The sequence below is a fragment of the Amphiura filiformis genome, chromosome 13, assembly GCF_039555335.1.
Source record: "Amphiura filiformis chromosome 13, Afil_fr2py, whole genome shotgun sequence".
NCBI lineage: Eukaryota > Metazoa > Echinodermata > Ophiuroidea > Amphilepidida > Amphiuridae > Amphiura > Amphiura filiformis.
The window spans coordinates 36,876,655-37,020,833 of record NC_092640.1 but is presented as its reverse complement, the minus strand read 5'-3'; the positions used below and the strand labels follow the sequence as shown (position 1 = coordinate 37,020,833).

Below are 144,179 nucleotides of genomic sequence, written 5' to 3'. Positions count from 1 at the left end.
ACTGTCGAAACGTGGTGTTTTGGGAAAACAAATCCATATCTTCAATACGAAAGGTCAAAATTTTCAATTGATCGTCGGCTTTTGATCCCACCTACATACACTTTAAGTATAAATCATCAGATTTATAAAGTTTACTTCAAGTACTGTTAAATATCAAAAATATCAATTTTAATGATTTGCCATAAAATGTGTATTACATTGCGAATTTCAAAAATCAAAATTATTTGATATCAGAAGGACATTCTTCGTATTCAGAATGCAATTCGATATGTCTGATGTGCTCTAATGTCCCACAATAAATACTGTCCAAACGTTCATACCCCAGCCCTTAAGTAAAAGTTATATAACTCATACAAAGATTCTTATCATTTGATTAGTCAATTACTAATGAATATTTTTGCTATTTATAGCAAAGACTATTGCACTCCGCGCCAGTGCAATAGTCCATTTTCCATTGCACTGGCGCGCAGCTACCGCGACAACGCTGACAGATGCGAGCGTATAATCGCGAACGGTATTTTGTTTTGATTTGATATGATTTGTTCGGATTTTGACAACCCTGGATAACCCAAGAGAGCCTCTATTGAAGCTTATTTCCATTGGGGTCCATTTGAACACCGGGACGGGTTGGGAACAGTCAGGGGTTAACACCCTACTCTTTTCGAAACTGGCTGCGAAATACATGTACAGGTATGGCTCTCTGCACACGGGACCGACGGCTTAACGTCCCCTCCGAAGGACAGAGTACTTTCGTGATTCATTTACCCAATTCTAAATGAACCATGGGGAGAGCGGAAGACTAGTCTGAATTTAATCTACAGATGTTGCCAATTAATTTCAGACTTTTTTTTCCAAGTCAATATCCCAGAAAATCACCACCGCCGGGAATTGAACCCGGGACCTCATGCACTAAAGGCAGGTACACTAACCATTGCGCCACGCTCTCCGCATGCGCCACGCTCTCCACCTCGACTCGCCAATTATAGGTGTGGGTGTCGCTTCTAAAATAAATACAGTTTGTAATATTTTTGTTATTTATTTTGTTTTCCTTGTGATTTATAAAAGAAAGTGGAAGATTAAGAATTTTATATAAAATAAATATTGAATGTTTATGAGTACAATGGTAAGAATATTTTCATGAGGTGAAATATGGACTGTTCCATTCAACGAAGCTTTGTTACTGTAACTCAAACATATATAACTCAAACATATTACTATAAAAGGATACCATTGTGTCTAAAAGAATACAACCAACACTGAAAAGGAAAGAACAAACGTGACATTATTGACAAACAGTCATTCCAATTATGTCATCAAAACTGCAAATTAAGCAAATGATTTCGATTGATTTGTATGTTAAATTATCGTTATCTGTATATTGAATATAATTTAATATGACAATAATAGAATAAGCCACTTTAAATATTGCACTTGAACACCTTGCGCAAGAATCAACATCAAAATTGTTAAGGTGAACAAGCATGATGAGGTTTGACGCTGTTTAGTTTTGATCGAGCTATCTGCATTGTAATGAGCAAGATCTGTAAAATATCTATGAAATAATTGTGAAATAAAACCAATGATTCTTACTCTTACCTTCCTATTAACCAAGGTAGCTCATTTATTAAAAACACTAGTTGCTGATCATACATAATTATTGAAAGAACGTAGAAAATATTGGCCAAGATACAAAAGAAATGGACTTTAAACCGTCTGTGGAGATATTCTTTCCGGTTGTACTGTAAACAAAACACATACTTTGTAATGTAAATTTTTCTGTACGAAGGAAAAACTATACAGTGTGATCTCAAAAAATATTACAAATTATTATTTTATTGATTGTCGGAAAATCAAAAGATGCAAAATAATTTAAATGCTTTAGGTATAGGCCAATATGAGAATTCATTTGTGAACAAAAGAATCATATTGACTTGATCATGTAACAGTTATCAATGGTTGCAAAATTAAGTCTACTTACAGCGTCTAGAACACGAGGCAACAACGCTGCCCAATAACCCACAGCAGCAATGAAACCCAATGCGTATCCAAAATTGTCAGATGTAGACTGAAACAGAAGAATATGTGTGTTATCGAACTGCTAAAATACGTATCGTTGATTCGAGTTTTCAACAACGGCGTTAACAACGGTTAACAACGGTTAACCACCGCAGGCATCATTACATACCGCAGAATTCCACCTACAAACATATGCCTCGATCTAAAGGATGTTTTTGTTCGTTTTTGTTTTGTTTCTTGACGAAAGAGATGAAAGGTAGACACCATCTCCAAAATATTTGGAGTTTGAGCAACAATATTACTGATACAGGCGGCTGTAAAAACACGTATTATGGTAAGACCAATCTGTCGTATTGTTTTTCTTTCGTCAAACAACACTCGTTTAGAAGCATATATGCTTGTAGACGGAATTCTACGGTATGACTAGAGCTTCGTGCTTGGTCTAACATGAATGTACATTCTGTTCGATTGGTATAATTTGGTTCTTGGCCTTCAATAAATGACTTGATTTCACGTGTTCATAGAGTAAATTAAAAAATAAGTTACGGTCGAAATAGTATGTTCCACATGGGTCGATTCTGGGTCCCAATCTGTTATCTCTTGCATTCCTACACAATCAAGCCAAAAATATATATAAATACAATAATATTGTTAATGAATTATTATAAGATATTATGGAATGCTTTACTTGCCAAAATAAGTCAGATACATATTTAACTCACATCGCCAACAGTAAGTAAGCTCCTCCCTGATCCTTTGTGTAATTCATAATTGTGTGTGTTCTCTACTTTCAACAACCCTGGCAGATATATTAGCGATGATAACCATGGTAATGCTAAAAATGCAAAAACGGCATTGTCATCACTCTCTGCACGTTCTCTACTGGGCGATCTCCATTCATCTATAGGTGCAAAGAGTGTACAAACAATGTATTGAAAATGTATTGAAGAAATTCTTAATCTTCATGTAGAAAATGTCAGTTCTGTATAATAATCCCGAGTGTATGATAGAGGAGAGGATTTCCCGCGAGAAAGGCTTGCCGTATACTCGTTTCGCATGTATGCAGCTAGGGGTGACACCCCCGCCGTGACACCACTCCAACGGGACAAAAGCCTGGTCATTGATTGTGTTTATTGGAACGGTTGCATGGGAGACGTAAATAAGGTGATTTTGTATTATTTTATCTTGAAATGTTGAACTTCTGAATATTTTGCAGGTGGTGTAAAAGTTTCCATCCGGGAATGAAATTCCATGCTATTGTTTGGAGTGTGTCTCTTACAAATTCATGACTAGATTACAAATTGACATCAGGAATGACTGTTGACATGATTTGCGGAAGGTTTTTTTTGTAAATCTGAACAGGAGAAACAAAAGGCTTGGTCAAAACAAAATCAAACTCTTGAACTGGTGCGGCCAATCCGATCTATTTTACCAATTAACCTTGGAGCTAAATTAGATTCTGTCAGAATTTCAGCAGTATTTCTTATGAAACACATACTTACTGTATTGGAACTCCAGCATTCCTTCCGGATGAGGACGATATATATACCACATGTAACAAAAATGAGCTATAAATACGACATCAGTGACGATGAAATAAGCCGCTGCAAACACCTTATTAAAAGAAAAAAAATTAAGTTGATCAAATAGTTAAATTGCGCCATACAAAATGGTCAAACATGCTGGTTTCATAATTATGGGGAATCACTTGAATCAGATGATTATTCTCAGTCCAGCTTTCCAGAATGTGGCCGCTCCTGAGAAAAATGAGCTATGGCAGTTGGTAACATGTTTCAATGCTTTACGCATATGCTATTGTGAATATAGCACGGTTGAATAAGTATTACCCTTTTCGGCTAAAGCGGTAGTAAAACATGTCTGATCCTGCCCAACAGAGACCTACGAGATGCGTGAGCAATAATGCTGTAATTTAGTTTTAAATATTGAAATTCATTAAATTATTTGGAACTGAAAGTTGAAAATATTACCTGTGTTCCAAGTTGTTCACTTAACGACGCACCAATGAGGTTACATAAGTTAGCCGCACATATGTGCAAAATGAGAAGAAATTCTCGCCGACTGGGATTAGCCTCGCGTTGTCTTGTTCCCAACAACCTAAAGTTACAGGACAAAGAAATAACACATGAAGTCACCTACGTTTCACATATTTATCTGTCAAACAATAACATGTGTCCCTTCCATGTAATGGGCGTACTTGGCGTAGTGAACCTAACATAATTCTCTTAGAATAATAATATCATCATCCAGCATCCAAAATAGCTCAAAATGCCACAAAAGCCGAAAACTTGACTAGATTAATTAAATTTATCAAAGGTTTGGCCAAAGTTACTTCTCGATTCTAAACATCCAAAAGAAGCAGAAATGTGTTTGTCCAATTAACTGTGTACTTCGGTTATATTTATAAATGCGCTTTTATAAATACGCACGTGATCACCTCCGCGCTGCCATAACAGCTTGTACATAGATTATTACACATGGGGGAATTCAGAATTTGTAATATGTTATCAAAGTTATCAAAATTTGAAAGTATTTGCCGACTGAAAAAATATTTATCGACGGAAACGTTACAATATAACCACAAAGTTGAACAAAGTAGACAATTTTGCTGCACAGTAGTCTCGTGTTGTTTACCGCTATTGCACACAGGAAGACCACCCGCTATGTAGAAGGTCAATTTGATACTTACTGGATTTAAGCTGCAATGGAAGCGCGGAGGTGGTCACGTGCGTATTTATAAATACGTATTTATAAATATAGTCGAAGCATACTGATATTTGACGTCATTCTCGGACTGATTCTTTACTTCATCATGTTTATTGGCTCGATTATGAAACCGTTTTTCCATAATTTAATAATACTACATACTTTTGATATTTAAACATCCACATACGTACATTATGTGTGCACAAAGCCAAAGTCCAACTGCAGTGAAACCAAAAATAAAACCAAAATATTGCACAGGATTGGTAACGCATTGCTTGAAGTGTTGATGTATCCACTGGGATCCGTCGCTACAGTTATTATTTTGTGGATCGGCTGGATCAAACGACGATATCAAATCGCCCAGCATATTAACATCCATTTTTATTGGTCGAATTTCTCTAAAATTTCATCTGGTATACTTAACCATAAACCCTAAGAGTGGATGTTTCTCCGCCAAACTCTGAAAAATAAAGGATAGAAACTAAGTTTGATATTATGATTGTTCATGATTTTTTTAATTGCAGAAAATAAAAATTGGATCGTGATTTTGCCATATTAACGAGTCTGAGATTAGTATATATATCAAACCGCATTTATTAACATTTGCGAAACATCAAAAATACATGAAATACACAAGAATAAAAATATTAATTACACAACAGAGATATTAAACCTAGGACAACTTGCTTACCCTGTCCAGCAGGGGCAAGGCAAGGTAACTTTAAAATTTAAGAAAGCAAAAGGTTAATAAATTCCCAAAACCAATGGTGAAAACTCATTCTTCAGCATCTACCCAAACACACCTATACCCACACTTACATACTCAACCCACTAATGCTTCATCTACTCCCTTGCACATACACCTCAACTAAACACTTACACACTCCTGCTCCTGACTACACTCATTCACAACACAAATCTACACACTTACATGCACACACTCCCACATCGTATATACAAATGATTCGGTTTATCATTGTCGCTTTGTCGCGGTCGGCGAGTGGCATTGATTATCGAGATTTCCAAATGCCGAATAACATATTATAACAAGCCGACCCTATGCGGTGAAAGTATGAAAGTATAATAGTAAAACTGAATCGGTTGTCATCTGAAATAGCTCAGTGTATGATAATTTGCAATACCTTATACAGGGTGTATCAAAATGAAGTATACAGTTTGAAAAATGCCTCTAGATTAAAAAATATTAGGTATTTGGTCAAAATAATTTAGTTGATAGCTGAATCGACATCTTGTCCTCATAATACAGCTGTAAATAAAATCACCGGCGTTTGGCCATTAATAAGGACTCAATGGCTATTTTTGTGAGCCGTGTAAAACTGCAATTGATAAAAGTCAATTAAATTAACATGAAAATCACAGTTTCATTACTCTATTACAGTAATTGACAGAACGCCTTGTAGAATTGTTTGACAATCGTGTGATTGCTTTGAAGCACCAAGTTAAATGGCCCATTTTAAGATCTCTTGATGTTACAACTCTGGATTTGCTCTTGTGGGGCTATTTGAAACCCAACTTCTCCTGAAGACCTTGATGAAATCCAGAGGCACATAATTACACAAGTTGACATCCCCAGGCAGGACGTCTCTCATGGTGTGAATGCCATTTTGAGGAGAGCTGATATCTGCATACAGAGGAATGATGGCCATGTAAGACTAAGATTGTCAATTACTGTAAAGATAGTGCCGGGTTAAACATGTGATTTTCATGTTGCTTTGATTTTAATTGACTTAGTGCAACTGCATTTTTGTAATGGTCAAATTGAGATACAGGTACACATATGGAGCAAAAACAATGTAATACAAAAGAAAATTGTCATCGTTAAAAGCTCAAAACATTGCAATCAAGTAATGCTATACTGTAAAGTATTCAGCAATAGCACGCTACTCTGCAAATTGATGTTGATAATAACTCTATTTTTATTATTGCCCCCTTTGGTACGGTTGAATCAGGTTGTGTCACAAGTTAACCAAAATTACACGTTTTGTACACAGTATTATAGTCATAATTACCTTTACAAATCAGGCATCAGAGCTAATTTTACATTACGTATATCCATATTCCCCAATGTATACCTAGCCGCCATGTTCAACGATCACAGCTACTGATTAGTAAATCTAAATAGTACGCGAACTTTGGACTCCGCGTGGAATTTACTAACCGTGGAATTTAGAATAATTATTATATGTTTGTCTTTGTTCAGTGCACGAAATGTAAGCTGTAAGTAAACAATTATCAAAAAGCAAATAATTGAGAAACCAGGGTTTCCTTTTCAGAAGTAAATTAAAGTCGGGCTGAAAGCAGTGCTTAAGCAAAAGCGCCACCACTTCTGACATCGCAACGTATTAACTGGGGTGGCACTATTCGCTTCAGTAAGATCAGTTTTAATATTATACCTTTAAACCCCACCATACGGGGAATGATCAGCCATAAAGGAGAAAAATTTTACTTTAATTAACATTTCAAATTTAATGTGACTTCAAATTTAACAATATCTTTCATCAGAATTTATAAAAGTTTCATCATATTTTTTAACAAATTTTATTTTTGTCTGTGTGCTTTTTACAGACAACTTGCAGGTAAGCGATTCATTTCAAACACTGCTTTGTATCTAGTAACAGGTTATGTTTACATACATGATCAATATTCATAACCTCATATGAATAAACGCGATACAAGCGATCCAATCATTTTAATTTATTTGCCAAAACGCGGTTACTAGAATTCAACAGTGGATCTCCGCCCGTCTCTCCGCGCGCGCCGTGTTGTGCGCCGAACAAATTGCGCGAGCGCTGGCAGCAGTATTTGGATTGCCCGCTACCATAGTTTCACAGGTTGTAATTCGCAATTCTGTTATTGGTCGTTTTGTAAAATTGTTATTATTATTATTTTTTTTTTTTTTTGTTATTTTGAAAAGTGAAGAGATGAAAGGGGCGGATGTGAATGAGGTTAATAAGTTTGCATCGCACCATCGGTAATATGTCGGGCATTGTTATCTAAACATTTTACTTTTGAACCTCGGAATATCACTCGGGGCTACGCCCCTCGGGATATTCCTCGGTTCCAAAGGCAAAATGTTAAGATTTTTCACAACGCCCTCTAATGCTCCAAATAACCTATTCGCAGTTATTTACAGGTTAATAACCATGATAACGAGGGATATTCCGATAGGTCCAAAGCTTAAGGGGGTACTACACCCATTGGATTTTTTGCGGGTTTTCTGCATTTTGTGGAAAAATGAGAAAAAAAATTGGTCAAAGTGGTATGCAAAATGAAGGGGCAAATCTTCTCGTTCTATTGGTGGCATCGGTATCAATGTAGCTTACATGCTTTTAAAGGTAGAAGCTCGGAAGAGGTACATAGACCTCGATTCACAAAATCGAGTTTCTTTAGAATTTCAGAATTGATACCGTTAATCCAATCACTCACACTTGTTAAGCATTTGTGACAGACGCTAAAAGTATAAAAATTATTTTTGGGGGGAAATTAATTAATTATGCACAGCTTTGAAAACATTAATATGCATCAATTTCATGTTATCAATGAAATTAAACTTATTTCCCCCTTTTAGTTGACAATGATATGCAAAATTTGTGTTCGCAAGGCAGCATATTTGTTTCAGGTTTGATAAGGTTGAAATTAAAGAACAGTAAATGCCTTGGTTTTCAGTATTAGGTGAATTTTTGCTCATTTTCTGAGGAAATACGGGAAGCTTACAAAACATGATTTATAATGCATTTGTAATGTGAATCGGTATGTTCACAATGATAACAGCTAAATGGGACACCCTACTAGTTCACGTGTATTAACAGTTTCGTCACTTACCTGTACCGCATGCTGAAATCATTCCACTTTAAGAAAATCCATTATAAATCCAGTATAAATCCATGAAACTCACTGTATTCGCTTGCCGAAAGACTTCCGCATACATTTTTGTACAGACGCCATGATTTGGTTTTTCTAGCGGTGGGCGATTCGATACCATTTTGGTATCGGTCAATTTCCGATACAATACTTTTATTTTTATGGAACGTAGGCCTATTGAAAACAAAAATAATTATTCGAAAATTGAAAACAAATATTAAAAAAAAAATCTTTCATTCTCTATTAGCGACTTCAGGTAGCGAATAAATTGTGTGTGGTAGGCCTATAGGGACCGTCGACCGTTCACAAACACTTGCTGGGGGGGGGGGGGGCCGAAGCAAAAAAAATTCATCACAAAAATATTTCGGGGCCCCCTTTAGCCTACAGACCTCCTATCATTCACATTTAAAAGTGTATAGAAACTAGTTTACGCTAGGAATCCTCATTTCATACAATTTTTAACAATGTTTCACACACCCGAAGTTTTCGTGTTCTTGAGCATTGTAAAGTTGCAATGTTCGAATCCAATCAAAGTAGGCCTAATTGCAAATCTTTTACAAAATATTTTACAAACACCACGGTTATATGTTATGAAAGATTTGAAACTATAGCCAATGTATTGGTTTTGTTTAATGTTTACAATTAATTTCAACACAAAAATTGTGTTAATAATGTTTTAAACTTAAATTGTCAACAGAAAGAGTCAGCTGATCATCAGGTTTTATGTCTTCTTTTAACATGAGTGGAAACAAAGGAACCCGAAGAATGTGCAAAGTTATTGACTTCGGCTAGCATCTTAAATTTAAACTCTGAGTCAAAAATAAGCTTTGTTTCATTAATTAAAAAGAAAGTTGTAAAGTTGTTGTATCTTGTTGGTAAAGTGAAGTTTGCTACTGGTTTTATTATTACCTGTGTTGCGATTCGAAATCCCACAAAGAGTAAAACGTTCGTTATTAAATGTGGTAGGCCTCAGTACCCCCCTCCAATCCCCAACATAGGCCTACACATGGACTCAATTAAGGCGCGGATTCAGGTGGCTGACGCCCCCCCCAAAAAAATAAATAAAGAGAAGATAAGGGGAAGAAAAAAAAAAAAGAGAAGAGAAAATGGAGGAAAGGAGGAGAGAAACTAAATTGCACGTAATTGAGTAGGCCCATGTGTAAATAACCGCACAGTCGGGACGATTGGAAGTAGGTCCTATAGAGGCCTGCGACTAGGCATTGCTTGAAGGCGGGTCCTCATCCTAAAAGCACGTGAAAATTACTGCGGGTCCGCCGATATGCAGGGCCCCTCACATTTTGCCACCAAAGTCAAAAATTAAGACGGACTCCATAACGACTTCATCGATTTATGCATGCTTTAGTAATTGCCAATCTCAAGTTTTGCAAATTGATTTCGGGCCCTTTTTCTGTTTAAAGCAATTGATTCAAATAGTAGTGTAAAAACAATGCACCGAATGGCTTCAATTCGACCTTCATTTTTGCAAATTTTGCAAACTTCTCAGGGGGGAACATCCCCCTCAGACTCCCCCTTGCGTAGTGGATAAACATATGATCATTTTCGCTCTTCTTCCAACATTTGCAAATTTAAGCCCAATTTGCGGTATAGGCTTACAGGGAAAACTTGTCCAAGGAAGGTTTCATGGACCATCATTTTACAAATTTGCGGCTAAAATTGTACACACTAGTACCAAAATGGTCCACCAAATCACTTCAATTTAGTCTTCATTTTACCCTCCCCTGCGTAATCGATATACAAGTGGCCATTTTCGCTTCTGCTTTCGCCGATTTATGTTTAAAACAATTTATAGGCCTACGATAATAGGGAATTCGAAACTTGTCCACGAAAGGCTCTCACAAATTTTCGGCCGCCAAACTAAAATTTTACACTAGTATATAGGCCTTGGCATAATAGTGCCAAAATTGTCCACCAAATCGCTTCAATTAGATCTTCATTTTGCACACGTTTTTTTTTTTTATTTCTGAGGGGAACACCTCCTCAGACAACCCCTGCGTCGCGCAAGCTGCTCCGCAACCATTTTTTTTCATTTTGTTTTATTTTTCTACAAATTCGACCCAAACCCCTGACTGCTCTAGTTCGACAATGGGTACCAAAAGCTGGTATCGCCCATCCCTATGAAGATTGACTACGTACTCTCGCTAAATAAAAAATCCCTTAAAAAGGGATGAATAAGCGTCCTTATCAACCAATCAACTTTTAAGACAAATAGGTGAAAAACGATGATTTTTCATAATTTTTTTAATTTCACATGATCCGTGCATATATCGCCTAGCTATAAATGAAAAAATATTTTTTTAGACCAATCAAACCAATATATGGGTGTAGTACGCCCTTAATGTTTCGATTTTTAACAATGCCTGATATTATAACTGATGCAAAGTTATTTATACCATCGAACGAGCAATTTGATTGGGACGCACATAATAGTGACTGATAGTGTTTGAATAACCTCTAATTAATACCACTCACCTCCTAGGACAATGATCCATTTCATTGTCTCCCATTGTTTCGTTTCAAGGTCAGCCAGGTGTGCTCATGTATCATACAGTCATGTGCCCTATTCATTACTGTGGGAGATAACATTCCAATTTAATTTATGTGGATCAGCTGTGATGTGGATTCAATCCGGGATTCAAATTATATCATATTCGCCTGTCAATTCTAATAGAGAGCACGGTTGTTGTTTGATGTGATCGTTTATTAATGTTTCTAACAATACATTACATAATTTTCAATTCTAGATATTTACAATACCAACAGCTATCACACTAATATACAAATATATTATTTAGCTATTTTTAACTTGTTCTTTTTTAAATCAAATTTTTCATCTTTTTCTGCCTTTTTCATTATATTCTAAATTCAATTTAGTCCAATAATATTACTTATTTCTCTCCTTTCTCTCATTATAAATAGTAGTTTGAAAATGTCCTTCTTATTATGTTACTCATTTTATGATGTTGTAATGTCATTATACAAGTGTCTACCACTTGAAAAGATACAAAACAAAATTTAAGATAAATAGCGCCATCAGAGTTCAACTGTGCTTAAAAATGAATACAGTTCTACATGCTATCAAACAACCGTACGCAACAAATAACAACAATTTATGAAACGTTCTAAGAAAAGAAAGATATTTATTCATGAAGAAACTGTCTGCCTTTAGGCTACAGTGAAGCTTTTGAAGGCGAGTTCCCCAAACAACGTGAAATGTGATTTGTTGATGTGTAATGCCCGGAGGGGGTTCTTCCTTTTTGAAGGTATACGGGTATGTGCCATGGTTTTGGGTTTACTTACCTTTTCAGCAATTTTGGTATATCAATGGGTGGGTTTTCATTGGAGACCAATTCGCATGCAAAAGTACCCCTAAACGCACCCAATCAGGGCAAAGTTGGGTGCTTTTGGGGATTTTTTGTGGAAAATTGGTATATGGGTAGCAAAATCAGCAAAAATGCATGTATAGAGAAAGTCAGCATCCGAAAGTCTGCGTGGCACATCCCCGTAAATGTTTTTCTCGAAGCCCCCCCCCCCCCCCGGTGTAATGTTGCTGATGTACTTTATTTGATCTAAATAAGAAGAAATTGTTCGAAGCTTTGCCAACACATCCTAAATTTAAAAATCCGTCATTTTGTTCCGTCAAAAATAATGATCTTGAAATTAAATGCCGGTATATTGTTGGTCTGACTGTTAAAAACCCAACGCCATTACACTCCAGAACGTCTTCGTTGACTTCTGCAATAAGTGCAATGTTTTCTTTAGTGACTTGTGTGTACTTAGTGCATGTAATTGTGTTATTGTAGTGGGTATTTGTAATCGTCAAAACGTCAATCTGTCAGCATTAATGCAAGTTATTATTTGAAGTTGACAGTTTTTGTGAGCGTTTAAGGTGGTACATGTGCATGTGTATGTGTGTTTAGTGTAAAATAATTGGCTGAGTTAGAGGTAGAGCTAAGGCCACCATTATTATGCCCTATAATATTAACTTTGAATTGACACCCTACTTTTAAAAATACAATGCATATTTTGTGAATTATGATCAAAAACAGCACGTATTTTCTAATTATATTTTTGTTTATATTTATTTTTATATTTTAGTTATATTTGGCTATATCTTAAATAGAGAAAAAAAATGGATATATCGCTTTTTGCATCTAAACTCCTCAAACGGATAACGGAACGCAGTCACACATAATAGACCTCACACTTAGACTTCTCCGTAGTCCACTTACCCATTGCAAATGTGCATACTCTGGCTATATTACCAGCTACCTTTGGCTATATCTTAATAATATTTACAGAGTGTCCGTCCGTCCGTCCGCGCGCTATCGCGTTCGCGTCCGCGCGGTTCGCGTTCTCGCGGTGCACTATCGCGTGCTCGCGGTGCGCTATCGCGGAGTATCAACGGGAGTGTGCGCGGAGTACAGTGAGCGCATCGGAACAATAGGCCTATTTTCAACACATATTTCAATACCGAACACGTTCGTGCATAGGCCTATTTCAGCAGAACACGACTATTTCCGGGGTCCTCCAGAGTAACATAAAAATAATCAATTATGGTAAGGCCTATAACCGCGTTTGCTTGCACGTTTCTCCCGATTGATTTCATTACTTTAGTAACAGCCTATATCCACGTCCAGATACCAATGTCCTCCAAAGTGGTAGCTGGACAGGGCTTGGAAGAGGCGAATGATGGGTTTCCAGATTATGGGTAGGCCTACCGAACTACGGACTGAAGAAAGCATCACAGATACAAAACAAACAGAGTTGATTAAGTTGTGTCCAGATGGGTCATTAAGAGACGCATTTCATAGTAGTTTAAAAGGTCAGGGCAGGTATATGGGTAACGGGGGGGTAATTAGAAATCACGAGAACCGCCCGACCCAAGAACCGCGAAATCTAGTTTAACATATTTATAAATACGCACGTGACCCATGGGCACGACATACCAAGACCAGCAAGCGTGACCAATTCCTCATACCATTGAAAAGGACAATTCTTTAGATAGATATCATCAAATGTAGCTATTAATTTAATAGCAAAATTATTGCAGATAGAGAGATTCCGAATTATTAATATGCTATCAAAAACAACATTTTGAAAGTATTTGCTGACGAAAAAAATATTTATCGACGAAAACGTTTTCTACGCTACTCAAATTTCACTCACCGGGGCGCTTTCCCCGGGTCAACCGGCGTCTTCAGCGGATGTTATTGCTCTGAAGATTTGTTGTTGCTAGTGATGTTATTGGGACGTAAAGTACACCTCCGATGACGTCACCGATGTAGATGACGTCAAACTGGAAGATGTGGTGGCGCCCCTTTGGTCCAGGAGGGGGGAGGGGCGTTGTCCCAGACAGGATCGATGTCTTATTAGTCGATTTTGAGCATTCATTATTTCCAGTAACTTTTAAAGTGATATCACATCCCCTGATAAATTTTGTGATTAATTTTGCATTTATTTCAAAAAATAACTACACACTGGTAACAAAAGTTATGTATATTATAGGGGCAAGGAATCCAATTACTTCACTGGAATTTCAGTGATTCAAGGCAAGTGGTTCATTATATATGCTAAGAAATGAGGTACATTCTAGCGGTACCTCTTTTCTTGTCATAAATAACGTTCCGCTTGTCTTGAATCACTGAAATTCCAGTGTAGTAATTGGATTCCTTGCCGCTATACATATAAAAATGCAAAAATAGTCACAAATTTTTGATGACGTAATTAAAACCGATAATATTTTTCCATTGATCAGGCATTGGACATTACATATTATCGAAGTAACATATTACTGGAAATAGAATGAGAATGGATTCGAAGACATGTTACATCGAATATTATACGTCGAATACTCGGAGTCTAATACGGCCCTTATCTAACGAGGAGAGAAAACACATCACGATTTAATTAATAAAACAATTAGGATACTATGCGAAATTATAGCTGAAAAGAATGAACAAGGTTCATACCAACTTAATGTGGAAAAACAAGTAAATCACGGACAATATCATATGCAAGGGACAAGAAAGTACCAACATAAACAAAAAGCAAACCTGCAAAAACACTGAGGGACGGAGTCCAACAAGAAAAAAATGCAAAAATCCACAGGGACAAGTGCAACAAACCTTTGTGCACTTAAGGGATCTGGAATGAGCGTTTTGAGCGTTTCGACAGTATTTGTTGTGGGACATGAGAGCACATCAGACATATCGAATTGCATTCTGAATACGAAGAATGTCTTTGTGATATCAAATAATTTTCATTTTCATCTTCAATACGAAAGGTCAATATTTTCAATTGATCGTCGGCTTTTCATCCCACCTACATACACTTTAAGTATAAATCATCAGATTTATAAAGTTTACTTCGAGTACTGTCAAATATCAAAAATATCAATTTTTAATGATTTTCCATAAAATGTGTATTACATTGCGAATTTCAAAAAATCAAAATTATTTGATATCAGAAGGACATTCTTCGTATTCAGAATGCAATTCGATATGTTTGATGTGCTCTAATGTCCCACAATAAATACTGTCCAAACGTTCATACCCCTTCCCTTAAGCAGACCATCGCTAACAGACAGATAACAAACAATTGAGTCATCCACACATTTCTTCGATCGTTGACCCTCCAGTTCTAGACAATAATGTTCCTAAAGCTCTATTTTAACGTGTTTATTTATGTGTGTTTCAATTAAACCCAATAAGAGGTGATATTGTAACATTTAAATTATTTGCGTACAGTGCCTTCTTCTTTCAAAGTTGTGGTGGTATTTATCTGTTTTGTTTAACTATATCTGCAACAAACATAAAAGCAAATTAATGAAAACCAAAAATAACACAATTATTGTATTCCACCCATTGTATCTCAAAAGTTTACAATTTCAGATATTGTTTTCGACTCGACTAGAAGAAAGGAGATATCAAAAATATTTTAACGGTAGTAGGCATGATGTCAGCCTATAGTCAGGAAGTCTGTCTGTGTAATTAGAGCTTTTGTTTTAAAATGACAGTCAATTTACTGGGCCATGCCAAAATTCACCTGACTCAATTTCTATACATTGAGCCACAGGCAATTTAAGAGGTATTGATTACACTATGCGAAGTCATAGGAGGGAAAAGTTCAATTTCTCTATTTCACACAAAAATGCACCATATGTGTTTTAACAATGAAAGTAGAAAGTGGAATAAATGCATAAAAATATTTATTCCATTTTCTACTGACATTTAAGTGTGAATGGGTAAACAAGGAGAGCTCTTATAATCATTTTATTGTAATTTTTATCTTTGAACTGAACAATGTCTTGAGAAATATGCACACGCCATGTATTTTTTGGAAAAATATTTTATACATAAAACCAAACCTGTGCGAGTTGAAAGTAAACACATCCCCCCCCCCCCCCCTTATTACGACGCAATAACACAATATCTATGCTTCCCATTTTAAAACTGAAATGGCAAAAAGAATTTCAGCTTTCTTTTGCCAATTTGGCCCATTTGGATGTCTTTTGTCTGTCCAAAAGAGGTTTTCGGGGGATGGGGGTGCTGGGGTGGGGGTGCTGGGGTGGGGGGTCATTGAGGGGGAAACGTGACTTTCAGAGGGGGGGCAAAATCAAACAAATTTGCGCAAAATTGCGGCAAAAAGTGTAATTTTTCGTAATTTTGGGTTTTGACTGGGGCAACAGGGGGGGAGGGTTTTGATGGGGGGGGGGGGCGTTTGCACCCCGTTACCCCCCGTGGCGCCGCCACTGTTGCCATGTCAACCCTTTGAATGAAAAGATGCAAATAAGCAGAATATATTCTAGTTGAAACTTTTCGACCTTTTTTAACGGTCTATGATTGAATTAACTATCCGAGGTAACCTTCAGCGAAATATAGGTCAAAGCGTAGAAGCTTGAACACATTGAATGAACGAAACGTTGTGTTGTAAACAATAATAATATAGTAGAAAGTTTGTTGACTGTAAAAGTAACTGTGAAACATGGCTAAATATCTTAAGAACCGGAACATGTTATCTGTTAGCTTCTGTTGTAAGTTTCCTCTTGTACCTGATGAGTAGAGGATCTACAATACCATGCGTGGCACTGAATGACTGATATGAATGTTGACGTTATTCTGATTTTTGGAGTGTTTTTAAAAAAATCGTCAAAAAACGCCAATCGACACATGAACCAGAGCAACCTGGAAGTTAAGAGTGATTATATTTGCTGTTGGATGCAGCACACCTCTTGAATAAAATAACTGTAAGTTGTATCTTAATTTTAATACCTTAATGGTACGTTAAATATAATTTTCGGTAGTTTAAGAATCACTGCTTGCACATCATGACTTTATTCTTTAAATATCGTGGGGAGAATTAATCGCGTTGCATGAACCTCGTGACGCGGAACAAAATTATTGATTTCAACGTCCTCCGTGCGTTACTACGAGGAAGTTTGTACATGTATATATAAAAGCTGCAAATCGCCATCTCTTTTTATATACGACCGATCTCACAGTCATATGCATTTCAATGGACAATCTGCAAGTATGAATGAAGATAAATTTTCACACATCACTGTTACTTTATTATAATGATTTTTACGAACAAAATGGGTCATATTTTACTTTTCCGTCATAAAAAACAAAACAAAAACGCGTGTGTTTACGCACAAAGGACCTGAGCTAATCGTAGGTCCATCCTTTGCGCTCCTTTTAGTGATAAAAGTTTTACCGCAGCACGCTACCAGTGTTTTCATGGTTGTAGATTACACTCACCAAAATAAGCTGCTACAGTCTTGTAACTATTTTGGTCTCACTCCTAGAACAAATATATTTGAATCACTATTATGCAGACAAAGGAAAAAAATAAGGAAATAGTGAAAGGAATAAAAAAAAGCAAAAAGAAAGAAGAACGAAACAAAGAAAAAAAAGCATAAAGAGGACAGGAAGCAAGATGGGAGAAGTATTAAGTACTAGTATGTTAAGTTTTCAAAGGACAGGAAGAAAAAAGGAAACGAAAGAAGAAGGGCAGAAAGAAGATATAAAGCAAGAAGGAAGGAATGTAAGAAATGAAAGACGAGCGAAAGCAAGGAAGGAAACTGTAATACAAAGTATTAACATTCCAAATGATTCAGAATATCATCATAACGACAGATAATAATCCAAATGACTACAGATTTAGTCATCAAAAACAATAGGTCTAACGAGAAGATATTATGCTGGTCGGGAGTAATAGACAGAGTTAATGTCTGTTTCTAAGAAAATGCAATTCAGCAAACTGTTAAGTTACCTGCCAGGCAAAATTACCCATTGCAATGCAACTTAATCTAATGAGTAATTTAATTACAGGAATGCACGGACGCCACTGCCATCAACTATCGCTTGAAGCAATACATACATGTATTACACAATATGCTAGCATGCTAGCAAGGTGGAAGTTACATTTGGATTTAAAAAGGTTGTTGGTTCAAAGTTAGGTTTAGTATATTGAAAATGAAGCCATAGGTATAGTTAAGATTTTTTAGCGTTTTTTGAAATTTTCTTTACGAGTTAAAGAGTAGCAAGTTTGAATAGAAATTTGTGTGCATCTCAGCAGATCATAATTATATGGTTGATGAGATATAGGCCTAAACGACAGAACAAGAGATAGGGCAGTTAAACAAAGAAGTGGGGAGTATTTAAATAGAATATTTACTTCACACCAAAGCTCCCATTGGGCGCCCATTCCTTTTTTAAAGGATTATTTTATTTAGCATTGACATAATTATTCTTCATAAAATCATGTCTCGCAAGTGAGAACAAATGAATCCAAATTATTACCGGTTTGCTGTTCATTACTCTATTGCCAGGATTTAAGTTTTGTTTGTATGTTTTCAATTAGGGAGCGCTTATTGCATAATTAAGTCATTAGAATACATTAAAAACACACACACCAACTTTGCTTATTTCAATGTGAACAAATATATTATAACGTAAGAAAAATTGATCCACAATTGAATACATGAATACAAAAGCCACCCAAGTCCATGGGAAGTGATTTTGAGAGAAAAACCTGTGTATCATTTTAATTCCTTCAGTTAGATTTACCTGGTCAATATGGTAAGTTTTACGTGCAAATGAGTGGCTTAACCTGTTTTAGGGACGCACCATTAGACTTCAAGGGGGGAGGGGGTGGAGGAAGTTGGGGTAGGGGAAAGAAATTTTTTTTTTCGCTGCCAAAGGCGACAAGTTTTTTTTTTAATTTTCATGCATTTATACAGTTAGGTGGGGAAAGGTTTTCTTCTTTTTTTTTAGTGTTGGTGGGGAAAGTTTTGTTTGTTGCTAATGTAGTAGGGGAAGTTTTTTTTTCTCAAAAACTTCCTCCCCACCCCCTTGAAGTCTAATGGTGCGTCCCTTAGGTATGACGATTAACATTTCAGGGACTTCGTGGAGTTCATTTTAAATTTTGGACTTGGGTGGTTTTTTAATCATATACAAAGACAACAATGTTAGAATGAGATTACCACTAGTAAGATAATACAAAATAAAGCACACAGGTATGTATAATGTTGATAAGCATTCTACCATGTAATATAAACCACACACTTTCCTTTATTAAAACCATTTGTTTTTCAAAAGTCACTCTCTAGCAATAAATGTGTTACAAGTGGACATTTATACATACTGGATTTCAATCAATGTGTTACAAGACTTAAATCATGGAATTGAGAGGTTCTTTCATACATGCTATTTTTCACATCCTCAATAGACACAGAGGATGAATTTGACTTGTTCTTTCATCCATATGACAGACCTATGTATAGCAACAATTCCCCATGCTTAACTCAATTTAGCGAACGTATGGACTTGGGTGGGTTTTGTATTCATATATTCAATTGATCATGCAGGTATTCAAATTGCATTACACTATATGGGAAAATAAAATAATTTATACACCGTGTGCCTCAAAGAATGTTACAATCAAAAGAAATCATAAAATTTGTCATACGTCGGAAGAAAGCAGAAAAAGTACTCGTCACAATGATTTTCATTCAATCCCATTTAAGTATTTACATCCAAAGATGTGGTAGTCATGGTGAATTAGTTAACATAACATAGAGAACATCACAGTTGGTCGACTTTTCCCAATGACTTTGCGTGGTGTAATCAAGACCTCTTAAATTGCCCATGGATCAATGTATAGAAATTTGATCCGGTAAATTTAGGCGTGCCCCAGTAAATTTACTGTCATTTGAAAACAAAAATATAAAAAAGCCCAGAAGAAAAATGTTTTTAATTGTAACATGTTTTGAGATGCGTCCTGTATAAATCTGGGTTCGTCCTTCCTCACGGGTGTTGGATGGCATGCCAAACAGAGTCATTTTAAAGAAAAGTTGAACATAGATGGCGCTATTAATCTAAAATCTTGTTGGGATCTTTACAAGGGGTTAACAGCGCCCTCAATTTGCACATAAATGTACAATTCATAGAATTAAAATTACAACAAAAAAGCAGAAAAATATGATTTATTTGATAAACAAACGAATATCTATGTTAAGAATTGCTACAAAATATATGTGTATTAGTGTGATAGCTGTTGGTATTATTCAGGTCTAGAATTGAACAGTATAATAAGGTTTTGTTAGAAAAAAAATGATCACATCAAACAACCGAGTCCTTTGGGTGATAAGTTCAAATCATCACATCACATGGGTCACATCAGGACATCCCATGAGGATATAATTTCCATGTATCGCATCATCTGAAAACTAATCGCGATTTACTGCTATCAGATTACAAATTACGAGGAATGGATTGATTAAAGCTTAGTGTCTTTTAATACATGAAAAGGAAAGCCATAATGAATGGGATAACGTGAAGATGTAAAATGATATTATTTTGACCATGGTGATTATATGGATACGGGGAAAAGTGATCTTTGCATACAAGTCATACTAATAAAACGAAATTTCTAGGTCCAAAAGGGCACTTGCTTTCAAACATCATAAGGTCCGTAGATTTCTTTAAGAGGTTCAACAATTGATCTAGTCTTACGGTAGTTACGCTGGCATAAACTGGAGACAATGCTGATTGATGCTTAAAAGTATAGAATAAGCTAGAATACCAATAGCCATTCGCCGTAGAAGTGATGATATAACAGGATATACTACCATAGCAATCGGTTTGAACAACAATATCGCACTGCACTACTACGTTCAAGTGGTACCTCTGTTTTGAACCATATCTATCAAAATACATGGATAAAGGCCTGGATCGTAATTCTATAGAATATTCATATCATGCTGATTACTTGCACCTGTAAGATTGGTATACAGGAAAAAAAAAAAAAGTGCAATAGAGAAAAGAATCCATTTTTATTTAAGAACCGATTTGAACCTTACAGGTTTTAAAACATTTTATGAATGATATATCCGTTAGTGACCTTGTGTGAAAAAACCAAGGAATTAGCATTTACCGTTTTGTTTTTATGACACATTTTATAGCGATACCCAATTTTAATGTTTGTCCAAGAAACATCTAAAATTTGAAAGTCAGCCCACTTTGTGTAAGGTAGATTTGGAACAACTGCTATTTTCTTAACCTCATTGGCATTGAAATAAAATGGAGCACCCACATTGTTATTGTCCTTGGTCTTGTTTAAGGACAAGAAACATTATTTGTTGTTATTTTCATTTTACCTTTACTTTAAAGATGTTTATTCTCTATCAAAAACATACAAATTTGCAGGCGGATTTTTTCAAATGTCGAAATGAAATGCGCGTAAATTGAAGTGGAGCGAATTATAAAATATCCAGTAAGTTGGGCATACTGGGATTTAAAAAACTGGAGCTGTTGGAGTCGAGTGAGGTATGAAGGACTTAAAGTAATGTTAAAAAGTTTGTTTGAACAGAAAAAAGAAATGAAAATAACGCAAAAATCAACCTTATTTAAGTTAAAGTCAGTTTCAGAGCTGATGCCTTTATCGTGCATTGTGTGCTCTCATTCAAAATACATGGTACCTCGTGGACAAATAATGAAATTGAGTATCGTAGCAAAAGGACTAATACTAATTAAACGATAGATGTGATTGACTTCAGTTTTTCACAGAAGGTGCCTATTGAGTGTGGCATTTATAGAAACTTTCAATAATTGGAAAGTTCAAAGTAATTCTTACGTAATTATCGATTCTTTGCTCTATTGCACTTTTTTTGACTCACCCTGTATATAACAAGAGCGGTATTGTATTCTATCTATGATTGCAGACATACACCATGTACGCAGGTTATGAGTGCAACCTGCTTGTAGTACAGGGCGATATAACCAAAATTGTTACATCATCATTTCTACGGTGAATTCAAATGTACGACTCGAATTTAGGAAAAAATTGTATTGAAGTTTGCTCTTATTAATTTTTAAAATAACAAGATCAAACTTCAATACAATTCGTTGTAGAAGTGACGTAACAATCGGATTAACTACCATATCAATAGATGAGTTCAATTTTTGAATAGATCGCCCTGCACTACAAACAGGTTGCACTCATCATATGTGTGTGTCTGCAATCATAGATTGAATACAATACTAAAGATACTAATCTTACAGCTGCGAGTGATCAGCATTTCTTTGACATCTATGGTTCAATGCATATGTACCGCACGAAAGTTGTAGTGCAGGGCGATATAGTCAACAATTGTATTCATCTATTGCTATGGTAACCTTACGTCACTTCTATAGCGAATTGTTTAATATTTTGAAATATTCATACTTTGTAGAACATTAAACCTACAAAACTGCGTAATATAAAAATAAAGATAAGGTGACCACAAATTATATATTCGGTTAATGTACACTGTCACACCACATGTTGCAATGTCCAAATGAAATATACTTCGCCAAATGTGGAGTTGGAATCAAGATCATGCAGTGAAGGAAAATGTGATGGAATTCTGTCTTTCTTTTTTTAATAACCTTGCAATAACTATTGCAGTTTTGACGTATCAATGTTGACAAACTCGTGCCAAAAACTATGCTTAGACCATCTTTACCGTCAATACTATAAAGCCCTTAGTACTTTTGAATGTCACCATTTGAAATTGATATATACAGTAAACCTATTAATTTATTCATTATTGAAAACTAAATCTAGGATTACAATTCCCAAAAATAAATTTGATTCAAGTTATACCAATTCGCCAGATTAGTTGACATCTTGTCCCATAAATGAGATGTTGACACTGGCTCTATACTCTACGTGCTGTTTGTTTTGATAACACCTTGGAATACAAAAGCGTTTCAAATATCATTTTGTTTTATATATCCAAACATTTAGGTACAATACAGACTCCACGTATTCGACGTATACTGCGCCAAAAGTTATCCTTACACTTGGAAAAATAATCACAATTGGGGTAGATTTCTTTTTTTAATAGATGCACTATCTAATTCGGCACATTATGACACCCCCTTAAATTCAATGTGACTTCAAGAAGCAAAGTTACAAGCATTTGATTAGACGAAGGTCCAGTTTTAAAAGTGCCAAACTGGCCTATCCAAAACTCCACGGACATCTGGTTTGAGAGTGGTGAATGGCTAGTTTATGCGTGCCTTTAATGTAAAACAAAAGGTACAAGAGAAAACTGACACAACAGAACTGACAAATAAAATGAGAGTTATGAAAAGTACAGAGAAGAAAAACTGAAATATAAACTGCTTTAAACATAAAGCTTCATTGAAGAAACTGTGGTGTCACTTTGTTGTGCTTGTTGGAATCTCTTTGGGCCTTGTATAGGCCAGTTTGTCACTTTCAAAACTGGACCTTCGTCTATTTAATTACTTGTAACTTTACTTCTTGAGGTCACATTAGATTCAATGTGGTGTCATAATGTGCAGGATTATATTTAATTTGAAATTGTGATTATTGTTAGTGTAAGGATACTTTTTTGGCGCAGTAACATGTCCTTATTATTTAATCTATTCCCATTATATCTCCAGTAATGTTTAACTTCTAACGAATGTTTAAAAATCGATAATATTTTATGTCGAATATAATAGAAATATAGTATCAATTTTACTTCATCAGAAGTTAATTAAACAATACTGGAAACAGAATGAGAAAAGATTAAATAACAAAACAGTTTAGTTTAAAAAAATAAACTGTTTGTTTTCTTGTCTTGAAAACGAGTTTTCATATTTAAACCATGGACTACCAATATTCATTCATTCATTCATTAATTAATTCATTCATTCATTCATTCAATCGTTTATTATCATGATTATCATAGTGCATTTGCACATCATTCAAAATTACGCGTGAAGTTCACATTAAAGGCCCATTCAGTGGCCCAGCGAAAATTTTGAAATGAAAAATTTTGCAAAAAATTAAATAAAAACAGCAGCATTGACAAAGTTGAAACCCCATTGAAATATATTGTGCTATTAAATGTTTCTACTTAACAGAAATTACCATTTCGTGTAAAAAAATTTATTTTGTCTTTAATACATGGATTTCGACTTAATCGCTAGCAGGCTATGTTAGCACTTCTATGACCTAGGTACCAAAATCTGACTTTTGATGATGTTTACGATCTTCCGGATGAACAAATCTCTGAATGGGCCTTTAAACTTTGCGATGAATGAACTTCAAAGCAAAGTAAGTGCTTTAGGATAAGATTGACGTTTTCCCTTTTTGACCCCACATCAGCCCCTTCCTATAACAGATCTGTCAACTATGTCACCTGTGATATCATAAAGAATGTTGTTTAATGTGGGGGTATGTTAGGTATGTAAGTCAGAGCACTATTCCTATCATTTGAAGTGACGGATTGGTGATATGTCTTGTCGTCTACAGACTGGTTGAATTTATCACTAAAAAAGTACACCGAAATGAGTATTTCTATATATTCCCTTGCTTTTTTTTTCAAGTTGGGTTGTGTGCCGGTTGGGATTTGTATTTATTTGTTGTCTTGTTTAATTGTAACACTTTGGGTTGGTAAACAGTTCCTTCTTTCTTATTTAATATATTCTGTTTCCTCTCGTAGCGAGCAAGCGTTCCCCAGTTTATTTATTTGTTCTTGTGCAGGATGCGTATCCCCATTACCTACTTTACTTATATTATACTGGGGAAACGATTAAGCATCATTAATGATCTCCTTCACTTGTGTGATTTCGTAATATTTGTTTGTATACCTCGACTGCTTTACATTAGACCCAGTTTTAACCACCGTTTATCAGTGGGAGCTGGTAGCCTAATGGATAAGGCGTCCGTCTAGAGATCGGAAGGTCGTGGGTTCGATTCCCATGCCGGCATATTCCCTTGCTTTTTTTTCAAGTTGGGTTGTGTGCCGGTTGGGATTTGTATTTATTTGTTGTCTTGTTTAATTGTAACACTATGGGCGGGACTATGGGTTGGTAAACAGTTCATTCTTTCTTATTGCTCTATAGTAATTACTGTTTATAGTAAAGTCTGTGTTACTATTTGTTTCTCATAATTTAGTAATTTTAATTCAAAGAGTGAACAGATAATAAACCCAAAGTGTTACAATTAAAGTTGGTTTTAACCCTGAAATTACGGGAATTTTTGGGCTTCATAACTGCTTAATTGTTAGTCTAAAGTGTATAAAAGTATTTTTTTTTTAATTTTGACCAACTTTGAGAAATTTGCACCAAAAATTGTTTTAAAAAAACGGGTCCTAGACATTTTTATCTAGTTTTTAAAAATTAATAAATCAATTTTTTTGAACCAAGGCTAATAATTTAGCAATTATGAGGCACAAAAGTTCCAGGGTTAAGACCACCCTTAAGCCTATAAACTGGCGCGCAACCCAACTGAAAAAGCAAGGGAATGTACGACAATTAATTCACACGACGATGATGATGATAATGATGATGAAGATAATGGTGATGATAATAATGATGATGAAAAGATTCCGATTAGTGCAGTACTCTATAGTTACCTAGAAATTGCACAATTGTTCTCAAAATGTGATTAAAATTTGATTATGATTACGGAGAACAGAGGTGAACACACTTAGCGCGAATCCAATGCCTCATCCTGTGTGGTGGTATTAGCACAATATACAGGGTGTATCAAAATTAAGTATACAGTTTGAAAAATGCCGCTAGATTAAAAAGTACGAGGTCTTTGTTCAAAATTCTCTAGTTGATAACTTAATCAACATCTTGTCCTCCTACAGCTGAAAAATTACTGGCGTGTGACCATTAATAAGGATGTGATTGCTACTTTTGTGAGCCGAGTACAAAAAGCAGTTGCGCGAAGTCAATTGGGTTTAAATGCCTGGTGTTTGTTATTTTTGTGCAGCCAAGAGAAACATGCAGGTGTACAGATCACTTGTCTTCGTTGTTAGGGTTCCAATCCTGTGCATGTGTGAGTTACATAACCCGTGACTTTTGGTAAATCTGGGCAACTATCTCCTTACATATGCTAGGTTTTACTTCACAAGGAGAATAGCAACATTGAAATGGATATTCCATAGTACACGCCAGGGCAAAGGGCCTTCCTTGCTACAGTGTACCATCGCACCCAGAGTCTATCAGAAGTGCTTCGGAGATTCCGTCAGCAGTACCCAAATGCACGTCCCCCTTCACGTGGTGCTATTTACAAAAATGTTGCGAAGTATCAGATAACTGGAACGAGTCGTAATCTGAACAAAGAACATTGTGGTCGCCCCCGAACTGGAAGATCTGCTGCTAATATCCTAGCAGGCCGTAACACCCTGCAGGCGGGACACGCAGGAAGTCAAATTAGCTACCATCGAAATGGACTTGGAATACCATCTGCAACCTTTAACAGAATAACTCGTTTATGACTTGCGATTTCATCCCTATCAGACGATAAGGAGACATCAACTTCAGCAAGCAGATCACCAACGTCGCATTGTGTTCTGTCAGTGGCTTCTTGCCCGTCAACTACGTTTCCTGGAGGATTTCATCATTGGCGATAAAGCAGAGTTTGCATTAAATGTTTTCACAAGTCCTCCTGAAGACCTTGATAAACTTCAGAGAAGCATAATTGCACAAGTTGATATTCTCAGGCAGAACAGACCTCTCATTAGACGTGATGTGAACGCCATGTTGAGAAAAGCCGAAATCTGCATACAGAAGAGTTGTGGGCATGTGGAAGACTAAGACTAAAACTGTCAATAACCGTAAACTGTAAAGTAAGTGGTGAGACTTTTTTGTGATTTGTATGTTGTTTTGATTTTAATCGACTTCGCGCAACTGCTTTTTGTACTCGGTTCACAAAAGTAGCCACCAAATCCTTAATATTGGTCACACGCCAGTGACTTTTCTGCTATAGGAGGACAAGATGTTGATTAAGTTAACAACAAGAGAATTTTGACCACAGACCTCATACTTTTTAATCTAGCGTCATTTTTCAAACTGTATACTTAATTTTGATACACCCTGTATATTATATACTGCGCCAATAAAGTTTCCTTACACTTGGAAAAATAATCACAATTTCAAAACTGAGCAAGATTGAGGTAAATTTGTTTTTTTGATAGATGCACAGCACATTGAATCCAATGTGACCTCAAAAAGTAATGTTACAAGCAATTGAATAGACGAAGGTGAACAAAAGGTTAAAAGTGACAAACTGGCCTATACAAGGCGGAAAAAGATACCAACCAGCACAACAAAGAGAAAACACAGTTTCTTCAATGAAGCGTTATTTAAAGCAGTTTTTATTTCAGTTTTTATTTCTCTGTACTTTTCATAACTGTCATTTTATTTGTCAGTTCTTTTGTTTCAGTTTTCTTTTGTTCCTTTTGTTTGAAATTAATGCCAAACGCATAAATTAGCCATTCACTACTCTCAAACCAGATGTATAGTCTGTGGAGTTTTGAATAGGCCCGTTTGTCACTTTTAAAACGGGACCTTTGTCTAATCAAATGCTTGTAATTTTGTCACATTGGATTCAATGTTTGGAAATTGTGATTATTTTTCCAAGTGTAAGGATACTTTATTGGCGCAGTATATAAGGTTTGTATGCACATTTTTAATCGCAGAATGTACACAGATTTTGATAACAAAATGATTAATGCACTGCATGATTTTTTTGAGATTTGTTCAATGAAAGTTTGCACTCATCGCGCATGGAGTCAGTCATTGACCTTAAGACTGATATAATTTTCTTTGTACGTTGTACACCAGTTATGTGAGAAAATAATCGCTTAGATACCAAAGGCAAAAATAGTTGTAAGACTATCAATTTCATGGTTGTACATGACTCAGGTAACTAATTAGGTCACAAAAAACTATAGCGTGATCAAAAAGTACTACCACTGGTCATGCTGTCGCTGAGTAGTATTCATTCTATTGTTAAGGTGATACTACACCCCCTGATAAATTTGTGACTAATTTTCCATTGTTCTCAAAAAATAACTACACACAGGTAACAAAAGTTATGTATATTATAGGGGCAAGGAATCCAATTACTTCACTGTAATTTCAGTGATTCAAGACAAGTGGTTCATTATGTAATGATGAAATGAGATACATTCTAGCGGTACCTCTTTTCTTATCATAAATAACGTATCGCTTGTCTTGAGTCACTGAAATGCTAGTGTAGTAACTGGATTCCTTGCCCCTATAATATACATAACTTTTTGTTACCAGTGTGTTATTATTTTTTGAGAAAAGTGGAAAATTAGTCATAAATTTATCAAGGGGTGTAGTACCATCTTAAGGTGTGATAGGTAAGACTTGGAAGGGACTATTTGAGTTTTATCTTACTTGTTGTTGACCGTTGTTGTATGTTCATTGTTCATATTATTCATGACTCTTTTTTCGATAAATCGTCACGATCACGGTGTTACCGGTCACACAACTCTACTTTGAACATTAAGGATTAATAATACGTTTTGTTACAATTGTCATGATCTCAAAGACATAATATGACTTCTGGGGAGTTTATCAAAGATGGTGGCCCTATTATCATTATTCAATTTTAATTGCATGGGTGGTTGAAGATGTATTACGTTCACACCTAATTCATAAGGGTGAAACGCACAGTAAGCATTATTTGGCCCAAATACCAGCAGTAAATCAGAACAACTACGTGAAACCTCTTTTAGTAAAGTGTCCAGTTACCTATTCGCAAATTTGACGTTTATTCAAAGTTTGTGCCCCCTTGTGTTCTTGAAGAATGGGTATTTTTTTAACCCTTAACATGCGTGTTGGCGGGTACTCACGATAATTTTTAAACAATGCCGTTGTAAAATTCAGAACTGCGCTTTGTTTTATTAACAATGGAAGCAACATTTGAAATAAGCATAATACTTTTTGGTTCCGTAGATAAATATTTACCATCAATAGTAAGGAAATACAATTTACTATAATTATTAGTTAGATTTTGTAAAATGTAAAACTTTCAACGTGTTTGCATATAAAGCTTTGAAGAAAAAAAAGGTATTCTAGCTTTTGTATTGTCATAGGTAAACAGTGCATTCCGGTTAGATAGGTGTATGCCCGCGCCACAAGCGACAGTGAATGGTGAATGACTGAGGCTTATTAAATAGCACGGTTGCAAAGCATTCAGTACGAGCAAGAGATGGATGGTGGATTGTCTACTATTGCTTTATATAAGAACTGAACATGGCGCAGTCAACACACACGGTTTGAACAGGCTTGTTCTGACTGCTTGGCAGCTTGAGTGTGTTTATTGTGAGAAGAAAAAGCTAGCAAAGCAAGATTTTAGGAGACAGGAACAACTGCAAGCATCCTATCTTAAAATAATGTAAGTATCGATTGAAATTCTAAGTAGGTAGTCGGCAAGACCGGGAATTCTTTATTATGATCATTATGATTATTTTTTCCATGCTTTTACTACTCATCATAATGCGTTGCAGACAGTATTCAAGCAAGGTGAGCTATAGGCATTTCATGCTTGCATTCGGTAATAGTTTCCAAAAGCTATCCTATTTGTGGGTATACGCAGAAACGCAATGCGGAAGAACCACTTGGCTAATACTATGCATGATGGTATCATTTCAACTTATACATAAATTGATTTTATATTTGATCAATTATGCAATTTTGTTATTTTTGACAAATTTACAGAATCTGTTGATTTAAATTAAATGTTGGCGAAGTAAGGGTTAAGGCGCTCTCACTGCTCAGACCTTTTAGAGAGCACTAGAGCTGGGACTCGAGACTGTTCACCTGTTCAACCAACATGCCGTAAACATAATACACTCTCGTAATAGATAGAAAAGAGTAACGGCAGAATAATGGCAGGAATTATTTTCGAAAACTATGATTTTACTTCGCGCCGCATTTTACAGTTGATGATTTGGAATTTTAATAATTATACTGCAGTATTGACTTATCGTTCGTGCATGCCAATACATTAGGGCACTGAGGTAAGTCACAGTGGGACTATAGCAATCAAGATATGCAAACGATTATCTATAATGAAACGCTAGATTTCTAGGTTTTAAGACTAATTAATTAAGTAGGTCACTTAATTAACATTGCTACCTTTAATTACAATTAATAAATTAATAAGTTCGCTTTCTGCTAAGGGACGGGTTTACTGAATTATATAATTTCTTTGAAATTGTCCCCAATATGGGCCTTTATTTACTTAAGCTTTGCGTTGCCTCAGGGTTCATGCGCGTGGCTCACGGCGCGGTACACTAGGCATTCTTTCCTGAACCACAGATATTGTGCCTGAACTTGCTTTGCCAGCCGTATATTTACTTTTACTATGTCGCGAATTTTAGGCTATTCCTGTTGAAAACCATACACCCCTATGGAAAACATTACCTAAATCTTCAACACAGGGAGTGTGAATTGGAAATGAGGTTACCTAAACGAGTGGCTCCATCTGAAATCTACACCCCTTGTGTTTCAGATTAAGGGCATGTCTTCCATAGGCATGATAGGGGGAGCATGGATTTCAACTGGACTAACTCATTTTGCAACGTTGACTGCAGATATTGCTTAACATGTGTTCGTCTTCTGTTGGCATTTTCTTACATATCCTCTGATATTTAAGAATTAATGATTTCTTGCACGGTATTTATAAATGAATACGGCATGCCGGAACATTATTTTAGAAAACAAAACAGATGAGATCTTCATTGTATTTATTATTATTGCCAATTGCGCCATTTATTTAAATCAGCGATTATGGGAAAACTCACAAACTACCCAATATGTTAAAGAATACATCTACACTTTTAGACGATGTTGTAATGCACACGAGACGATGCGAACATGTGCAGTTCTTTGCCAGAGTACGGTACACTAGTGTACTTTAATGTGGAATGCATTTTACAAAAAGGTATTGAGCAATGATTGTGCCTGTGTTGTTCATCGTGTTTATTACGAGATGTACCATGAAGGAAGAGATATAAAATTGTGACAAAGAGGAACTTTTGTCAGTTGTATCGGATTTAGTGTGCATTAAGGGTTTGGCCACCCATTATCTGCACAGTATTTTTAGTGGGACCTGTGCCAAATTGCTTTCGGAATACGAGGAATGTCCTTCTGATATCAGACAATTTAGAATTTTTGAAATTCGCGATTTAGTACAAATTTTTGGAAAATTATTAGAAAATGTACATTTGACAATCCTCGAAGTAAATTAGGTAGACTTTAGATGTAATACTACTACTTAAAGTGTTTGTAGCTGGGATGAAAAGCCGACGATCATATGAAATATCAAGTTTACTTCGAGGTCTGTTAAATGTCAAAAATATCAATTTGTAATAATTTGCCACATAATCAATTTATATCTCGAATTTAAAAAAATCAAATTAATTTGATATCAGAAGGACATTCCCCGTGTTCAGAATGCAATTTGGTGTGTCTGGTGTACTCACAGGTCCCACAAAAAATACTGTGCAAATAATGGGTGACCAAATCCTTAATGCACACTAAATCCGATACAATTGACAAAATTTCATCTTCGTTACAATTTCATATCTCTTATCCTTAATGCTACATCTCGCAATGAACATGATGAGCAGCACAGGCACAATTATTGTCAATACCTAAAAATACGGTGCAATGGTGGATTACGGAGCCCTTATATCATAACATCATGTTGTTAAGACGTGATATGATCTGATCTAACATGACTAGGACAAATATTTTCAAAATTTCCTACCTGTAACTAAAGGTATTCAATGTAGCATAGATATTTAAAAGAGTGTATGAACAGCATGAACGGTCTTTAAATCTATAACATATTCGCCGTTTTAACCCCAACTAACCGTAACTTAAAACGATTTATTGATCAATGTATCTATTGAAAGTTCAAATTGTTTTTGAAGGGATTTCAACGCTTATGATTTGTTGGAAAATATAAACTACCCATTCCTCATCTATAACATAAATTTGAGTAAAAGAAAATGTCACTGTTGCTGTAGCAGACATGACAAGTCAGACACTATTATATCTACATTTAAATATTAACGATGCGTGATAACAAGTACATGTAATGCATTATTCTCTACTCATTCAGTTGGAAGATAATCAAATTATGACACCTGTATATCAATTTACCATTAGGAAGACAATTGAATAAGGAGAACGAGAAGCGATGTTCCGTCCCGGTGTTACGCTCAAATGAATTATGTACATGTGTCCATGAATTATGTACATGTGTCCAGGTATATTGAATATCCCAGGTATGCACTGTATCACTTATCGTCCTTGACGTACGTTTATACATTATTTTGAATGGGGTTAAAATGACGTTTGTGTTAAAGCATTAATGAATTTTAATTTTGCTATTCTTTATTCAAAATGTTGAAATAATATTAGTAATTGCCGGAAAGGGTTCCTGTTCATTTTAAGCTGATCAATGCTGCAAGAAACTCCACTGGTTATTTTGGCCATTTAACATGTAGTTTTATGGGAGGGCATTCAAGTTTTATTTTTAATTATGACTTTATGTCGAACTTTGCTCTGTTGACCTACAAAGACAACACATTTGCCGATTCCAAGGTGCAAGTTGGGACACGTGTAAACATTATAAATATGCCAAAAAAATCAGGTTTGAAAAAAAATACAAAAAAAACCAATTTCATATTATAAGATCGTATATTATGGCTTTAAGAGATAAAAAGTACATTATGTTTTCCATACACTTTAAAAAAATCTAGGCCCATGCCTTACACTACCCTTTCGTTATAGATGGTAAGGGACAGCAAACGTCTGGTTTTATTTCCCAGCAAATCATAAGCTTCCAAATATCTAAAGAATGATTTGAGTTTCAGCGGTTTTTTTTTAATGACATGGATATTATTTTCTTACCGCACTCGTCCTTTAAATCAAGGATTGGACATATACAAAACACAAATGGATACAAGACAGTACAAACATGTCTAGCTATGTGGCAAAGTGGTTATTTAAAGACCCATTCAGTGATCCCAGCGCAAGTGTAAAACAATTAAAATGGTTTATAAATTGATGAAAAGTGAAGGACATGTCATTCAAATTGTTATTTGGTATTTTTGAAATTAAAAACTTAGCTAAAACGAAGAAAACAGCAGTATTGACAAACCCCATTCGAATACACGTAGCTAATTCGGTATAATAAAATTACAGATTCATGTAAAATGCCTTATTTTGTCTTTGATTACACAGCTTTCGGCCGAACCACTAGCAGGCTATGTTAGCACATCTATAACAATAATAAATAAGGTACCGAAATCAGAATTTTGATGATTTTTACGTTCGTCCGGATGAGCAAATCACTGAATGGGCTTTTTATGTGTTTTCACCATTACGTGGGGTGGGGTGTATTTCATAAAGCAATATGAGCATACAGGCCGAGTCAAAAAGAAGTAAACTCATGTTTGAGGGGCTGTAACGCGAGATATGTAAAGAATCTGCTAAAGATAAAAATACCACTGGAAAGAGGAAATTCTACACGTCTAAATAAAAAAAGAATTATTGCAATTGCTTGCAGCAAATTCAAGTTATACTCATTTGAATACAACCACCCATTTTTGTAGCTGCACACGGTTTCACTTCCCAAGTAGGGGCCTACCTTAATATATTGATTGGTAAGGCGCTATATTCAAATGCTTTTTAAGTTATTGGTGTGGTTTCGATCAATAATTCCTACATGTTAAAGAGCTCTTTTCAATATGAATTTTACCTCGTTGCACTACATTATAATAAAACGGGCCAAATGACAACACTGCACCACAATTTACCGCACGGGAGCGCACGTTTCTGTCGACGAAGTATCATGAAGCTATGAGTCCCACTGAAGTTCAGCGTCTTTTTCGTCTCCAATTACCTACAGCTAACCGGGTTTCATGTAAGGGAGCAGTATATAAGAATGTGAACAGGCTCAATGTGCATGGGACACTAAGGAACAGACAGCCGGAAGCTTCAGGCAGACCACGAACTGCTAGATCACAAGTGAACATAGCTAGAGTTAGACATGCGTTACAGCAAGACCAAAGATCAGCTCAATCCTTTACCTAACATTCCCCAATCAAGCTTCTGCCAGATCGTTCGTAACGAATTGAATTGGTATCCATACAAACTATAGTACCGTCATGGACTTTGTTGAATATTAATTAAAAGCAAAAGTTGTCTTTACAACAATAAATCCTGTTAGCACTTTGCTGATTCGTCGAAATTGAAATGGATGAAAATCAATCGGCCGTGTGCAGCTACAAAAATGGGTGGTTGTATTCAAATGAGTATAACTTTAGTTTGCTGTGAGCAATTGCAATAATTCTTTTTTATTTAGACGTGTAGAATTTGCTCTTTCCAGTGATATTTTTAGCAGATTCCTTGCAGATCTCGAGTTACAGCCCCTCAAACATGAGTTTACTTCTTTTTGACTCAGCCTGTATACTGTTCAATGCGATATACCTTGAAGTGAAAAAAGAAACTAAAATGACATTGAGACGAAGAGGTAATTGTCAATTGCATCGAAATTTAGTTTGCTTTAAGGTGGTACTACACACCCTGATAAATTTTGTGACTAATTTTGCATTTTTCTCAAAAAATAACTACACACTGGTAACAAAAGTTACGTATATTATAGGGGCAAGGAATCCAATTACTTCACTGAAATTTCAGTGATTCAAGACAAGTGGTTCATTATATACTTTAAGAAATTAGGTACATTCTAGCGGTACCTCTTTTCCTATCATAAATAACGTACCGTATGTCTTGAGTCACTGAAATCCCAGTGTATTAACTGGATTTCTTGCCCCTATAATATATAGCTTTTGTTACCAGTGTGTTATTATTTTTTGATATATATAAATGCAAAAATAGTAACAAAATATTTATCAAGGGGTGTAGTACCACCTTAAATCATATTATATGGTGTTATTGTCACGACGTGGCGAGACCTGATCCAACAAGACCAGAATCGATCAATTTGAAATTTGAACGTTTACCATTTTGTTGTTCATATACTTTATGTCTGTTGTCCACGGTTTACTATTGTTTTGGTCTCTCCTTGCTTTTGTAAATCTCAAATTTAAATTGTGAGTGGATCCGATTGCATTGGCTTAAGGGAATAAGGGAAAGTTGAATCCACACGACACTTTTGCCAAACGGACGAGATCGATATTTGACCAAATACGAAAATGATCCACTAAGTTGAGCGTATTGATGGGTTAAAATGACGTTTACGTTTCATGCACTCTTTATGCTATTGACTACCCTTTCCTTAGAGATGGGAAGGGGCAGCAATCTGTTGGTTTCATTGTTTCTTAGCAAATCGCAATCTGTCAACTATTTGGGTAACAACTTAAGTATGTTCTTAAAATGGAATGAACATTGTTTTTTCTCACAGTACTCCTCACTTAAGGTATCTAGACAATGTTAGATGCATACACAAGGGTGCATATATATGTCAAATTATTTCATTAAAGTTGAGATGTTTTTTTGCGAGATGTACCTCGAATTGTAGATGTAAAATTGAGACAAAGAGGAAATTTGTTCATTGCATTGGAATTTAGTTTTGATTTAAAATCATATTTATGTTGTTACCTAATTCAATAAGACCAACATCGATAATTTTTCAAATTGTCACGTTTACCACGTTTACCATACTAATGTTGCATATATAATCTAAAATCTTAAAGCTACATTCGGCATTGTTGGTCGAAGCAGCCAAAAAAAAAAACCACCCGATTTTCATTATCAAAAACAATATTGTTGAAAAATAACAATAACGTTTTGCAAACGTCCATTATATACTTTGAAAACCTGCTTGATTTATTGTTGTTAATGAGTTATGTACTATTTACGATAGTGTTGTTGTTTCAGCCCCCTTTACAACATGACCCAAGAACAACAGGACCTACAAAGTATATCTGTTACATTTCAATTCTTTTACACACTCGGTATGAAATGATCAATGCAATTTTCGGACAAGCTTACTACCATTCTCAGGATGCTGGCTGTAAACTACAGAATCGGGACAGTATAAAATAGTTGCTAATCTTATAAATGTTATTATAATACATGTACACGTTGCGCGATCTATTTTCCGATGTTTACTGCTGTTTTGTCTCTCTTTGCTGTTGTCTACATATCTCAAATACAAGTTGATCAGACTTGAGAAAAATTTAAGGTTAGCAACTATTTTAAACTGTTGCGATTTGGTAATTCACAGCATCTTGCGAATGGTAGTGAGCTTTGGCAAAAATTGCATTGATCATTTCATAGCGAATCTGTAGAAGAATTCAAATATCACAAGTACTCTTGTAGGTCTTGTGGTTCTTGAGTTATGTTGTAAAGAGGGCTGAAACAATAACACTTTGGTTAAACGTACATAATTTATTCACAACAATAAATCAAGCACGTTTTCAAAGTATATGATTTGTAGAATGAACTTTTGCAAAACATCAAAATGTTATTTTTCAATAATATATTGATTTAGATAATTAAAATCGATTTTGGCTGCTTCGAACAACACTAGATCGTGTAGCCTTAAAACCATCCAGGGCAACACGTCTTGGATACTTTAACAAACGGACAAGATCGATATTTCGGTATGTCACGTCATTGAATTATACATGCAGTAAGATTAATATAAAAAGTTTTTTCCTAAAATGTGTTTATTGGTTTGGAATTGCAATAATTTAAATTCATAAAATTGCAATTGAAGTTGAATGTTTTATTTATTTAACATATAAAAAATTGTTTTTGGTTCGTTTGGGCTGCTTTAAATTACATTATGGGTAAGGTAGTCTAATTCATTATGTCGTGAACTACACATTCGCAAGGAAACACTAAAAGAACAAATAATGTATAACCGTAATGTCAAGGACCATCGGTGAGATACCCTGGGATATTCAATATAGTTGGACACATGTACATAATTCATTTAAGCGTAACATCGATTCGCCTTATTAAATTGTCTCCCTGATTGTAAATAGTTACACACGTGTCATGCTTTAATTATCTTCTGACTGAATAAGGGAGGGAATAATGATTGACTGATGTGTTTGTTAGTCACGTATCATTATTAATTAAATCTACATTTTTAGTGTTTGAAGTGTCAGTATAATTCGAGGGTTGGGAGCCATTATATTACATGATTATATTACATAATACATTTGTATATTACATATTTACATGATATACCTAACGTCATGTGTTGGAAAAACAAAATGAGCATAAAGTCGCCAGGCCATTATAGAATTTTCTGAATCAATATATTATTGAAAAATAACACTTTGGTGTTTTACAAAAGTTCATTCTACCAATCATATAATATACCTTGAAAACTTGCTTAATTTATTGTTGTTAATGAGTTATGTACGTTTTACAAAAGTGTTGTTGTTTCAGCCCTCTTTACAACATAACTTATGAACCACAGGACCTACAAAAGTATATCTGTGATTTTTGAAATCTTCTGCACGCTCGCTATGAATTGAGCAATGCAATTTTTGTTAAAGTTCACTATACCATTCGCAAGATGCTGTGAACTACTTTTTTTCTGCTGCTTCGACCAACAATACATCGTATACCCTTAAGCGTGACAAAATTCAATAGAAAACAAAAGACGTCGTGGAGGATATATTGATTTTTGAAGACCAAAGCAAGGAGCCAACATTATACTCATTTTGTGAGAGCTGGTCATAGTGAATTACGGCTTTCTGGTTCTGAACCCTCGAATTATTGCTGTCTGCTACAGAAAATTGACTTTTTATTGTACTCAATATTAATAATATTTTGAAGAGCTCTGTTGCAAAAGGCCTAAACATACACCTCTGGCTGAAATTGAGTTATTGGTAAGATATTATAGTGTGGGTAAAAATACACATTTTGGTGGTTGTTTGAATTTCGTACCACCTTCTCTTCCGGAGATATCGTATTATTTTCCGTTTGTGAAATCTTAGGAAAATTCCAGAAATCTGAACTTAAAATGAATATAAATAAAATGATTTGATATATAACAGTTAGCCTTGAATGTTCTTTAACTATTAAAACCAAAATGAACCGTTTTGGGGTCACTATGTTTGGAAAAAAAATCATTTTAATGAACAAAAGTTGTAGCTTCGGAAATGCTCAAAAATGGCATTTTGCCGGATTTAATTAAAAATTCATAATTAAAAAAGTAAATGAGATATTTCAATTTTTCTTTTTGATTTTGAAAGCATTAGTCGGGTCAAGACATGAACGCAAGAAGACCATTAGTCCACTTGGCCCCTCAATATGTTTACACTAAAGTTCTTAGGGTTTTATAATGTTTAATACATGTTCCAGAGTGAAAACAGCATGAAAGGTTGTGAAAGATTTGTTTTGGCCCCTGAACATGTATAAAACATTACCAAACTTATACGAAACTATACGCAACCTGAGTGTATACATGTTGAGGGGCCAAGTGGACTTAAGGTCTTCTTGTGCTCAGGTCATCAGGTTACATAAAGTAGTGCAAACAAATGGGCTCAAATGTGATTGCAAAGATGGTTTCTAGAAGACGGGTAAATGTATTTTGTTGCAAAAGCCATTACATCCATAAAAGACGCGATATAAAATAAATAATAAAATAAATAAGAAGGCTTGAATATTGTACCAAAAATATTCTTTTAGTTTCTATTCATCAACACTTTATCCAAACCCAAATTGAATCCAATCGAACAAGCAATACTTGCACAATTAAAAAAGCTGTTTTTCTTAAAAAGTCAAAAAGTGGATTTAAGAGCTTTTGCAACAAAGCTTTTCATACATGTATTATGAACATTGTATAAATTAGCCCTACCACATGGCCTTTTCTTACATAAAAAAATCTGCAGGACACCATTTATGTTTTCACAGTCTTTTAAAAATCTAAGCATTCCACTCCTCAGATGGGAAAGGGTAGCTTATACAGAAACTTCTGGTTTGTTCCCTTAACAAATACATATCGTAACCTGTCAAATATCTGCAAAACAATTTCAACTTTTACTGCGGTACAACAGTGACTTTTGTACAAGCTAATCCTAACCCTAACCCTAATCCTAACCCTAACCCTAATCCTAACCCTAATCCTAACCCTAATCCCAACCCTAAACTAACCCTAAACTTAACCCTAACCCTAGCCCTAATTTCGTGTAAAATTACATGAAGGAATAACCCAAATTAGGCTATTATACAAATTGTTCAAAGAGCTTATTTTCAGATGGGCTTCACTTATATTTTTAAATTGCATATCCAAGATTTTTGCTTGGTATCACAAGAATTTCATGATTTACCCAAATATACCAAAAGAAAGTACTATAAATTCCCAATTTGAACTCGATCGTAGAATATTTCTTGCAGTCGGAAAGCAAATTCGACACATGGAGTATCAGCCATGTTATTGATGTGCCCATGAGGTGTTAGTAATTATAGTAATCATAGGGTTTATGAAGGGTGATACGTACCTTGCCACCTGACTTAAATATTGGAATTTAACATTGCGTGCTCAATACAGGTGTAGAATGAATTGGAATCCAAATCGCATAAATCAATCCGAGAAACTCGTGAAAATGTTCTTTACATTAGTGTGAGTCAAAATGATATACACCTAAAAATACTTAGCAGACACAATTAAAGGAAGGTGATCAGATATATTTGGAAAACCGAATTCTTAAAACTTATGTATAACATAAAATGTACCTTTCAAGCATTAATGCAAAAAGAACATGTAAATGTTCCTTGTAAATGCGATTAATTCCTTATGGAATTACTGACATTTATAGAGCGTGAAACTGGTTGTCTACAGTGTTTTTAAGTTAATGATAATCATAATGATCCTGTAATAAACTGATATCAAAATAATATTTTTTAATCAAAAAACTGTTGCATTAGTCTCTAACGTGGTATACCACAATTAAGACTAATTCAACAGTTTTTTGATGATTTCTTCGGAAATATACCGATCTGGAACGCCTAATTTCAATATGAAGAGGTTGTCAATCAGGGTCGCCCATCTTTAAATGCCCATTCAGTCATCCCAGCGAAGGTGTAAAAAAATTAAAATTGTTTATAAATTGCCTAAGAGTGAAGGATAAGTCATTACATTACAAAACAGCAGCATTGACAAAGTCGAAGCCCCATTCAAATACATGTAGCTAATTTCAATACTGAAGTAGAAAATTTTTTAATTCATGTAGAATGTCTCATTTTGTCTTTGATGCGTGGCTTTCGGCTTAACCACTAGCAGGCTATGTTAGCACATCTATGACAAATTACCAATAAAGGTGCCAACATTTTTACGATCCTCCGGATACCATGAGCAAATCAATTAATGGGTCTTTAAGCAGGCTAAGTATACTTGATGCACTACAATTATTGGTCCTTGTGTTGACATTTGTAGTAAAATTGCCATATCTTATGATTAAAATAAACTAATATCTAAAATTCGAAACGTATGTTACGGTGAAAACGACATCCTATCATAAGCGCAACGTTAGTTTGATCAAAATTGACCACGATTCCAGAAACTAAAAATAGCTGGGTACAGGTCTTTTTGACTCACCTGTATTTGCTCTGATCACTACCTATTACGCATAGTACAGCTGCCAGTGTCACATTTCAAAAAGCACGGGGCTTTACATGAATTCGTGTTTACTAGAAAGTTGTAGTCAATTTTGTGGTTCAACACCATTGTCATGCCTAGTTTAGAACAAGAAGGATATAACATTTTTTTTTAAACCGAAGTTGATTTATAGCTGAATCTTGTGAAGTTAAGATTTGAGTGTATGTTTTATAGTATATTATCGAGAGATTTATTGCACCTGTCTGCCAAGTAATTTTAACAACTTCTGCAATGATCCATCAACTTCTGACTGACATTGTCACATAATATTATATGTCTCTTTTAGTCCCTAACTTCGAAACACGTTTATGATGAATATCATTCATTTTGAATCACTAACAAATATTTACTATATGCTATGCCACTTTAAGGGGACACGACGATTTTCATTATTTAAATCAATATATTATTGAAAATAATACTTTGGTGTTTTGCAAAAGTTCATTCTACAAATCGTATACTTTGAAAACGGCCTGATTTACAAAGGCATTGTTGTTTCAGCCCTCTTTACAACACAACTCAAGAACCACAGGTCCTACAAATGTATATCTGTGATATTTGAATTTGTATCTTTTTTCAAAATGTGTTTGAACATCAGCACCAGCTACAATTCTTTAGTCATCAGTTATCATTTTTTACAATGGGCCTTACCGTTTTCCTTTTCTTTAAAACAACGCGTTCTGTTACTTTATTGTTAAAATTCTAAATTTGATTTGCATGCTCAATTGATGGGTTCGCAGGAGAAGGTAGTAAACAACCCTTTCGTGCTATTGATAATGTGAGCGGCAAATTCCTCCGCTGATCACCTGTGTGATGTATTCTAACCAGAAACTAAAACAATATACGAATTCGAGCAGAACAAAATATTAAATGTATCTTGTATCTCCTAGTGTTACGCTCCCTCCATGCATGCTGCTAAACAAGGCTCATTAAAGTGGTTATGTAACAGGATTAATTACCATAGCGATAAGTGAAAACAACTTTTGAATTATTGCCCTGCACTAGGCGTACCCTGTAACATCGTACCATAGATTATCAAAGATGGGCATAGAGACCTGGAACGTAATTCTTTGGACATTTCACATAATGCAGAGTCCATGTATACGTTTCATTCGCACCTGTATGATTAGTGTCTTTGAAACGAGCGGTGTTGTATTCAATCTATGATTGCACACATACACAGACATTCGAGGTGCAGGGCAATACATACTAAATGTTGCTTCCCAAAGCTTAAGTTTATACAGATCACTGTCAAGCTTTTCAAGTCATTTTTGGTGTCTAAGTTTTGCTTCTTAAATCTATGCATATCACTACCTTGCCTTAAAAGTTACCTTGGCTCGAAAAATAAGGCGGGCTTCGTAGTGTTTACGCACTCATATTTATTGTGATCCCTGGTGATACCAAAATACCGTCAAACCGACAGTCAGTAAAGGATTGTTCGACCCATAGTAATTTCGTGTCTGCCGAGCATGACGTGCTACTCATTCTATCTGATATCAATATTTTAAAAATATTACATTTACTGGTTGGTACTATTCAGCACAAGCAGCAACAAACATCGTATTGATCAATAATATAACGAGACAATTGCAGTTCTGAAGTTGGATGCTATTTTTATGAACACATTTTGAGATGTATTAGCCAGTGGTCACTGAACTAATTCTAAATTGCGTTTATGTTAAATATGACCCTAAAATCCTATCTCACACTACCAGATTCATATTGAACTGCCCCCAGAGTACACGGCTGCCCATCTACTTCACTGGAATACTGATTGAGTACCCGTGTGGTTATTCTAGAGTACACACATCGGAATCACACATACAATACACCATTACTGGATTGGGTACTCTCTGGTACTCAATAAGCCATATTATAACATTTTCAAACAAAATAGATCAGCATTTATTTACCATAAAATGTTAGCTGTTACTGTCAGATGTATCCCCTTTTATTTTTGAGCCGAACAACTACGGCAAAGCAAAGAAAATTGGAATTTACTACCAGCGCACATGTCGCCAATACGTACCACTTCTTCGGTCATGTTGTGGTACGACCCTTTGTTGTGTATATCACCGTCCCGCACGCCGTGACGTACTGTGTGTTATGAACATCGTGTATCACGGCTGTTTGATGTATACAGAATTGGCGTCATTATTAACTAAATGCAAACTATAGATGGCGCTATTTATCCTAAATCAAATTTCTTTATTTGCAAGGGCTAGGTGGTTAATTAAAACAGCTGGAATAGGTGAAACAAGCAACAAGGAAATTTTATAAACATATTTTATCAAACAAAAGTAGGAATTATTTGTATTAAAAGCTTGAAACAGTAATTTCCAGTAACTAAATAGCGCCACCAATTTTGTCATTAATAGATACATTTTATATATGAAAAAGCTATAAAAATGCTATAAAAGTGAATAATTTTGTAACAGAGGGGAAATTAAAGTTGAGAATGACTCAAAAGCCTCTGTATACATTAGCATGATATCACATATAGCTGTTTAAGCCTAAAATTTGGCTGTAAAATTAATAAATGATCCCATCAAACAACCGTGGTATGCGTTCGACTAATAATTCCATCGTAATAATAAAGCGCGGATTTCGGCGTTTTATTCAAAATCTCAGATTTTGACAAAACTACAGCACCTAGAGTCTTGATTTTTGCAGGGTATATTGGTTTAATAAAGTACAATTTAATCGTGTAAAAAAGGAATTTTAAAAATTCAGTGAGGGCGTCTTCCTCAGCAAATGTTATAATATGGCTTTAAGTAGCTGGGCAGCAGTGTACCTCTAGGTTTGGCAGCAATACGACAGTTCTTTGCTCTATTGGCCTGCATAGCGTCCAATCTCTGTGTTTTGACTCGTATGGCTTCTGCATGCTACGGTGAGTTGAGGATTTTAATATCACCTCTCAAGGTTAGCAACTATTTTAAACTGTTGCGATTTGGTAGTTAACAGCATCTTGCGAATGGTAGTGAGCTTTGGCAAAAATTGCATTGATCATTTCATAGTGAGTGTGTAGAAGAATTCAAATATCACAGATATATTTTTGTAGGTCCTGTGTTTCTTGAGTTATGTTGTAAAGAGGGATGAAACAACAACACCTTTGTAAAATGTATATAACTCATTTACAACAATACATCAAGCCGGTTTTCAAAGTATATAATTTGTAGAATGAACTTGTGCAAAACATCAAAGCATCAATAATATATTGATTTAGATAATGAAAATCGATTTTATGGTTGCTTCGACCAACAATACCTAGTCTACAGTTAATTTGCCAGCTTTCTTGTGCATTTATGAACTTTATGAACATCCTAAAAGTTTTTGCCCTACCCTGCACATTACAGATAACACAAAGATAATTTATACCATTGACATACTATACTAATTAGGAAAGTTTACCGTCAAGGTATTTCACCGCATCGGATAATCATGATAGTATAATCTTCTGGTAGCAATAAAATATTGTATCCATTAAAAAGTGAAGAATGCTTCTAAATCCATCTATGCTTATGAATATTGCATATTTCTTAGTGATGACGTAACTGTATTGTCACAAGGGAGGTGTAATACTCGCTTATATTGACACCATTATGGGCATGTGTACGTCATCAACTTCAAAAAGAAGCAAAACGAAGTATTTGATATTCAAAGGCTGCCGTGTGTAATTTTGCACAGATTTTCCCTGTCTTTTTGACAATAGAAGAAAAGAAATATCGAAAAAATATTTTTTTCATTGATGGTATGTAACATGATGTCGGTCAAGTTAGGATTTTTTTTCTGTGTGATATTAGCTTTTCTTTTAAAGTCACAGTCAACTGGGGCATGCCAAAATTCACCGGATCCAATTTCTACACATTGAGCCATAGGCAATTTGTGATGTATTGATCACACCACGCTAAGTATAGCGGAAAGTGGAACAACTATCATGTTATCTACTACAATATCTACTTTGTGTAAACATGAAAAATCGCCAAATCTTTGAATATCGATGCTTAAATCACAGGATGGGATATTGTAATTCTTCTGCTTTACCCCTGACATTGAGTCATATTGTTTTCATAGTTCTTGGATTAGTTCTGGATTGTACATTTTTGATACATGCTGTTATTTATTCGTGATTGTTTTAAAGGAAGTATCCGACAATCACAACTTTATACCTTATATGTTAGAAAAATAATTATCAAACACGAATCACACGGCTTTCATTAAAACTTTCATTCGTTCATATTGACTATACAAAACTAATAAAAACAGCTATCTCTCAACACGAGATATTCAAAATTCCCGGGCGCCGACTGTCTAGTGCAATGACGTCATGGTTATTTGTGCTCAATTGTCGTCAGTCTTCATTGGATTCGCTGTCGAAGTGATGTAATAATCGCATTAACTATCATAGCACTAGATTAAAACAATGTTTTAATATATCGCGCTGCACAAGTAAGTTCACGTGTTACCTCTGCATTGAACCACATAAAAAGGTCGGGATAAAGACCTGGATCGTAATTCTATAGAATATTCATATCATGCTGATCACTCGCACCTGTAAGATTAGTATATTTAAAAAGAGCGGCATTGCATTCAATCTATGATTGCAGACATACACAGGAGATGAGTGCAACCTGCTTGTAATGCAGCGCGATATATTCAAAAATGGTTTGAACCTATTACTATGGTAGTTAATCCGGCTATTACATCACTTCGACAGCGAATATATTTTCTTATATAATTATAAGGCATAATGTTGTGATTGCCGGAAAATTCATTTGATGAGATAACCGTGTAATGGGTTATTCCAGTTGAAACCATACAATCCCCTATGGAAGACATGGCCTTAATAAATCTTCCACATATGGAGTGTGAATTTCAAATGGGGTTACCTGAATGGTTGACTCTATTTGAAATCCACACCTCCTGTGTGGCAGATAAAAGTCATATCAGTAGGTGTATGGAATAGCCTAATAGCTAAATACGGAGGTGTATGATACGTATTTAAAAATATAGGTAAAGGTAATGGAGACGATCCTGTATAAACAGTGATCGGAGTGCCCATCTCTCTTTCATTGGTGATTGGGCCAGACTCCTCCATGTAATGTTGCTATAGGGGGGATCGCTACACCTCCTCTACAGCGAGTCTGTTACCTTCCCAGAATTTAAGAATACCGGTACCCATTTAAACACCTGGGTGGAGAGGAGTAATCGAGATAAAGTGCCTTACTCAAGGGCACAACACGATGGCGTCGCCGGGGCTCGAACCCGCAACCTTCCGATTATGAGTCAGTGCCCATTCCGCTAGGCCACCGTGCTCCCTAAAATATAGAACATACCGTATAGTGCAATTGTTCCAAAAACAGAACACATTGCTATCAATACGATACTGATCAAAATGGCACAAAGCAGCACATGGAGTACTCCTGAATTGGCACAAAACATCTATGCACAAAACAACTATATATGAATATTAGATCAAAAGAGATGCAGCATTTCAAAATATCAATAATATCGGTTTTCACGCTCGGGCTTTGCAGAGATATGTTCTATATTTTGACACAATTTCGTAATTTTTTCTAAAAGATTGTTTTGGTAGAAAATGACACTTTCAGATATTAAAGTTGAAACTCGGCTAAATTAGATTGTTTGATAGCGAAGTTTGTAGGTAACATTGAGTAAAACTGTCGGATGTCTGTCAGAAATTGAGGTGTGCGTGGGTCGTAATTATTGGCATGCGATGAACATGATGTAGAAATTAGAGGTTACACTACATTTTTTTTCTGTAAGTGGCCTTTCAAAATACCAGCTGTACCAGTCCCGGAACGATACATGTTTCAAAATAGCCGGCCAAGTTACACAATCCCTCATTTCAAATATATAGTTTTGGTTTCTCTATTGTTCAGAAACCAAAAATCAAGGGATTAAAATGTGGAGATGAACTGGTATGCAATCATAACACTATTGTGCTGGGAGGACACAAGAGGGTATATACGTATAATCAAAAGTATATTGGCCTATAACCATACGTATATAATAGCCTATTGTGCTAACATTTTCATTATCGATATCTATCAACGCGGGCGACTTTTGCCGTAGGTGGCACACTTCCATGACACCATAAAATTACACCCGAGTTCCGAGATTCGTTTGATAAGTTATGCATAGACATCGTTGAGACACAAATGATGGATATATACGAGACCTAGGCCTACATGTAGAAATCATGTGCATATATTGAGGGGGGGTGTTTTGTTTATTTGTCTGAAATATAAACGATGCATGATGATGTAGATGATTTGATTATGAATTAGATTATTCCCGGAAAGCACAACCCATACCTCTTACCTATGTTCCCTCCGCCACCTATATATAACCTCCTCCCTCCCCTCCCCACACTCGATATCGACTCTTCCCTATTATTCGACTCCACTCTTGAGCCCCCTCTCCCCCTCCTTCCCTTCCCACTTCCAATGCTCTCTCCCTCTGTTTCTCTTTCTCCCTTACCCTTACCCCCCTCCCCCTCACACACACACATACCCTCTTTCCCTGGCGATCTCTTCTATCTCTCTCTCTCTCTCTATTCTCCAATAAATAAATTGAATAAAAGTTAGTTTAAACCAGCTTTCTATGATATTGATCTTCCGTCATGCGACATGTACATAAATAGAGTTATGTATAATAGTGTTGATATCAATGAAGTCATAATCTGTCAAGTGGCTATTGTAATGTCTGTGGAAATATTTCGATGGTCTATATATTTTCACAGTGAAATCAGCTTAGGCTAATTCGTAGTCTCAAGTCAATGCTTTCAAACTAAATCAATGCTTTCAAATGTAGACTGCTTTGTTCGACTTCTCTGCTCTTGAATATTGCACTGCGAAATTTAAACATTTCTTTTGTATACTTAGAGTAGGTAACTTCAAATCAAATAATTTTACGATCCACACCACTTATAAGAAACTGAAACCAAAACCGAAACTGACTGACACAAATGTTCGGTTTTAAACAAAAGGTAGAAACAATGAGTTCGATATCTTATGATTCAAGTGGTTAGGCAGGACAATAGGAAACCACGTGACCAAAACCAAAACTAAAACTATATATTTGAAATGAGGCAGTGTAACTTCGAGGTTATGCAGTGGATTAATTTTAATCAGGATACCCTATTGTTAATTCATAACCTCATTAATAAACGCGATGCGTGCGATCCAATTACATTTAGTTATTTGTGAAAACGCGAACGCAAATCGAGGTCATTAATATCTCACAACTGACCGCAAAATGCCTAATTGTTCCAATGTCGCACACAATTGACCGGTGTTTGCGTGTTGTTGTGGGTCGAACAAACTGCGAGCGCGCTGGCTGCCGTATTTGGATTGCGAGCTACCATATTTTCACAGATTGTTATACGCACTTTTGTTATTGGCCGTCCTGTTTTAGCCTGATCGATTTTTGGAAAGGAAAGATGTAAAAATCATCTATTTTTATAAACTGTTGAGCAAAATTGTGTGTTATTTTGTAAGGTGAAGAGATTAAAGTGACGGTTATGAATGAGGTTAATAACTTTGCATCGGTAATATGTCGGGCATTGTGAAAAATCTAAACATTTTGCTTTGGACCTCGGAACATCCCTCGGTTCCAAAGGCAAAATGTTTAGATTTTTCAAAATGCCCTCCAAGTAACCGATGCGCAGTTATTAACCTCAAAATATCGCGCTTGAGTAAGGTGGAAAACCTCTATTAAAATTCGCTTTGCACCACTGAGGTCCCGGGCTCGAGCCCTGCTTTTCACAGCTTTTTCTCCGAGTTATCCGTTTCCCCATTCACCTGTATCTTATCTGCCTCACCTGGGTATCTAGATCTGACTTGTCTTCCTTCTTGAATATGATAAATAAAAGTATTGTAAAATGGCGCAAATGGTCTAAATAACCGATAAAAGTAGAAGTAAAGTTGGCGAACCTGTATACAAACAGTAAACCGGAGCGCCCATCTCTCTTTCATTGGCAATTGGGCCAGACTCCTCCGGGGGAGGGGGTCGTTATACCTCCTCCACAGCGAGTCTGTAACCTTTCCAGCATCAAACATGTTAAAGAATGCAGGTACCCATTTATACACCTGAGTAGAAATGAGGTGAAACCCCTTATCCAAGGCTACAACGCGCATAGCCACAGCGCGGCTCGCGGAGCTCGAACCCACAATCACAAGATCATGAGGCATGTGCTCTACCATTAGACCACACATGCCCTCAACCAAAGAGCTTTTAAATAGAAATAGAGTCGCAATAGATTATATAATCTTTTGTTCGTTTGATGCCGATTAGAAGTTGCGACAGGCTATTCATAAAAGTGGTACCATTGTTTCTAATAAAGGGGTTCCGCCATTAAATTGGTCACTGATCCGGCATCATATTAACGCTCTACACAACAGGCGAGTATCAATAACCCGGGGGGGGTTCTTCCTGGTTGAAGGTATACGGGGATGTGCCACGGTTTTGGGGTACCTTTTCAGCGATTTTGGTATATCGATGGGTGGGTTTTCAGTGGATACCAATGCGCCCAATTGGGCGCATTTGGGCAAAAATGCCATTAAAGCACCCAATTATGGCAAATTTGGGTGCTTTTGGGTGCTTTTCTTGAAAATTAGTATACTGATGGGTAGCAAAAACAGCAAAAGTAGGTATAGAGAAAGTCAGCATCCGAAAGTCTGGCACACCCCGTACAAAATTTTTCGAAGAACCCCCCCCGGGATCAATAAGTGACCACGCTACAGTCATGTGTAAGGGCAGTCATGTGTAAAGTGGTACCATTGTACTCATATATCCCAAATGTGTGCTTGTGTGGGTCTGAAGACTATAAGGAGGCTTCAGCTGTCGATGCAATCATCTTTATCACCCACCTGACGATAGGTGTTTCATTTAAATAAATTGAATGCTCTTGGTGATCGATTACACATTAGAATGTATGAAGGCTGCCATGTCCAGTCCATATATCTATATTACACTATAATGGTAATCGCTATACGTATACATGTAAGTATAAGTATAGGCCTATAAAGGTTGTTTTTAAGAAATTTCCATTTAATTTTATTTTAAGAAGGAGATTGGTATAGAAATGGTGGCGTACCCAAAGAGGGGAGGGGGTTGGGGAGGGGCAGATTCACCTCTGTGAGAAGTCTTGGGAGGGAGGAGGAGGGGATATGGAGAATGAGAGAGGGCTGGAGGAAGGAGAAATAAAAAGATATAATAAAGACAAGGAGATAAAGAGAAATATAAGGAAAATGATGGGAATGAGAGAGGGAGGGTGAGAGGGGACAATGAGAGCGAGGGAGTGATAACATGTAGGCCTAGGAAAGAATAAGTACAGAGAAGGGAAAAGAAAGGAATGATGACTACATTTAATAATAATTATTAGGCCTATTATAATAACTAAACACATAACAGCACTGGGCAGCCATTCGACGATGTCAATGCCTTTATTCGTTACGTAATTAAAACGCCCAGTCAGATGTATTTCACACCTACCAAACACAACTCACCCAATTTCGCAAACTAGACGTTGAATGTACACTCTCATGAATATTGATTGGCAACATTTTCCAATATGTCAGCGCTCTAATCGGAAACAATAGAACAATAGACCCTGCAGAGCGTTGCCCTCAACCGTCAAAGTGATCGATAAGCGCCAATAAATATAAGCACTCAATACAACCCTCAGTTGTACATAATCTACAGTGCGCAAAATAATTAAGGTACTAGTTATTTTTACCCCATGTCCTAAACAAAGACAGATATGTCATTCATTGCCCTATTGATTTGTGCACAAAGCGTTCTCGAAGAGAATTGGCGCCGGGCTTTAATTGATTAGCATGTTAAACTAGTGCCGTGCTTTCATTGATTAGAACACAAAAGTGCAACTTTTGATTTCATGCCTTAAATTTTAGATTTCTTTAATTCTCAGCCGATTTCAAGAAATTAGAGTCATGTATTGGCTGCTTGTTTTTATTTTGAAATAATTGTCTTTTTTATGATATACAGGGGTGAACATAACGGGTACCTTAATCGTTTGCGCATGCAGTGTATATCATACGTACACAGGTACACTAGTGTACTTTTGGATACAAGAATAAGCTTGAATCAGTTATCTTGATGTTATAGTATCAATCGGTTCAAAGCACGAAATCGATGTTTGGTAAAATCAATGCAAGTCATAATTTGGTAGTACAACAATTCCACGTGTTTTAACTTAACAATACTTTTTAGTAAATTTAGATGATTTAACCGTATGGTTACAATCGTTTACATGTCTATGTAACACTTCCTTAACAATCTCTATGCTGTAGTATTGACTCACGTTGATAAACAGTTTTAAATTATCATATTACAAAGAACGAACTATTGTGACGAAATTTAAACGTATTATTCATGAGAATCCCGCTCTCAACTAAATTGATATTAAGGGCGTTGGCTCTAAAAATGTTAGGCCTTGTTATGTAAATAAGACAATTTCATGCTCCATGACTTTCACGCTGGATCTCGGAACTTATTCGTTTGTTATGCTAAATCCTTTCCCTATTTTCTGTGCACTTGGTGTCAAAAATGTTATGTCTCAGACAATACGTTATATGAAAGGAGCACTGGCGTTTCTTTTATGAGTTGGGAAAAGTGTAACTTTTACTTAATGTGCGATGGCGACTCAGTGCATAATATGGTTTCTGAAGAAATTTATAAATGGCATGATTTCTTCAAAGGTCTCAGAACACCTGATGTTAGTGATTTTACGCAGGTCTTACAAAGTCGAAATGTGCTCCTTGACCAGATGCCTGCCTATCGAGAACAAAATTCTAGTATAGTAATCAATCTGTTTTTAATAGGTTTTTAGTGAAAGAGTTTAAGGTCAATAATGCTGGATTGATTTTCAAGTATGCAATAGCTGAGTGTGATTTACAGCCTACAGGCTGATGAATGAATCTTGGCACAGTGAACTTGGCAAAGTGAAAACCTCATATTATGTAACCATCCATCACGAACCTGCCAGGTGATATTCAGAGAGATATATGGCTCAATAAACTCAATAAAATTTAATTCGTTGTAGAAGTTGTGATGTAGCGATAGGGGTAAACAAGTTTTGAATGTATTGCCCTGCACTTATCACCTGTCATGTCTCTGTGTGTGTGCAATCATAGATTAAAATACAATACCACTCTTTTCAAGACACTGATCGTACAGGTGCGAGTGAAACGTACACGGGATTCCATAGAATTATGATCCAGGTCGTTGTGCCTGTTCTCTGATAATCATTGGTGCGATGCAGAGTCAAAGCGTGCATCTTAGTCCAGAGCAATACATTCAAAAATTGTTTTCACCTACCGCTATGGTAATTATTCCTGCTACATCACTACTTCTACGGCTAATAGTAACCAAAGAAATTCTTAGAGGATTATTGATTATTTGAGTGAATAATTAATTAAGCAATTATCATATATGAGACATTATTTTGAAGCTTTTTTCAACTTTACACCCGGTTCGTCGTGGACGGTCACATATAATAAACAGGATTTTGTTCGAAATATTGAAGCCAATAAGCGATCTTGGTACGCAAGTCACAATGTGAATGTATAACTTTAATCAAATAACAGAGGCCCTAAATGCAATTTTTTTGCTCCCGAATGGATCCATGATGAAACTGGGTATATAGGTAAGAAGTGTGGGCCAGTATGTCATTCACTAAGGTGATAATAATATGATGAAATCGGATTGCCCTCCTAAAGAGTTTGAAGCTTAAAAAGCCAGCGGAATAATCGCTCCCGTCCCTAACTCTAACTGGCGAAAGGTAATGATACTTGTTTTGCCATTTTCTAATCCACGTACTTGTGCCTGCGCCTTCGTTGTGCCTCATACCTACTGTGTTTTCCTTTCGTGATCGTGAGGTAAAACAAATAATGTGAAATTGAATTGTCTCAAGACGGGAGACAGGAGTCGCCTGTTTCAAAATAGTATAGTACGTTTGGTACATTGAATTTTCATTCCTTACTTTGTCCACATTTTTGACAATTATATTGCTTTTCATAATTGAGCATAGAATGGTCTGACTTTTTAATTATGCTTACTTTTCTTTTACTGAAAACGAAGTACACGATAAATAAACCTGGTTTTAAACATACAAGACCTCTTTATAAACACAATACAGGGTGTCCCTGAAAGAACTGAATCGTCGGTAACTGAATTATTTAAACGCATAACCCAAATATAACTAAATAACCGACGTGGTTGAGGAATATATCAGCTATAACAGACTTTTTGAATTTTGACAATTGACCGCTCCGTTTTCAAAATAAAAGAATTGTACGAAACTACCTCATTTTCTATCCCTGCCACGGAGTCAAATATCTATCAATGGCAATAGACGCCTCATGATCTGCAGTGATTAGCACTCCGAATACAGATCATCGATTGATATTTGAATCAGTGGAAAGGTTTAAAAATGAGGGAGTTTCGTAAAATTCTTATATTTCAAGACGGGTGTGGTCAATTTAAAAAGTATGTGATATGTGATAAATTTCTCAACCACACCAGTTATTTACTTATCTTTAGTTGTGGCGTTAAAACACCCAAAAGAATTAAGTTTCTGACGATACGGTTCTTTCAGGGACATCCTGTATCAGGTGTCTAAAATGTAACAATTATAATAATGTCATGTTTTGTGGACTCTCTATATTGTTTACTATTAACTGTTTAACTATTTATTTGCTTAAAGTAATTGTATTATTGTAACTAAAGATTGGTTTCTTTGTACACTTTGTTTTATTTTTGTGTGTATTTTCGTTGTTTTTTGATTATAATTGTTAGTTATAAGGGTGGTGCATCGTTCTCATGTCTCTTGGCTCTGTAATATACCTACCTCCATCAATATTTTGTTAATGTACAATAATTTAGCTTCAAACTTAGGCCATTACATTTAATGCCTTTAAGGGTAGGATAGGTATTGTTGGTTGAAGCAGCAAAAACATTTATTTTCATTATCTAAATCAATATATTATTGACAAATAACACTTTAATGTTTTGCAAAAGTTCATTCTACAAATCATATACTTTGAAAACTTCCTTGAGTTATTGTTGTTAATGAGTTATGAAAGTTTTACAAACGTGTTGTTGTTTCAGCCCTCTTTACAACATAACTCAAGACACAGGACCTACAAAAATATTTATGTGATATTTGAATTCTTCTACACGCTCGCTGTGAAATGATCAATGCAATGTTTTGCCAAAGCTCACTACCATTCGCAAGATGTTATAAACTACCAAATCGCAACAGTTTAAAATAGTTGCTAACCTTAAGAGGTGATATTAAAATCCTCAACTCACCGTAGCATGCAGAAGCTATACGAGTCAAAACACAAAATAGTTGCTAACCTTAAAACTAATGCCTGATGTGTATTCAGTGCTTTTAAAAACGCTTCAGTGATATCCAGGAAGTGTGTTGAGGTTTGTGCTTGGCTAGGCGTTGTGCCTGTACGTAGCGCACTATAAATCACTGCGATTTCTTTTCTCTTTTTTTTTTATCATTACAGATATCTGTGTTATCATTAATTTTTCTGTTAATTTCAGTGTCTCGTCCTCACAATGCGAAACAACAGCAAAGCAAGGTTAGCTGTAGAAGATGGTGATATATCATTCCATAAGCCAGATAACCGCACATGGAGGCTTGCATGTGTGTTATTGGTACTACTCTGCCTAGCACTTCTAATAACAGTCAGTAAGTACACTCCAAGACTACTTCAATTTACCACTTGATTACGCTAATGGGGTGAACACATTTTGAAAGCAATGTGCAATTTTCTGTATAAATCAAAGAGAAGCACAACACTTACGACACATAGGAAATCTCAGAATCCATTGATGACATCGTAACTTTCATTTCACTATTGGTACACATCGTACACGTAATATGATTTACATATGGATTTACGTAATCTTAACCTGTTCTACCATTTAAAGGTTCAGTGAAAAACATTCCTGCATCTCAAAAAACAAATACAAAACAAAAAGAAATGTTGATATTGCTGCTTTTGAACGCTGAAAGAAAAATGTAAAATATCTGTGACAAAATAGCACTGGTGCATACCTTTTTATTTCCTTATCCAGTTGAAACTGTTAAACATTGTACATGTAGGGTGGTCGAAACAATGATAACGTCTAAATGTTGATACGGCTAGAATGGGGTAGAAGGGGGAGATGATGCTGCCAATTAGGTGACTTTTTAGGTCACTCTGTTTTTACTTCGCAAAAGGTTTGTCAAAGTTGTCCATGATCTGGATCATCTGACAGATTTAGTATCGTCGTTGGGGACATTTTCAGAAATAGTGACAAAATAAATATACAGTGCTTGGCAAAATTAATTTGGAAGAAATTATCATAATATTTAATATATCTATAAATACATGGCATGTTCAAAGTCTGTGGGGGTACATTGCAATGATAACATCGTCATACAGGTCATTTTGCCACTGTTACGGGAAATGCATATTGAGGTTTCAATTTTAGATGTCAAATTACATGAGACTTTTTCCTGCACAGAGATTATGTGACCCAATCTGATCCACTGAGACCAAAGTAGGATATTTTAAAAACAGAGTTACTACCATTACTAACTTGTTCAGTACCTACATTTCAGTGATGTTGAATTCCAAGGTCTCTTGAATACTTGATTACCAAGTTATGAACCTTTTATATGTCTATTTTCTTATGTCTTTATTGTTTGATTCTCCTCAATTTTTGCCTATATCTCAATTTCATTATTGCCCACTTTAGCCTCATTAGATAAGATTTGGACAAAAATTAACATGAAGAACAGACATTTGCACATAAAACACTTGATACTGACGAAATGCACTTTGTCGGTACATCTCTTCGCTTTTTGTATCCTCGTAAGAATTTTGACTTGGATAAGTTCATTTGGATGTTTTTATCTAATTAAGTAAGCATGGCAAAGTGTAAACTCAATCGATACATATCAACAGTGCGAATAAAAATTTTTAAAAAATCCCAAAATGTCACTAGATTAAAGGTATGAGGTGTTTGGTCACAATGCTCTAGTTGCCGGGTCTAGTTGATAGCTGAATTAACATGTTGTCTACCCACAACTGTAAAGGCACTGGCCTGTGACCATTAATAAGGACTCATTTGCTATTTAAGCCAAGTTAAATACAGTTTCACCACTTTATTATCTACAGCTTTAGTATGGAACATGCTTTTATTTGCAGGTAATTTTGGACTTCAACGAAGGTAAGTATTTTGACATACTTGATTATGATTTACAGGAGTGAACTTAACTGGTACTTTATTAATTTGCGCACTGTAAGTTTGAATAGACTTATGACAGGGTCCAAAATTACCAGCAAATAAAAGCATGTTCGCTATAAAAAGCTGCAGATACTATCAGTTTCCAGTGATGATCGATCGAAAAAACTGCCACGTAACGCTGCATCCTGGCCACGTGTATACTTCAACGTCTATAAAAAAAACCCATAAACCTATATCGTACTTTTGAATAGAAATCAGTAAAAGTGTTGGATCAGGTAGCAGTTCAACAGGGGCGTAGCAAGCGGGTGGACAGGGTTGACGAGGTACAGGGGCCCCGATAGTTTAGGGGCCCCGAGAAAGGCGAAAATGAGGAGAAAACGGTATAAAGCAGATGGAAAAAGGGCCGCATAATGCTCCTTGTCCACGGGCCCCTAATGCTCTTGCTACGCCCCTGCAGCACAATGTTTCCAATTAACATCAATCTGTTTTATAACTTATCATTTACACAGTATCTTTTGACATACTTGACATGCATATACAAGCTTCCAATTTGGATGTCTGGCTGTAGCTAAAGTACTATTCGAAACGTTGTCTCAATCTGATAATGAAAAAGCACAAGCACTTGGATCGATACTAGTTTAGTAGCTTCTAGTGAGAATTCGAGGTCTGCACAATCATGACAATATTGTTACATATAGACGAGCCAGGCATTAAAGTGATGCTGCAAGGCTGTTAATTTGCTTTAAAAATTTCAAACATGAGTACCATTTTATCTTTCTTTATAGAGTCCTAATTTCCATACCTGTTTACTGATCAAGAGTATGAAGCGTATTCGGTAGAGTACTGTAACTTTCGAATGCTTTGAATGGTTTTGATACAAATGCGTTTCATGCAACCTAACAGGTGGCATAGGAAGCGCAACACGTGACGTACGAGGCTGGCGAAGATACATGGCTGACAGCCCCATTCAAAATACACGGTTAGCAATTACAAATGGAAAATTAACATACTTGCAGTGGGGTACTTTGTCGAACCCCGACGGTTTTAGAGTAAGATAATTTTGCTTTGACACCACATAACAAATTTAGAATTGTTTGTGAAGATTCCATGATTATGTGTTAATCCAATGGCGACCTCAAAATTGGCGATATCGCTTCCATCACCGCCTGCAACCTAATGCGTACTAATCGTCATCGCACTATTTCGACATTTCACCATGCTTTGTCATTTAAATAACTTTATATTGTACATAAATCGTTGGGATACATTTGACGGTCACATTCCAAGCTAGCCAACAAAATAGCTAACAAAATAGTTAACGATGTAACCTTTCTTTTTGCCTTTCCAATTATTACAGTTTCACTTGCAGTCAAAGATACTTCCGTTTCCAGTTCAACCCAGATATGCAATAAGCCACATTGTGTCAAAATAGGTAAGAACGGTTAAAGCCTTTTTTGATTCAATATTTTTTTTAATGCAATGTATAAGTCGCTTTTCTATAAAAAAATGTAAAGCACTATTTTTAAGCGTATAACTTTTGTTTCTTAAAGCATTCCATGACAAATACATGATATACCTCTAGGTTTGAAGCACGTATGGTGCACATTTCTAACCGTGAACACCTTTTTTACAGAGCCGTGTTTTGTTTTGGGGTTTGTTTCTTACAAATATTGTGCATTATGTTTTTCGAACATAGCGGTATATGTCACGCACTAATTCACTAACCTTGTCCTTTATATCATAAAATGTGTGTTTAAATTATAAAATACCTGATTGATGATTAGATGATTATTGATAACATTTACAAGGATGTATGAATTCGGCATAGCGATCATTATCACATTTCACATCCTTCATCCACATCATACCTTTGATCACATTCAGTTCACATCTTCATCCACAATGGTATACCTTGGTACAGGTCATAATAATATACTTGATGTATAAATACCTCATAATTATGGTTTATAGCTCTTGTTTTAAAGTGACAGTCAAATTACTGGAGCATGTCAGCATCCACAAAGTCCAATTTCCATACATTGAGCCATAGGTAGTTCATGAGGTATTGATTACACCATGCTAAGTATAGGGAAAGCTGGTATGATTTTCTCTACTTTATGTAACTCATAATATCTTTGGATGTAGATGCTTAAATGGGATATGAAAAAGTCATTGTGTAAAGTGATCATTATGGTTTGTACGGACAAATGATTTTTACTGACATATAAAGAGAGCTCTTATATTTTTATATTTTCTCTTCGTATTGTAGCATTTATTGAGATACTTGTTGTGTATGTATACACTTGGTTAATTTTGTTCCTCAAAGACTAGCCTGCAGTCACGTTACACCTGCTCTTGCCAAAGAGTATATTACAGTATCAGTTTGTATCACGATTTTCGAAAACAAGCACCAAAAATCGATGATAATATTTCAAGTAGCCAAGCCTGAAGAGTTCATTATACCGAGCAGAACATACAGAGCGTTTTACACACGAGTGAAGACATTTCGAGAATATTAGGTTTCATGCATGTATCACTAAAGAATCAAACACACTCATCGATCACGTCATAGTTCATTTACCCCACTATATTTATACACTCATAGAAAGATGCCTAAATATGTTGGGTACAAAAACGCATACTTCACAACCTGAGGTCAAATTTGGAGCTATGATTGTTACACGGAGGTTAATGAACTGCGCCGTTTGAAATGATGTGAACTGGAGTAATGATGCTATATGAGCCCCATAAGGGATTCATGATGATACTATCGATATTAATGTCTGTTCTCCTAGCCATGTTTTCTCGTGAGATAAATATTTTTCATCATATTATAAATATCTACAGACCGTATCGCATTTCGCACATATATTTTAAGGTAAATTCCATTATGATTAGGCTAAGAAACATCCAAGTTTGTTTTTTAATACGCGGGCATTTTTGGGACCAATTTGACTGTATTTGTTTTCAGTTTTGTTGAGAAATCTAGACAAAAGTACATCTTTAAGCAGAAAATGACAGACGCAATTTGTTTACAGATTGTTTTTTCTTATACATTGTGTTTAAAAGCAATTTATAATTTTAAAACATATAATTTCCATATCACTCTTCAATGATTTTACAATAAACCTTTGATATTTAAGGCATACAGGCTGTATCAAAAGAATCAGTCCTCATTAGTTTCATATTATTATGGACAAGGCTGCCACGCCAAAACGCAACATAATATGCACCTAATTTGTAATGTTTTAAGAGGTCTCTAATGGATATTTCAAATGAGAATTCTTTTAAAAGCGATGAGAATTGGACAAAGCTATGAGAATTATATTTTTTCTTATTTCTATGAAACTTTCCCAGCCAAATGAATAAAAAATACTAACTAACGCGTAAACAACCTGTCACATAATTTGTTTTAAATGAGAAAATCTAACACGATACAACAATGTGACAGGTTTATTGACACGTTAATTACTATTTCTCAGTCATTTGGATGAGAAAGTTTCATAGAAATAAGAAAATGTTCAATTCTCATAGTTGTGTCCAATTCTCATCGCTTTTGAAAGAATTCTTATTGTAAAGTTCCACTTGTGGGTAACAAAAAATTCTGGTCAAGATAACCCAATGCAGCTGTATTTAGAAGAAGCAGGCTTTTCAATAATCATCAAAACATTGTTTACTAATCATTTGAGCATAAAGCCCGACTCTCAACCGATCGCGCATTCTTGGAAAAAAATTTTGTAAAGTATGGAAAACTGTCACCTCCTCTCCCCGTGCAATGTTGAGAAGTGTCAATGTCTTCAGCGGTCCCCAATGTGTTGCAATATTGATTGATTTTATGGGGAAAGTAAATCACTGTTGTAGATGTCATGTTTGTTCCCAAACACAATATACGTCATTTCCATGATCATAACAAATACTGCACGGGATTTCGACAGAGTGTGTCAAGTGTTCCAAGTACGTTTTTCCAAGATTGTATGCCGGAATCATTTTCATCCTCATTTCTGTAATCACATGTATCTCCCACTCATTTTATAGCGGCGACTTTGCTAGAGAATATGGATATGACTGTTAACCCGTGCGATAACTTCTTTGATTTTGCGTGTGGTGGCTGGGTAAGAAAAAACGTCATCCCAGAAGATCTCCCAAGCTATAGTGCCTTCGGTATGCTTAGAGAACAGGTAGCAATTATTTTAAAAGGTAAGCTATATATAGAAATCAAGGCTTCAAGTTCCCGCAAGATTGAAAATTGAAATGAAAAATTAGTATTAACAGTAGGAGATTCTTTTTAATGTCATACACGTTTTTTCAGGGTATGTGAAAAATTTGAAAAAAACTTTAATGTATGGTGGTCCGTCGGGTGGTCGGTCTGTCACTCTATCTGCACCTAGTTTTGGGGAGGCAGACCTCTACCCTATAACTGTGTATGTCTGTGACTACAGTTGGGTCTTGCGCAATGATACCAGGATATTGTGCAATAGACCTGTCAGGGAGCCATTTGGATGTTTACTTTGTTCTGCCACTGACATATTTCCTAAAACAAGGAAGGAAAAACATTCGGTTGGATTCCCACAACAGTTCTAGCTTTGATTTGGCTTATTATTTCCTGAGAATGCTCAAATTAGGTGCGTCTTATCATAACTTTTGGAAATATATATATTTTTTTTGCGTGTATGCTAATTATAAGTTGTATCAAAGTCTTCGATTGGTCTAGTCTACTGTAGTAGACCAGTTTAATTTATCATTCCCTAAATTTATCTCTCTGAACTGGAAAACTCATCATTCCTGTTCTGATTCAACAGCTCAGATATCCATGAGAAACCTGGTCTACTGTATTTCGAATATACAATGAACTATGCACTCTATAGTGGGTATGATGTTACCTCATTAAAAATGCAGTCTTGGCTGTTTATACACATATCCTGTGGTTTTTACCAATTAAACCGTTTGAATAGCCGTCCAGCGCGTATTATTTGCACAAGGTCCAATGTATACGCTTGACGTCGCGCACGTATACGCGATGGTTAAGCTGTCAAATGAAATCTGAATAAAAGTTTACCTGACCCAGATAGAGCTACCCCACGTGGGTTGGGTTCAGTGAACACAGTGGGTTGGGCTAATGCATAAACATGTATGCTTGCCTAGCTGTTATTGGTTAAGATTTACCACCCACAATGATTTTTACTTCATTAACATTCATCTCAGATTCGAGATGAAAGAGGTTGAGTCTATGTGTTAAGATATGGTGGGTCACACAGGTCATATCCAACTACCGCAGTCCTTTTTTCTTTGGGCAGGGCAGTCACTGGAGATGTGGTGTGTTTCGTCATAGATTTTAAATGGTTTCATGCATGGAAACGTATGAATTGTTTATCAAAAAAAGAAAAAGGAATGCAGCGCAGTCTACGATTGGTCAAGAGCTGATTTAAATGTAACACGATCTAGTCCATGGGGGCCAAAGGTTGTCTCGGTCCCAGCCGGTTTGTGTTCCTCTGTCACTAAACAAACCGTCTGGCGACAACCCTGAAATGACAATAGCTGATTGGTTAATGGATTTCCAAATACAACTGTTGTCAATTGGCTATAGGACGTGACTTGTGTAAGTGACACTAAACATCATAGACCCTCCACTATTTGTAGCCTTTGTAGATACCGCAAACGAAAAATGTACGCTAGCTAATAGCAGCCACTGAGGCGCCGATCGTCCGATATCGCCTTTCATGTACGCGACTTGCATGCGTACTCACGTACATTGTGTGGATTTATGTAACCGCATAGCTGTCCATCAACCACTGCATGCGCCGAAGCCCAGCGTTGACTGACAGCAAAATTTAACGCCAGTATTTATGGCGTTGATGTTCAGCCAATCAGAAAAGACGTACTATGAGGTTGTCGCCAGACGGTTTGTTCAGTGACGAAGGAGCACAAATCGGCTGGGACCGAGACTAGGCCAAAGTCGGCAAATTTGAAATTGAGATAAAGGCAAAAATATGGAATAAAAAAACAATAAAATATATAAGAAAATAGACATCACAAAACAAATAACTTTGGAACCAAGTATGCTAGACCTTTGCGGTTTTCAGTATATGATAGCCTTATGTTTGTATAAGGTAATAGTTATAGTAACTCAATTTTCAAAAATGCCTCCTTTGGCCCCCATAGACCAGATCGTGTCACAAATGCTAATTATTAGCGACATAAAACATTTTCCCCTATGTTTCTTATAGATCTCATAGAGAGAGAAGGTGAAAGTAATGACATGCAAGCAATAGTTAAAGTTAAAAATCTTTACGCTTCTTGTAATGATCTAGGTAAGTACTGTTGATATTTTTTTCGTAAATATTTGATTCAAGTTCTTTAACCTCAATTAGTATAGCGTGTATATTATTCAAAATTTAAGGCTTGTCTTCTCGAGTTGAACGAAGAATAACTGCTCAACACAATGGTTTTTACCCCATCCCATTTCAACACATATAACCTAAGATATGCTGATTTACATGAAACCGTGGAGACCCACTTTTCCCTATAATCAGCGGAGGGCGATCAATACCTGTTGAATTGCCTATGGGTCAAAGACAAAGCACATATCCTTGTCAACGTATAGGAATTTCACCTGGTGAATTTTGGCATGGTCTAGTAAATGTACTGTCACTTTAAGATAAAAGCTCTAAAATTAGACAGAAAGACTTGCTACACACCATCAATGAAAACATTTTTTCCATATCCATTTGGTTCTATAGTCGGAAAAAATCTTTTAATGTAATATTTTTTGAGATACACGTTAAGTGTTTGGGCATTCGTAGAATAAACTTTGAATTTCTTGACATCATTGGCTTGTGCATAATAGTATTATTATTAGCAAACATAGACTCAAAAAGACAGTAAAAGAATTAAGGTACCAGATATGTTCCATTCTGTATATCTTAATGTCAAAATTAAACCCTTTAGCTTTGATTGAAGACCTCATTTGTTGAAATCGGTTGATAATTGAAGAGCTTGTTTCCAAACCACGTTAAGGCCACAACCACATGTTTCTCATTTACGTGTGTGATACAATCACAATTACTATTGCAAGTTTGACATTAGCAACAATGAGTTGTACCATCAACAAGCCATTATTTACCGCAACAATGCAGCTTAACATTATGCAGACTATTTGTCTCATTTGGGAATCAAAAGCCTCACATAGTATTGTTACTGTGCATCTACCCACTGTTTGCATTGTAATGGTGCATCCAACTGAAATTACTATACCTATAGTATCACAACCCATTGCAATATCGCACAGGTAAATCAGAAACATGTGTTTGTAAACTTAACATGGTTTGAAAACAAGCTCTTCAATTAAAGAAAACCCAAGGAAGAAACGAAATCAAAGTTGCATTAAAATATTCTAATCAATGAGAAGCACGGCACTAGTTCTCTTGCTCGAGAATGTTTTGTGTACAAATCAATGGAGCATCCAACATAGCCAATTACAACCCCCCCCCCCCCCTCCCCCACCTGTATCTTACTTGGGATTTTGGATCATCGTGTATTCATTTGTTGACAAATGTCACCGAATAAGGTCTTAATTCAGAGCTAAAAGATGCAGATATTGGCTGCTGGTTCTAATTAGTACACACCTGTCTTTGTTTAGGATAAACATAAGTGAAACTAACTGGTATCTCTTTTACGGTATATAATACATTACATAAGCAGTCAAATAATACCAATTCTTATTACATTTCTTTTTGTTTTCTTTTTTATTTTAAAATCTAGAGACAATAGAACAACGGGACGCTGATCCATTGATTAAGTTATTACAGCGTTTGGGAGGTTGGCCTGTACTAAAAGATTTACCTGGAGGACAGTGGAGTGAAAAGGATTTTAAGGTGGAAAATCTGATGGGTCAATTATCTGGAGGATATAATAATGATATACTAGTGTCATCATATGTAACGGCTGATGATAGGAATTCATCAAGGAATATAATAAAGGTAACTGAAAATATGCATATATATTTAAGGCATGTTCATTGATAAGATGTGAATTATATATTTGAATTGCACCATGGGGTTATTACAGGATGACCCAATAAAAATGGAACCCTGAAACATTCGCTTTTTTTCAAAAATTTAAAAATCCATGTAATGTATTGTATCAGATAAAAGCTGAGAACATTGTTTTGCTGAGAAAATGCAAATAATTTAACAGCATTCATTTTTTGGCCATTAATGGCATTACCACAGTTGAGAGATTTAATGTACCCATACATATGCACTAAATCGTCGGCCGTATCACACACTGACGTATTCGACATTTTTAACATTTTTGAGAAAATTGGTATGTTAGTTTGTTATGTTCTACTCTATATATTCACCAAAAATCATGCCTCAAAGTGGCTTAATTAGTAACATATTAATTAATTTAATTATGTCGTATTTACAAAACCTTGAAATGTCTGCATCACATAACGACGTATTTGCCGATCACCTATACTGCGCAAGCCCAGTATATCATATCTGCAATTTGAAGAATTTGCCGTTTCACATACTGACGTATTTGCGCGACGTATTTGCGCGACTCTGTCAATGCACGGCAAAATTGCTGTTTTGTCCTTTTCACATACTGACGTATTTGCGCAACTGTTTCACATACTGACGTATTTGCGCGACGTATTTGTCATTTGAACGGCGAAATTGACATTAGTCCTTTTCACATAGTGACGTATTTTATTTAATATTGATTTTTTGCAGAATAAGTTATGCTCTGATAGTAATAAGTGAATTATATTGAAAATATGGTATATTTGCATTACTGTTAAACTGGTTTTAATCGAAAATAATATTTTAATCAAGATTATGCAGCAAATGAAAATCGCTAGATTTTCAAGTTCGATTTTCTCGAAATGCGTATTTTGCAAATACGTCAGTATGTGATACGGCCGACGAAATGTACACCCAGCCAAAAAAGAAACTTAACATATCTTAAAATCCTGTGCATCAAAATGAACCAAAATTACACACAGGATTACGTCAATATTCTACTCTAAACACATGTCAGTAACCAAGCAGTTGTGCAACTGACACAAAGCAAAATATCTTAATAATTATGAAAGCAGTAATAAGAATATTTTGGTGAATTTGATTTGATTTGATTTAAATTGAAATATAGGGATAGCAAAATGTATTCTGTATTATGATTATTATCTTTTTTCCCCACAGATAGATCAACAAGAATTGGGCCTGCTCAGTCGAAAGTATTTTTTGGATCCGATATATGAACATGTAGGTAAATGGTGTATGTATCTACTAAAAGTCTGAGTTTAATCTTTAACATTCCATTAATTTTGGTTGTATTTGAAAAGAGAGTGCCCGTGCTTCACCATGGCAGGATGTAAGAAAAAGCAAGACGCAATAGTTACATGCCATGAGCACAATGCTAATTTCATGTTAAAATGTGCTGCTATGCATACGTTTAAAAATGGTCATGACTTGGTTAAGCGCTTTATGAGTTTCTTTGTTGCTAAGCTTTTGCTTTTATGTATTAAATTTGATTATTGCCTGAATAAATTCGTACAAATCGTATCTTTTTTTTACATCTTTTTCAGTATAAAATGGCGTATCTTCACTACATGATCACGATAGCAGTGATGCTAGGTGCCGATGAAGATACAGCGGTCGCGGATATGACAGATGTGTTAGAATTTGAAACAAAGTTAGCAAACGTAAGTATTGAAATACATAATTAATGTTAGGAAGTTAAATTTATTCCGCCTGAGCACTACCTGCAGATCTAACATTGCCTCTGATTGGTCAATTACATGATATCTTAACTTTAATCACCAATCAGAATGGAACTTTGCAAAAAATTCACCCCAAATTTTTTGCGTGGTGAAATTATTCTAACAATGTTGCTGATTGGTCCAATTGATAATGAAAACTTCTTTTTGGCTTATCGGCAGGTAGTTCTCATGGGATATTTTGTAATTGTACGTGTATTTCAACACCGAACTAACACCCTTTCATACACTCTTGAATAATTGTACTCGCGCGCAATTTCGCGTCGCGTCTTTCAGGGTTGACTTATTTTTCTTGTGGGTGCATTGATAGCATTTCGTTTGTTATAGAAATAACAGAAATTGTAGCAATAATTTTCGTGTATGAATAAATGTAGACCTTTGTTGCTCGAGAGATTGGACAGATTGGACGCAATGTACTTACGGTGAATGTTGATACGTCACTGCATCCTGCCGTGCTCCTGCATAGGACGCATCAACATCTTAGCGCGCGTGCATTATTTGCTGTAAAAGTAGTGATATCGGTGCCCGATTAGCTACCGATGGCTCTTAACATCATTCCCTGGAGATATAATAAATGGTATCAAGCATAATAATTAACAGTTGATTAGTGTTATTGTTTTTCATTTGAATTAAAAACAAATGCACTGTACCAATGTCCAGGTTACGATAAAAAGTCATCGGTACCTCTTCGGACACCGATAGCGCTATAGGACCAAAAAATTTGCTGTCCCTAACAGGAATAAATAATAGCGATGGGTGAAAAAACTAATTTTGATGGATCTGCCCTGCACTAGACGTACGCTGTAACTATGTATCACACCGTTGATTATCAAAGAATAGGCATAAAGACATACCGTCGTTTTATCTTTTCTGTTTCTGTTTCTGTTTCTGTTTCCGGGTTTTTCGGATCTCATTGTTATTTTGAAGTGTTAGCATGGTACGTGTGAACAATCCTTTTATTCTAGTCTTTTGTTGACTACAGAAAAGTTGAACGAAGATAACTTCTGTTTCGGTTTCGGGAGTTATGTTAATTTCTGACATGAAAAACGTGAGATGAGAGGGTTGATGCTAATCTAGACAAAAGAAGTGTCTAAATTTTACGGTGCCGTCGTAAATTCCCGATAAATTGGGTGTATAGGTACTCCAGCCTAGGCGGGAGTAGCTCGTGAAAATAGCCCAGCGTAGAAATATACATTAACATGATTAATATAAATTAATCAATAGTAATCAGTGTTGCCAAGAATGTTCGTGCAATCGCGCAAAAATCGGTCATATTATGATTATGTAGCGATTAAACGGGGAATTATTTTCGTCCCAAATACACCTTAAAACTTGGTAATATGCAACACCAGAGAAGTGCGTTGAAGTGAAACTAATAGGATTTCTTTCATTGGAATTGGTAATCTGATAATTGCTTCAGGCAAAATTGCCAGACTCAAATCTATTTCAAATGTATATTATTTGAGAGAGTGGGGATGATGAGACGAGGAGATGATCTGGTGGAGGAGAGGAGAGAAGAGGAGAGGAGAGAAGAGGAGAGGAGAGAAGGGAGGGGAAGGGAGGAGGGGAGGAGGGGGGGGGAGGGGGGGGGAGAGGAGTGGAGTGGAGTGGAGTGGAGTGGAGTGGAGAGGAGAGGAGAGGAGATCGAGAGAAGAGAGGGGGCGAGCAGAGCAGGGAGGAGTTTATTCCGTTTATTTTAATTTTTCCACGTTGATCATAGGCCTACTGCTAAAACAGTGAGAGGGGGAGAAGGGTAAAGGAAATACAACATCCAATATAATTCAGATATCCACATAATTCAAAAGATGGCATAGGTGAGAGTTGGGGAGGGGGAGAGACAGACAGACTAGAAAGAGAAGAAAGCGAGAGGAGAAGAGGCAGGGGTCCTTGTTTTAAATGTCACAGTAATATAGACCACAATGATACAAAATTGGACCTGATGTAGGCCTATCCTGCCTAGTTAAATGACTGACATGAGTAAGATTGCCCACTTGAGACGCCAGTGTTGCATATAATTGACTTATCCAACCTTTATTGACGGACATAAGTGTGATTGACAGCACCTATTATTACCTCTTCAAATGAGAAGCATTTGATGATGCCCCAAACGTAACAATGAAGTCAACTTACACACCATCCTACTTAATCCCTTGCGTTTTCGTTTCTGAACAATAGAGCTCCCGAAACAGAAAAGATAAAACGACAGTTAGAACATAATTTTATGCAATTTCACATAATGCTGAATCAATTTACGTTTCACTCACACCTGTGTGATTATAGTGTCTATAGCGGTATTGTATTGAAACAGACATGTCAAGGGATGAAAGAAGCCTAGTTATAGTACAGGGCAATACATTCAAAATTATTTTTACGGGGATTTGCCATTTGGTCTAATGCCACTTGGTCTAATATCCATATCGTCTACATCCATTTCGTCTAAACCCATTTGGTCTATATCCACTACGTCCAATAATCATTTGGTCCTTTAACCATTTGGCCCAATAACCATTTGGTCCGATAACCATTTAGTCTAATAACCAATAAGTCTAAAACCATTTAGTCTAACAACCATTTAGTCTAGTACCCATTTGGTCTATAACCAATAGGTCTAATAGCCATTTGGTCTAATACTCATTTGGTCTACAAACCATTTAGTCTTACAAGCATTTAGTTTATTAATAAATAGACGAAATGGTATTAGACTAACTGGTTATTAGACCATACGAGTATTAGACCTAACGGTTATTAGACCAAATGGGTATTAGACCAAATGGTTATTAAAGAAATATTAGACCAAATGGTTATTAGACTATATGGTTAGTAGACATACCGGTTATTAGACCAAACAATATTAGACTAAATGGACATTAGACTATATGATTATTAGACTACGTGGCAATTAGCCTTTCTGGTAATAGACCAATTGAATATAGACTAAACGAGAATTAGACGAAATGGTATTAGACCAAATGGCAATAGACCGAATGTAACACTGTTACATTCTATGGCGAATCGAGTCCCAATTTCTCTCTCACCATGTGATACGCATATGCACAATAATATAATTATATATGTATCTCTTTTATAGTTATCAACACCAGAAGAAGAGAGACGAGACAATGAGAAACTGTACAATCCAACCACCATTGGGGAACTGCAACGTGATGTGCCAGAGGTATGATAGCCCTTCTCATCTCTTTTCTTTCTTCGTTTTTCTCTATCACTCTTTTTCTTCATATTGTTTTGTGAGGCGGTTATTTTTTAGAAAAACATTTCACTCTCCTAAAAATGACGGCCTCACAAAACAAAATAAAACAACAGAAATCCACTCACAAAATAATATAAAACATAACAACTTGTGTGTACCCAGTTTGTGTGTATGGAAACTGTAGAGGGCAGAATTTGTTTACTCTCTCCTAAAAATAATGGCCTCACAAAACAATATAAAACAAAAGAAATCCACTCACAAAATGATATTAAAAATAAAGGGTTTTTTACCGCCTCACAAAACAATATAAAACAAAAGCTTTTAGAATATCATGCATGAATATAAGGAACATGTGGAGAGACTATAGAGGGCGGTAATGTGAGTGAGGCACAAAATCCTCACGCAAAAATTACACCCTAAATTGTGCCATAGCTGCAAAAAGGACATTTTTTTGGCTTGTACATGTGTGCATGAAACTTAGAACATCAACTCAGCAGCCAGGAGGTCTCAGAACTACCAATTTGCGACTTAACGCTCATTTTGTGAAAGCAGGTCACACATAATACAATCTATCCTCTGTGCTACCACGTGCTACCATTCTTTATCTTTCTTTCCCTTTCTTCTCATCTATTTTAATTTTTAAATTGCAAGAAGGATAGTTTGGACATTTTTCATGAGAAGCATTTACTTATTTTTAAAGTATGCCCATTTACCTATTACTTCATCATAATCAACTCAATTTCACCCAAAATATCATGTCACGATATTCGTGCACTCATGATCCGTTAATAAGATATCTTTTAAATAACGCTGTACTTCTCTTTATCTTTACATTTTCAGATCAATTGGGTTTCTTATTTTGCGGCCAACATGCCAGAGCATTATCTTCCAGTGCTTGAGAGTGAACCATTAATCAATCGTGCTCCAGAATACATCTCGAAAATGGCCAAATTCGTTGTTAATGAAACACCGCCAAGGTAGGTACATAATTGTCATTCTTTTTCATATGACGCGCATTTACTGTGGTATCCTATAGTAGTTATTTGACTCTTGACTTCTTGACGGGTTTGCAATTTTTTAATCGGGAATATGATATTGTACAATGAAAATGACAATGTTACAGGCCGTAACGAGCCAATTTTACACATTTGAATTTGGATTTGGAAGATACCTTCTCTTAAATAACAGTATTGCGAACCACCAGCATACATAACTCGATGTAGAGAATCTTTCCTATTCAGAGGAAATATTGCAATTACACACCTTATTGCCTTTTAACAATAACCATTGACACTAGCACATATCAGAGAAGATGTAAGAAAAGGATGGAGAACAGAATTATATCCTTGAGATAATCCCGTAGGTAATCCTGTTGCACCTATCATAGTCCTTTATTCTCAAGTGGTGGGTTAACCAACAGTTAACAATGAGAGGAAATTCCTGAACCTAGTTCAGTTGGGGATGATTGAAGTGACCGCCAATTATGACCATTTGATATTTAATACCAGCCTGTGAAAAAAAAAAAAAAAAAGAAATAATGTAGTGCCAAAATAATGTACCCTTTTACGGAAGGAGCAAAGTTTAACAAGTTATAACTCCGCTACTGAAGTACGAATGTCAGCGGCGAATGTCAGGTTATTATTTCCCAGTCTTTAAAAAAAAATTGCAGGCAGAGGTGGGAATCGATCTCGGTACCTCCCGGTTAAACAGCACTGTGAAAGACCACTAGACCAACTAAATATCTGTTGTGAGATGTGTGACATTAATCTTTGATATTGCTTAATGGAACAAATCGCGGAATTAAATCAGTAATAAAAGAAATAGATTCTTATATAGCGGTCAAATTAGATAAAAGGGGAAATATTTGTCCCTGCTCGAAAGAAAATATAGGTTAGAAAATAATCTAATTATCTAAATTATCTAAATTACAAATTGAGATTTTATATTTCTTTCTTTCACGAGGCGACATTATCACAGACAAACACTGTATAAGCTAAAAACTCGACGCTCATCACTAGATGCTGTCATTTAGCTCAATGGTAGAGCATCAGACTGCTGATATCAATATCGTTGGTTCGAGTCCTCCTGCCTACGCTAAAATTTGTTCAATTTTTTTCGTTTATTTATTTATTTATTTATTTATTTATTTATTTATTTATTTATTTATTTGTTTTTGTTTATTTATGTAAATAATTTGATATATTTGAAAGAGGTATTTGAGCAATTTTATAATCCTATGGGGCCATATTTTGAACCCCCACCCTCCCAACTTGCCAAACGCACAACACCTATGAGTTTGCATCATACATGTCATCATTAGTCACGATTATGCACTTTCAGTTTCCCACGCGTTTGAACGGGAATTGGATTGCGTACTTTTTCGATGTCTAGTGAGCAAATTTTTTCATTATTTTGAGAAAATGATGTCAAATTTTCTATTCTATATTGTTTGGTAATAATGTCTTTTGCCAATAGTATGTTTAAAGTTGTAATTTTGTGTTTTTGATCGCAAAGATCGGATATTTTCGTTCCCGATTCGAATTCTGAACCCTTCGCAAGGGTGCCGATTTCGGCAGAACTTTGACGATAATTTTGCCTTTTTGGACACTTAAATGCTTTCGATCCTTAATTTTGTTTCAACCGAGTCTTAAATTATCAAGCACAATACAGTTGGTACCACATTTATATACATTGATGAAATTTTAAAGATTTTTTTCAAGTTTCTAACCGGCGCAAATCGTTAAGTGTGTATTTCCCATTGACATCCAAAATGGCGTAAGCCAGTCCTCAATATACATAGGTACGGCGTATATAGGACTGGCAAGCGAGTCTATGTCATCATCATAAAAATTTGAAATTCAGGTCCCACAAAAATACAGTAATTGTGCAAAAGAGGACATAAATAATTTCTTTCTGCAACCATAATGGGCCGCAATATATCACTAACCGCATAGTCCGAGGCAAGGTTCATTATTGTCAGGGTTAGGGTCTTAGGGTTAGGGTCTTATGGTTAGGGTTAGGGTTAGGGGTTAGGGTTAGGGGGGTTAGGGTTAGGGTTAGGGTAAGGGTTAGGGTTAGGGATTAGGGTTAGGGTTAGGATTATATTCGTATTTATTATACTAGTAATAGTATATTGTGTGTATGCAGTTTATTCCGTAATCAATAAGTATCATAAACAAACACCTTTCTGGCACAACGAATCATACCACAGTCGTGTAGGCATTAGACTATGGATACAAAGGTTGTGGGTTCGAACCCCAGGTAAACCGTTATAGAATTTTAATTCTATCGATTTCTTTTTATTTTATTAAGTAAGAGGAAATAATAATGGTAATAAGCTCGTGTTATATCTAGCCTCATAGGCCTATTAATTACATGTATGTACTATGTGTTATCGCATTGTGGCCCATTAGGCTGAGTTCACATAGAAGTATACGGTATACGGTATTCGCTATACGAAATACACTCATTCATTCAGGCTGAGTTCATATAGGAGTATACTATGTGAACTCAGCCTGATCGAATGAGCGTATTTCTTACAGCGAATAGCGAGTTGTCAGTTTACCCATTTTCTTCGTCTTATCAAATGCTTGTAACTTTACTTCTTGAGGTCACATTGCATTCAATGAGGTGTCATAATGTGCAGAATTAGATAGCGCATCTATTAAAAAAATGAATTTGCCCACATATGGTTTAGGTTTTTAAGATTTGGACGGTATACGCTGCACTAAAATCGAACATGCGCGATTCCCACTATACTATACTATACGCAGGTATACGGCCTTTTCGAATAGCTCTTATGTGACCCGGTACTATGAAATTACCTTGCTCGATTTAATCTATACGCGTGCACCTGCAAAACGTGCATCGTATACCCGAATAGTATACTTCTATGCGATCGTAGCCTTATGTGACCCGGTACTATGAAATTGCCTTGCTCGATTTAACTATATACGCGTGCACCTGTAAAACGTGCACCGTATACCCGAATAGTATACTTCTATGTGATCGCAGCCTTATGGTTGCAGAAAGAAATAACGCACGCCGGCAACTAGACTACTATACAAAAAAATAGTATCAAATCTTTCCTGCTCAATCAATATAATACTTGCAAATAGATCATAGTTTACTAATCTAATCCTGTAATATAGACCTGTTATGTGGTTTGTTATGGTAGGGATTAGTGTCCGATCTCTGTAATGTAATGTAAATGAAGCATATTGATATGCAGGAAGAATCGATCAGGGCGCTATCTATTAGGGAAAGATAAACACTATTCAAAATATCAATAGACAAGAAGAAAGGGATGTAGAGATTTGTAATTGAGTCATGCATGATTTATCAGAAGGTTCTTTCCAATTCCCAAACGTAATGAACATCTATGAACTGAAAGGATGACCTATAATTTTCAGGCAACTCATACTCTTCAAAATGTTACCGAATTTCAGAATAATTAAAATTACCGAATTCCTGAATGAAAGCTCATCCGAATTATTTGCTTGCATGAGAATATTCATAATACAATGATGTTATAAGCTCAGTACCCGCCATTAATCCAATCTGCACCAGTCCAATATGATAGGACTATAATATTATAAATAGGACTCAGCTTGTGAAACTGTGCAATTTGGCGTAAGTCACAACTTAGTGTTTTCACCACAACAGTTAACTTGGTTGCAAATGCCCTACTTTGAGAACATTTATAATTTCAAAACTGTATCGAGTTATTATTGTATCCTAAGATTTTGAATGGAATTCCTATCCACACAACAACTTTAATTAGATTAAAATTAAAATCATTTGGCATGTGAAAAGGGTGAGGGATGGGAGGGGCCAAGAAGATAAGTTACGGAAGGCCGGGGCTGGGAGCAATTTTGGGCACGCCATTTGACAACTTTCAATAATTATTACAAAGCCCCTTATCGATGCGTATAGATCTTCACCGCGCTCATCGAATTTCACATTTGCATACTAAAAACGTGCGTATCGATAATATACTTCAGAAGCTTTCGGGATTTTCCGAGAAGGTTATCCAATAATGGACTAATTTCATTTGAATATTCAATTTCAGCGTGGTGGCAAATTACTTGATATGGAGGATAACAAAGAATCGAGTGACAAATCTTAGTCGTCGATTTCGGGACGCGGAACAAGAATACAACAGAATTGTATCAGGCACAAATTCTGTTCCTGCACGGTGGAGAAATTGTGTTCAGTATGTTCGAGATGCCATGGAATTTGCAACGGGCAGATTGTATGTTTTGGAACACTTTGGAGGAGATAGTAAGAAAAACGTGAGTACGACCAACAATGTAAGAAAAGTTGAACAATGATGCCGCTATTTATCTGAAATCTTGTATATATCTTTGCAAGGGGTAGACACTTGTTTAATGGTATAAGAACATCAGAAAAAGAGTAACAGATGGCAAGGAAATCTTCAAAAAACGTTTATCGTGAAACGTAAGGAATTATTCAGATTATTTGGCTAACTAAGTAAATAGCGCCCTCAATTTCATCTCAAATATACAATTTATATTCATATAAATCTATATAAAAATCACCACTAAAAAGCAGAAAAAGACGAATAATTTCATAAGAACTGAAAATCTATCTTAGAAATAGCTTTAAAACATATGTGTATTAGTGTGATAGCTGTTGGTATTATCCAGGTCTGGAATTGAACATTATATAATGTTTTTGTTAGAAAAAATTATAACTGATCACATCAGACAACCGTAGGTACATGTATATCTCAAAAAAGTTACAATTTTAAATGTTTTTTCCCACAAGGAGAACAATGCAAGCACATTGTTTCGTTGGTGGTTTGTAGCATGATGTTGCCCAAATCAGGATCAGAGCTTTTATTTTATAGTGACTGGGGCATACCAAAATGCAAACTAAACACAACACAAAAAGAAAGTCCGCACTTATGTAACCCGTCCTGCACCAAAATCGGATCTGGTTATGACAATTTGATTGATAAGGTCGTGTGCAGAATTATGTTAGCTCCATCTACCAATCACTCAAAATGTTATCCGATAGTTGACAGCTCCTAAAATTAATGGGATTTTTATGAAGCATCACGAAGAAATGAACCTTAATACTCAAAAAGATCTAGTTTTTTTGTTTGTTAAACTTCAAACCTGAAACCAATTGCAATCATAAAAGTGTAAAGTTGCGTTTGCGAGTTTTGCACGATTATGTGTGTTACACTGCTCCATAAACAATGTGTTGTAATTTCTTTCTGGTGTACCAGAACATGATTCAAATGTCACGATATATTTGCTAAACGAATTAATCTGCAAGAACTTTTTTGTACATAAACATTATGTAGCGAGAGGTTTTCAGTGGTATAAAAATTTGATAAAATTGGGGGTGATTAAAATGCACTTTTAATTGATCATGTTGATTATACCCATAAAATGTCTCGAATGCACCATTTTCGATATTTGTTAAAAGAATTCTTATTTCTTTTAGACAGAACGTATGGTTGATAACCTTAAGCAAGCTTTTAAGGATATGCTGAAGGAAAACGAATGGATGGATAAGGAAACAAAGCTAGTTGCGGCAAAAAAGGTAATTATCTTGAGCTTAATCAGTGCATAAAAGTCAGCCAAAAAGCATCTAGTCCTGAAAGTGACCTGTCCATATATTTTATATATACATGTATAACGTTGGTTTTGATCGGTGCTTGGCTGCTGTCAAAATGACAAATTGCCCTTTTAATGCTGAAATGGGCAGAAAGAAGGATTATTGTAGCCTAAAAAAGCAAAAAAAAATGGTTCATTTGGTCATCATGGTGGTATTTTGGTGGTGAGTATGCTCCAATAAGATAGCTATTGTCAACAGGCATAGGCTGGTAAAGGAAATAGCAGGTCCGAAGACAAAGTAGCCCGTCTCGGACTTTTTTATATTTACACGCTGAGCTTAATTAACACTTGATTGAGGAGAAAATCTAGCAAATGACCAACACAATTGTTTCCTCATTTGTCAAAACGCCATCGCTCACCGAGAAGAGGAAATAAGTCCCGGGGAAATAAGTTTGTATTTAGTATAAAATATTATGACTTTTTTTTGTTTCGAAACAGTATTTTTAATTTACGTAAAAATGCAAGAAAAAGGCTACAATATAGATCCAGTCGCTAACTTACTAACCTATGAACATCACGGTATCACCTGTTATCATGGTTATTTAACTCTGAGAAAATGTTTTTCTGTCTTTTGTATTTTAGTGCGATGCAATGCAGGTCGAAGTAGGCTATCCTGATTGGATTATGGATGATGACAAACTCAATGAAAAATACCATAGGGTGAGTGTATTCGCCAGCGAAGTGTTATGTGTAATCCGATTAACACTGTGGCAACTGGATCACGCTTTTGAGTTCTGCACCACGATCGAAATGGTCGCAATATAAAGTCTAGTACTACCAATTTCCAGTTACCAGGGAGTTATGTAACCACTTCGCTAGTGAATAATCAAATTAGAATCATTGTTTGCTGCAGAAGTGGTTATGTAATCATGCGTGTATTTTTTTGGGGGTGGGGGGCTTTGGGGGCTCCAGCCCCCGGGGTCATAGTAGGGGGAGACCAAAACGAAAGGGCGGCGGAAGAAGAAGGGGCGGCAAAAAGAGTTAAAAAAGAATTTAAAAAAAAAAACTGTGGAAAAATGGTACTATACATTGCTTTTAGGGCGCCAGCGCCTAAAATCCTATTAGTAGACACTATAAGTAGACCCCACACATCACCTTTTTTTTTTGACTCAGCATAATGTGAAATTTCCAGGTCTTGCATATTCCTTGATAATGCAATGGTGCGATGCAGAGTTACAACGTACGTGTAGTGCAGAGTAACACATTCAAATATTGTTTTCACCTATTGCTAATTATTAATCCTATTACATAACTACTTCTGCAGCAAACAATGATTCTAATTTGGTTATTGTTTACAATAAAGATAATATCCGTCTCTCTTAAATACCACTAATAGGCCTGGGCGATACATTGAAATACGACGAGTAACTATTTGTTTTCATGGCATTCGAAAAGACTGCATTAAAATCGCTGAAATTGATCAAGTTATTTAGCCAAAAAGTACTTTTTAGAGTTTGATGCTTCAAAATGGTACATTTTCTCTCATTATATGACATTTTTGTTGTAATAGTACCAAAATTCATACGCACGGCTTCGCTTTTTAGTAAATATTCGCCCTATCATATTGTAACTTTCAGCTTCGAGGGCGCACTGTCATTTTAAGGTGTTTACGGTTCAGTGCGTTAAATCAAGAAAAGTCTCAGGTCAACCTAAGTTGAATTTTTGATCATTTGGCATCTAAATCATATTAGTGGCATTGAACTGTGAGAGTTCTGAATATGAGAAAATTCCACCCGAAATTAGGCATTTTCCCATTGAAACCCCTGTAATACATAATTAGTGGTATTTAACCTCTTAGATTGTGTAATACACAATCTAAGAGGTTAAATACCATACACAATGTGTATGCTATTAGACTATAATATTCTGTTGAGAACCATTTCTATTGTGCTACCCCCCCCCCCCATCCGTCAAAAAATGAGCGTGTTTACGCCCAAATGACCTAAGCTAATCGTAGATCTTTACCCCAATAACCGGGGTAGGAACAGCCATGAAAATGACTATGGGGGTGATGCCAACCATTGGTTTTCTACATTAAAATCAATGATACTCCTTTCGCTCTTGTCAAATTATTCCAAGAGCTACTAACTTTTTTTTTTTTACTTATTAGTTAAGTTAAAAGTCATTTCTTTTTATATTTAGGAAAAAATTCCCATGTTCGTACAAGTTTTTAGCCGAAAATCAATTTTTGCCTATATACAACTCCTAAACTATATAACAAGGATAATAATTATTTTTCTCTAATAAAAATACTTCATATCATGACGGTATCGTTAAATTAAGCAGTAAAATTATGATAATCAAAATGTAAACGTTCTATATAATATAAAGTAAAACAAAAACTTTGTTTTTCTTCGTACATTTGTGTAGTCGTATTTTGTGCTAAGCAAGAACTATTTTCTATTAAGGTTTCATATAAAAGTTAGTTTTCGGATAAGATACAGAGATACAACAATACTATTAAGAATGCATTAATAATAAACATTTTAGTCTAGGTAAGTTTGGCATGAATACTAATCTCGCGCAAAATGTTTGTTGTTACAGCCATCATGGATTTAAACATGTGATACTCTAAAACAAAACGAAATTTAACAAACATTCTGCATGAATTTACATTGTTACAATTTACTCCCATTGTCGGTTTATAATTGTTGTTTGTTTTTGTTTTTGCAACATAATACTGATGTTTATTTTAATTTTTTATTTATTTTTCAGCTAAATATGTCAAGCGATACTTTCTTTGAGAATGTAATTGGTTTCCTCAACTGGACAACATATAATACTTGGCTACAACTACGAAAAGAAGTCGACCAATCTGAGTAAAGTATTAGGTTTTTGTGTTTTCATTAAAGCCACAATATGTGATTTGTTCCCGAATTTTTCTCGAATTTCTACTTTTTGCATGATTGTAGTGCCAAATGGTGTACTAATATACCACGTGAAAGGCTAAGCCTTGTTATATTAAATCCAGAGATCTCCGGTTTTATTCCGAGTTCAACAATCGAATGATGGCTTAAACGTCTAGTGCATGGGCACTACCATTCATGTGTATCATTAAATCAGTGACGTATAAACTGTGCGTCCCATCTGTGTGAAGCTCCGCTCAATAATAATACATGTACGATCGGCGTGGTAATACACGCATAGTATGTGCTGGAATGAAATAGCAATTTTATCGTTTTACCTCATTAAAAGATGACAATGAGATCAGTGTAAAACTAACATTTAAATAGGAATCTATTCTTTATGCAGATCACAATTATGAAATTTGTCATATTTTGAAATTTAAAGTACATGCCTAGTGATTCATGAAAGCTATCAAAAACATTAAACGTCTAAACGTCTAAAGGCCTAAATATCGAGTAATATCTTTATGCAATTTTTGCTTTTTCTTACAGATGGCAGTTTAGCCCTGCTGAGGTTAATGCATACTATAGCTCCAATAAGAATCAAATAGGTAAAATAACTTTCTTATTATCCAAATAAAGTATTAACTTACATCGCACGTTTTTACATGTAATGGCAGAAACACACAAAGTATTTCAAATATTTGACAAAAAGAAATCACTAAATTATACTTAAACTGTACTCAGTGGTTTTCCTTTGCCAGTTCGGTACTAGTAACTACAATTTTCTTCTTTTCAGTTTTTCCAGCGGCTATATTACAACCACCCTTCTATCATGCAGAATCACCATGGTAAGCTGAGGCTTTAGACCTCGTACAATTCTCGCGATTCATAATACGATGCGCCGCCAGCGGTTGCTTTTGCAAGTTGCACTTTTGACCTCCAGGGTTGACATCACTGTTTTAGTGTGCATTCGTTTATATTGACATTTTATCATTGTGTTGCATCCGTATTACGCGGGCTATAGATGTCGACATTTTCACATGATGCATTGCGTATTTTGGCCTCTCCCCATCAAATCAACCGCTGGTGGCGTATTGTATTGTGAATCGACCGAACAGGCGGTGATGGAAGCGATATCGCCAATTTTGAGGTCGCCATTGGATTAACACATAATCATGAAATCTTCACAAACAATTCTAAATTTGTTATGTGGTGTCAAAGCAAAATTAACTTACTCTAAAACCGTTGGGGTTCGACAAAGTACCCCACTGCAAGTATGTTAATTTTCCATTTGTAATTGCTAACCGTGTAATTTGAATGGGGCTGTCAGCCCTGTATCTTCGCCAGCCTCGTACGTCACGTGTTGCGCTTCCTATGCCGTCTGCGACCGAATTAGTCGTAGTAGTAGTAGTAGTAGTACACACACTAGCCAAATGTATTGCAACATCGTTGAAAAACAGTAGAATTCGACAAATTGTAAGTTGAACATTCATCCAATATTCTTTCGATTTCATATTACGTACGAGATGATAATGTTCTTTGCACGATAAAATAAAGATCAGGCTAATCAACTGGATGTAAGTTGTCATTCATGGTGACATCATCTGAGTTTGCTAGTGCTTACAATAAATTACTGAAAACTATTAAACTACTTGGCGACCATTTTTAAGGCACCTGTACATCTTGTTGACTAAAGTTTCTTCCTCTTTACGTTCAAGCGGATGTCCGTCCTTCCACCATTGTAAATATTGAAATACACGAATGATGCCATCATACTAGATACCTTCCATCCAATTGATTACCCCAATCTTAATTGTGTCATGCAAAGAACATTGCTATCTAGTGCATAATGTGAAATTAACAGGATATTGGATGAATGTTCATCCTACAATTTGCCGAATTGTTCTTTTTTCAGCGATGTTGCAATGCTTCTTGCCAGTGTGTGCAGTAGTAATAAGATAAGTTTCACAATAACTAATAAATGATTTGACAAGAGTTACCTCTACGGTTTATGAATTGTGTTATTATTTACCATATTAAGTATATCAAAATAAACCTATGTAGTTTGAAAAATGCCACTAGATTATTAAAAAGTATGAGGTATTTGGTCGAAATGCTAGTTGATAGCTGAATCAACATCTTGCAATGTCCTCCCACAACTATTGTCATGAGCCGAGTAAAAATGCAATCGGTCAAAGTCAATTAAAATCATAGCAACATGAAAATCACATGTTTAATTACTTTCTTCACAGTAACTGACAGTCTTAGTATTCCACGTGGCCACCAGGGCATGGCCACCATTCCTATGTATGCAAATATTAGCTCTTATGTGCTCAACATATCATTCACACCATATGACAGGTCTGTCCTGCCTGGGGATGTCAACTTGTACAATTATGTGTCTCTGGGGTTCATCAAGGTTTAATGGAGGACTTGTGAAGCCTTTGATTTCAACCCCCCCCCCCCCTCAAAAAAATACCCAGAGGTTTAAGATCAGGAGATCTTAGGGGCCATTTCACTTGCTGATTTAAAGCGAATCACAAGATTGACAAACGATTCTGCAAGGCGTTCTGTCAATTAATGTAAAGAAAGTAGTAAAACTGTGATTTTCATGTTATTTTAATTGATTTTACGCGACTGCATTTTTAAGCGGCTCACATAAATAGCCACTGAGACCTTATTAATGTTCACACGCATAGCATTTGAAGACCTGAGCGCAAGAAGACCGTAAGTCCACTTGGCCCGTAACATAATATACACTAAATTTGTGTATAGTTTCGTATAGTCAATGTTTCATACATGTTCCGGGGCCAAAACAAATCTTTAACAACCTTTCATGATGTTTTCACCCTGGAACATGTATTAAACATTATAAAACCCTAAGAAACTTTCGTGTATACATGTTGAGGGGCCAAGTGGACTTACGGTCTTCTTGCGCTAAGGTCTTCATTTTGACCAAATACCTTTAATCTAGTGGTATTTTTCCAACTGTATGCTTAACTTTGACACGCTCTGTACCTTTGATGGTCTCGTGTTTTTTTTATACACGTATAGGTATCTAAATTACGGTGGTATTGGAATGGTCATTGGCCACGAGATAACACACGGTTTCGATGACAGAGGTATGTATGCGGCAATGTCCCCTGATTATCAGTATAATGTCAATATCATGCCTTTATGTAAGTGGCATTGGTTTCATCAATAGAAAAACCAAATGCTATGTACTTTTCATATTAGTCAAATGAAGGATTTGCAATTAAATATTGCACATGCCATCACATCAGGAATGCTCCTAGAGTGAAAGGTTTCTAAAGTCATCCGAAGACCTACCTTTTTGACTGATGATCTGGTTATCCTTTCATTCCAGATCAATCGTAACTTTGTATGCCATCCTTTTCTCTGTAATGACCAGATCTGGTCCAATGAGGCTAAAGTCGGCGATAATGAAACTGAGATATAAGCAAGTGAGGAGAAAAAACAATAAAAGCATAAGAAAATGGATAAGTAAAAGGTTCATAACTCTGCAACAAAGGATTCAGGTTGTAGGTACTGAGCAAATTAGTAATGATAATGACCCAATTTTCAACATTTCCGACATTAGCCGGAGTGGATCAGATTGTGTCACATATGTTTTTAATTATTTATCTTTGCCTTGTGTGTAATAATGCCCTGAGGTTATTTCAGCGTACAGGTGATAAGTATAATGTCGATATAATTACTGTTATCATTGTTATTATTATTATGAATATTATTTATATTATTTAAAATCAAGTTAAGATTCAACCTCGGTTGCCAAATACAGCATGTGCATCGAAGATTCACATAATTAATGTTGAATGTTCACAAGCCTAAGCAGTTGAAGCATTTTGGGCTGACATTACTCCCCATTCCAGATAAATACAGCACTAATTTTTTGGGATTAAAAAAATATGATCAAGTTCTGCAAAATAAAACATAGCTAAATCCTAATCCTTGAGTTAGTCCTAACTGGCAATAAAAGTAAAATTTTAATATTTGGCCAATTTCTTGAAAAAAGAGCCAAAAACATGCATTTTTGGCATGTTTTTGACAATCGAGTCATTAAAAATCAAAGACTTGTAACAAGTCTAAGCATTCGAAATCTACAGTAGATGCTGCAATTTTGCTCTAATTCCCACTTTTTTGTGTTACAATAATTAAATAATTGGTTATAAAAATGAAACATGTCTTTTCCAAAAACTGAAATTAGTCTTAGTACAAGTCTATAGGCTTGATTGTTACAGCATACCAAAAACACCCTGAAAACGCATGTTTTGGCCCTTCATTCCAAAGATTGGCCAAATATTAAAATAATGTTCTTTTATTGCCAGTTAGGACTAACTAAAGGATTATGATTTAGCTATGTTTCATTTGGCAAAACAGGATAATATTTTTTATCCCAAAAATTAGTGCTGTATTTTTCTGGAATGGGGAGTAGTAAAATGAATTTCTTCTTTCTGTTTAGGTCGACAATATGACATGGAAGGAAATTTAAAAGATTGGTGGAGCAACTACTCCGTTGAAAATTTCAAAAAACGAACAAAGTGTATGATAGACCAATATGACAATTATGTCATGCCAGAAAATAATAGAACGGTAAGTCTACTTATTATTATTCTGACTAATATTAATAAACAGAAAAGACAGGAAAATAAAACTACTATACTTAGTATAACATTGGCAGTAATATGAATATCGTAAAGTAAAGTGAGTTTGCTAATTACAATAGAGAATTCAAAATTGTCAAGCAAGAGAGTCGTACCAATCGGAGGAGGGGGTTGGACAAGTTAAATTAAAATTGCGCACATTACTTTGCAAAGAATGTCGTTTTGTGCTGTCAACTCTTTCCTCCAAAGGTTCTTTTGTTGTAGGTAACAGTAGCAGGTAACTGCCTCTGGTTAAAGTGAATCCTGCTACCGCAGTGACCAGAAACTCCAGTTATGAAGGGAAAATCCTAACTTTTTCTAAGACTGAGGTACTGTAACGTAAGGTATTTTCCTGTTCACAGCTCAATGGCATACAAACACAGGGAGAAAATATTGCCGACAATGGAGGACTTGCGGAATCATTTAAGGTAAGAGGAAAGATGTCAAATTTACCTTGAAAGGGGCACTTTTAAAAATGAAATATCCGGTATGTATCTCTAGAATAATGATTTTCTTCTTTCTGTTTTCTAATTATTATTAAAGATTATTATTATCATTATTATTAATTACATATTTACTTTTTCCTCATACAGGCATATCAAGATTACGCTAAAACATCAGTACAATTACCAGGGTTATCCAATTTTACTTCAGAACAGTTATTTTTCTTAAATTTTGCTCAGGTTAGTATATCGACAAATCTGAAATACTTATAAACCACCCCTTTGTAGCTTGGTGACTGTGGAGGACGATGATATTAATTTCCCCTTTTGCAATGTGCAGGTGGCTTTGTTTTTGTATAATGGGATTAAGGGTTGTATATAAGTATCCGTCAGTATGTGGACATGGCAACGATACTTTGGTTATTATACATGTACCTGTTCAACTATATCACTACTTGAACAGTAGCCTCATTTTACATACTTGTGAAAGCTATTCTAAAAACGTAATAAATGATAAAATTGGATTGATGTTTTTGGACAATGCGAACTTTATTGCTTTAACTTAACTTTAAAAAAAAAAAAACTTTGAAAAAATATGCGCATGAAGTAGAGTGCGTATACCCAATATTGATTGTTAACTGACTCTGAAATAATACGATTTGTTTTGTTAATTCTATATATATTCTAGGTGTGGTGTAGTGCTTTTAGGCCAGAGGGAGTGGATTCAGCAATATTAATAGGCGTACACAGCCCTGGTAGATACAGGTTAGTGCAATGCCAATGACACAGACCATTCAGCACGCCCTCTATCCATGCTATGCAAAAATGCTGGAAACAGTATATAGGCACTTTTCGTTGGCATTAAAAGTAATGCACCATTCAAGTACTTCACCTATCCCATTATCCCGGGATATGTGGGGCACTGGCGGGGATTGTAAGCTAGGATTAGAAATTTACTAGTTGATACGCTCCAGGGGTAGGAACATACAGCGTTTTGTAATCGCCACCTTGCAACCCACGGATTGGGTGGTAGAAGCAACGGGGTGTAATTTTTGAATCTCAGGATCTTTATGTGGAGACTGAATCGTGGTTTGATGTGTTGACTGTATCGTGGTTTCACGTGCGGATTGTATCGTGGTTTGATGTGGGGACTGTATCGTGGTTTGATGTTGAAACTATCGTGGTTTGAAGTGGGGACTGTATCGTGGTTTGATGTGGTGACTGTATCGTGGTTTGATGTGGGGACTGTATCGTGGTTTGATGTGGGGACTGTATCGTGGTTTGATGGGGGAACTGTATCGTGGATTGATGTGGGGTCTGTATCGTGGTTTGATGGGGGAACTGTATCGTGGATTGAATGGGAACCGTATTGATGTATCTGTATTGCTGTTTGATGTGGGGATTTTATCGGGGTTTGATGTGCACTAGACTGGTACAAGTCATATTTTACCAACAGAACCACCACAATTTGTATCAATGGTACTTTTTCTGATTCTCATCAGATGTACTATGGCCTTCCACAAGGTTCCATCGTTGGTCCAGCATCTTTCAGAATTTACATCATCCCGGTTGGTCGTATTATCAGGAAGCATCAAATCCATTACCATATGTACGCCGACGACATTCAGCTCTTTTTAAATTTCAATCCTTCTGATCCGACTTCCATTCAAAGTGCTCTGTCAAGACTCTCAAACTGCATTAGCGAAATAAAACTGTGGATGACTAACAACATGTTGATGCTGAACGATGACAAAACGGAGTTTTTTTTATCGCTGTTTCACCACACAATAGGCGCAAGTTACCATCAAATATCCATCTTCAAATTGATAACAATTTTATCATTCCCTCTGACACTGTTCGCAATCTGAGTGTCTTGTTTGATGGTCAGCTTTCCATGTCAACCCACATTACAAGCTTCGTAACATAACACGTATACGCCGGTTCTGTATGTATGTATGATGTGGGGACTGTGTCGTGGTTTGATGTGGGAAACCACTTATGTAACAAGTGTCATCCCACAGGATAGGGATATGATATCAATGGTTTCATGATTTGCAGTGCCCCACATGTCCGAGCCCATATGACTACAGGGATACACAGGGGTCGAAGAATGTACTTACAATGTTATCAGTCCGAAAATACTCAACAAGGTCAATCATTTGCCACTGCAGTAACTATATAGGTGTTGACGAATAGTGCCGTTATAATTTTTAAATAATATTTTTTTCCTTACTCTTTTTCCACAGAATAATCGGTCCAGCTCATAATTCAGAAGATTTTGTTAAAGCTTTTAAATGTCGGTCTTCAAGTTTTATGAATCCAGCTCTTTCATCTCAGCCAAAGTGTCGAGTCTGGTAAAATCTTATACCTTTGCTAGGTCAATTAATAGATAACTAGTATTATGATTCTAATGCAAGTGTTCTGATCATTTAAAAATAGATCACAAAGTATGTCATTATTACGTTTTCAGAATATTGCATTCTATTGCATCCTATACCTCTAGTACATAATCAAATCCAGGCTAAAGATAAAGATACTGGTTCGCGTCTGATTAACATCAAACTCAGAACGGTTTATTTACGATTTGTCATGATGATTGATGTATACCAGCGTACCCTATGGTTCGTTTTTCACTTTCAAATATACAAACCGTCTCAAAGGTTACTAGTAATTGGAAATTTTGAACATGTCAACAATGGGTAAAAAAGTTTACATTTACTACATCGTTTCGTCGCCCGTAAGACATAGTGGCGTATCACAAAAATGGCCATATTGAGATAATTGCATCTGAAGTTTTTGCAACTTTAAACCGTTTGTCATACATTGCCTCAATTTAAATGTCCCCTTTTCTTGAATGGATATGAACATATAAATATTTAAGTTCCATTTAAATTGTTGTCATTCACTTATTAATTGTAATTAGTCATTAAACTTATACGCCAGTATGTCAAATTTTTTGAAAAATTATTCTCCATTCAAAATTGACATAGGACACGTGATACGCCAGTATGTCGAATAATAGTTGAATTCATATCCATATTGGCCACACAGCCACGATATACCAAAATAGTGGTGGATGTCACATATTTACGACATAGTGTCGTATGTCACTGATACGCAACTATGTCGTCCAAAACAAGGGGAATGTTGTACACAATAATTCCATTGAGTGAGATAAGCCAAACCTAATTAGTGACAATACTTAATTAATTAATGACATGTCTTGAAAGTTTGTCAGAATGTGGAGCTTTATACATAGATTATAAACTGATCTTATCTCATTTCGTCAAAAATGGCTGATACGCCACTATGTCTTGTGAGCGACGGTTTGTATTGTTCTGCGATGAAGGAACCAGTTGAATCTACTTTTCTTTCACGTGCCACCTACCAATCACTGCCGGGGGAGTTGATGGTCAAACACAAACCAGTTTCTTTATTTCTGAGTTTCATTATAAAACTATTCTACCACTTGAACGGTAGTCTCATTTTACATACTCAGGAAGGCTATTCTGAAAACGTAATAATGGTAAAAATGGATGGATGTTTTGGACAATGTACATATTTTTGGTTTCACTATTTATAATTTATAAATATTGAGCTCGACGTTGTCTCGCCTAATATTTAAAAAATTGATTGTTCAATGCATCTAATTTTTGTGTTTTCTTATTGCTCTTCCAACTCCCTGAAAACAGTGTGTATGTATCAGAGCTCTTTGTGCATGCGTATATGGATATTTGAGAGATACAGATGTTTCGAACTAGTTGTAACTCAGCTGTAATATGTGCGCAAATAATTTCACTAAATTTAATTGTGTGCATCTAGTAGACCTAAAGTGTAAGCATGAGCTCTGATATGTGCCCATATCTGGTTTTTACGTTTTTATTTTTTAGCGGTAGTTAATAATTCGTGGTTAGATACACTAATGTACCGAAAAAATACAAGAGTTCGTGCGCATCTGTTTGAGACTATCATATAGGCCTATTTTGATCAGCTCTTAATAGGCGGACAATTTTAGGCACTTACCACTACGCCGAAAAGTAGACCCACGTTAAGAACGCTAATTGTTGACCTATCTGGCCTATATTTTGTTTGTTAAAGAAAGTAGACAAAGTACAGGACTTCATTTAATAATTTGTGATGCTTCTGGCAAAATGTCACAAGACAATTCACAAAATAAAATATTTTGATATTAATCCGCGATGTTATAAGTCCCCGCCGATTACGAGCTGATCAAAGTTATAGGTGAGGCTTGCCGGAGCAATGTTCACATGCCAAAGTGACCATCTCATTTTCTTTGGCGTTTTGAGACACACCTGGGTGGAGAGGGACTCCAGAGTTTAAAAAGCATTGTCTAAGAGAACAACACGATATAACCACCGCCGGGGTTCGAACCCACAACGTTCTCATTATGAGTCATAACCCGTACTACTAGGCTACCGCGCCCTCACATTAAAAACTATTAACAGTTTCGCTAATACACCTCGCACTGAAAAAAACCTACAGTCGTGCAATGCTCAAATGCTCTTGTCTAAAAACAAGCTGCGTACAGACTATAATAAATTATTTGATCGACTCGATTGTTGGTCAATCCTTCGCTGGAACTGTAATGGTTTCAAATATTGGAGTTTTGTTTACCATAGTACCTCAGGGGAGCACGGTGGCCGAGCGGAACGGGCTCCGACTCATAATCGGAAGGTTGCGGGTTTAAGCCCTGGCAACGCCATCGTGTTGTGCCCTTGAGTAAGGCACTTTATCTCGATTACTCATCTCCACCCTGGTGTATAAATAGGTACCGGTATTCTTAAATGCTGGAAAGGTAACAGACTCGCTGTGGAGGAGGTGTAGCGATCCCTTATAGCAACATTACATGAAGGAGTCTGGCCCAATCGCAAATAAAAGGGAGATGGGCACTCCGATCACTGTTTATACAGGATCTCCTTTACCTTTACTTTACCTCAAGGGAATCGGTCAAAATTAAACATAATGAATATTATGGTTATAAAACCTGTGTTCTTTTTTTTTTTTGTATGTTCTCAAACTGCTGCTTTAAGAAACTGTTAGTATTTTGATGTATATATTTAGCTACATATGTATGAAATTCTGCGTTTTTCTACATTGAGTATTCGAATCTAACATAAAACCTTTTGTATATTGATCATGTTGACGGTTCTCATTTTTGGCGATGTGGGTGGAGAGGTACTCCAAGGGACTATAAGTTGGGATTACCATAGGGATTTCCCGGTTTGCGTGATCCATAGTAGTGTGCATCGTTTTGTATCTCCACCATGTAACATGGGAATTGTATGGAAGAAACAATGTGATGTAATTTTGAAATTCCAGATTCTTTTTGTTGGGACTTCTTCGTGGTTTGATACAGGATATCTTAAAATATCCTACAGTGCAAGTATAACTGCCCAATCAAATTTTCCGTTTCATGGACTGGTCCGTCTTGTGTACGTATGGTTCGGTTCAGTATTATTTAAGTATAAACATTTGTGCATTAAATAATGTTGATAAAAAATTCCATCTATGATAGAAATGTGTATGTGCCAAATATGTTTACTAATGATTTTAATTATTATGATAATGTTGTAAATAATATACTTCAGTAAAAATATGCCGTACTTATAAAAAGAAAATATGTGACTAAAAGCGTAGAAAGATCCATTGCTACCAAATACTTCGTCCTTTTGTCGGAGAAACTCGATGGATTTTGTATAATGACCATTTTGTGAAAATGTTAAAACTTATTTGTATACGTATAAGTTCCAGATAAATTTACAGTTTTACACTCTCAGTCAAATTGTACAACTAAGACATTTATATCGTTGGTGTTATTCAATTTTGTTGGCACGTGCATAACCACTACTTAAACCTGCTAAAAATCTTGCTATAAAACAATATATAGGCCAAAATTTGGCTTTCAATGTATTTGTTTAATGTATTAATTTCGTGCCAATATAACATTTTTAGAGTTTCACAAATACTGACTTAATACACCTTGTGTAATGTAGTACCTAGATTTGAAAACCACGCAATTTAATACATGATTTCCCGTTTTAACCAAAAGATGGAGTTTGATGCCAATATAAAATAGCCTTTAGGATATAGCAAAGTTACCGATAAGCTTCAAAATAAACTCAAGAGAATAAGGCACCGGAAACAAATTAGTTCGATCATTGGCTCGACCGTCGATGCTGCTTCGATGCTTGTTATTAATGAACTATCAACTAATTAATCAGAATTAATGCTAGATTTATATTGGTCATTAAGTGTACAGGCACATATTACTATTTTATTGCAATTAACAATAGTAAATCAATTGATTTCGTAAATAATAAGGATCGACCAAGCATGGATGGTCGATCGAAAGATCGAACTAATTTGTTTCTATCGCCTAAACGTGTTTTTTTAATCGCTGATGTACATCTATCGTCTCATATAACACGGGCGACATCATTATTTTAGGTAAAACAACGAGACGCCAAAATTAATGATGTCGCCCGTGCTATATGAGAAAATAGATGGACGATCGCGGCTAACCTTTCTTCACATTCTTAAACAATTAGGTTATCAAATATCAAAAGTGTACCACATTTTAATCAAATTAAATCCTACGTTTTACAAGGACTTACCTAGGGCTTAAAATCGATCAGTCCCGTTGTTGCTACGTGCCTCCGATTGGTTCAAATAGCGAGTACGCGTATTGCGTCGATGCACACATGCTGAACCGTGTTATATCGTGTCATAACACACGGGTAAAAATGATTGCAGGAACTTTCTCAAGTGTTTAAGAATGACTTATTAAGTAATTTCAAAGCAAATTATATTAATACGCAATGAGTTGACCAATGCATTAATAAAGAGCGCATTTGAATATGCACGTGCAAAATATGAAAAAGTTTGATATTGATTCAATAAGGTTCTGCAAAGGGTAGAAGTACGCCTTTTCGCAACATTAAGGTTATTAATTATTTTAAACTGTTGTGATTTGGTAGTTCACAGCATCTTACGAATGGTAGTGAGCTTTGGCAAAAACTGCATTGCTCAATTCATAGCGAGCGTGTAGAAAAATTAAAATATCACAGATATACTTTTATAGGTGCTGCGGTTCCTGAGTTACGTTGTAAAAAGGGCTGAAACAACAACACTTTTGTAAAACGTACATAACTCATTAACAACAATAAATTAAGCACGTTTGCAAAGTATACGATTTGTAGAACTAACTTTTGCAAAACATCAAGGTATTCATTTTCAATAATATATTGATCTAGATAATAAAAATCGATTTTAGGTTGCTTCGGCCAACAATACCTCGTCTACCCTTAAACTTAACGCATCATTCTTGGTTTGTTTAATTAATTTTATTAACCCTTTTCATGCAAATACAAAACAAATTGTAGGCACGTTTGCAGACCTCCACCATCCCTTTCATGTTTGTCATTTATGTAGTGAAAAGAATTTGGTTCCGTCGTTGGTCTTGTGATCGTTGTAGGAGAGATCCTGTGTCGTATTTTTCACGCCCTGTCCCTTCTTTTTTTATTTAAAAATATTTTTTGGGTGTCAAGCCTTCACGGTACTTTTCATAATTCGAAATTCGAGGCTAATGTATATACATCCCGTGAGTCACTATAGTCCGTATATCTTCATCGAGTCAGAAATGTAAAATTTAATAGTTAGATTCTCTCAAAAAGTGTACATTTTTGCAGGAATCTGTTATGCTAGTTGGGTTCCTTGTAGGCAGCATTTCCTTTCTGAAAATGTGTACTTTTCTATACTTTTCTATACTTTCTATCAAATGTTTAAAGATACAATGAAACACGATATCGTGATTACTGTCTCGAGAAAGGTATACAGACTATAGTCCGAAAGTTCTCTGGTATTCTTAACCTAACCCTAACCCTAACTATAACTTTCGGGCGAACGGACCCTTTTTAGCAACCCTTAGGACTAGCGGTCATTACCCGATTCAAAGAGTCATCGTCTGCATCACATGCCGTCGTATCTCAAAAAGCTGCCATGTTCCGTGTTCGATTTTATTATTATTATTATTATTATTATTATTATTATTATTATTATTATTATTATTATTATTATTATTATTAGTATTAGTAGTAGTAGTAGTAATATTATTATTATTATTATTTACTTGTGATCTGTGTAAAATTAACTTTATAATTTTAAGGTGTTATCATACCATACCATCTCGTGTTTATTGATGAAAGAAAGCATGCTGAAATATAAAATAACAATATGAAACACACAAATGATAATAACAAAAATCACTTAAGGCAGCCTTTTCAGACACAACAGAATGTGATGCAGACGACGATGTGTTCGATGTCATTTTTGACCACTGTGGACGATATGTTGTATAACCATTTGGTTAAGTTTATTAGGTGTACATTTTATCTATTCACGCTACAAGATTTGTGATGTAAATTCGTTATTGTAAATTGTATATTTGAAATAAATCATAATTCATGTGAAACATGTTCTCTGCATCATATTGTATAATTATATTTTGCTTGATTGTCATGGTTATTCGCGGAGTACGTAATAAGCCACAATTATCATTATGAGGCTAGTTATTACAATGTACAGAAATGGGAAAACGCGATTCGGGAAAAACAGAGAAGGAAACAAAACAAAGCAGATCGGGACCAGAAGCCACACATTTGGAAAAAGCAGCGCTCCTGGTTCTGAGATTATCTAGAGATATGAACCAGGAGGCATTTTTAAAGAGATAAGAGTCATTTAATTGTCAAATATACACATTAAATACAAAACTTGCTTTAACTACCATGCTTTATTTTAAAAAATGGTTCATATGGTTTTCGTGTGGACCAGGAGCTAAAATGTTATGCCCATTGGGTAAATGGCTCGTGGGTGCCTGGTTATTTTGAAGCTTGATTGTAATTTATATTATTGTGAATACGTTTTAGTTCTGAAACTATTATGCGTATATTTATTGGTTTATTCTATTAAACAGGTTCATCTTACAAAGAATACTGCAACTGAAACTGATACATTATGAACATAAGTTGGTTGGTGTTGTTATCTTTCTTTATTCCAGCAATATAAATAATCAATAATCTTATTTCTTATTGAATTAGATTAGCTGAACTTTGATGTTGGGAATTTTATCACAGTTATTGTTCTATTGCATTCAAACGTTTACCTGCCTTATCTGGACTATTATTTGTAAAAAAAAGAAAGAAATTCGTGTTGGTCTTGGTATATCGCTCAAGTTATATTATTGTAAGATAATAGTTCACAGCTTCATAATATTGATAAAAAAGATTTGGAACAGTTTCGGACTTTATTCAACATAGTTCTGTTATTATCGAAGTTATGGGTTTGAGGTGATATTTCCTCACATCAGATACTCGTCAGAGCTGAAATACACTTTCAATATACCATTTTTTTAATGGGAGGAGCTTAAAAATATGGCTCTTAAAAGTGATATGTACTCAGAAAGTTTGAAGGGGGGGGGGGGGGGTCAGGTGTTGTAAACTTAACACAAATCAACGGGTGCGCGGAATCCTGCTTGTCCAATGAACTCATTATGTTTCTTTGTGTAAAATAAGTTTATAACATTGGCCCCAGGTGGGCACTCAGACTTTCTGAGCGCGTACCACTTCTAAGAGCCATGTTTTTGAAAGCTCCCCCACGCTTTCAAAACTGGTAGATTACAAATGCATTTTGGTTCTGACGAACAGTTATCGGTAGTTAGGTGCAGTAAATATTACCTCAAACCTCAATATTTGATAATATCAGAATAATTTTAATAAAATTCTGAAATTTTACCACCGCAAAACTCAAATTCAGTCTCCTTTTATTCGATATTTTAGGCAAATTCCCTACATTATGAGCGCCATTATGTAAACTCATGGAAAGCACGTTGCTTATCAAACATTTATTTTACACCATCTTCCAACACATCCCAATTAATGTTTAGTCCGTGAGGTTTATATGCAGACCCCTTCCAGATCAGTCTTATAATTTTGCGAAAAAATATTCCATAATTTAATGTCAAGTCTCAAGTCAATGAAAACAATAATAATAATAACAATAATAGCAACAGTAATTGTAACACTATTGATACTGCTACTAATAATAAATGTTTGGTGTTGACTTCTTGAAAGGCCCCCGCTTTTAAAATATCCGAATTAGTAATTATGAGATCTTTTTGGTGCAACAAATGGGGTGGGTGTATTGTTACGATTGAACGTGAATAATCAGTAGAATCGGCTACCAAAAATAGATGAGATCTAGAAAGAAAAACGAAAAATTCACCAACTTCTCGCACGCAAACGCAAGAGCAGTCAACCACGGAAATGTTGATGGAAAGATATTCTTTTTCTGCTTTTTTAAGAGTAAACTTATGGCTATAGGCATTTATCCATCAAAGATACTAAACACGCATGAAATAGGGGCATTCCTCCGGGTCCCCAACTGAGTCATGTGTTTATATTAAATCCTGTGTATGAAGTTTTCCCCTTATATTTCCTCTGCGTAAGAAGTATCACATGACCTGCTAAGAGTAAAAGGACAAAATAGGACAATATCGTGAAACATTATTTTTACATCATGATACAAAACTTCTAATCAACTTAAATTTTATGCAAATACCATTAACATGTAACATATTCAAAGTTAAGTATAGTTGAAGCCATTGGATTTTTAAACAATAAAAAACAAAAAGAATTGAATGGTGAATCAGATTATAACTTGAAAACAACTTTGGCGACAGTGTCCTCATTTTCCTTGATTGTGTCACATTTGAATACGCGTAACAGGTTTTATTTGTACAAAGTGGATAATAGTAGCACTTTTTCTTTAACAGTAGGCATGCATCGAGCTCAGGCAACACGTCCAGGCAATTTAGCAAACATTTGTTATCAAATACAACATCTTTATCATGATACACGTTTGTCTGGGCGTTGTGTTTGGTCAAAGTTCAGTATCACTGAACGCAATATATACAGCAAAATCATATTTGCAAAGAAACAACAGTCAAGCCTCTTGGACTTGACGTGATCAGGTTAAGCGGGTTTAATGCTGACAAGGGTCCGGGATTTCTTACTGCTCGACCTTTTATATGCCGATTATAGGGTAAGTTGCTTATATTTATTAAACAATATGACGGTATATATATTTTGTCGGTACTTGGTGGATTAAGGTCTATGATCAAACGTAATTTGACGTTCTGCTTATTTTTTATTTTTTTATTTATTATATCACGTACCAATAACATACGACATGTTAATTTAAATACGTAATTCCACGGTGAAAACAGGTATTTAAGTGCCAGGTGTAGGCTTAGAATTTGCGTTTTTGTCATTCGGTAGCTCCTAATTTTTTAATCACCTTTAGTTATTATGATGTACTTGTAAGAAATAATGTTTTAATGTTACCAAGTGTACCACTAGATGAGTAAAATTCGCGTTTGAGCTAGACAAAATTGGAACATCAATGTTTACTTGTTAGTGACTCTAAACAACCTCCTGAACAACATATATATCCAAAAAGGACAAAAAAGGACATAGGGGAAAAAAATACTAGGTCCGCCCATTATTCTACTTAAATTGATTCGTCAACACGTATACTTTAAGTTTGTACAAAAGGTCATATTTGAAAAAATTCAACTCTAAGAAAATAGATATTGTTTAAAGAAATAAATATTGTTTCATTACTAGTATGTAGAATGATATCGGCCAAGTCAAGATGTTTTTATCTATGATTTAGAGCTTGTGTTAAGAAACGACAGTTAATTTTACTTGGGAAGTCCCAAATTCACATAGTCCAATTTCTATACATTGACAGTCAGCTACCTGCACAACCGATTCTTTTTGTTCTGCAAGGCTCACTCAGTCATTTAATGAGGCAATACAAACGATCGAAATTGGTGTTGAAATGAGCAAAATTTTGAGTTACACCTTTTCAGTGTAAATTTTTTTTCTCAGCCAAATGAAAAGCAATAATTTTCATTTTTTCAGTAAATGGCTGGAAAAACTATAATGCTTGATACTGATTTTTTTAAATCCTGGTGTTAAACTTAGGCCTGAAATTCAGTCATTTAGTGTAAGATATTCGATTTTTATAGGCTTCAGCTCGGCCCGCGAGCTTTTTTCTTTGATCAACCTTTTAGCTTTTCAAAGTAATATAGTTCGCTAATGAAGGATTTTCCCCAACTTTCTAAAGCACATCACCGTGAGCTATATATCATAGTTTTGTCAGAATTTCCGTTTTGATTTCACCATCTTTCAATGTCGGCTGAAAAATTTCTAAATCAACACGTGAAATCTAAAGGCTAGTACTAGCATTGTGGATCGATATCCCTGGGTTTAATAGGAATACCGGCATGGCTATAGTGTTGCCAGAACTTCAATATAGCAAAGAAATTCCCAGACCTATAGCGCTCCTACTGATCATGTTTAACCAGAACACCCAATTGGGGATTTAATCGCTGGTCGGGCAATTTGCTTTCAATGAAAAATTGACCTGGATAACAACAAAGGAAATATCGACTATTTCGGCTGGTTGCTCTCGAGATAAAAGTACTCACCATTGCCTACTTTTACTTAGTTTGACATTTTCTGAGCATGAATGGAAAAAAGGTAAAACAAAAACGGAAATTCTGACAAAACTATAACATATAGACCCACACGATGTGCTTTACAGAGGTGGGAAATATCTTTCTTTAGCAAACTATGTTAGTTTGAGACGCTAAAACATGAATTCCGTAAAAAGCTCGCAGGCGAATTCAAGGCCTATAAAAATCAAAATATCACACTAAAAGACACAATTTGATGCTTAATTTTAACACCAGGATTTTTAAAAAATGTATATCCAAGCACCAAGTTTTTAACTGACATTACTGAAGAAAAAAAATATTGCTTTATATTTGACCGAGAAAATTAATTTCATAGCAAAAAGGTGTATCTCTGAATTGTGCTGATTTTTACATGTATCGATCGACTTTTAGCGCGACTAAGCATTTCTAAAGAATTGGTTGTCCAGGCGGCAGACTGTTGAGCCACATAGGCAGTTCAAGTACAGGGAAAATGGACCAACTACATGATGTTCCCTACTTTATGTTTGGAAATGGGATGGGAAAAATCCATTGTGTTGAGTAATTAGGATGCCGCATTTGTCATATGAGCTGTGTAAACAAAGTGTGCTCTTTCTCTTTTTCTTTTTTTCTTCTTTAGATTGTAACCTTTTTTTAAATGCACATACACGCTGTAATACGGTAGTCTAGCAGAACAAAATAAGATGGCATTTTGTACAGCATGTAATGTTCATAAACATGCGAGTGAACCGTATTCTATCGGGTAAACAAAGACAAGCTCTCATATGTTTAAAGCCATAATGTACGAAATTTGTTATCATTTACCCAAAAAGCTGAAATGATAAAATTATTAGTAATGCCTGCCACCGGGAAAGCCGGAAAGGTCTCCATTTCAAACTGAAATAAAACTGTAAAGTGAAAGTAATCTCATTTGTTGATTTGGAATTTTTGGATTTGGGGATTTAAAGTCATAATTATGACCTTTTGTCCAAATTGCTCTGTTGACCTACAAAAAATGTTTGATCCTATTTTAAGTTGGGACAGATTACAAATATGATAAAAAATCAGGTTTGAAAAAAATAACCCAACAATTTCGTGATATTAGATCAGTCGTATATAAATGATTTTTAAAAAATTGTAATAGTTTTTGAGATAAACACTGTATACTTATTAAATTTTCCAAGGCTCTTCTGATGTTAATAATAAGGATTAACCTAAGTGAAGCCAATTATAGATTGAATAATTCATTAATTCCTTTATACTTTCAAATTATTACAACACACACATACACACACACACCCACACACCCACACCCCACACCCCCCAACCCCCACACACAAATGACACATTTTAAAAGGTCTTCCAAAGTAGGCCGTTTGCTGAAATGATCCGGTTATGTTAACACAAAACTGGAAGGGGGAGGGGGGAAAAATCAACAAATTGTGCATAATTTTGCCGTAAAAGTGGGGGAGGGTTGTAGAGACTGGGATCAAGAAAAATAATTACTAGGCCGGGGGATATGCCCGTAGTGTCGCCACACCATTGGTACCAAATATAACTGCATAATGGCGTTTGAAAATGGGGGGGGTTGCAACACCCGTATACCCGTTCGTAGTCCGTGTTACAAAATATTGCTCAGTAGTTCCAAGGTTAAAGCGTGCCTGAAATAATATTATTCTGTTTTATTCTGTACATAGCGACCTTATCAAAACGTGCTAAAACACCAGACACCATCCTATTGTTTAGTTTGTGATAATGAATGATTTTATCACTGAAAATCGAGAAGGTGAGGTTGCGTCGAATTAGGTCAAAATTATAGTGAATAAGATTAAACTGTTATTCAAAGCATAGTTTGCTCACCTGAGAGCTTTTTGCAATGTAGCACTATTCCCGTTCATTTGGTTGATAGACTAGCTGTTGAATGATTTTTAAAATTCCCCGATGTTAAGGGGGTACTACACCCCCGCCCAATTGTGTACCTATTTTTGCATTGTTCTCAAAAATTATAGAGCATTGGTGACAAGTAACATATGAATATTATAGGGGCAAGGACTACAACTACTGCACTGGACATTTTATTTCAGCACAGACACCAATTGTGGAGTTACAGTCAAAAAAGAGGGAAAATCATTATTTGATCAATAAATCAATAACTACTTGCCTTGAGTTGCTGAATTTTCAGTGCAGTAGTTGTAGTCCTTGACCCTATAATATACATATCTTACTTGTCACCAATGCGCTATAATTTTTGGGGAAAAAATGCAAAAATAGGCACAAAATTGGCCAGGGGTGTAGTACCCCCTTAAAAGTTTGAATTATTGTATGTCTGTCTCGTTTTGCAATTGTATGCATTGGCCCTTGGTTTATCTGCATGGATTTATAGTGTTTTTTATTTTTTTCTCAACACCATTGTGTAATAATTAATTTAAAAGGACAATGTGCATGAACATGATGAATATAGTTTATTAAATGTAAGAACATTAGAATAAAAGACTATAACGAATTGAATAAAAAGCATGTATCCCAAAAATTTCAAATTTGACAATTGATCCCTCCCTCCGTTCTTGATAATATCAAAATTAACGAAACTACCTCATTTCCAATCCGTTCCACGTATGTAGACATCAAGCAATAGACGTCTTATATGTCATACGCAGTATTGGCACTCTTGTAGGGACGGATAGCAACGTTTGCAAAGTATTTTTGTGGATCTGAGGGAACATCAGATACACTAAATTGCATTTTATGTTTAATAATTTTGATTTTTTTTTAAATTCACGATAATACGAAATTTATGGGAAAATATTGAAAATTTTGAGGACTTTTTTTAAAAGTTTCAATTTTTTAATTTTGCCATAACAATGTTCTTATTATCGTGAATTTCAAGCAAAATTATTTGATATCAGAAGGACATTTTGTGTGTGTGATGTGTTCTCAGGACCCACGAAAATACTGTGAAAACGTTGATATCTGTCCCCGAAATACTCATACTGTGTATAGATTGATATTTTAATCCATGGAAAGGTTTGAAAATGAGGGAGTTCCTTAATACTCTTAATATACCGTATTCCAAGAACGGTGGTGTGGCCAATTGCCAAAATTCGGATATTCAAAAAGTATGTGATAGCCGACTTATTCCTGAACCATATCAGTTTTAGTTATGTTTGGTTGGTCCATTAAAATATTCAAACAAGTTTCTGTCGATAAAGTTCTTTCAGGGACACTCTGTAGGTACACGAATTACATTTTTTAGCCTTTTTTATGAAGTTCTGGAGGGATTAGGGTTAAAGTCCTACAATATAGTTTGTTACTGCTTAAAAGCGTATCAACAAATTGAGCTAGTTACAAAATGCGTTGTGTTCACTTTTTGGTCTACATCAACGTTGTGCGCTAAAATCAGCGTGACAGTGGGGAAATGAAGTCAAAAGAGCGTTCGGTCTGTTGTATAAAACGATCACTAAGGGCGAGTTTCCCGACAGGAGTCTTATTAAGCCGTAGTCTTAAGGTGGCCTTGAGGCTACTAAGCCTAGCCCGCTCTCGAAGCCCGAGTCTTAACTCTAGCCGGATTTCTTCAACGCAAATTCAACCTAGTCTTAGTGGCCTTGCAGGCTTAACGCTTGACAACCTCGTCCCTTTCAACCAGCGACTTAATTGTATAGGCTGTTGGAGGTAGATGTACATAAGCTGTGGTCCTCACGGTTTACCGTACTAACAAGGTTGCCGTCTCATTATCGCAATGTTCCCGGCGCAAAGACTGGCCTGGACCCGCGGTCTTGTGCTTGGGCTTATACCGTACACAACTTGATGCAAGAATATTGTGTCTGTTTTTGTGTCTTTTATGTATTATTTTATTTCCACTTGACTTTTTAAGTCCAACTTGTATGAATGATACGCCTATGCTTTATACTCGTGATTTTTTCTTTGCATCCCAAAAAGGGTAAAACTGTAAGCCTAATGGAAAGGAATCTGTGATTCCCCTAAAAAGGAAAGCAACCAACGTGCTATCTACTGCTGATAACAGTAGTCTTCTCAGATATAGATCTCACATGAAGTTATCTCTTGGTACAATATTTATAAATATTTAAGTAGAAGATAGCAATATTATATGCATCTTATCCGTAAATTCAGTTTTAATACTGCATGCATTATTGTTTCGTGTCAAATATTTACTATATCTTTACCAATTTTGTCCTTCTTCTATTGGTATAATATAGGCACTCCAAAATAATATTGTAATAGGCCTACTTATGAAAAGTACGAGTATCAAACTATTAAGGCTTGGATAGGGACAGGTGGAATCATATAGGTCTTCATATTGATGATGATGATGATGATGATGATGATGATCATGATGATGATGATCATGATGATGATGATGATGATGATGATCATGATCATGATGATCATGATCATGATGATGATGAAAGATTTTTTTTAAAATTATATCGTTGTTAAAAAAACCATCATTCAAAATGATTAGGTCTTATGATAGGAACAGCTACTTAAAAAAATTCAACTAACTCAAATAAACACTAAAATAAAATGCTGAAATGTTCAACTAAATCGAACAATTACCTACCCACAGTGGCGTAACTAGACATTTTCATTTGGGCTGGGGTGGGGGAAAGCGGGGGCAAACATAATAAATGAGGGGCAGGCATCGTTCATACTGTTTGGGTTTGTAAGGGGTGGAGTGGGTCGGAGGAGTTATGGGATCTGCTTGGAATGTGTCCCCGGAACATTGGCGTAGATTTTTTTTGACATGGGGGGGGAGGTGGGATAAAAATGATGGTACAAATGCCATATTTAAGGTATTAAAGCTGGTGACATATAGGCCAATGGTACAAAAGTGGGACAAATGCAATTTATTTAACCTTAAAAATTGAGTTTTTAAGGTTAAAATGACCAAATAATGAGGTTAATTAATAACTCTCAGAAGTAGGCCTAATTTACCTTTTTCATGGGGGGGGGGGGGGGGGAGCTCTTGCCCCCCCCCCCTTAGTTACGCGACTGCTTACTCATCTTAATTGAAAGACCGTCAAAAATATGAAAGATAAACTTTGCGTTACAATTTAAATAATTTGTAAATTGAAATAGACCAAGGCTTACGACCTAAGACCTGCTCTGAGGCAGGGCCAAGAAAAGCCGCTGTAAGCCTGGTCTAACAGGCTTGCGTAGACTACGGCTACAGAAGACTGATTTCGAGAAATGCAAATTTTACTGAAGCCTGGGGCTAATCCTACAAGCCTGGTCCACAGGCTAACGAAGCCTCGAGGCTATGGTAGCCGTGCTTCGGGAAATACGTTTTCAGTTAAGCCTGGTCTTACGACCTCTTAAGCCTTGAGGCTAGACAAGCCAATTGCTAAGCCACCCGTCGAGAAATTCGCCCCAAGAGACTTGTACGTTCACGTGTAGCTACAAAAGGGCAAGGAAAACCAGACGAGATTTAGTTTGCAATGTCATTCATAAACCATAATAGCAATAAATTTAATATATTTTACTCACAAATAATAATGTTAATGCGTGATTAATTTTGATTGAAGTTTAACTTTTACAGTAGTAAATTACAATACTCTCAGTAAATACATTGAAATTTGCAAAATGCAAGACTATTGAGTTTCTGGAATGAGATAAATTTGTTGGCAAATATACAATACAGCCGATGGGTTGAAGGGACAAATAAGGGCTGTAAGGCCCGCTGCATACTTGGTTATTCGACATCGAATATCCGATGCAACAAGTGCTCGTTATTAAAATCAAATTCCAATCTACCTTATGTTTAAGGCAGAGGATGATTTAAGGAAGCCCCATCATGCACTGTAAAAGTGTTATCACTAGAGTTTCAACTGCCACTTTACTTTTCAAATCCCATTGAACTCTGTGCAAAAGATGTTGTTTTAGAATTGCCCGTGTGTCATTATTAGTTGGTCGATTTCAGATCTGAAGTGATGTATGCATGAAGGATAATCCACACCTTCTGTAGATAACATAAAATGTGAAATCGACCAACCATTAGAAAGTGTTTTATTGTAAATATATCTGTCCAAATTCAAATTTAACCATGCAAGTGTGTATGCAGTGGGCGGGCAGTGGTGTGTGTTCACTCACACAGCTGTGCTAACCGCAAGAGTTGCTGGGAAGTGCTTAAATCATCCTCTGTGTTTAAGGTGAGGCGATCTTTTCACCCGTCTTTTCAGTAGAACAAAAACAAAGAACACTTACTAAATGTAGACCCAACTTAATTATGGTAGACCTATAATGTTGAACACATTGGCACCATTATGTGCTACATAACTGCACTCATTCGAAAGAACATTCTAAATTGCCATCGGCTGGTTTTAGTAGCTACACAGTGTAATTATGTTAAAATAACTTAATCGTAAGTTTTGTTTATTATTTCCCGCATTATTTTCCGGCAAATCTCACCCTAAATTGTAACAAACTAGTCCCACTGCGAATACTACATGTATTATGGCTCTATATGATACAAAAATGTATTATGTTCGTACTACCCGGCATAGTTGATTCTAGCCGTCGTGTAGGTCGTTCAACTGTGTACAACGTTCATATTTAGGTCGATCTACGAAGGATTGCGTGGCTTAACTCGTAAAGTCCAATAAGCATAGTCAAGTGAAATAGTATCAGTGTGCACTTGTCCTGGTCATTCATAAAATTGACACAGTTTACATGTGTATAGGTTTAGGACACCATGTACCTAATATTAAAATACATAACGCTGCAGTGTTGTAGTGGTTGGAAGGAGTCCATAAGCAAAATGAGAAGGAAGCGAAGAAGCAATAGGAGGAGGTGAAGAAGAAGATGATAAGCTGAAATTTGTAGGTTTATTGTTTTTACAAAAGAAAACATCAAAATGGTCCCGTAAAATGTTCATCTAAAAACACCGATCGCAGTCCAATACGAACAATGAAGTACGTATTGTACTTATTGTGATTGTTATAATAATTGTCGCATTGTGTTGCTTGAAACATAGCTTTTGTGTGAGTGTAACTAGTCTTAGTTAAATTCTGGTGACAACATGCATTAGGTCTTATTTGAGCTTTATCAGGCCATGGCAAATAATATTTAATACCAACTATTGATGACCCATGTTATAACTTCATAAGAACTGCTTCTAAAACTTAATAATAATTATTTGATTAACATTAAAGGAATATTTTGTGATCCTAACATTTGCGATCCCCTATGTGTTACATTTTCCAGTAGATATCCACGAAAAAAGCTTATTCATCAAATGTCAGTTGAATCCATTTTGCATTTGCAAGCTATGCGTGTTTATGTGTATTGCACTGCTCCATGTAGGCCAATGTGTTGTAATGTCGTTTTGTTAACCAGAACATAATACAAATTCAGCGATATTTTTGGTAAACAAATTAATTTGCAAGAATTATAATGTACATAAACATTTATGTAGAAAGATGTTTCCAGTGGTATTAAATAAAAACTTTTTTTAAAGAAAAATGGGAGGAGATGAGGCTGTGGATGACGAAATGCCCCTTTACAAAGTACATTTTCACACATGTAACATGTGTATCACGCAGCCCCTAAATCATAAACATGGGCTCGTATTACTTGCTCATGACTGTAAATTCTCAAATTTATCAGAAGCATTAATTTTGAACAATGCTAAAAATATGACCTTCGACAATAAAAAGGTTATTTGTACATTCTTGATTTCATTTGCAGGGAGACATAATATTGGTCTCGTATTAGGTGTTCCATTATGGCAACGACTGAAAGTAAAACACAACTCCACATGGAGGAGGATACGGAAGTGACGAAACCTCTCGATACAAAATTTTGGAAGGTGCTGAGCGCCGTGTTATTATTGGCTGCCGTAGGAATGTTAGTCGGTATAAGTAAGTACTTCCGGGTCATAAATGTGAATTAATGCCAAAGGGGAAGTTACTTGAAGATGTAACTAAATAAATCCGGCTCGTATAGAGCATGAAGGTAGAGCAATACTACAGCTGAACGCAACTCTGTGTTTAGGCCTCAAGATTTATAGGACAAGATTTGTTGCAGTGTTTTTGGTGAACCTTTGGAGATATCCTTGGAGAAATCATGGCGTGGCTACCACTTCATTACTTGTAATTGTCCTACATTTGGACAACAAACCCGGGGGGGGGGGTTCTTCCTGGTTGAAGTTATACGGGGATGTGCCACGGTTTTGTGGTACCTTTTCAGTGATTTTGGTATATCGATGGGTGGGTTTTCAGTGGAGACCAATGCGCACAATTGGATGCATTTTAGCAAAAGTGCCCTTAAAGCGCCCAATTATGGCAAATATGGGTGCTTTTTGGGTGTTTTTTCTTGAAAATTGGTATACTGATGGGTAGCAAAAACAGCAAAAAGTAGGTATAGAGAAAGTCAGCATCCGAAAGTCTGCGTGGCATACCCCCATACAAAAATTTTTGAAGAACCCCCCCGGGACAACAAACATCTTCCTTTATTCAGTGGCGTAGCCAATGGGGAGGTATGTTTGTGACTAGGCGTAGTCCAGTGGCGTAGCCAGCACTTTTATCTTAAATATTAGGGCGGCCAACATCCAACAGGGAGAGTAGAGGAGGTGGGGAAAGACTTCTCATAGGGGGCAGCTGCCCATCCTCACCCCCTTTGGCCCAAATTGGCTACGCCACTGGCAGGGCCTATGGTGTTGGCTTCAGGTTTATACTCAGTCCCAAGAATATCTCTTGATGTAAAATTGCTTGAAAACTCCTGAAAATCATTGTAAAATTTATATCAAATCTTGGATTAGGCGTTTCCTACTACGTAAAAAAATCGTTTATATTTTTATTTCTGGAACAGGTTGATTTTGATTGGTGCTCAAGCTTAAGCTCTATTCAATACAGTTTATTGGTTGACAATATACGACATGTGCACGCGCATCTGGCATTTAAATATGTTGTTAAAGAATGTTGTCAAGCGTGTGTTTCGGGGTTTACGAGGCATTAAACCAAATTTGTCGGTTCAATTCAACAGGCCCAGATGTTCCAGTTGAGAAGCCAATGTAATAGTGCCAATGATATAATGTTTAGTACGCCATCGATATTCAGCTATGCAATTAAAAATATGTTGGCACATTTTGAACTCCTCGACGAAGTATAGGTTATGACATAAAAAATACCCGATGAATGAATTTGAAGTATATATACAACGTGATTGCAACAACGAACATCCCACGTGATCCAATTGTGTAATCATTCGAAATCACATATGGCAACACACGGAAACAAAAATACGAAGTTAGCCGAAAATATGGTTATGAAAAGGTTTTTTTATACACCACGAGGAGGCCATCACAACATTTGTGTGTGTTTGGTTTAATTTGAAAAATATCCGGAATCAGGGTCTCATGAGGAATGGCTCCCCACTGTGGCGAGTTAAAGAATTAAAGATACCACTCCACTTTTGATGTCAGTTCGTTAGGGTATTAGTCAAGATTGAAATTTATCCTTAAAATTCTGTTCTGTCTGTCATCAAAGTAACAGGTGTAAGTCAGTTCGTCTCTGGTGAACTAGTCGAGTGGGAGGGCCCCTTTAAGACCAAAATGTTACGGAGTGTCGCTTTAAATCCAAAAGGTGAGTGAATAAGTAAGCTAATAAGTAAGCGACATGGTCCAGCAAAAATGGAAAAAAAAATCGAAATCATCTGAAAACATTAGAGGGGCTTAGATTTCATAAAACTTGCGCCCTCAACTTTAGTCAAAGACCAGTTTCTAACATAGCAATGTTTGTCGATTATACGAATCAGCATTTAATAAAGTAAATCGTATTCATATTTTGTGATTAAGTTCCTCAACACAGTTCAATGGCAGATAAGCTTAACTCTCAGTTTTCTCTTGTTTTCGATATTACAATTTTTTGTTTCCAAATCAATAGGTTTTTGCGAAATCTCTCAGAACCGTCCTTTTGTCTTATACTGACTGCATTTAGAGGGCGGTGTTGTCGATTTTGTTTTACTACGAAGCTGTCGTTGGCACAGATTAGAATGAATTTTTAGTTTGCAGTTCTCTGGTCTTCGTCAGTATGGGGGGAAATCCCAACTTATTCTGAAATACCACGTTACCGCGTATCTCACATACGGGACACACCTCTTGACTTGGGGAACTGGAAGTTTTGGCCAGGGCAAGTTTTTTTTTCCACCGCAATGTGTTTTTACACAAGATTTTGGGTGTTGTGATAGTGGGATTTTTTGCTCAGTTATTTAGTGGATCATGCATAATCTAATTTGTCATCCCTTTCCATTCCTTTTTCAGTTGTTCTAGCCGTACAGGAAGAGGAACTACCAACACCACTACCCGATAACCCAACAGAAGGACCTCGAACAACTGAGCCTGCTGTACCTGAGACATGTAGCACACCTCATTGTGTAGTAACAGGTAATTCTGTCTTTATACTTTTTTCGTTTTTCTTTAGTTTCCTTCTTTTCACCGTATTTATCTCCTCTCAGTTCCTTTCTCTTGTAATAATATTAATCTTCTGAAAACAGACATGCACGGTACTTTTGACATGATCATTTAATAATTTTTCTAACAAAACATTATAATGTTCAATTCCCAATACCAGCCACACTACACATATATATTTTTGAAGAATTACTTATATATTGGGTAAAATGTAAGTATCGCCCTCAATTTGAACACAAATAGTTTATAGAATAGAAATTGCACAAAAAAGCAGAAAAAGTTGATTAAGAAATGAACATCTATAATTGTATTTAATTTTACAGCAGAATGTGAAATATCTATTTCTCTTTTAATCTGTTTTAAGTGGAATAATAAAGAACAAATGAATAAATAAATAATGTTTCTTACCTTTCCTTAGCTGGCAAAATGATTCAAAACATCGACTCTTCAATAGACCCGTGTGACAATTTCTTTGAGTTCGCTTGTGGTGGATGGCTGAAGAGCACCGTTATTCCAGAAGATCGTTCTAGCTATAGTGCTTTCACGGTTCTTAGAGAAGAGGTCCAAGTCGTCTTAAAAGGTAAGAATGAAGTAGTTGTTATACATAATTGCTACTGTTTAACTGAATAATTTGTCCTTCTTGTCTGATTATCCATTAGTATACAGTGTATATAAAAAATTACTAATATAAGAGTCTCGTTGTTTACCCGACTCATTATGTCAGTAGAAAGCAGAATATTTACTTACAAAGGCCTTTTACCTGACTTCACCTGCAACCCGCCCCTTTTGATGTGCTGCATTACATTAGCAAACATTAGATTTTGTACAGCATCTATATCCTTCACGGAGTATACAACATGAAAGAATAGGATGTTCTACACCAGAGAAAAAAATAACCATCAAATCTGGTATATAATCATATGATATCACCAATGTGTAATGTCGCTGAAAACCTGATAATAACTCGATTTAGATTCTGATATTAATCAAATGGACTCTTTCTTATTTTTCAGAACTTTTGAGAGAGAAAAATCCAATGACGATATAACCGCTATAACAAAAGTAAAGGACTTCTATGCGTCATGTGTGGACCTAGGTAAGACGATACTCAATGTATTTTGATGGTTAACGAGATTTTAAACATATTCCATCATACCAAATGAGCTTCAGTTTCGAGACATATGACGTGCTTCTTTCTCATTAATTTGAACTCTCCTTGTCTCTCACCGTAACACTATTTCCCTTTCATTTCCCTCAATCCTCAGGTCCAGTGGCAAATAGTTTAGCATAAGCTTGTTGGTGCCCATGCACATTTTGTTTTGAACGCTATTGTTTTATACCTCCTCAATCCATTCTAATATATCATTGAGTTATTTAACTAATCAAATTAATCATATTAATTTAGTACCAATTTACTACCAATTTGATAACAGTAAGTATAGCAAATAAATAATTATGTACTTCGTGTAATTTCATCTCATTAATTAGACTAATTTACAGGCTCATATCTGTCTTTTCCCAAAGAAATTTTTACAAGTAATAGTCTAAAGATTCAAACAAATAGTATACTTTCTGGTTTGAAATGACTAAAAGCAGTCATTTAAAGATATATCACCAGCTAATTAGTACTAATAATGAAACATATAGGTATTATATTTTGGTGAGCCTTTTCAAGCTCTGATTGATTTTGTGATCCTCATAAAAAAGTTAATTGCATTATCGTTGAGTGTAATTGGGACATAAAAAGGTATAAGCGTTCATCTTAAAATTTATGTTTTCAGCTTTAAAAACAGTATGTCACGAAAGAGGGTCCCAACTTGTGACACATGGCCGTACACTTATATTTGTGACGTGTCATGTCAAAAGGAGACACTTTTGGGCAGGATCGTAAATGGAGAAATAGCCAAAAATCGGCCCGGGGTGATTTTTTTTTACAATTTGGGTTTGTTGCGAATTTGTGATGTTATTAATGTTTAAAATATTGTCTGATATTTTCAGACCGGAATATAATTGATGTCTTGTATTGTTTGAGACATTTTTCAGGGTAATTCCTACTCTCAACATTGTCAATAATATTTTTAAAGGCCGATATCTTAATTTCCAATTTTATGATACCATAACTTACGAACTCAATATCTTCGCTTAGGAATGTCCGTTTTCATTTGTGAAAACGGCGTTATGGAGCAAAATATCTCTATATTTAAGATATGTAAAAACCTCAAAATTGATAACCTGCCCAAAAGTGTCTCCTTTTGACATGACACGTCACATTTCATTTTTGTCAATGACACAGAGACTATTGATGAGCGTGACGATGAACCACTCCGTAATCTACTACACGATCTTGGAGGCTGGCCCGTTTTAGGAGATACTAAAGGTGGTTTTTGGAACGAGACTGATTATGATTTCGAAGCTTTAATGGGCCGTTTATCAGGAGAATTCAACAATGACGTCATCGTGGCGTCGTTTGTCGGTGTAGATGACAAAGATTCAACACGATATGTATTATTCGTAAGATGATGTTTGATTTCTAGATTTCCATATCTAATTTTATTCGCTGTTTCAAGAAAGATTTTAGAAGAACCAACCTGCCGTATTTTCTAATAATAGGGAAATTCTGGTATGAAAATCATTCAAATTTTGGTTTCTTGATTATTTTGTTAACTGTGTATGTCAAACATTCCCTACAAAGTGCTCTAGAGCCCGTCAACGATATATGTTGACGAAAACCAGATTGATATAGACCGTCTTTTTCGAGCATGTGTGTAGCAGCCCTCTATAAAAACCGATGTCGAGTAGCGTTATTGGCCTTTCATCGATGTGTTTGATGGGGTCTTTTTAATACTCCTTTATGTGGTAATATCTCCTCCATCTATTACCTTGGAAATGCTACATGTAGTTTATGCTATTACCTCATTCATCCGCTTATCTGACATGAAGATTGTTTGACACGCAATCAAACAGCAAAGACCGCATGTTGCTTCAATAGGGTTAGGTCAGTAGGAATAGTTTTATAATGAAAGACAGAGATAAAAAGACTTTATCGCGTCTGACGTCATCAAACTCGACAGGGTTTGTTAACAAGTGTCGTGATGATGAATTGCTGAACGCGGCGGTATAACCGGGCGACTTATTGTTAATTTTGCACCTTCAAATATACAAACCTTCTCAAAAGTTAGTTCTTAATAGTAGGAGACTTTCTTTCGCGAAGGCATCATGTCAACAATGCCTAGAAAACTTGCTTTTTGCCTTGTAAAAGTACGTAATTTTTCGCCATTTTCTGCAAATTCCTTTTCTCCGATTGGCACCAGATAAATCGGTCTTCCTTTTACGCGCTATTAACCAATCAAGAATCGTAGGGACTTTGATTGACAGTGACGTTAGACGCGATTAAGTCTTTTTATCTCTGTCTTTCATTATAGGGTTTGAATTACTGTGTCAAACAAAATGGAGCCAGGTCCCGGTACTCGAAGGTCTCAGAGGGCACATCGTAGTCTCGTTATCAGGGCAGGATTGACTTTTGGGAGGGGGTGAGGCTGGGCCAGGCCAGGCCAAATTTTAGAGGCCCAAAATTCACCGTGCGGAAGAAATGTGCACTCAAGCGGCCAAGTGTTGGTTTAGGCATACGATGGACAGTGGCAGTGGGAGCATTACAATTTAGAGGAAGCCGATATGGCTTTTAATAGGATATTTGCGCGCAAAGTGCGTAAAACAATTTCAATTTAAGACTATTTTAGCTCAACATGAAAGTAAATGTTGCTATATAACAGACCAGTGACCCAAAACATTGTGTTTATCTGGCTAAAAAAAATGCATAGGGTAGTTTTGGGGGCCCAAAATTTGGAGGCCCTGGGCTCGGGCGCATCTGGCCCAATGGTAGGCCTAAATCCGGCCCTGTTCGTTACTCATATTATGACCCTGCTTTGTACCAGCGGTTATGTCTGTTTACGTGAGGAACAGTGAGCTGTGTATAAACAGGACGCCCCCAAGGTAATCAGGCTAGGTAGTCACCTTTTTGTACGTTTCATGCAGCTGACAATCGCCACGCACAATCAATTAGAATCACCGGGTTAAACTGGTAATATAAAAGTCTAAATAGGTAACTCTACCACAAATTTTGTTTGTAATTAAACAATCTATGAAACATATAGTTACTGAAATCTTCAGAAAAGACGAGAACATTTACTGCTTTATTTATACGAGAATCACATTTCCTCATTGCATCTGCGCATGTTCAAGTTCCAGCTTATTACGTATTCATAGTCACCTTTTTGTGTGCGTATGACGGACGAGCTCACACTGTCCTCAGTTTTGCAATCGAAGTGGCGCTTCACTTAATTTAGCACTCTTGTGGAGTTTCGAGCAAACAGAGTGTGTTCGCTGTTAAAAAGTACCTAACGATAAAACATATTTGAGGTGTGCTTCATTTTAATATGATTTTATCTTCTTTTGTTATTATACCTGTTACACTAGATCGATCAGCCATCTCTAGGAATGCCAAGCAGGGACTACTACCTCGAAGAACAATATGCACACGTATGTTAGTTGCACATTATTTCTACTCTCCCAAGTAAGAATGCAGTATCTACAGTGGCGGAACTAGTGGGGGTGGTGCCCCCTACCGTTAATCATGGACCGTCGGTGAAAATAATCGGTGGGGTCAATGATTCACAATTTTGTGGGTACCGCTGCCGCGGCGCATATCCAAGGTGAAGAGCTATGATGTGCTTCATCCTTGCTTCCGTTCTAAATTTCCCCACATACACTGCTTTATCTTAAACATATTTATATAGTGTTAATGTTGTTTATAACTTATGATACACTGAATATCAAAGATTACAGCTGAGCATTGTAATATTTTTCTACACGCAGTACAAGAAGGCATATTTCGATTATATGGTTACTATAGCCACGATGCTCGGAGCAGATGAAGGCGCAGCCACTATTGATATGACCGCTGTGTTAGAATATGAGACCATACTGGCCAATGTAAGTCTTCTATTAACCTTATGTATTATCACATTAGTATGAATTCGTCCTCATTGATTCGTTTCTGTTTGTTTGTTTGTTGTTGTTTTTTTGGCACGAAAGTGTTGCTTGGAAATTGTTGTTTAAACCAATTTGTGTTTCAAACAATACAAATGTCAGAAATTGACTTTGTGTGCCCTTAATGCGGTTCAATATTGATATCCTTAGTGTAAACCAAAGAAAGCAATTAACACTCCAATAGAATGCCAATACGCAACATGGGTGTTGGATAATAATACCATACCGTATCCATAGACAATGGCCGCACTGGTTTAATCTCATTATCTCAGTCAGAAATCAGTCAAGATATGTGACACGATCTGGTCCATGGGGGCCAAAGGAGGCATTTTTGAAAATTGAGTTACTGTAATTATTACATTATACATACAATAGGCTATCATTTACTGAAAACACCAAAGGACTAGCATACTTGGTTCTAAAGTTATGAAGTTTTTTGATGTCTATTTTCTTATGTATTTCATTGTTTTTTACTCCATATTTTTACCTTTATCTCAGTTTCAAATTTGCCGCCTTTGGCCCACATGGACCAGATCGTGTCACATATGTGAACATATTCAGTACATGCGCTCTGAAGACAAAATGTATGTTCCCCGTTACATTTGAAGACAAGTACATATAAAGGGTTCACAAAAAATAACCCCCCTAAAATTACAAAACATTTCTTTTCATAACTTGACATACATTTCGTTGATTTGAAAAATTTAAAAACCCAAAGTGTGTTCTTCTAAAAATCTTTTTGCTTTTATAAAAAATAATCACATTTTCCAAAAATGATGCTTTCAGAAAAAGTTGCACTTTTCAACATCCCCATTTGTGCTTCAATCTCTTATAATTTATGTATCAATATAATGCTGTAAGTTTTCATTTTAGTATTTTTCTTCTCTGTTCTTTTCACAACTTTTATTCTGTTTTTCAGTTATTTTGATTCAGTTTTCTTTTGTTCTTTTGTTCCTTTTGTTTTATATTTAAATAAATATAGGCGCGCATAAATTTACCATCCGCCACTCTCAAACTAGAAGTATAGTCTGTGAATAGGCCAGTTTGTCACTTTCAATACTGGAACTTCGTCTAATCAAATGCTGCTATCTTTACATCTTGAGGTCGCATTGGATTCAAAATTTACACAAATATAATTTTAGTTTTAAAATTAGGATTTTTTCCAAGTATAAGCTACTCTTTTGGCGCAGATATTATGAGGTTTGACATTTATTTGTATCGTTGAACAGATAACAATACCGGATGAAGAAAGACGTGACGGCGAAGCCTTGTACAACCCAACCACTATTAGTGGTCTCGAGAAAGATATCCCTGAGGTGAGAAATTATGTTATAGGGATTTGTAGTGCATCGCAGTAAACACAATAGTTAAAAGTATTTGGTAAAACAGAGTTTGGTAAAATAGAGTTTGTAATGTAATGTTTTCCACTTGAGGCACAAATGTTTGGTTGTGATGTGTTTTGATTCGTTCTTTTGGAATTCTTAATGAGCACAATTTTATCAAATCATATTTCCCAATACATCTAAGAAATATATTATTAAAAAGAATTGTTTTTATATAATCTAGATTGATTGGGTGCAATATTTTGACACCATTATGCCAGATGAACTTACGCCATTACCTGACGCAGAAGAAGTAATTAATCAATCTCCTGATTATATGAAGAATGCTTCAAGAATAACAATAGATGAGACGCCTCAAAGGTAAAAGGAGTATAGACCCTATTACGTCACTCGTCCTCATTTAAATAAAATTTTGTCCACCATAAGGTACCACAGGGCAATTCGCACGATAATACAATAAAACATGTGGTAGGTATGAATGGTTTTGAAATCGAACTAGACACCTGTCCCTCTGTCACTTAAAACTTAGAACCAACGTGGCTGCCATTTCAATTGTTATACTGTTCCGCTTGAGTTTATTCGACGCGGTCTATACTCTTGTCTGCATTTTGAATCATTTCAAAAACGTTTCGACATGAAATTATGACTAACAATTTTGGTATTCTTATTGGTGTAAATCGTACCATTTGTGAATGGTAACTATGTTCATTGTATCTATGTCATCTTCTGAAGGTTTCATAATGTCGTGTTTTCTCTACATCATTTTGCTCTCTGGCCACGCTTGCTCGTAAATATATCAGAGACATTAGAGAGACATTGCGATGTTCCAAACGCAACACGTGGAACGTACGTTTTCACGTACGTTTTTACGTACGTTAATACGGTGTTTAAAAATATTGCTAGTCTCGGTCCCGAGGAGAACGAGTCAGTTGGAATGAAAGACTATAATATTTGATCTAATCTAATCTAGGTCGATAGAGGGCATAGTGATTGAAAAAATAGCAGTAAGCTGAGTCTCTGCTTAATTCAAACAGGCCGCTTTTGATTTTGACTAAAATTTTGACCTACATGTTGATTAAACGTAATTGTTTTTTTGTGCTCCCCAAATATTATAGTTGCCCGAAAACATATTTTGGTATATAGATTAAAGATCACTACATCCATACATCATGACTTTACTTTCAAAATGAGACTTTTTCGTCATGAAAATTGGGCGCGTTGCATGGACTTAGATATGGGGTAAAATCAGCATATTTCAACGTAGCATCTGCGTTTTATTCTACGTTGGAATCCAAAATGGGATATCGCAATGTCATTTTTTTACGCAAAGTATCACACACATTTCAATAGAGACATTGCGATTTCCAAACGTAGACATCGGACGTACGTTGATCTATTCAAAACCACTCTCCTGAATCGAAGCGAGGTCACGTATTTAGCTATTTTTGAAGATATTCCACGTGCGAAATCGACGTAGATACATCGTTGAAAATGCAAAAAATGTGTCCATTTCACAATATGTTAAAGACAGTCAAAGATAATGAATATAAGAAGGAAAGTCTAATTATTATTATGATCCTTTTTGTTTGTAACAAATCATTATAATAAAGGTACAGCGATGTGTTAAAAATGGACTAAATTTAAACGCAATATTCATACGCAGAGATTGCCCATTGAAATGTGTGTGATACTTTGCGTACAAAAAATAACATTGCGATTTCCCATTTTGGATTCCAACGTAGAATAAAACGCAGATGCTACGTTGAAATATGCTGATTTTACCTCATGTCTAAGTCCATGCAACGCGCCCAAATTTTCTCATTTTGAAAGTAAAGTCATGATGTATGGATGTAGTGATCTTTAATCTACCAAAATATATGTTTTTGGGCAACTATAATAATGAGCACAAAAAAAAAAAGAAGTTTAATCAGCATGTAGGTCAAAATTTTAGTCAAATTCAAAAGCGGCCTGTTTGAATTAGGCAGAGACTCAGCTTACTGTTATTTTATCAATCACTATGCCCTCTATCGACCTAGATTAGATTAGATCAAATATTAATGTCTTCATTCCAGTCGACTTGTTCTCCTTCGAGACGAATGAGCACAATCCAGTTTGCAACCGAGACTAGCAATATTTAACACCGTATTAAAGTACGTAAAAACGTACGTGAAAACGTGCTGCGTTTGGAACATCGCAATCTCTCCAATGTAATCTTTTACATTTTAAAGGCAGAACGTCTGTGAGTCTGAAAAAATGTACCCCAGCAAACACAAATGTTTTAAATGGGTTATATTTTGGGTTTTGGTTTAAATATGAATTAATATCATGAAACGTTTTGCATGAAATCACGCTATGTTATTTTAAATAATTTTACAAACATTTTTGCCAAATTTTTTGTCAACACTTAATAAACACAAACATATTCTGCAGTAAGTTTTCAACAAAAAAAAGGGAAAAAAAAGGTCTTTGAATATTATGAAAACGATCATAACTTCTTATATATCATTTATATAACCCGACATTTAAACGTTTTCTAACAACCTTCAGCCCTTTCAAACCATTTATGAATAATGTCGAAAACTTTTTGTGTTTGCCGGGCACCTCGTGTCTCTGATTTTATCAGCATTTGTCATTTTTTACTAGTTCATTCCTAATACGTTTATTTCAACATGTCTATTGCCAGAGTTGTAGCAAACTATTTGATATGGCGAATCACCATGAACAGAATATCAAGTCTAAGCCAGAGGTATAGAGATGCCCAACAGGTCTACTATAATGTCCTGTATGGTACCAGCTCAGTGTCTGCAAGATGGCGTGATTGCGTCGACTATGTCAATAGTGCCTTGGAAATGGCATCTGGTCGTATGTATGTGGAGGAGAATTTCGCTGGAGACAGTAAAGAGAATGTAAGCATTAAAGTATAATCATTGATTGGCATTTTAGCCATCAATTTACATTATTATTGTTATCGTGATGTCCTAGTTTCATTGGCTCTTAGTGAGGTATCTGATTATCGATGAGCTGAATTATAGCAGTGAATTGCTACTAATTGCTTCAGCAGAAACTAGCTCAATCTTTGTAGCAGTACAGCGACAAAATAATAATATACTTCAGGTAGTATTTCAATTTTACCTAAAATTGTTCCAAATACATGCAATTTTTTATGAATTAAAAATAAATTGGTATTCATCTTCTTTAGATGGCGAAAATGATAGGAAACTTGAAGACTGCTTTCAAAGATATGCTTGAATACAACGAGTGGATGGACGAAGATACTAAGATTGTAGCCAGACAAAAGGTATATTAGCTCTATAATTCCCTCCCCTCTTCAGAATTGAATACATTAAATGTCCTAAAAAGTTGAACAGACACATTGAGTAGAAGAATTCAAATAGCACAGATATACTTTTGTAGGTCCTGTGGTTTTTTAGTTATGTTGTAATGAAGGCTGAAACAACAACACTTTTGTTAAACGTATATAGCACATTAACAACAATAAATCAAGCAAGTTTTCAAACATATCAAAATACAGTTTGTCCACTCTGAAGTACAAAGTGACAACGCGCGAGTATACAGCGCGTAAACAGTGCGCAGTTATGCGTCTCTGCTGCATGTATGCGTGCCTTCAAAGTCGGCACAATGTGTGCGTCCGCGTCGCTACTTTGTACTTCAGAGTAGACTGACTGTATATGATTTGTAGAATAAACTTTTGCAAAACATCAAAGTGTCATTTTTCAATTATTGATTTAGATAATGAAAATCTATTGCTTTGGCTGCTTCGAACAAAAATACCTAGTCTACCATTAAAGACGCGCGCAGTGATCCCAGCGCAATTATTATTAGTTTATGTAATTCAAATTGTCATTTGGTATTTTTGAAAACAAAAAAAATGGGCAAAAGCCAAAGACAACAGCAGTATTGCCGAAGTTGGTGCCCCATTCAAATACATGTAGCAAATTTATATACTGTCAGCATATAAATTACAGATTCGTGTAAAATGTCTTATTTTGTCTTAAATACACAGTTTTTGCCTGAACCACAATCGGGTTATGTTAGCACATAATTATATGACAACGACAACCTGTACCCAAACTGAATGGGCCTTTAAGCCACTGCCGCCCGCCCCAAGTCGGGGCAGTTGTAGTAGACTGAGTAAATTAACAACAAGCGCGGTTGTTTGAGAGCATGTAAAACTACGTCATTTTAAAGGAAAGGTGAACACTGATGGCGTGATTTATCTTTAATCGTGTCTCCACCTTTACAAGGGGTAGACACTGGCATAATGATATTAAAACATCAGAAAAAGAGCAACAAATAGCAAAACAAATTTCTAAAACGTTTTATGATGAATTGTTAGGAAATGTTAAAACTAAAAAGAGCTGAAAATGTGTGCACATATTAGTGTGATAGTTGTTGGTATTATCCAGGTCTAAAATTGAACGTTATATAATGTTTTGTCACAAATTCTAATAAATGATCACAGCAAACAACCGTGCAAGATTAGTATAACCTGGGCTTGATAATACTATCATCTTGAAGACTGTGCACGTCCTTAAAAACGTTGATGCAGACCAACCCAGGTAACGGCCACATCCGGCCATGGTTTTCAATATCTCAATATTTATATATTTTCAATATTTACTACTCATCACAATTTCCATAACACATATTCATTGCAATTATATTGATATTATTATCATTAAACTTTGCAGTGTGACGCTATTCGTGATCAAATAGGCTACCCAGATTGGATTATGGAGGACTCGACACTTAATGATTTTTATGTGAAGGTAATATTAGAAATTTAGTCCACGGTTCTGCTTTAAGTTGTCAGCAATTCTTCTTTATCACCTCCCCTGGAATAAACAATTTACCTGTTTGCCATGAGCCAATTTGTCATACAGCCAAGGGCTACATAACCCAGATGGACAGTCCCAGCAAACACAAAAACGTTTTAAAAACGTTTTAAATAAGTTATATTTTGGCTTTTGGTTTAGGTAAAAACGTTTTAATAACATTAAAATGGCGGGATATATAAAAGGTCATGATAACGTTTTAAAACGTTTTGTATGAAAACACACTACAACAATATTTTTTAAATGTTTTCAAAAAATGTTACTGTAAACTAATTTTACAAATATTTTTGCCAAATATTGTGTCAATACTCAAAATAACATTATGTTTAAATGTTTGAACCCAGCAAACACAGAAATGTGCTTAAAATGTTTTTTAAACCTTTTAATAACATTTAAATGTCGGGTTATACAAAGGTCATGAAAACGTTTTTAAAACGTTATTGAAAATATTTTGGGCAAACATTTTTCGCAAAATATTTTTTCAACCCCAAAATAACATTCTGTTTAGAATGTTTTGTATCAAGATTTTCAAGAATGTGTTTGGAATGTTATTAAAACGTTTTTATACCCTTTATATAACCCGACATTTAAACGTTTTCTGTAAAACATTTTGTTTGCTGAGCAGTAGATTATCAAAAAATGTTTTTTAAGGTTATGAAAACTTCTTATACTCTTAATATACCCTTTATATAACCCGACATTTAAACGTTTTCTGACAACCTTTCATAACCTTTTACGAATGATGTCGAAAACGTTTTGTGTTTGCTGGGGTAGTCCAGCTTTCCAGAAGGTGACTTTTGCCTGAAGCAATTAGTAGCAAGGTGTCAGGTAACAGGTGTCATTAATTGAATATATTTCTAGCTTTATTATATAACCCGTTTTTTTCTTCTTTTTTCCTTTCTAAACCCATTCCCAAACCTAAACTTTACCCAAATCCTTATCCTAAACCCTATAAACCCAACCTCAACAAACACCTAACTTTTGTTATTCATAGTACTCATGGAATCCATCGCCATTTGTGCGTAAATCGAGGGGCGGTTACGTACGCTTTGTGGAATTAATAGATATATTTGGGTCTTTAATTATTTTCAATTATTGATGAATGTAATATCCGAAAAATGCAATTAGGGTTACAGTGCAATGGCATGTCAGTACATAGTTGAAAGTATACGTTTCATGGGCTACTGAACAATTTTATTCCATACACATACAAGTACCTATCCTCTTGCGCAGTTTAAACAAACAACCACAAATTCACACATAGCACATAGGTAGCGTTTTCATCCTGTTCTGTTTTACTTCCAAACAGATGGATATAGCTGCAGACTCGTATTTTGAAAACATATTGGATTACATTGCATGGGGTGCGAATGACAATTTGGCACGCCTAAGGAAAGACGTAGATAAAGACGAGTAAGTGCTAGAATATGTGATTTAACGCAACTTTCTTTGCATCATCATGACCATTTAGACAATGTAAATATCTTGAACAATGATTATAAAAAATATACTTTTCTGGTGGATACCTACAGGTTCTCAATTTTTGTTGTAATTACCCTTTTTTTAAAACAATTAGATGGTTTACAGGACCAGCAGTTGTCAATGCGTATTACAGTCCTTCCAGTAATAAAATCGGTAAGATTCTTTCTCTTATCTTTAGGATCTATCAAAAAGTGTGGAAATAAAAAAAAACAATCATAACTTTTAACTTTTAACATAATCATCTGGTGGTTGTTTTCTTCACTTTAGTTTTCCCAGCTGGAATTCTACAACCACCTTTCTACCACAAAGATTCTCCATGGTAAGTTGAAAACTATGATATATCATATCAACACACGTGACGTTAAAGCAGAGTAAACTTGACTTATTCAATTGATTTATTACATCATATTTACCCAGGGTAGCCCGATCAGCTAAAATGCTGTTCTTCACAGTTATTTGATGTGGTCATTTTAATGTTTCTTACATAACATTACGTAATTTTTAATTCTAGACCTCTGAGCTATTTTTTAAGCTATTTATGGCTAATTTTAACTTAGATTTTCTTTTCTTTATCCTTTATTTCTTTTCTTGCTATATGTTACTAATTTTTATTATGTTTTAATGACATTAACAAGTGTCTACCCCTTGTAAAGATGCAAATAACATTTAAGATGAATAGCGCCATCAGTGTTCAAACGAAATATTTCCGTCTTTGGATATCTTTGGAACTGATTGTTCAGTTGGGTTTCAATGGGGGTTTCTTTAAAATGCAGCTTTGTAAATGCTTATCACTATCCTATAAAAAACTGAAAATACAATATTTCCGAGTTCCGACTGATTTTACTTGATCGCACCACATATGGTAAAGGTTAATTATTATTGTCAAGTGCCGCATGAGTGACCACAAAGCGTGAGAATCAAATTATTGTCTAGAAGAACAAATCATCGGGCCTATGCATTGCCTGAATATATTGTATACTGCTCTTCTCCATCTGACTCATAAGCTCAGTTGGCAGAGCATCGGTCCGGTGATCCGAAGGTCCCAGGTTCAAATCCTGGATGGTCAGTGGAATTTTTTACTGGCTGTCATTTATGTATGTGGAGACTTGTGTTAAAACCATTTCTCATATTTTATACTTATATAAGTACAAGTCTGTTTTTCTTCATAAACATTGGTGACAAGGCGTAAAAGAAAACCAGAACAAGAAATCCTGTTTTTATTATATGATTAAACTATGTATTTGTAATGATTTAAGATCATTATCATTGGCTTCGAACTGCCCTGTTACAATTAAAGTGTATTACCTAATTTTCACTTTATAACAACTCTCTCTGTGGTAATAAAAAAATGTAAAGGCCCATCACTGAAAACTTAAACTAGTCAATTGCAGGCTGGACTAGCTTTAAACAAGTCAAACTGGTTAGTCAAGCCTGCTTGACTAGCTTAAGCTAGTATTTCAACCTAGTCAAGCCTGCTGGACTAGTTTTCAGCCAGCTGGACTAGTTTTTGATTAGTCCAGCTGGCTTGACTAATGTGATTTGACCTGCTGGACTAGTTTTAAGGATTGACTAGCTTATGGTTAGTCAAGCGGGAAGGACTAGCTTAAGTTGGTAAATGAAGATGGACTAGTTTAACATTAGTCGAGCTGGCTTGACTAGCTTTAAGTTAGTCAAGACGCCTGCTTGACTAGCTTAAGTTAGTCAATTTGCCAGTAGTCTGTGGTATGTGACCTCTGACCCAACTGAAATATATAAGCGGGGAAACATACATTTTGTAACTGTCAACTGCTGAGGTCAACTGGATAGGCCTACTGCTGTCACTTCACTACAGAGCAACACTCTCAAGTTTTTGCCACAAAATGTCCTGGAATTAATTCATCAAGATTTTGTAGAACATGAAGGTAAGTCTTGCTTTGTGTTGATATATATGTAAGGTTGCAATTTGTTATAATATTACATCAGAAAGACAAAAATAATATCAGCTCAGAATGCCTATTGCACTATGTGTACAGCAGTGGTAACAGCACAATACAACATGCATAGGCCCTACGTACGTACTACTTCTAGTAATTTTGTTGTTTATAGCAATCATGTGTGCACTATGATATTCTACAATGTACTTGCAATTGGGCCTTGGTCATCAATTAAAGTGTAAGTTCAAGCCTTGGCACCTTTATAATGATATAAAGGTATTGGTAAGCTAGCTGATGAGCCCAGATCCTCCAAGTTAAATTAGGGACTACCTGTGTACAGTGTATTGTAACATAAGCCGCCACTGGGCTGGGGATGGGGGTAAAGTTCTGTACTGTTTTTGATACTTTATTGTTTGTTGCTATAATTTATTCTAAATGTAAAATGTAATTCATGGCTCAAGGACCACAATGGAATTAGAAGAAAACTATAAAGTGAAATGAAATTGGGAGAGGGGGGGGGTTGGCTAGCCGAAAAAGGGGGGGGGGGAGCAATTTTGGCACACATTCATGATGATGAAGATTGTCTGAAAATTCAAAACGACCCCTATTGCAGATTGCATGATTGGGCCAAATTTCAAGAACATTTTGAACAATTTTAACCCCTATTTTGTTTTAATATCGACTTTCGAGAACATTCGGATATTAAGAAACCTTAATTTTGGTAAACTAGTAAACTGATCAAATTTGAAATAATTAAAAGATATTAATTAAAATATTACCCAACATGTAAACAGAATACAGAGCGTGTTGATGTGTGGTGTACTGGTGGTATACATGTACATTGTATGTGATGCTTAGGCTAATTAAACTTAGCAGAAATCATCAATTAAAGCTGGATGGATGCTTTTTTGTTCATAAATACTATATATTAATACACCAACTGGAAATTTTAAGCATATATATTTTTTTTCACTATTATTAATAAATTTAAAATCAAATTTAAAACAAATTTCAAATATGACTCATATGCCCTACTGTACTTAAAATTAGTAATAACTTAGGCAAAAAAAAAATGCTATGTGCATGGTCTGCAAAATTATTAATTATCACTTTTTTTAGAATAACAACCATGACCCAAACAAAATCTACAGTCAACAGTTTGTCAAATTATACCATTTTAATGTCATGTATTTTTTTCATATATAGGTTCTGTTCCTTTTTGACGATGCAACCGTGAAGCTTGAAAGACTCAACATATAGTCTGGAGGATTTCACTCAAAAAACAAAGGTAATTGAAACACATTTTTGATTCTAAATGTTAGAACTGCTACTAGTGCAATTTAACTCAAAAGTCATCACCTTAAGAAATCAGAAATTAGTGTGATCCCGGCCTCAATGTGAGGTATCTTCAAAACACAACAGAATGTCAGAATCTGACCATGCCCTTTAAGACTGTACACTATATTTGTAAACACTGCATGGTGGTGGACTCTAAAAATGATGTGGAAATACATGACCAACCAAAATTTTCCAGGTGTATAAGAACTTGGTGGTTTAATTGGTGGGACTATTACGGAATCCCCGAAGTGACATGGAAGAAAAAAACTTGGGGCCCGAGATAGTAACTTTGGGCCCCGACGTAACTTGGGGTCCGAGTTAGTAACTCGGGGCCCCAAGATAGTCCTCGAGATACTATCCGACTTAGTAAGTTGGGGCCCCAAGATACTATCTCGGAACCCGAGTTACTAATTCAGGGCCCTGAAATACTATCTCGGACTCCCGGCTTAGTAAGTTGGGCCCCGAGTTACTATCTCGGACCCAAGTTACTAAGTTGGGGTCCCGAGTTACTAATTCGGGGCCCCGAGTTACTATCTCGGGCCCAAGTTACTATCTCAGGGCCTGAGTTACTATCTCAGACCCCGAGTTACTATCGCGGGCCCCCAGGTACTATCCCGGGCCCCAAGTTACTATCTCAGACCCCAAGTTACTAAGTCGGGCCCCAAGTTACTATCTCGGGCCCCGAGTTACTATTTCGGGCCCTGAGTTACTACCTCGGGTCATGATGTACTATGTCGGACCTCGAGTTACTGTGTCGGGGCCCCGAGTTACTATCTCGGGGCTCTGAGTTACTATCTCTGGGCCGCGAGTTACTAAGTCAGACTCCATTTTGTTCTTCCATGTCACTTTGGGGGCTCCGTAGACTATACATGTATTAAACTGTAAATAAAGTTCTCGTTGACACAAAATATTTTTTCAGAAAACTGCCAGATATGAAAGCATTTATTCATTTTACCTATTAAAGTTTAACTTTAACTAACAGTAACTTTTTGTATAATTTGCTTTCAGATGCTGCTGAAATGTAACACAAGTGGTAGAAATGGACTTCCAACAATTGCAACTCATCAAGAAGAAAATGCTGTATACCAGCCGTGCAAAATAACGAGTTAAGACGTTACACAAACAAGTCGTGTGAAAAAAGAACCTTGCACTAATTTTGCCTGTCAAAGATGGATTAATCTGAATCATGCACATGAAACTTATCTGATTCATGATTTGATACACATTCAAAATGGATTCATAAAAACTTTTGATTGTGGTGACTTCATTATTTTGAATATGACTGACAAACTTTAATGACTTTTTTTTTCACAATCAGGCATCTCTAAGGACCACTATCTCTAAGGTTCGCTTTCTCTAAGGTTCGCAAATATGAATTGTAGATTTAAAAAAAAAGGAACATCATGAGTTTGTTTGCTGGATGACTATGCAATGACGTCACTGCCATATCAGGGTGAAAAATGGTATTATACCTATCCATGATGGTTATTTTGTATGTTAATTTGTATGACACCTGGATAGACTCTATGCTGTGAATTGTAATCAACATGATCAATATTAATTAATGTTTTTATTCTGTCAAACCAAGCTGTTTTTAACAAAAAACAGTTAAGGTTTTGACAGATTAAATACATTTATAATTGGTTATTTATTTACTAAATTTCATAAACAGAAATCTTTGTAATTTATGTCTAAGGCTTTTATAATAATATTATAAAGAGTTGGGTATCATAATGTTGGATGCAAGATAAGAATGTCATAAAGTTTTCCTAATGTTATTTTGGACTTTGAATTGTTTCTTATTTCAGAATCTATTGTCTCCAAAAGAGGATAGGATACAGTCTGTGGTGGGTACTAGGTAGCCAGATGAAATGAGACAACATGGTCAGAAGAGAAAAATCAAAATCCTCGCCAATATGCAGGTCTAGTTATTGGTGCTTGCTTTTGCTTCATATTTCATTCATGATGGTGCATGATTCAAGATTATCTATGGAATAATTCTTGTAAATTCATGCAGGGAAGCAATTAAGCAAACATTAATCTATCTAGACTAAATCTACATGTGGCTCATTTTACTTTCCAATTGTAATATAACCCTTATCAGACTGTATCCAATCTGCAACTGCATGTATGGTTGCATTAGGTTTGTCCAGATGGCTGGACTAGCTTGAGGTTAGTCGAGCATGTTAGTCAAGCCAGCTGGACTAATGTTACATTAGTCCAGCTGGCTTGACTAGGGCTATGTTAGTCCAGATGGGCACCAGTTGGACTAACTCAAAGCTAGTCAATAACTAGTCGAGCGACTAACCTTAACTAGTCCAGCATGCTGGACTAACATCAGCTAGTCAAGAAACTAGTCAAGCGACTAACCTTAACTAGTCCAGCGTGCTGGACTAACATCAAGCTAGTCAAGCGACTAACCAAAAGCTAGTCAAGCGACTAACTTAAGGCTAGTCCAGCATGCTGGACTAAGATAAGTTAGTCATCCTTGTTAGTCCAGCAAAACTGACTAGCTTAAAGCTAGTCCAGGTGGGCACCATCTGGACTAGCTTTAAGTTAGTCCAGCTGACCAATTTAGGTTTTCAGTGATGAGTTATAATAAATTCAGGGTTGTTTCCCCTTTTGCATTAGGTATCTAAATTATGGTGGTATCGGAATGGTCATAGGGCACGAAATCACACACGGTTTTGACGACCAAGGTAGGTAAAATTCAAGATAACATAATTGTGATTGTGATAGTCAATATATTTCTATATTTCAATATATGTGACAAAAGTGATAGGTGATAGTAAAGATGGGCGAATGAATATAACCTATCGAATTGTCTCAATTATCTATTCAAATATTCGACATCTAGTGTTCTTTAATCTCCATAACCTTGGTTGGATTATTTTATAGATGAATGTAAAACTGTAATTACTAAAAGTATGTCATTAAAAGAAGTTAACCCCAGGACGAAACTAACACCGCATCCCAAATGACACTTTTGTCGTATCTCGATGGGCAATGATGGGAACATGACTGTGTTAATGTTATGTGTGCATTAAAAAAAATACGTTCTATTTCAACAGGTCGGCAGTACGATAAGGATGGTAATCTTAAACAATGGTGGAGTGATGAGTCAATCACGAACTTCAAGGAACGTGCACAGTGTGTCATAGATCAATACGGACAATATATTATGCCTGAAAATAATAAAACAGTAAGACGATCATATATTATTCTTGTTATTAAGACTGCATGGTCGAAAACTGCGCAACCAATCTATAGAAATAAGAAAATCCACTTTTAGACGGGATGGGTTCGTGTCTGCTTGGCTACCTTCTTTTTCTATAGATGAGTTAACCTCAATGTTTGTCAAAAAAGGCAAGGGACTGGTATATCGATATGCTTGAGTGAAACCCATGTAACCACTTCACTGTTCAATAGCCTCATTGTGATTTGGCGGGAATTTTAAAAACACGAGCCCTGAACAAGATATGATGCTCGCGCATACTGCCAGGCAAAAAACAAAGGAAATTGTGATGATGCGTGCGCATACTGCCAGGCATTGACATCAGAAGTCAACTCATCTATATATTAAAAGTTATTAATTCGGCATGTACAACTTCCCTATCTAACATGTGAAGTGCTTCAGGCGAATTTATTGTTAAGCTTTTTTATTGTTTTATTTCGTCAACAGAGGGCGACGTTACTAAATGTTTACCAGTGAAAAGCCTTTTTTTACATTGAAAACATGGATTCTGTAGAGTTTTCTTATTTCTGCTATTTTATACTTTGTTCAAGCATTAAAATTGTTATCCCATTGTGTAACCTTTGACCCTAATGACTCAATTTGCTCAAGGGTGACATTTGGCTCCCGGCTGATTCTGAATCTATACACCCCTGGTTGTTACTTAAATAAAACAAAATGCATTAGTACGCAATTTTTTTTACCAACTTTCGCCAATTTTTGCCAATTTTTCTCGACTAATATATGGCGTGATTATGGCGGTTATGCACATGCACGGTTTCATAGGTTTGAATTGGATACTGATACATTGTATATAAACGATATATGCTTATACCGCATAATATTTGTATGTGATGTTTATTGACACATTTTTACTCGTTTTTAGCTTAATGGAATTCAGACACAAGGCGAAAACATCGCAGACAACGGAGGGCTGAAGGAATCATTTAAGGTTCGAATATATAAATGCTGACTTTCAGCACAATAAAATTCTATTAAATACTATCCTCGAGTTTTTGATGTGTAACACACATCTTCATTAGAATTTAGTCCTATGATTTGGGACATATTTACTCTTTTGTTGACCATTAGCAACATTTTTTATATTTGGAGTTGGCTTTTTTTGCATTAATTGTGATTCCGAATTGTGATTCTCTCTAGAAAGAAAACCAAATCAACATCCCAAATAACAATTTGTCTTTGCAAGTTTGTAAGGCTATTTTAATATTTTTTTAACATAACCTGGGTTCATAAAAAGATGCAATATTACTCCATCTATTGAAATCACGAAGTAAAGAGGTCACAGTGTAGTTGTTTAAGTTGTAAAATGTTCATTACTGCCACAGTAATGGCCATAATTTTCTCTCCTCTCTCTCTCTTTTACAGGCATACATGGAAAACGAGTACGCCAATATAAAGCTACCCGGATTTGACTACACTCCTGAACAACTTTTTTATCTTAATTTTGCACAGGTAATTTAATTTTTAATTGTCCATAGGAAAGGTTGAGGTGTATGTCTTGGAGGGGGTGCGGGTATGGATAGATGGGTTAGATGTGTGGAAAGCATGTGTTCTCACATCATTTCTCTGATGCTTACTTATATTCGTCTCGCTTTTACCTGTGAAATCTGTAATTCAAACAAATTCCACTAATGCGCACAATATTTGACTAGCATCTCTCACTGTAATATAACTGTTTTTAGGTATGGTGCAGTGCCTACAGGCCGGAGGGTGTAGATTCGGCCATCCTTACTGGTGTACATAGTCCTGGAAGATATAGGTAAGCTTTACACTATTAGATGTTGTGGAAATATTGTCGGTGGTCTTAACTTTCCGTAAGAATACTGACATTCTTATATTCTTATGGTAATTTACGTAGTTATAGTTTGCGAAGTTTTATAGAAGATTTTTACCGAACATTTTTGAAAATAGATTCTTTCATGAGTTCAATCCTTACAACATTTATACATAAATGGCCCAATTAAATTTGTTAATAGGCCGACGTGATTGTCCCCGGTGTAATTTTATTTGTTATGTACTATTTCTAAGGACTGATTTGGTATACTTTTTCGTTTTCCATATTCCAGTCATTAAAAAGTTTTCCAGTGAATAATTAGTAGGAGCCGAATTTGTCTAAGTGCAATGACGTAATGGTTATTTGTGCTCAATTGCCGCCAGCCTTCATTGTATTACTGGGACGTCATTGCACTCGACAATTTCGGCGCCCGGGAATTTTGAATATCGCGTGTTAAGAGACGGATGTTTTTATTCGTTTTTATGGTCACTATGAGATTGTTTTAAATAAAACCACGTCATTCGTGCTTGATAATTATTTTTCTTACATATTAGGCATAATGTTTTGATTGCCGGAGACCAATTTAAACTTTAAAGAGGTAACATCCTAGCTTAAACAAATAACATAAACTAAACACCTGGCATTTTTAACAAGCAAAACTTGAAATTTGAAATACATTTCTGTCTATTCTTTGCAGAGTAATCGGGCCTTCCCACAACTCATTTGAATGGCCAAAAGCTTACAACTGCCCAGACGACACTTATATGAACCCACCTGCAGAAGACAAATGTGTGATATGGTAGACCCAAGTTGACGTCATGGATGTCTTGAAATCTTACCTCATATGATAGTACTCATGGCCGACTCCGCCATTCTTGCGTATCGTTCATGGAGGCAATTTAATGTACTTCAATATTTTTTCGCTAGGCGGCTTGCAAACTTTGATTCAAAGCCAGTGGTTCTGCGTGTAACGCGTTATGCCCCAAACCCGCTAGAAGCACTGCATGTTTCTTTCAAACCTATGACACGCTGAAGCTGGAAGACGCAGTTTGATTACAGACTCTAGCCGACACATGCCGGCGGTACATTATCTGACCTCCATGATGGCGGATGTTGGCGGATGGTGCAATTTTTAGTACTTATCTTTTTGGGTACATTTGAAAAGCATGACTGCATAATTTAGCCACTTCCACCAGAAAATTTTGGCCACAAGTTCCTAGCCACATCGAACTCTATGATCGACTGCTAGAATCCCAACACTGTCAAATAATTTGGTTTAAAATGGATCCCTAGATGAGTCAGCTATTGTCAACTGATTATTATTGATTACTCTGTTCGACGTAAGATTACACTTGAAATTGATCTACCCAATCAAAGTGCTAGTCATGGTCATAGTCATGCTACGCAGGTGTCGACTACAGACGATAAGTTTCGAATTTAGTTTTACACAATTCTAAAAGTTCAGGAATTTAAATATTAATGACCATATTTAGAATCGGCATATACATTAAAATGTGCACAAAACAGCACAGTATTGGCTCAGTGGTTCTTAAGATAGCTATTCACACTTTACGAAAATATCCCAAAACTTGGAATTTTTATGGAGAAGCTTGTATGGCTATAGCACGAAGAGCATTAAGTTGGCAGCCTCCAAAATATACATGTATTAACCGCGTCTAGTGGCCACCGCCGGAATGACAGAATTAGAATGTGGATTGCCTGTTTATGATATACAAAATGATCGATAAAAAAACACACCACCGATTGTTTTTTGTTTTTTTAATTATTTCTATTTTTCTATACTTGTATATATTTCTTGTCTAACATAACATAACATAACAGAAAACTTTTGGTGCGCTGTTCCTTATGACAAGCTCGTAGCGCTTACAAAGTAAAAAATAAAAACATCTTAAGGTACACAAGCAAAAGCCTTAAATAAATAATGTTATAGAGTACAAACCTTAAATTTACATAATACAAGTCTTAAATATAATGATTAACAAAGTAAAACACATCATGGAAAAAGATAGGTCTTAATTGACTTTTTAAAACTCGCGATGGAAGAGGATTCTCTTATTGTGATAGGAAGTTTATTCCATTCCCGTGAAGCACATAAAGTAAATGTCCTGTCTCCTGCTCTAAGGTGAGCCTTGGGGTAATCCAAACGAAGGAAATCATTGACGGATCTGAGATTACGGGTTGTATGATAAATATGAAGACAAGTATTCAGATAATCTGGTGCTAAGTGGTTTAGAGTCTTGTAGACGTAGAGGAGCAGTTTGTAGATAATACGCTGTTGGACAGGTAGCCAATGAAGAGCAGACAACAATGGTTGTGATTCGTGCTTGCGAGGTACATTAAAAACAAGTCGAGCTGCCCAGTTTTGAAGACGTTGAAGACGAAGGACATGTTTATGTGGAATTGAAGACAAGAGACCATTACAGTAATCCAAACGGGACAAAACAAGTGAGCGAGCAGCATGATTACAAGTATCTTTATCAATATATTTCCGTATTCTAGTTAAATTACGTAGATGAAATGTAGTTGTTTTGCATAAATTAGTGATGTGCGTTGTCATAGACATATTTGTATCAAAAATGAACCAAGATTACGAACTGACTCTGATGGCAAGATGGTTGAATCTCCCATTTTGAGTGCAACATTGTTGATAAAGCGTGTGTTATGAGGAGACGATGCAATGAAAAATTCAGTTTTATCATTGTTGAGTTGTAATTTGTTTTGAATCATCCAAGTTTTGATTTCATATATACAGTTTTGAAGTTTTGCAATCGCATTATCTAATTCACCAGGTATCTTAGGGTTACAGGAGACGTAGAGTTGGGTGTCATCAGCGTAGACATGGTAGGACACTTTGTGTTTACGGGCAATATCACCGACAGGTAGTGTGTATATTGTGTAGCCAATAGGCCCAACAATGGAACCTTGTGGTAGTCCAAATGTTGCAGTGACTGGTTGTGAAAGTTCTCCTGCTACATCAACGCGAATGGACCATCCAGTGAGGTAGGACTCAAACCATTTGAGAGCAACACCTTTGACACCAAGGCGATTTGAAAGGCGTGAAAGTAATATTCCATGATCGATGGTGTCAAAGGCGGCAGAAAGATCGAGAAGCACTAATAACACAACTTGGTTCGAATCCAACGCAAACATAATGTCATTTTTTACCTTAATTAAAGCAGATTCTGTGCAAGAATGTGATCTGTAGGCTGATTGGAAGGGATCAGCAAGGTTGTACAAGTTCATATGATCGGTTAGTCGGGAACATGCAATTTTTTCAATGATTTTGCCAATGAATGTCAAATTGGCCACAGGTCGGTAGTTCTTAAGGACATTCCTATTGAGTGATGGCTTCTTCAACAGTGGTTTGATTATAGCATGTCTTGCTGCATTTGGAAAAGTACCGGTTGAAAGTGATGAGTTTATAATGTTAGTGATCAGAGTAAGAAGATGTCCGTTGCTCAACAGTTCTTTTAGAAACCACGTTGGAATTGGGTCAAGTCTGCTAGTTTTGCTAGGAGATTTGCCAATAAACTTTCTAACTTCCTCTTCGGTGGCAGGTGTGAGCATTGAAAGTGTGTAAAGATCGGCATGATTGTCAGCGAATGTCACATGATTAATTGTAGTACTTGTAGTAGTAGTAACATTGCTATCCAGATTTGAGCGGATTTTCACAATTTTGGAGACGAAGAAATTTGAAAATTGATTGCTTAGAAGACTTGGTGAATCGTGAATAGGTAGCACATGTGAAGTTTTGTTCAAAAGTGTATTGATTGTGCGAAAAGCATCCTTGGTTGTACACATATTTAATTTGTCCTTGAAGTATTTCTGCTTAGCAATATCAGTTAAGTGTTTGACATAGTTTTTAGCCTTAGTATATTCTTTTCGATCAGCAGATAGTTGAGATTTTCTCCATTTTCTTTCAGCTTGGCGACAGATGGTGCGTGCTTGTCAAGAAGAGACATTGTTCCATTATTATAAAATTCCAGAAAATCATTTGCATCATGATTCTTTGAATCAGGACAACTAAGAAATTCAGTTAAATCATCATCAAATAGAGTTCTATCGATATTTTTGTAGTTTCTGGTAGAAGATTTGATATAAATAGGAGGTGGCTTAGGTGTATCAATTATCAGATTAATTCCACGATGATCAGACAGTTTGGAGTACTGAGTAGAAATACAATCATCAATAATTGGATCCAAGTAATGATCAGACAATAAAGTGTCATCAGTAGTGCAATTCTTAATAATTGGATCATTAGATTGAGTGAAAACTAAATCAATAGTATGACCAGACTTGTGAGTGGGTCCATGAACATGTTGAATAAAATCAGCAGAGTCTGTCATGGTGATAAATTGACCAACATCAGATTTGTCTGGTTTATCCCAGTGTACATTAAAATCACCTAATAATATTACATGTCCTGAAAGAGAAGTCATCTCGTTAACAAAATTATCAAATTCATCAATAAAGGTAGTGTACTTAAAACCATTGGTAGTTGAAGGTGGAGGTCTATATACAATAAGAAAATTTACAGTACAAGATTGGTTACAAATATGAGCATATTCAAATGTTGTACACTTAAAACTACCATCATCATTACTATTACTCTTAAGTTGCATTTTCATAGAAGATTTATAAATCATAGCAATCCCGTCACCATAGGTTAAAGACATACGAGGAACATTAATACAGGTGTACCCCGGAGGTGTACACTCGCCAATTACAACATCATCATTATTCAAGAGCCAACTTTCAACTATTATCATAATATCTACATCATGTTCATCAATATAGTCAGTAAGTTCAATGTTCTTATTCCGGATAGAGCGTGCATTCCAAAGACAAACTTTAGTGTCAGAAATTATTTTGGGATTATGCATTGGTATGGGTTTGAGGTTACATAGATTAGCACCATTAGGTGTATCGTGATCATTGTTTCTATGTTTATTTGGAAGCGTAGTCAGAACTTCTATGGGGTTATCAGTTGCTTCATTCGTAGGCAGAAAGTTCCATGGTTTACGACGACCGCCTCTTTTCCTTCGACGTCTGATAGGTGACCTGTTGATTTGTAGAGTTCTGATGATATTCCATGTTTCATTCATGAGACGTGGTGGTGATTGGTTTTTATAGGGATTGAGTGATCTAAGCTGATGAGCATCATAAACAAGTGAGGGTGTAGATGAGGAATGTGGTATATTGTCAAATTCATTGGTTTCTATAGTAGGTCCAGGATGGGGATTTATGTCCATAGCTTTTAACAATTCAATTTGAAATGTTGCAGTTCTATTCACATTATAGGAAATCCTTCCTGCAAGATATTTGTGATGTTTGGGTGCTGCATTTTGATAACATATTTCGTGTTGAATATTGGGTGTCTGTACAAAGTTCTCAGACAGTTTATCAGACAAATAAATAGACCCAGTGGAGAGTAGAAGAATAAACAAGTTCAAAAGCAGGATATCCATTGTGTAAAAATCAATAGCTTGAAGACTACATTCCTATTGCATAAAAGAAAGTTATCTCAAGTAGTTTGTAGGTACTTGAACAGGAAGATGAGTCAATATGCAAATTAGGTCAATAAAAGTTTCCATTATGTACATGGTGCATGGTCAATTCAGGCTGATTGGTGATTGGTTCTCCCTCAATGGCCATCTGTGATGAGCTGGTGTCTTGTTGGTTGATCCATAGGCTAATGTTGGTTGTGGTGACTGAATTGATGTCAACATCAAAATTCACAGAAAATTCATGTAAATCACAAATATAAATCCATTAAAAACATCCAGGTTTCAATTCCAAAGTAGAAAATATATACATAGGTGCAGTCTAGAAGTTACAAGTAATCCATCAATATAACTTTGAAGAACTAAATACAGCAAAAAGCATAGTTTTCAGCTAAAAATATGCAGAGCAAGATGTAACTGCTGCCATCCATTGGGGCGCCATCCCTGTATACACTCTAATTTACTGATCTTTGAGCATTTTATGTTTATTGTGCGTGAACTTTGCCAAATGTAATAAATAAAAAGATCTCTTAAATTAGTGCATACTAATTTCGGTGTGCCCGTTTGTCTTTATAATATAAGGACCCGGTGCTCGATACAGTGTAGCCATATCACTGGTTGCGTCTTCGCTAGCAATTACGGGCATCGACTTCGCTCTGCGGTTTGCCATTCATTACACGAAACCATTTTGTTAATATTTATTTTACCTACACGGTCGGACTTAAGTGACGTATTAAGTAATAAGTCACTATTAGCGGTTGTACGTCACTTATTACCGACCGTGTGAACGAAGTTTAATCATTGTATTGATCAATCGATATTTGTGGATCAGTCGATATAATCCGGCAAAGAATGTTATCAGCGCACTCAAGTAATTTGTTAGGAATTGTTGTCAAGTGTTTTAAGCCGGTTGTGAGAAATGCACGAGTTGGTCCAATGAAGCCAATTAACGGGTGACTGAACATGACATTTTATTCGGCAGACACATATACATTTTGTGCATGTCGCAACAGTATTTTATTTTCCAACATAGTTGCATCGGTTTGGGTCTGCGGCTTCGGTTCCGGGCACGCCGACGAGTTAGTCGGCGAGATTGAGCACCGGGTCCTTAGATACTGATTACGTTGTAAAATATATTGAAGGAAAAGAGTTAAAAGCGCCTTACTAGGATATTATCAGAACTATTATGGTTCAAAGGTGTTAATTTAAACCGGATGGAAAATAATAATAATAATAATTTTTATATGTACGACTTAGCCGCATTTATTTCCAACATATAATACATATTGTGGCTAGAAACTTGAACCCAGTTCTAGAACCCAGTTTCTAGAAATTAGAAAGAGAAAGGGCACCACCATAAACAGAGACGACGGAGAGTATCAACTCTTACACATTTGTGATGAGTTTCTAAAACTGGGTTCAAGAAGATCCCCAGATGGAAAATCAACTGGCAACACCAATACCTACGCTGGAGATACATCTAGCGTCGGTTGGAGTAGGAATCACTCATCATCAAGTGCTGACAAAGGCAACAGTGTTGCTGAAACGTACATAAAGTAGTAAGTTCAATTTCTGGATCAGATATCAAGAACTTTGGTTAATGGGGGAAATAGAGATATTTTGCTTCACAACGCCGTTTTCCTGAATGAAATTGAACATTCCTAAGCGGAGATATTGAGTTCGTAAGTTATGGTATTATAAAAATGGAAATTGAGATATCGGCCTTTAAAAATATTATTGACAATGTTGAGAGTAGGAATTACCTTGAAAAATGTCTCAAAAAATACAAGATGCCAGATATATTCCGATCTGAAACTATCAGACAATATTTTGAAACATTAATATCATCACAAATTGGCAACAAACCCAAATTGTGAAAAAAATCATCCCCGGGCAGATTTTTGGCTATTTCTTCATTTACGATCCTGCCCAAACAGTCATCTTAGGGCATTTAAATAAAGGCACTTAGTTTAATGCCCACGTGACCAGATGGGCGCAGACATTACAGCTTCTATATAGACAGGATGTCTGGAAAAGTGTATTTCAATTGGAAACGCGGGATGCATGTCCACATTTTCTAGCAAATTTGTCATTTTTTTCAACTTTGTAGTATTATTGTAAGAGTTTCCGTCGATAATTTTTTCCGTCGACCAAAACTTTCAAAATTTAGTTCTTGAAAACATAATAAACAACATAATCCCACAATTTTTAATTAAGTTGCCTATTAAATTTTCAGCAATTTTGATGATATTTGTCTGAAAAATTCCTACCTCTTAGCACTGTAGCACATCTACTGATCACTTGGTGGTCTTGGTATGACGGCGCCCATGGGTCACGTGGGCATTAAATTTGGTTCCTTTTATTTAATACCTATGGTAACTGCCAAAAGTGTCTCCTTTTGACATTCCCGTACATATATGGTCGAATCCAACGAAAAGTGTACACGGCATGTTCAGGGCCATAACTTAAAAGTATTAATCAATTGGCATTCGTTTTTGTATTGTGTTTATTCGCCTTGATCATACGCTTCGCGCCATATATAATAAGACCCCCTTCTGTGAAAAACTTAGACACAGATACCCCAAAACATGCTATTTTTACCCATTTTTTCAAAATATTTCTTAAAGTATTTTTAAAAACATCTAAATCAGTTATGAAAAGAAGTCATTGGATTGAATCCAAATTATTTTCCTGAAAGGTGTGTATTCAAAGATTGCCTGTTCAATTTTTCACATATTTGTACATAATTATGAATTTTTTGTGATAATGTTTTGAGTGGTATTTTTTTACATTACCTACGAATACAATTTTTCATAGCACTAGATATATCTTTAAAAAATGGAAATCACTAATATATGCGCAATTGATACAAGCTTTGATATGTCCAATACTGAAATGCATTGCATTCGGACATCTTTATTATTGTGTTTAGCTGCCAGAAATTCTAAATGGCACAAAGGTAGGTTTGGTAAAAAAATATGCATTACCTCCGAATACATGTTAAAAGCTGTGCCATTTCCACAAAGTGAGAGAATAGTAAACAATAGTTAAGCAATAGGTGCAGGGTAATACACTCTTTATTTCTACTAAGTTTCAATAACCTGCGTTTAAATATTTCTGAGATGTCAACAATAAAAGCAAGTATTCGTAGGTAAATTTCGGTAACCGAATGTTACCTACGAATACACTTTGACATCATGACAGTATTGTGAAACACCGCCATTCATGCCAATGCCTATATTGGTACATAACGAAGGCCTGTATGTTTGCTATCAAATCATATGTCAATGAAAGTTGCGAATTCACATGCATGCCCACCATGCAAAACTGAATACGGCTTAATTGGTGAAAAATACGTACTGAAATAGACGACGGTCTGCTCATTTGAAAGAAAAATCAGATTCAAAGAAGATTAGAAGGGGATAAATATTTGGATTTGTCAACTGTCATGTGTGCTTCATTTTAAATGTTTACCGAACTTCTGGTTTCTGAGTAATTTGTGTCCAAATTGATTTATTCGAAGGTAACTTTTGACGTTTTCGCTAAGGTTACCTACGAATACCATGGAAAAACGACTGTTCTCATTGTCTCATGATCTAGACAACACATTGATGGACCCTGGTATAAAGCTAATTGTAGTTGCCCTCAAACGAAAGGCCACAAGACGTAACTGACTCCAAGATGGACTTCACAAGTCTGCAATAACGATTTTTAAGCGATTTGTGTGCAATTAAGCAAATTAAAGTCACTTTAGTGCCTTTGTTTCTTACTTCAATCCTTTTTCAACCGCTGTGAACCGACATTATTAATACATGATAAGGTCTAAAGTATCAATAAACGCACATAAAGAAAATAATACATTCAAAGTGCTTTATCAAATGAAGTTTTGATTGCGATATCCACCAAAAGTCTAATTCTTACCTACAAATACTGAAATGTTACTTACGAATACAGCATAATACATGACATGTGTAATGAAGTGTCCCTACCAATGGAAATTAATTGTCAAAACTTTAAGCGGTACCCCAGGACACTATTATTACCCATATACGGATTCATTCAACAATTATTTATTATGTAAAATTGCTGATTAACTACTTGTATCAAAATGAAGTGGTCAAAATCTTGCTAAAAGCATCAAAAATTTTTGATCTAAGGTAATAGCATTTATTCGTTTGGACGTACCATCTGAAAGAGATCTAAAAACTACCATTTTATTAATTCATTACCATAATAGAAAATTTAAACCTATAAACTCAATATAGATATTGTTAAATCGCTCTTGTTACCTACGAATACCTGGGTTTCTTCACCTTTTCATTGTATAAAGCGTTAGGTGTATGCGTATAATTCCTAATATTCTTGAAAACATATATCATACTCGTTCTTATACAATGTGTAAATTGATTCATACTCATTTGATAAATAAAATACAGAAACTGACCTAAACTTCATTTTCAAAAATAAACTAGCATAAATTGAATAAGATCATATTGATCGCGTTATAAAAATAAAAACAAATATTTTCTGGTTGAGTTGCATTTTCCTGACACCCTGTGGTCTACATTGCACGAAAAAAGCGTTAATGGGAATATTCCATTTGTTTTAGGTTGATTAGTATTGCGATATTGAAAGCATCCTAGTGGTATTCGTAGGTAACATTGGGTTTTGATATCACATTTACTATCACACGTCCTGGATTTATTTTTCAAGATTAGTAATGGCACTTTTGGTTCCTATAAGGCCAATATGTCATCAATCAATGGGCAAAAGGAAAAAATTGTGGAGACATTTTATTTCGGACTTTTATTTTTGGCCCGTGGACACTTTTGGTTGGATTCGACCATATGCATTATTCATATGCCGAGAAATATGGAGGCACTGGTGGGTTGCAATCTGAGAGTACATATGGTTTCGCCGGTTGGCGCGCTCCATAAGTAGTAGTGTGCATCGTTTGGTTATCTCCACACATTGAAATGAATTTTATGAAGGAAATAACGTGATGTAAGTTTGAAATACCAGATTCTTTATTTGGGCACTTTATCTTTGCTTGATGTGTAGAAATCGCTTTATGTGACAAGGGAATTATTCTATACATTGTGTCTGTGATTTGTACTTTTCAGGTGACTCGAGATAATTTGGTTCCACGGGGATATGCATAAAATAGGGGTTTTATGACTAGAGATACACTTATTTTGCACTTTACGGTTGATCGCCAGGGGTCGGGGAATGTATACGAATAGTGAATAAGGAACCTATAATGAATGTGTTTTGTATAGAAACGTACCATGAAACCATTTATTATGTTATGGGGATGAGCAATTAATATAATGATTAAACAGCTTGTCCGCTTGTTAGATTTGTGAAATAACAAAATACCCAGTGTTAATTAGTGTTGTGTGATTAAATGCTGAACAATTATCTCTTTGGCTAAATAGGCATCCGCATAGGTATGACCATGATGACGGTCCAATCAATTTGATAATCATTGTTAATGATGTCCTACACAGGAAGCATGGTCAATCTAATTGGTGGTGAACCTACAGTGCAGGTATGACTGCCCAATCAAATTTTCCGTTTCATGGGCTCGTCCCTCTTATGTACGTATGGTTCGGTTCTGTTAAATTAATTAAAGTGTGGACATTTTCACATTAAGTTGTTGATAACGATTCCATTTATGATAGAAGTGTGGGGTGGTGCTTTACCTGAATGATTTTAATCATTATGAAATTGCTGTAGATAATATACTTTAGTGAAAAAATATGCTGTACTTATAATAAGAAAATGTATGACTAAAAGTAGAGTAGAGTAGAAAGATCTATTACTACCAAATACTTCATCCTTCTATCAGAGAAACTCGGTAGATTGACAATTATGAAAATGTGTAACTTATTTGTATACGTAGGTTGCAAAATAAATATACAGTTTTACACCCTAAGTCAAATTATACAAAAGAGATTTCTATCGTTGTTGATATTCATTTTTGTTGGAACGTGCATATCCACTACTCAAAATCTTGCTATGTAAATAAAAAATAATATATAGGCCAATTCTTGACTTTCAATGTATTTGTTTAATGTATTAATTTCGTGCCAATATTACATTTTTAGACATCGACAAAATACTGACTTAATACACTGTGTGAATCTGGTCCCTGGACTTGAAAACCACACAGTTTAATAACACCGCAAAACAATTAGGCTCCCGGTTGTTTTTTACATGTGTATGTCCTAAACAAATACAGGTATATGTCATAATTAGAACCAGCAACTAAAAGACCTCATCCGTTAAAATCGTTTTAATTTTGACAAATTTGTCTTTGTTTAAGATATACAGGCGTGAACATAACAAGTACCTTAATTCTTTTTTACGGAGTGTACATGATTTCCCATTTTAAAGGAAGCAATGCACATCGTCATCATCCCTATATCTTCGTGTCAAAAATTGCCGTGATAGTACAGCGAATCCTCTCGTTTTTCAAAAGCTACGCATGGCGATTTTGTTCGAGATAGGCCGAGCAACTCAGGCTAAGCATACCATGACTATCATATGAGATACACCACAGAGTTTCTATATTCTACACATTATTACGATTTGTGCATGCTCTAGTACCCCATATGATGTTTCTATTACAAGCAAATCGATTTGTTTTCAGGTAAACTTTCTTTATCTGTGTCAATAATAGAATATTGATTTCAACGGAGTATTGAGCTGTATGGAAAAATATTTATAATACAGGGTGTTGACACTGTGCAATGTAGAGAAATGGGAATACGCTATTCGGGAAAAACGGAGAAGGAAACCAAACAAAACTAAGCCTTCAACAAAAGTATCGCGACCATTATAAATACACCTTTAGCCTCAGAACTAATCATCGTATAATAATTTAACTTGAAAAGAACGATGGTTTATTTACGCGCATTTAATACCCCATACGCCCAATGTCGTTCAATATTAGCAACACAGTTAGTGTTTTGTTTTAGTTTTTGGTGCAACAAATTGGGTGGGTGTATTGTTACAATTAAACGTGAATAATAACTGGAATCTGGTAGTGATAAATTAGATGAGAGCGAGAAAGAAAAACAAAGTTTCACCAATTTCTCGCCCTCAAAGCATAAGAGCAGTCAACCGCGGAAAGGTTGATGGAAAGATATTCTTTTCCTGCTTTTTTTTTTATAGTAAGCTTGGTAATGGCTCAAGGCATATACAGTATTCATCTAAGATACTAAACACACCTGAGATAGGTGCATTCTCCGGGTCCCCAACTGAGTCATTTGTTTATATTAAACATGTTAAATCCTGTGTTGTAAGTTTCCCTCTTACATTTCCTCTGCGTAAGAAGTATCACATGACCCGATAAGGGTAAAATGACAAAATAGGACAATATCGTGACATATTTTCACATCATGATATATATAGAACTTTTAAATTATTCAGTTTTAATATGAAGTAAACATCATTAATATGTGACATATTCAGTAAAGAATAGTTGAAGCCATCGGATTTTTAAACAGTAAAGAACAAAGGGATTTAAATGTGAATCAGTTCATAGCTTGAAAACAACTGTGGCGACATGATCCTCATTTCAGTCGCTTGATAGGTTCACATGAGTACGCGTAACAGGTTTTATTTGCAAGTTCAAAGTGAATGATAATAGTAGCACTTTTTTCTTTAACAGTAGGCATGTATCGAGCTCAGGCAACACGTCCTGGCAATTTAGTAAACATTGGTATCATAAAACACGTTTACCTGGGCGTTGTGTTTGGTCAAAGTTCAGTATCACCGAACGGAATACAGCAAAATCATACTTGTAAAGAAACAACAGTCAAATTTAGCCTCTTGGACTTGACGCGATCAGGTTAAGCGGATTTAATACTTGACATCGCTACTGTGCGTTCGGATTTTCTTACTGGGCGACCTTTTATATGCCGATTATAGGGTAAGTTGCTATATTTTTGAGACAATATAACGGTAAATATTTTTGTCGGTTTCTTTATGGGTGAAGGTCTATGATCAAACGTATTGTGATGTTCTGCTTATTTTTTTAATGTTTTTAGTTATTACGCACCAGTTACATGCGACATGTTAATTTAGATACGGAAGTCCGAGGTGGAAACAGGTATTTGAGAGTCAGGTGTAGGCCAAGAATTTGCGTTTTTGTCCTTCGGTAGCTCCTAATTTTGAATCACTTTTTAAGTTATTATGATCTAGTTGCAGGACATAACGTATCTGATATTAAATAATTTACAATGTATTTAATTCTGAACAGATAGGCCGTATTTGATTTTTGTCACATTAAAAAAAAATTAATTAATATTTTTTGTCAACTAAAAGAAAATATATATTGTTTGAAGAAATATTGTTTCATTAATTTCAAAAGTTTGAATTCGTTATAATAGTAGTCGCGTTTTGCAATTGTATACATTGACCCTTGGAATAATTGGAAGGATTTCAAGTATTTGTGGAGCATTACTTTTCTCGATACCATAGCGAAATAAATATTCTGAATCGCATTTTAAAAAGACAATATGCATGAATATAGTTTATTAAGTATTAGTAAATTTCAATAAAAGACTTTATCCAATTGAATAAAAATATGTAGGCCTATAACAATATTTTCAAAATTTTACATTTTACATCAGATTTACAGGGTGTCTCTGAATAAACTATATCGTCTGAAACTTCCAACCCATACTAAATAGTTGTTATGATTGAAAAATAAAGTAGCTATCACACATTGGGCTATTCCAGAAAATAAGCGCACACCCCCTATAGAGGAGTTCGGATATCCGGACTTTTTCTATCCATCCAAGCTCCGGATATCCGGACTTTTCATATAGAGGAGTTCGGATATCCAGACTTTTTCTATCCATCCAAGCTCCGGAAATCCGGACTTTTCAAAAATTTTCCCTACATAGTGCCGCGCTCGACCTATAGAGGAGTTCGGATATCCAGTCTTTTTTTATGCATACAAGCTCCGGAAATCCGGACTTTTCAGACATAGCCATACGCTTGACCTATAGAGGAGTTCGGATATCCAGACTTTTTCTATTCATCCAAGCTCCGGAAATCCAAATTTTCATCTTTTGAGTCTGGACTTGGACTATTTTTGTCGGATTCGGACTCCGACACAAACAGACTTAGCTATACTCACACTCGGACACAAGGGGGCAGTCATTTTCTTCGGAAAGGGGAGGGGTCAGTGGGTCACTGTTTTTTACTACCATCAAGAAGACAATTTTCAATCAATGTACATGTACAAAATATACAGATATCTGGGTATTTGTGTCTGTGAATTGAAAGGGTCGTACAAATGTCTGGTATCTGCAGGGAGTGGGTCTCAAAACCGGGAAGATTATAAAAATAGTGGCCATGATCTTCTAGTGGCCAGAAGATCATAAATATAATAATAAAAAAGGGTTAGTATCCCTTTTTTATGAAATAGGAGATGACCACCTCCCCTCCCCCACCCCCACCCAAAAATATGACTCAAACTTGGAGCCGAGTCATTTGATCATTTGATCCTAAATTAGTTGGCTTCACTTATTTGCCAATTTAATCATAGGGGTCTATATTTAGATTTATCTGTCACAATAGTTGAATCGTAATAATATATTATCAATTAATAACAGAATATTTATTTATAATTATAATACATATTTTGCCTATATATATCCCACTTCAACTTCTCACAAAGTTTAAAGGAACTTTTTAATTATTTTTTACATTTTATTTTAATCATATTAATTAATTTATGAAATTCAGTGGGGATGCATGATCTTTTAACAGGCAAGGCCAAGGGACCTATAGGATGTATCATGGTCCCATACATGTAGTTTGGTGTGGATTGTGTGTGTTCACTATAATTTTTCCAATTTTGAATAGATGTTTGCAATTTATATCACAAACGGACAAGTATACTGTATAGCACATGAATCCATGATTGAACTGCAAGACATTTTATTACAAGAATATTTAATATTGTTTACAATTGGTATGTTCTTTTTCTAATATTTATCCCCCCTGAATACATTGCCCTTCATGTATAGGCCAATTAGGCCTACATGTAACACTGCACAAGCAGCGACACTTCCACGGTTGCACACCCATACACACACACCCCTACACAGACACGTTCCCCCCTTACAGGCACTGCTGCATGCCAGATACATCAGACATATGGTCGATTCCAGCGAAAACGAGACAAAATGTATCTGTGTCAGCGTTTGGCTGTATCGCGGAGCAAAGTGCTACTCTTATTTTTGGAAATGTGTAGTAATTTTATTCCATAGACTTATACAGTGATGTGCAAATGTGCAAATCAAGTAGTGCAAGCTCTGCGTGAACTTCCCAAATATCAAGGCGATCATGTTATTGATGGAGCATATCATGTCCACTTCCAAAGGTCAAGCGATGATCCATGGTTTAAATGAATTGCCGTTTATACCCACAAGTTAAAAGATAAAGCACCATATAATGTCACTGAATGGTCTTCAATCAAAATGAAATCATTTACCGTTCGATCTCTCTTCATCAGTTTATATATTAATATAGTCAAAACAATTGAATTCCACAAAGGTTTGTGGACTCCAGATTGGCTAATAGCCTAATGTTGTTATACCCACGTATCAAGAATAAAATGATCGTTCTGAAAAATGTATATAAAAACAAAGTTTGGTACCTTACTGATTATTTTTTACGAGTATATTTTACCCGGATATTTTCTGTATAAAATTCCACAAAATCATATATGTGAAGTTACCAGTGATGTATCGTTCAAGTTATTGTCATACTCAGACTTGGCTCGAGACAAAAAAGACTCGGCTCGGCTCGGACTCAGACACAAAAGGACTCGGACTCGAAGCCGAGTCCGGTCCAAGTCCAGTCCAATTAAAGGAGTATTTCGTGATCCTAGCATCCTCTTCCACGAAAAAAGCATGTTCCCAAAATTTCAGTTGATTACAATTTTGCGTTTGCAAGTTATGCATGATTATGTGTATTACACTGCTCCATAGACAATACGTTGTAATTTCGTTCTGGTGCACCAGAACGAAATTCAAATTTCGCGATATCTTTGCTAAACGAATTAATCTGCAAGAAATATTTTGTACATAAACATTAT

The 144,179-nt window shown here is 35.7% G+C and overlaps 3 protein-coding genes across 3 annotated transcripts in view; all 3 read left to right on the top strand.

Annotated features, from left to right (window-relative positions):
- The first annotated feature begins 29,152 nt into the window (after nt 1–29,152).
- Nucleotides 29,153–86,342, top strand: LOC140168295 (neprilysin-1-like). The gene is made up of 22 exons (XM_072191649.1): nt 29,153–29,364; nt 54,235–54,382; nt 57,287–57,361; nt 59,965–60,126; nt 62,154–62,237; nt 63,688–63,905; nt 65,133–65,195; nt 65,519–65,635; nt 68,799–68,885; nt 69,759–69,895; nt 73,990–74,212; nt 75,396–75,494; nt 76,151–76,228; nt 78,284–78,387; nt 78,967–79,025; nt 79,214–79,265; nt 81,472–81,539; nt 82,901–83,031; nt 83,444–83,509; nt 83,675–83,764; nt 84,213–84,289; nt 85,771–86,342. The coding sequence occupies exons 2-22, from the start codon at nt 54,250–54,252 to the stop codon at nt 85,880–85,882; spliced, it is 2,235 nt and encodes a 744-aa protein (XP_072047750.1). The 5' UTR covers nt 29,153–29,364; nt 54,235–54,249; the 3' UTR covers nt 85,883–86,342.
- Nucleotides 86,343–103,811: 17,469 nt separating this feature from the next.
- Nucleotides 103,812–128,914, top strand: LOC140167629 (neprilysin-like). The gene is made up of 21 exons (XM_072190926.1): nt 103,812–103,978; nt 106,378–106,500; nt 106,946–107,107; nt 107,501–107,623; nt 108,821–109,038; nt 111,001–111,063; nt 111,400–111,516; nt 112,803–112,889; nt 113,140–113,276; nt 115,600–115,822; nt 116,116–116,214; nt 117,629–117,706; nt 119,082–119,185; nt 119,349–119,407; nt 119,522–119,573; nt 125,137–125,204; nt 125,577–125,707; nt 126,624–126,689; nt 127,124–127,210; nt 127,441–127,517; nt 128,230–128,914. Exons 1-21 carry the CDS (start codon nt 103,843–103,845, stop codon nt 128,333–128,335), a joined length of 2,316 nt encoding a protein of 771 aa, XP_072047027.1. The 5' UTR covers nt 103,812–103,842; the 3' UTR covers nt 128,336–128,914.
- An 11,814-nt stretch (nt 128,915–140,728) lies between these two features.
- The window catches only part of LOC140168289 (neprilysin-like), a 43,695-nt gene continuing 40,244 nt past the window's right edge, over nt 140,729–144,179 (top strand). The window contains exon 1 of the mRNA XM_072191643.1: nt 140,729–140,996. The gene's annotated coding sequence lies outside the window, so the exon portion shown is untranslated. The remainder of the gene's footprint in view (nt 140,997–144,179) is intronic.

Excerpts from the sequence above, each read along its gene's own strand:
- LOC140168295 (XM_072191649.1), top strand. The coding sequence starts at position 54,250 with ATGCGAAACAACAGCAAAGCAAGGTTAGCTGTAGAAGATGGTGATATA. Across the intron at positions 81,540-82,900 it reads ACACGGTTTCGATGACAGAG|GTCGACAATATGACATGGAA; the intron begins GTATGTATGCGG and ends CTTTCTGTTTAG. Across the intron at positions 83,032-83,443 it reads TGCCAGAAAATAATAGAACG|CTCAATGGCATACAAACACA; the intron begins GTAAGTCTACTT and ends TCCTGTTCACAG.
- LOC140167629 (XM_072190926.1), top strand. The coding sequence starts at position 103,843 with ATGGCAACGACTGAAAGTAAAACACAACTCCACATGGAGGAGGATACG. Across the intron at positions 117,707-119,081 it reads TTAATGATTTTTATGTGAAG|ATGGATATAGCTGCAGACTC; the intron begins GTAATATTAGAA and ends ACTTCCAAACAG. Across the intron at positions 119,408-119,521 it reads TCCTTCCAGTAATAAAATCG|TTTTCCCAGCTGGAATTCTA; the intron begins GTAAGATTCTTT and ends TCTTCACTTTAG.